Source organism: Actinia tenebrosa, unplaced genomic scaffold (assembly GCF_029948245.1).
Source record: "Actinia tenebrosa isolate PJP-AT-01 unplaced genomic scaffold, QUT_ActTen_1.0 PGA_scaffold5__44_contigs__length_20552954, whole genome shotgun sequence".
Taxonomy (NCBI): Eukaryota; Metazoa; Cnidaria; class Anthozoa; order Actiniaria; family Actiniidae; genus Actinia; species Actinia tenebrosa.
The window spans coordinates 1867471-1989366 of record NW_028292582.1 but is presented as its reverse complement, the minus strand read 5'-3'; the positions used below and the strand labels follow the sequence as shown (position 1 = coordinate 1989366).

The 121896-nt window shown below is 36.6% G+C and overlaps 13 protein-coding genes, 1 long non-coding RNA gene and 1 other non-coding gene across 17 annotated transcripts; 6 read left to right on the top strand and 9 right to left on the bottom strand.

The window, feature by feature from the left end:
• The first annotated feature begins 372 nt into the window (after positions 1-372).
• LOC116307938 (ubiquitin-conjugating enzyme E2 Q2) lies at positions 373-13872 on the top strand. The gene is made up of 14 exons (XM_031718272.2): positions 373-618; positions 732-845; positions 948-1049; positions 2792-2854; positions 3420-3475; positions 3702-3795; positions 4720-4804; positions 6436-6496; positions 7157-7247; positions 7882-7940; positions 8704-8752; positions 9346-9444; positions 10209-10278; positions 10846-13872. The coding sequence occupies exons 1-14, from the start codon at positions 454-456 to the stop codon at positions 10875-10877; spliced, it is 1140 nt and encodes a 379-aa protein (XP_031574132.1). The 5' UTR covers positions 373-453; the 3' UTR covers positions 10878-13872.
• Positions 13873-19660: 5788 nt separating this feature from the next.
• LOC116307943 (ganglioside GM2 activator) lies at positions 19661-23494 on the bottom strand. Its single transcript, XM_031718278.2, has 4 exons — positions 23334-23494; positions 21679-21889; positions 20534-20675; positions 19661-19947 (listed from the first exon to the last, which is right to left on the bottom strand). The coding sequence occupies exons 1-4, from the start codon at positions 23410-23412 to the stop codon at positions 19861-19863; spliced, it is 519 nt and encodes a 172-aa protein (XP_031574138.2). The 5' UTR covers positions 23413-23494; the 3' UTR covers positions 19661-19860.
• Positions 23495-27014: 3520 nt separating this feature from the next.
• Positions 27015-33290, bottom strand: LOC116307942 (uncharacterized). The gene is made up of 5 exons (XM_089037326.1): positions 33218-33290; positions 31657-31744; positions 30375-30603; positions 29183-29336; positions 27015-27413 (listed from the first exon to the last, which is right to left on the bottom strand). The coding sequence occupies exons 2-5, from the start codon at positions 31727-31729 to the stop codon at positions 27285-27287; spliced, it is 585 nt and encodes a 194-aa protein (XP_088893452.1). The 5' UTR covers positions 31730-31744; positions 33218-33290; the 3' UTR covers positions 27015-27284.
• Positions 27483-27554, bottom strand: Trnap-ggg (transfer RNA proline (anticodon GGG)). Its single transcript has one exon. It is a non-coding gene; the product is annotated as a tRNA-Pro (tRNA).
• A 3696-nt stretch (positions 33291-36986) lies between the features above and the next one.
• Positions 36987-42669, bottom strand: LOC116307924 (uncharacterized). The gene is made up of 5 exons (XM_031718250.1): positions 42523-42669; positions 40567-40654; positions 39174-39402; positions 38523-38682; positions 36987-37231 (listed from the first exon to the last, which is right to left on the bottom strand). The coding sequence occupies exons 2-5, from the start codon at positions 40637-40639 to the stop codon at positions 37130-37132; spliced, it is 564 nt and encodes a 187-aa protein (XP_031574110.1). The 5' UTR covers positions 40640-40654; positions 42523-42669; the 3' UTR covers positions 36987-37129.
• An 8699-nt stretch (positions 42670-51368) lies between these two features.
• On the top strand, positions 51369-58040 carry LOC116307947 (uncharacterized). Its single transcript, XM_031718281.2, has 5 exons — positions 51369-51440; positions 52360-52461; positions 54124-54331; positions 54746-54890; positions 56575-58040. Exons 2-5 carry the CDS (start codon positions 52368-52370, stop codon positions 56662-56664), a joined length of 537 nt encoding a protein of 178 aa, XP_031574141.1. The 5' UTR covers positions 51369-51440; positions 52360-52367; the 3' UTR covers positions 56665-58040.
• A 1319-nt stretch (positions 58041-59359) lies between these two features.
• On the bottom strand, positions 59360-61564 carry LOC116307944 (uncharacterized). Its single transcript, XM_031718279.2, has 5 exons — positions 61511-61564; positions 60950-61069; positions 60425-60647; positions 60095-60272; positions 59360-59844 (listed from the first exon to the last, which is right to left on the bottom strand). The coding sequence occupies exons 2-5, from the start codon at positions 61059-61061 to the stop codon at positions 59668-59670; spliced, it is 690 nt and encodes a 229-aa protein (XP_031574139.2). The 5' UTR covers positions 61062-61069; positions 61511-61564; the 3' UTR covers positions 59360-59667.
• Positions 61565-64435: 2871 nt separating this feature from the next.
• On the top strand, positions 64436-67438 carry LOC116307946 (uncharacterized). The gene is made up of 5 exons (XM_031718280.2): positions 64436-64510; positions 65098-65232; positions 66147-66369; positions 66522-66699; positions 66948-67438. The coding sequence occupies exons 2-5, from the start codon at positions 65106-65108 to the stop codon at positions 67116-67118; spliced, it is 699 nt and encodes a 232-aa protein (XP_031574140.1). The 5' UTR covers positions 64436-64510; positions 65098-65105; the 3' UTR covers positions 67119-67438.
• A 1981-nt stretch (positions 67439-69419) lies between these two features.
• Positions 69420-72421, bottom strand: LOC116307940 (uncharacterized). 2 transcript variants are annotated; one of them, XM_089038153.1, is made up of 5 exons: positions 72351-72421; positions 71650-71751; positions 70507-70735; positions 70138-70291; positions 69420-69560 (listed from the first exon to the last, which is right to left on the bottom strand). In XM_089038153.1, exons 2-5 carry the CDS (start codon positions 71741-71743, stop codon positions 69462-69464), a joined length of 576 nt encoding a protein of 191 aa, XP_088894279.1. In that variant the 5' UTR covers positions 71744-71751; positions 72351-72421; the 3' UTR covers positions 69420-69461. The 2 variants fall into 2 exon arrangements, with proteins under 2 accessions (XP_088894279.1, XP_088894280.1); XM_089038154.1 differs by having other exon boundaries at positions 71650-71754; positions 72351-72404.
• Positions 72422-76450: 4029 nt separating this feature from the next.
• Positions 76451-85879, bottom strand: LOC116307926 (GPI ethanolamine phosphate transferase 3, catalytic subunit-like). The gene is made up of 7 exons (XM_031718252.2): positions 85312-85879; positions 83543-83900; positions 83012-83171; positions 80675-82532; positions 80219-80365; positions 79351-79580; positions 76451-77924 (listed from the first exon to the last, which is right to left on the bottom strand). The coding sequence occupies exons 1-7, from the start codon at positions 85730-85732 to the stop codon at positions 77709-77711; spliced, it is 3390 nt and encodes a 1129-aa protein (XP_031574112.2). The 5' UTR covers positions 85733-85879; the 3' UTR covers positions 76451-77708.
• A 75-nt stretch (positions 85880-85954) lies between these two features.
• Positions 85955-93901, top strand: LOC116307927 (uncharacterized). Its single transcript, XM_031718253.2, has 9 exons — positions 85955-86038; positions 86117-86268; positions 86535-86662; positions 87696-87794; positions 88048-88128; positions 88646-88717; positions 91928-92040; positions 92520-92788; positions 93131-93901. The coding sequence occupies exons 1-9, from the start codon at positions 85959-85961 to the stop codon at positions 93745-93747; spliced, it is 1611 nt and encodes a 536-aa protein (XP_031574113.1). The 5' UTR covers positions 85955-85958; the 3' UTR covers positions 93748-93901.
• Positions 93902-93921: 20 nt separating this feature from the next.
• On the bottom strand, positions 93922-96154 carry LOC148906295 (uncharacterized). The gene is made up of 2 exons (XR_016121260.1): positions 95507-96154; positions 93922-95372 (listed from the first exon to the last, which is right to left on the bottom strand). It is a non-coding gene; the product is annotated as an uncharacterized LOC148906295 (long non-coding RNA).
• Positions 95557-112678, top strand: LOC148906293 (uncharacterized). Its single transcript, XM_089037483.1, has 6 exons — positions 95557-95639; positions 104673-104935; positions 110984-111062; positions 111175-111348; positions 111449-111777; positions 112160-112678. Exons 1-6 carry the CDS (start codon positions 95573-95575, stop codon positions 112304-112306), a joined length of 1059 nt encoding a protein of 352 aa, XP_088893609.1. The 5' UTR covers positions 95557-95572; the 3' UTR covers positions 112307-112678.
• Positions 97327-102004, top strand: LOC148906294 (uncharacterized). 2 transcript variants are annotated; one of them, XM_089037482.1, is made up of 11 exons: positions 97327-97965; positions 98288-98495; positions 98608-98848; positions 98929-99286; positions 99408-99605; positions 99878-100064; positions 100170-100421; positions 100567-100738; positions 100833-100981; positions 101235-101426; positions 101516-102004. In XM_089037482.1, the coding sequence occupies exons 1-11, from the start codon at positions 97606-97608 to the stop codon at positions 101638-101640; spliced, it is 2442 nt and encodes an 813-aa protein (XP_088893608.1). In that variant the 5' UTR covers positions 97327-97605; the 3' UTR covers positions 101641-102004. The 2 variants fall into 2 exon arrangements, with proteins under 2 accessions (XP_088893608.1, XP_088893607.1); XM_089037481.1 differs by having other exon boundaries at positions 99408-99698.
• Positions 101727-103211, bottom strand: LOC116288664 (uncharacterized). Its single transcript, XM_089037484.1, has 3 exons — positions 102821-103211; positions 102491-102748; positions 101727-102393 (listed from the first exon to the last, which is right to left on the bottom strand). Exons 1-3 carry the CDS (start codon positions 103093-103095, stop codon positions 102237-102239), a joined length of 690 nt encoding a protein of 229 aa, XP_088893610.1. The 5' UTR covers positions 103096-103211; the 3' UTR covers positions 101727-102236.
• Positions 112679-121896: the final 9218 nt, after the last annotated feature.

Genomic DNA, 121896 nt, shown 5'->3' with positions numbered 1-121896 from the left:
GACAATTATAATACTACTGTATTTTGTAATGGCCCACCCTTTTTAGTTGTCAAATTCTATCAACAGCCCACCCCTTTGAAGGAGTTAAAAATTATGTGACCCACCCCCTAATTTATGACCAGTCCCTGAGGGTAAAAAAAAAATCCTGCACAATATAAATAGCCCAATATCCCCCCCTCCCCCCTCAAAAATCTAATGGTCCGTCCCTAAGCTAGTCTCCCCAGCTAGTCTCCCCCACACGAGTTCCCCACGATGAATCATATATCCGATTAGTTTCCGATTCATTTCCGATGTCCGTCGAGCACTCAACGAAAACATTTAAAGAATTTGAAAATGTGCACAGCGGCGTTCCAAAGAAATAGTCCCGACCGACTGTGACCAAAAAGGAGAAATATTTTGTTTGTTGATGGAAAACTTGGAGTAATTTTAACGATTTCTGCCCTAGCCAGGCAAATGTCTAGGTTCCAAGAGCTCAAGAAAGAAATTTCTGTCTTGGAAAAGACTTTTGGGCCCGAACATGAGTTTTTCCGAGTATCATCCAATGGTTTAGACGAGCTGATTTGCCGCTTCGTATGTCCAAGTACAAACATCGAGCATGTTATTCACTGCAATATCTCGGTAAAATTCAACTCTTGCTCTCTTCTTTTGGATAGTTTAAAGCGTCTTAATTTCAAGCTTACACTGTTACGTTACTAGTTCCGAGAGTTTATTGGTAAAATTATGTGATTTAGGAGTCGTATCCCGACCTTGCTCCGATGTGGTTTAGTGAAAGCGAAGACCCAGCTATCAACCAAGTAGTCGAGTCCTTCAGCAATAATGGAGTTAATTGTTCGGGACCAAAACAGGTAAATCACTTGCTTTCTCTTTTTTACTCTTTCAGTGTTTTGTTCCATGTTCGTAGTCCTGTTTCCATTTTTATTCTTACTCCAGATTTTGTCTTTGTTTAGCTTCTTCGAGCAACACAACAGCTAATCACTGACCTATTCAAAAGTCAAAATCTTCCTTTACCTCCAAATATCGAAAACTTGTCATCTATTCAACTTATACAGGTATCATTTCCCATTTATATTATTATATTTTTCTCTAATAAAGGTATATATGCAATATTCTTGATTTAATATGTTCTTCTTGAAGTATTAAAATGATGAATAATTTGCTTAAAATATAAGCTTTACTTACTGAAACATTTAAATTCGCCATCCAAAAATTGAATTCAGCTTCTGTTGAATTTTTATATGTGGTTTATTTTGTAGTAATTTTTATAGCTCTATCCTAGATTTGAGTTCGTTGTTGAACTGAATACATAAAATACTAATCTCCAAACGCAAATATGGGTTTCTATTTTTATTCACCTCTTTGCGGTTGACTGTTTAACATTGTATTTATTATCTAAATTTAACTTATATTTTTAAAGTCCATAAAAACATCTCAACTTTAAAACATGACTTGATACATGGGTATTTGCATGTAACTCTTCTTGATGTGCTGCTAGATGGTGTTCTTAATGTTATTTATGGAGAAATCCTATTGTTGTGGATTTTGTTGTGATATTAGCAATCATTCTTTCTTTGTCTAAATGCCAGTATGTTAATTTTGGCATGTAATTGTAGACTTAACATAAATTAGTACATGAAAATACTAATGTGAATTTTGAAAAGAAAGTCAGTGGGTGGTTATTCTTTCTCTCCTGTCTCCTCTCTATGTGCCGCCAGGCTTTAGAATTAGTGTCAAGTATGATATCAAAAAAATAAATAATAAAATGATGGAAGACAAAACATTATGCTAAGAAAATATATTCTTGGTTATAATAGCTATATCTTTAAGAGGTAACAGGTTTCTGGGCCCATAGTACATGGTTCAAAGACTGTCGGTTCAAAATTTACCAGACGATGATAGTATCTGTTTCGCTTGTTTCTCATTAGGTGATTACCCAGAATGCTATTAGGTCTTAGCTCCCAAGTTTTATTGTTTGGAATATGTCAGCGATTCAGCAATGTTTTAGAGCTTTTTCATGTGATATCGCTTTAAAGAAATTTGTTAAAAACAGAAAAAGATAATTGATATTCTAAGTTGTCATACAGATATTTTGAAAAACTGTGAAACTTTGTGAATATCACATGTAAGCTATCAAATTATGATATTTTTAAAACATGGAATTTTACAAAGAAATGTACGTTGGCTGGAAAAATTGGCCCATCAGGATACATTTCATTTTAATCATTTATAATTTTAAATACTATGCAGGGTTCAATAAAAAATGTATTATATAATGTACATAATTGCCCTATTTCACTATGATGTCACATCAAAACAATCTATTGTTTAAACGCAAAGGATCGTGGCCGTCGGAGGGGGTCAAATCAACGCAAATTCACTTAAAATTCTTCTAAAACCTGTATCAATACACGAAGAGATGTAGAATAGCCAGCAAACACTCAGAATATTTTTAGCACACATTAACACATATTACAGGCCATTTTAGATTAAACTGTTTCGCTAGGAGCAAATTTTGTTGAATTTTGGATTGGATTGGATTGGATTTGGCGATTCTATCCCCACAGAAACAAGCAGTGACGTCATAGTGAAATAGGGCAATTAAGAGCATACATTTATTTCAATAACTTGTTAAACGTGTTAACTTCCTCATTAGTAGTAAATGTATTGATTAGTAAGGATTATCGTCTCAGAATCACCAGTCGCCCGACCAATCATAGCTTGAGAAACTATATATTCAAGTCTAAAATTATACCAAAGACAATTAGGTTTCAATATGTTTTTTTCTGTTCAAAAGGATGAAATAAATCGGACAGAACCAATGGATGAAGATGAAAGTGAAGATGAGGGCCTCGAAGAGGTGAGGATAATGAAGTATCATAACAGGATCAACCGCCATGTAGTCAGTCTGCTCATACTGCTTGTAATCATTTTCATGTACTATTTCCATCAGGCAATGGTTGCTTCTATGGATAATACAGAACTGATATTTTGTAGTGATGAAATAAATAAAAAATTGCATTTCTTCAATAGTCCCTTTCACAGCTCCCTGCGCCATCTTGAAAGGTAGCCATGCCTTTGCATCGAAGCGAGATGAGCGGTGAGCTTGCAATGATATAGATGCTTTTTTAACACCTTGAACAATTATTCACATGTCTCTATCATTGCAAGCTCACCGTTTGTCTCGCTTAAATGCAAAGGCATGGCTACCTTTCAAGATGGTGCAGGGAACTGTGAAAGAGACGATTGCAAATTATGCCATTGCTGCCTCTTGGGGTAATGTTGGAGCCGTTTAACAAAATATTTCTCATAAGTATCCATTGTCAAGGGCGCCAATATGGCAGCCATGTTTTTGTCTTTTGACTGTCTTGAGAATGCTTGCAACCCATCAATACTGGAATTAAATGTTTTTTTTTCTCCTTCAGGATAATGATGAAAACAGTGAAGACTCAGATAACTACGAAATGGAGGATGAAGAAGAGTATGGAATATGAACTATCATTGCCTTAAATTATAATTTATTATTTATTTATTATTACTTGCATTTTTTATTTTTTATTATCAATGAGAATTATTAAAGTGTCAAAACCTATAGCAGAGCTAAAGTACTCCACCGATCAGAGACATGGATAAAATTGAAAAAACTTGTCTAATATTTTTTATATTATTTATTATGTTTATTATTTGTTTGTTTGTTTGTTTGTTAGGGTTGATGACAAAAAAGAAGAACATGAAATTGGTGCAGAAAACTTTGCAGTGTTAGAAAGACTGAGATTAAGCAGACGAGAAGACCATTTGAAGGTACAGTAGGATTCTTCTAAGCTTCATATATTATTATATATATATAAATTATATACTATAACAGCAGTCTTATTGAGTGAAAAGTATGATATCCATATGACAGCAGCCATATTGCAATTGGATGACAATGTAGTACACTGATGTGATGTCAGCCATATTGGATAGTATGAACAATAACGACTATAACATACAGTTTGATGCTTGTCAAGGTTCATGTGGTACTCATGGCAGCCATATTGGATGACAATGTAGTACACTCATGTGATGTTAGCTATATTGGATACCATGAACAACAACAACAATAAAATACAGTTTGATGCTTTTTGAGGCTCATAACACTCATGTGACAGCCATATTGGATGACATGAACAACAAAATACAATCTGATGCTGGACAAGGGTCATGTAGTACACTTATGTGACGATGGCCATATTGGATGACTAGAACAACAATAAAATACAGTCTGATGTTTGACAAGGCTCATATAGTACACTCACATGATGGCAGCCATATTGGATGACAAGATCAATAATAAAATACAGTCTGATGCTGGACAATAATCACGAAGTACACTCATGTGATGGCAGCCATATTTTATGACAAGAACAACAATAAAATGCATTGATCAAGACAATGCACTACAGTCAATCAATGTACTTTTCCACAGTTTCCATGTACCTTTTTGTACGTCAGTGATTTATCTGATTGATGGTGGTCTACTGCTTAGCTAATTAATTAATAGTTTGTTCACTGAAAAGCCCTGAAGGGGAGTACTCAATAATATTCATACTCATACTCATACTAATCAATAGGCATTTGGCAATAAACAATGGTTTATTATTATTTTTACATGTAGTAGACTTGATAATAATTGTGTTATTTATGGGTCAGACTGAATATTTAAACCTCTGTTTTCATGTTCAGGGTTCTGTGTGTGGATCAGTCCAGGCAACAGACAGACTCATGAAAGAATTGAGAGATGTATACAGATCTGATAGTTATAAATCAGGTAATAACCCAAGAAGTTGTCCCTTAATGCACATCATATCCACAGGTTAAAGTGCCACTACAATCAAATTTCTGCACATTTTTGCTCTTTTTTTGCCTTCGATAGGGAAGTAAAATGTCACTTTTCTTGTTTTCAAATGTCTTTTTGCCTTCAAAAGATATTGGAGTTTAAGAAATTGAAGCCATTTTTCTTGATGACATCATATTCTCAATACTACAAGTTTACAATAAGCTATCTCAGCCCAATTTCAATCAAAATCAACCAAATTTGCTAGTATTATAGTACTCTAGCTATTCTTCAAAAGTAGCTCATATTCTCAATACTTGAGCAGCCTAAGTTTACAATAAGCTATCTCAGCCCAATTTCAATCAAAAGCAACCAAATTTGCTAGTATTACAGTAAAGTACTCTAGCTACTCTTCAAAAGTAGCTATAGATATAAGTTGCCATGGCAACAGGCAAGGTTCCAGGCCACCCCTACCTAAAATTCAGGTTTTTGAAATTTCTACCTTTATGAGAGATGGCGTCAAATAAGGCTATGTCCCTATATGAAATAACGTTTATCATAATTTGTATTTTATAAACCTGCTTGCAGTGCTGTGTGCAGTTATAAAGCACTTGGAGAGTGACAAAACACTGGAAAAGTGTTGAGAAGCACTTCACTACATGTCATGCTTCTCCTAACACTTCTTCTCTTCTACCAACCCCTGCACACAGCAACGATAGCTACACACAGCGCATGTGCACATTTTCTATTTCTTAAATCGAGTATTGTAAATGGTTTTGGATTTTTAGGCTGCGGTCACACTAGAGAATTTAACTATAGTTATACTTAAGTTGATGACATAATTTGTAGATATGGTCAGACTTATGTTATGCAAATTTTGGGATTGGGGTCACACTAGTGCTTCATAACCATAGTTAACGTAACAACAAAATGGCGAATAGGAGAAATAGCGCCCTTCAGATTATTTTTCTTTCCAGCTTTAAAAATCGAAACAGAAGAACAAGGCTGCGTAGTCTTCTCCACGTTTTGCAGATCATAAGGCAAAGAAGGATGTACGCGATTTCATCTATAATGAATTTGATGCATCTACTACGACGAAAACGAAGCAGACTAATAGAGCGCAGAATATGGGTTCTCCCACGATCTCAGTTTTGGGTTCACCCATATGATCACCGACCCAGTATACGATTACGATCCATATTGGAAATGATCCTCAAAGTTCATTTTGTCGAAGCTGTATTTACTGCAAGCAAAACCTAGAACTAGAACTTCAAAGTTTTACTGTAGTACCTGTATGCTGCAGACAATTCTCACAATTACCTGTCAAATAATCTCTTGTGATTGGTTCTTCTTATCTGCTCTGATCTTAACTGTCACTAAAGCTTAACCCACACATCTACCTTAGTTAGACTAAAGTTAAATTCCTTTGTTTTTCGCCGATGCCGCCCGAGTTTCTAAATTATAGTTAACACTAACATAAGACCGGTCACACTAAAAATATTACAGTTAACTTGTCAGTAACCAAAGTTAAATTCTCTAATGTGACCACAGCTTTAGTGTATCCATGCATTCATGTTTATTTTGAGCTTTTCCCTAAAATAGGTTTTGGTCTTTATATTATCTAGGTAATTATTCTGTCCAATTAAATGATGACAATCTCTATGACTGGAGTATTAAAATTATGAGGTATGTACAAATATATTTTATACAATAAGTATTATGAAATTCTCACATTATGATTGGTTGGGAGCGCATGCTTTATGAGAGCACACAGCACGCACGCGCCCTTTGCATTAATCTATAAAAGAAATAAAAAACTTGCTTGCTGTGCTGTGTGGAGTTATAAAGCACTTGGGGATGCTCAGCTACAAGTTGTGCTCCTCCTAACACTTCTCTCGTGTTCTACCTATCCCTGCGTGCTTTATAACTGCACATAGCACGCGCGCACGTTTTGTATTTTTTCAAAATAATATTATCTAGTGTCTGTTTGTTTATACATCACTAGGCTGGCATCTTGTTGCTTTTTTACCTAATTTTCTCAATTTTATATTATAAATTCATATTTAACTAACAGGGCAAAAGTGACAGCCAGTCATCAGGCAATGTGCAGCCAGAATTGGCACTTAACCGGTCAAATAATTATTTGCCTTGCTAGTCATTTTGATCAGTAATTTTGTACCAGAAAAAAATATAAAAACTAATGTGGTTTGTAATCATGACTGGCAACAAACCAGCTGGAATGAAACCACTAGAATTATAAATAAAGAAAGTATAGAATGCATGTGTATGTTTTATTGAGGTTCTGATATTGAAGTTTTATTTATATTATTTAATTACTTCATTTAGGGTTGACCCAGAGAGTACACTACATAAAGATATGATCCAACTGAAAAAGCAAGAAGGACTTGATCATATTCATTTAAATCTATCCTTTACTGTGAGTAATAATGTGTTGAATATTAAGACCACCATGATAGATGTGCCCAACCATAGTTGATAATGTCATGGTTGCTGTCAGTATTATCACAGGCAGCTATGACAGCGAGGCAATTTCAGGAAAAAAATTAGAATTTAAACAACATGACCATCTGTGGTACTTTTGACTGTGATCATTACACCTCTGAAACAAGCTATTTACACAGAAAATACAGATACTATGAAAGCCATAGAAAACAAGAAATCGAGAAAACATAATCAAAAGCAAACTACATGTAAAAGCTTAAGACTTTAATTGAAATTTGTGCATTTTGTTAAACGTTGCTTCAGCCATGGTGATTGTCCAAATCAATCGAACAGAACTTCCTGTTCTGGAAGCTCTAGTTAAAATGGATGTCTACATTGTGTGTTCTATTTGAATATCATATTTACTTATTATAACTTCATTTATGAAAGAATTTTTCTGCCTTGCAGACATTTTTCTATCAAAGAATCTTGCATGAATTATGACAGTGCATGAAGCACATAGTTTGTGTCAGATTATAAACTGTTCTCGAAATAATATTTTTCTAAGGTGCAAAATTGTACTAGGCCTTTTCTCGAAGATCACCTTCCTTGTTCATTGTCATTTCTAGGATAAATTTCCATTTGATCCACCATTTGCCAGAGTTTGTTATCCTATTATCAGTGCAGGGTGAGTATTTAGCCATAAAATGGAAAAGGTTTTTCATTGTGGATATATATCAACGATTATACTTTTTCATTTGTCTTACGATTGTGGATGTTGGGTGGACCATGACGTTTCACCTGCTGCTGCTGGTCTTCATCAGGTGATGGTGTAGACTGGAAGGTGGTCTCGTTATAAACTGTCAGTCTCCTTCCCTTCAGGATCCCGTCTGGGCTGTGATTGGTTGCCGGTGGTAGGCGTGAGGAAGTGCTTTTGAATGGTCTGTATTCACGCTTCCAGAATGTCAATTCCGCTGTCCCTATTGATGTTGTTGGATGGAGTCTAACATGGATGGCTTCTTTTACTCTGCATGTGTACCAGTGGTTGTCTGACTTCCAGTCTACACCATCGCCTGATGAAGACTACTTATAGCATTCAAAATGTTGTGGTCCTCCCAACTGCAACAATTGTTAGACAAATGAATTATAAGAATAATCTTATTTATAAAATGTCTCAATCATTGTTTTAAATATGACATCATAAATAGCCATAATAATGATTAATGTTTTCAAAGAGGGTAAAGACCTAGTGATAATTGAAATAAGCTGATTGCACTGGATTATTGGCTCTGTTTTGAAGCAACAAAATCTGAATATGTACGAAGGTTTTGCTCAGTGCCACCTTTTCCACAGTCATATCATCATACTCATCATCTTTACATCCCAGTTTTATAAATAATCAATGAATGAAATGATTTTTAGCTTATTATTTGGTATTTGTAATGTTTCAGCTATGTTCTCAGTGGAGGAGCTATCTGCATGGAATTATTAACCCCACAGGTGAGTAAAAGGATTTCATTGCACTCAATACTCCCATTTTAAGTTTGTCTTTGTTCAGTCTTAGCCTTGATTGTGTACGAAAGTGTTCTTTTCTTTTATTAAGGTCCATTTTATAATATATGAGTTGGTTAAAATGCTGTGGGGTTTGGAATAGTTTAACGCACAGATGAGACTAAGGTTGGGCAAAGAGAACTCAAAACTGGAGTATTTTCACATATTTTATGATTATTTATTAAATACATAGTTAGGATAGTAAGCATGCACTGATTGCTTTATTACGAGCACAGTGCTGATACAATCTGTGAGCGCAAAGTGCTGCTAGATCGGGCAACCCTGCAACCATTTTTTTTTTGTATATTAAATAAATTCAATACCAAAATAAAATCAATAACTATATTAATAATAAAACTAAGGAAGTGCCATAAGCACTCAAAAATTTGTGAAGCACTCCTCGCCTATGGCCCGTGCTTCTCCTTACACTTCTTTTGTGCTAACTTCACTTCCTGCATGTTTTATTTTTATTACTTAACGGAGCACAGAAAAAGCAGTTTTATTTGTTAAATATTAAATGATAAAATTATGTTGTCGTTAAGGGCTGGAGTAGTGCCTACACGATAGAAGCAGTAATAGTACAGATAACTGCAACCTTGGTCAAAGGAAAGGCAAGAATTAACTTCCAGGACAGTAAAAAGGTATAAATAAAAGAAGACTTACAATTTATATATTAAATAAATTAATGTATAATTTATATCCACTGATTGGAACAGTGAACAGTTATCATAAATGTAAAAAAATACCAAAAAGAAATAAATATCAAAATGTTAGAAAGGGAAAATAGAAGAAAAGGGAAAAGCAAGGAAATACTAGGAAGTAAAAGAAAAAGAGGGAGAAAAAGAAAGAAGGAGAAAGCCTTAATACATAATTGATAATTATCCTAAATTTGTTTTGGTTTTAGTCCTAATTAGCTTTTTCAAAGTTGTGGAAATGTGTTGCATCATGGGGCTTTTTGGGGGACTCTTCATTTGTCAGTTGACATTTTATGCAGCAAGAAATGAAAGAAATTTGAAAAATTGAAAGGCTAATAATGTAGTGATAATGTAGTTTCTTACACATTTAGGGTCCATATCCATGTGTTAAAGCCTTGAATAAAGACCATATCAGTGAAGTGATACAATATCACTTCACAGTAAACTGGAAACTGTAAATTTTGTCATTTTATCTACCCTAAATGTGTAATAAACAAATTATCGCAAGTTAGGAGCCTGATATCTTTTTTATTCACTCATTTTATTATATCATATCATTCAATCACTCGCTCACAGACCTGCTTGTTCAGAATATTATAAATTATGGAAACTCGTGAATAAAAACAGTATCAAGCTCTTAACATGTGATCATCTCTTTTTTATTGTTCAATGTAGATCTGACATTGTTTTATTTTATTATTGGATTAAAGCCTGGTGTGTACAGTCTGGTCAGAGCTCAACAGTCCTTTAAATCACTAGTTCAAATCCACGAAAAAAATGGTAATGTTGTTAGATAATGAAATGAAAGACTCTTTAACAGATTGAAGTTTAAATGAAACAGACGTTTAAATTCTCTATTAAAACTTGTTACCTAACACTAATCACAGCCAGAAATAAAAGAGCACATCTCAGTGGGGTCAGGCTGAAAGCAGGTGAAGGCACCTCTTGCAGCTATAATACAGTTCATGTATGACCCAGGAGCACTATTCTAACCAGACTGAATTAGTTAAGGTTGATACTTCCACTTGGAAGAAATTTTAGTAAACTTGGTTGATTCTGACCCTAAACTGTACTAATGTTTTTCATAGTTTTTCATCATTGGACTGGCATGTGTTAAAAGTAAAGCTAGTAAATAGCTGTTAATAATTGTTGAACCAAGATAAGGCCGTGTGTTGCCACCTTCTACTAAACTGTTAATTACTGGTTGTTGTTGTTTTTGGTTTTTTTTTTTTTTGGTGGGGGGGGGGAGGGGTGATACATTTTTGATGCAGCTCTACAAGTTATACTTCGAATGAAGCTAATTATAAGTGTCAAGGTAAGAATGGTTTTATTTTTATATCCTTTTAGGATGGTACACCCCACCAAAACATGAAGGATAAAGATCCACAGCCATACATCTTCTATAATGACTCCTCCTTCTAGGAGAATAGTTGGGGATCAAGTCCACAGCTGATCAAATGTTCCTGTTCTTCTGTATTTGTTTATCACAACTGATCTGATCTTTGAATGGTAGGATAAAGTTGACTGATGATTCAGATTGAAGAATTAGTCTAGAATGTTTGCTGTCAACTCAGCTCTGCAGTATTTCAAGTGCTCTTTGTTTCCTCGTCATTGTAATTGTTGTTGAGTTACAAGTTGTTTTGCTATGGGGTAAGCTTTTTGATTCTTATTTACAAAGGACTATTATTCATCCATATTTGCTTCATGGCCATATAAATGTTGTTTATTTGTCTAGTAAAAGTCATTTAGGAATGTAAAATTTCCAAAGAAATTCAAATTACTAGGCAACAGTTGTCCAAAAAATCTTTTTTTAAATTTTAGTTTCAAAAATTGAAATTTTCTTCATTTTATGGATGATATTTGCAAGAATAGCAAGAATACTTGTTGGATGAAATTTGCAAGAATACTTGTATGATATTTTTTGACTGGTGAGCTTCTATTTTCCTTAAGACAGCATGGTGATGAGTAAGGCTATACCAAACTTGTCTAAATTCTTCTCACTTTTTATGGTCAATGTATGCTGGATGAAAATTGGCCTTTACAGTGCTAATAGGAAAACCATGGGTGCCTAGACATATTTATTATTCTTATCTTTCTGTTATCTTGTGGTTTTAGAAAGTCAACTCTGATTGGCCAAAAACAATAGAACATTCCTGGAATATTTCAAGGTGCCAACAGTTTTTCAATTCACACTGTAAAATCTCGTACTACAGTATAAGCGTTAGAATACTCATGTCTACCATTTTTTACTGAGCCTGTATAGTAAGGCATGGATGCTTATAGAAAAGTTTTTAAAGTGGTCCCTAGAAGGTACCTGAGTCTAGTTCTGGTCGGCTTATGAACTTTCGTACCGATTATCCATGATGTGAGTGACAGATACTTGTCAGATCCTCCTTCTCAGCCTGTACACACCTCGTGTGGTATAGGCCGTCATCTTGGTCATCTTAACAGGCCTTTTTTTTGTTCTGACAAGTTTGAGCTAAGCAACCTTACTTTGGTTTTAACAGTCTGAGGGCATCAAGACATGACCCCCTTCATTTGAATTCTCAGGTCAAAAGATCAAAAATAGGCCTTTTGCAACAACAGGTCACGTGACCCTAACCCCCATAAAAAGATATAACTAGCTAAAAACTAGTGTGAGCTGCGTCGGTGTTTCTAATGAAACAGTAATGATGAAAAGGTAAATTATACACCGTGAAAAGACATGTTCTGTTAAAATGAACACCAGAAATGGAAAGAGCACCTCAATATTAGTAAGAAGGCAAGTTTTAGCTCATGGTGTTGACTATAATAGAAATGGCATTAAATATAAGATTAAATATTTATAATGATTTGTATGGGAAAATATGCTGGATGGCATAGCGGATTAGGGTCATGTGACCTGTCGTTGCAACAGGCCTATTGTCATTAGTTTCCAAGTCAACATATAGTTTTACAAGATTTTCCAAATTGACTTGGCTCTGACATGTATCCAAATGAGAACATGTCCTCATATGAAAAATACGCAATCAATATATTATATCCACTTTCAAAAAGGGCTCATTTTCTATTACTACTTCCATCTGTGAAGACCATTTATTACTGTATAATAGTGCAATGATCAAGAACAGTGAATAGTTTTAATTCTAATGTAAGAGAAAATAACATATGTTTAAACAATTCAGACAAACTTATTAATTTTAAATATTTTTTAGTAACAGGTGTTATTTACTGTTCAGGAAAAGTCTCATTCAATATTTGTTACACTCCTTTCATGTCTAACTCCCCTATCCCCGGTCTTACCAAACCTGGATCTACCCTTCACACATGTTGAGCAATCCTTTCTTGCCACTAACACTCTGTTCCTTCTGAAAGTGCACACAACACATCACTCAAGCCAAGAAATATTTTCCATTCAACTATTTACTTCATGTAGAATCAGTACTAAAATGTATTGTCATGCATTTCCTAGTATGGCTATTGAGGCTCACCACTAAGCTATACTTTTGAGGCCCTTAAATCGAAATGATACATTTGAAGGTAAAAGCTAAAAAAAAGGTAGGGTGGAATCAAAATTCTATTTTCATATAATTACACCAATTGTAAATTTAAAAGTTCTCTCCTGCCATAATATTTGGCACAAATTTAGGATTCAAAATCTCATGCTGTTGCATAATGATAGGAAAGTGTTTTGAAGAAGTAATTTGTCATGTGATACTGTTACAAAAGACCTAACCAAGAAAATACTGCAGACGTCCAGTAATTTCTGTTTTTTCACCCCTTGAACCAAGTCCCAATATCTGCCTATCCCTTCTGCATAGACTGACTTTATAAATATACTTCTTTGCAATATATTGGTATTGCTACCTATTCTGGAGATCCTCAGAATGAGGCTAGAAGGGCAAATATATTGTTCTATGAAATAGACTGATATTGCTGCACTGGATGTCTAACCTCGTTCTGGTGCTCAGAATGAGGCAGAAGGGTAGATATATTATTCTTTGCAATAGTCTGGTTCTTACACTGAATGAATGTCAAACCTTTTACTGCTGGTCCTCAGAATGAGGCTAGAATGGCAAATATATTCTAATGTTAGTCTCTAGGTTAGTCTGTAGGTACAATCAAAGACATTCAGTGATTCAATAGCTTGACTTACTATGTAAATATAGCAGTGATACTTTGCTTTGATTTGTATATAATGACAACTGATAAACTGTTTTCTCTTCCATAACTATGCAGCTATACTCATGCAATACAGCACCCTAAGACAACTTTATATATTAATATTCTAAATATATATCACTATGTAGTGGGTGTTAGCCAGGAATAGCAACTAAAGATTTTGTAATGAGAAAAATACAAATTAATAATCGATTAATATTGTAAATTTGACAATTTTGTTGTCCTGGTTTGTTTTGTTGTTTTTGTTGCTTTTCGGGGGGAAGGGTTTTATTTAGGGGGGGAGGGGGGGTCAAGAGGATAAAACACTCATAGTGAGATAAAATAAACCCGAAAAAAAAAACACTGTGCATGGTTGCCTGAAATTCCCATTTAAACGACTTGTGTGAAATTGACACGCCTCAAAACCCTATACAGGATTTTAAATTGGGACCACTCCTTTTCAGCTGTTTTATCGACTTCTCTAAAGCGTTAGATACAATACCACGAAATAGGTTGTTTGAGAAAGTAGACAAGATGGGAGTAACGGGTAAATTTCTTTTTGTCTTAAATAGCATGTTTAGCAATGACTTTGCTGCAGCGAAAGGAGATAGGGAACTGTCTGAGACATTTGTCTCTAACTTAGGCGTGAAACAGGGGTGTGTCCTTTCAACCGCCTTATTCAACTTATAGCTAAATGACCTCTGACAACTTAGCTGAAATCCCCCTAACACAGAATGAACTCATTGAATTTAGGACTTGGTCCTACTTGCAAGGAGGGAAAAAGTCCTGCAGCAATACTTAGACTACATGAATATTTTTACAAATGAAAATAGAATGAGACTGAATCTAGATAAAACGAAAGTGGTAGTCTTCAATAACACAGGCAGAGCCATGAATAATTATACCTTTAAGTACCAGAATAAGATAGTTGAAAACGTGACCTCGTATAAGTACCTCGGGATTTTCTTTAGTGTCATAGGCAATTTCACTTTAGGCAGAAACGAACTGGCAAAGGTTGCACTGAAAGCCCTCTTTAAACTAAAAAAAATGATGGGAGATGGCGCTTATCAAACCCATATTACTGTATGGGAGTGAAGTTTGGGGGGTAGACGTACTAAAGAAAGAGCGAGATCCAACTGAAGCAGTCCATGTAAAATTTTGTAAATTAGTCCTAGAAGTTGGTAAGAATGCATCAAATAATGCTTGTAGGGCCGAGCTGGGAAGATATCCTCTATCTATCGATGCCAAATGCAGGGCATTCGATTTTCTAAACAAACTGAGAGAACCCAGAAGTTGCTTCCTCTCTCATGATCTATTCTTAGATTGCTTAGAAAACGAAAATAAGAGAGACTGGTTAAAGAAAATTAAAGATACGATATACAAAGTGGGCCTCGGTGAGGTCTGGATAATACGTTAGGATGTACTGTAAAACTGTAAAACAAAGGTTAAAAGATATTGAGTTCAAGAAATGTCTCAGGGAGGTGTCTGATGATAAAAAAAAAACGGTCAAAAAAATAAACTCCGAACATATCGTATCTTTAAATGTAATTATTCCCCTGAAACATATCTCTTCCGCGTTCCTAACATCAAGCATAGAAACGCTCTCACACGTCTGTGAATTAGTTGTCATTATCTAGAGATAGAAGTAGGGCGTTATAAAAGGCCGTATAGAAAACCCGAAGACCGAATATGTACTAGGTGTGAACTTAGGGAAATAGAGGACGAGTGACACTTCCTGGTGAAATGTCCGCGCTATGAGAGTCTGAGAAAGAATATGTTTGATGTTATGGAAAGCAGAAATTTAATGAATTTTTTTTTTAAAAAGACTGAAAATTATATTCAATCAAGAATTCGTTCAACCCTCCAGAAAAAATCCAAAGCCTCGTTTGCAAATATGTGCACGAGTGCTTTCAATTAAGAGGACAATAATATATAGAGGATATTACATGGGCGCGCAGAGATACGAAATTTATCTTCGAGTGTTGAAAAGATCTCTCACTCGTTCGCTGCGCTCACTCGTGAGAGATTTTCAACACGAGAAGATAAATTTCGTATCTCCAAGCGGCCATGTAATATTCTGTTTATTATATAATTATCAATGAAGTATGTTTTGGCTTTTTCGGGCAATTCTTTCCGTGTATTTTTGAATAGTCATCGCAATGGTGTTATTTTCACACGTGAAAATAACATGTTATTTTCACGTGTGAAGATATCAATTTTTCGAAATAGAGAAAAATAGATATTTCATTGGTAATTATATAATAAAACTATTTATTTTTTTCCGGTCCGGTATCCTAAAAAATCGTGCGTTCTGATTGGCTGTTTGAGCGGGCGGTATTTTGTCAGTATCTGCCCGCGGTCGCGGTCCGGTATCCTTGGCCGCTAAACAACAAAACAAGTATTGCAATTTGTTGTTTTTACTGGCAATATTTATTCACTTATTTTCTCTACAAAACACGCTGTTTTACAGTCACGTTTATCTCAGTAAGATGTCTGATGACGAGCATAGTGATAGCGAATTCTATTATCCTTTGGACTACAAAAACAATGAAAACGAAAGCGAGAAAACCAGAGAAAAGCAAAGTTTTTCAGTGGACGACGTCCAAAGTTTCATACAGACTCAGCGTCCAGAAAATACTATTAAGAAAACTCAGTATGACCTAAATGTGTGGCGAAGATACTTGTCCGAGTGGGGAGAAACTACAGAAGTTGAAAACATACCTCCACAAAAGCTAAATTTGTTGATCTGTCGTTTCTTCATCGAGATACAAAAGAAAGATGGCGAAGCGTACGAGCCCTCTACACTAACCTCTTTCCATCGAAGTCTTCAGAGATACCTCAATGATAAGCAGTCCACAGTCAATATATTTAAAGATCAAGAATTTGCCATGTCAAGAGACGCTTTAAAGTCTAAAAAGAAACAACTGGCTGAAGTAAAGGCCAAGGGAAATCTTCCTCAAGCAGCCCGTGGTGTAACAGATGAAGAAGAAGACCTCTTGTTTGCATCTGGTGAGTTTGGCGAGCAAAATCCTGAGTCTCTTCAAAGGACTGTATGGTGGCTCCTATCTCTACATTTTGGTTTCCGTGCTCGCGATGAAAGCCGTAAACTGAAGTGGGGAGATGTTTCCCTGAATGTTGACAGCGTTACCGGAAAGGAAGTTTTAACTTGGGGCACAGAAAGAGGCTCAAAAACACGACAGGGCGAAGGAAATCGTGCATTCAAGCCAAACGCTTACGCTTCTGATAATGAGCGCTGCCCAGTAAAATATTACAAAGCCTTCCGTAGCCACAGACCACAAGAAATGCTTCATCCAGACTCTCCGTTTTACCTGGCTATCAAGCATAAACGAATGCAAAATTCAAATGTTTGGTATTGCAAAACTCCACTCGGTAAAAACGAGATTGGAAATCTTCTCTCGAAAGCTGCCAAACGAGTAGGGTTGAAAGGTAATGTGTCCAACCATAGTGTAAGGAAAACGTTCATTTCTCGCTTGATGGATGCTGGAGTTCCACCAAACTACGTAGCCCAGCTGAGTGGACATAAGAATCTCAAAAGCCTCGACTCTTACAGCACAGCTTCGTTGACTCATCAGCGCGAAATGTCATTGACTCTCAGTCGGTCAAAACAGTCAAGCCGCTCTATGATGGCTGCCAATACAACAGAAGTTTCTTGCTCTGAAGATATCAATGCCAAGCCAAGTACATCCACAAGTTCGTCATCAGAGGGTGGGCCATTTGGCTATGGTATTTTTCCTGGTTCGTCCATTGGTAGAGTTGAAGGCTGCTCATTCACTGTGAACATCGTTCATCAACACGTGCAAGCACCAAAACCAGCCAAAAGGCGAGGAATTCTTGAAAGTGATGACTCTGAATCGCAGTAGACATTGACTTTGATATAATTTAATGCACCCATCTGCAGTTAAGCTTTTTCTGATGTGATCTTGTGCATTTCTTAAACGAATTAGAATTTGATAAAAGCTCTTTTTTAAGTCATCGTAGCACTGCTGTGCTTGTTGTTTGATCCATATCAGTGCGCATGCACGGTTTCTCAATCGTTTGATTGACATGACATGTTATTGGCTTTTTTGTAAATGTGAATAAATTACTTTCACTTTTTCTAATTTTTCAACTTGATCATATTGTTATTACTCAGTGAATAAAATATTTTTTTAATGATATTACTTCCCTTACAACGTATGCAAATTTTTTTCTTTCAATAAATATTGCCATCCATTATCTTTGACGTTTTTCAAATAATAACAGCAACGTTGCACGATTAAAAAGAAGTAAAAAAATACGGGAAAAAAATAAATAAGTTATTTACCGTCCTATAGTCGGTCCGGATAGGGAAAAACTGTGCCCTCGGTCTTGAAAACGTACCTCGGCATAACGGCCTCGGTCCGTATATTCAAGACCTCGGGCACAGTTTTTCCCTATCCGGACCTCCTGGCCGGTAAATAACATATATTTATCATATATAATAGGATCTTGATTTATAAGATTTTGATTGAATGTATTTTCTTTGTCCATGTGCCAATGCAGTACAAATGTTTTTTTTAAATGTTAAAATAATGAGACTGACTAGCGTGCAAAGCATTGTCTTGGTTTCCTGTCCAAGCCTCCTAAATATCACCCTTTTATATTTAGGTTTTCATTTTGTGTAATGAGAGGTGGAAAGGAAAGATGCCAGGCTCAATAATATCTAGTTTAGAGGCAGAAGATGAATTATGCTAAGGTTCCATGGCGCGTCTGACGCACAACTAGTTTTAGATACCGTGCAGTTATTAATAATCTATTCGATTGATTAGTTTGATAAATGCCATCATGGCTTACACGGCCAAGCACAGGCACTGATGATGGTGCCACGGCTAGAAATCTCTAAAATGCAAGTTAGCACTAATGAATTGAAACCCCGGACGAAACTGGACGTGAAATTTAAATTTAATTTTAGCACTCTTCCCGGTTACCACCCCGTCCCCCGTACTTTTGGACCAAGTTCATAAGTTTTGGACCTTTACATCAATTCCAGGAACCTGGGAATGATCGCATGATCGATATGACGTCATAACAAACTAGGAGCTTACTCGGCACTAGTCAATGGGAATTTCCATCCCCCAGCACAGGGCGGGAAATTAACATAGCGAGACTGGAGAATGCAGTGCACTATGGGAGACTGGAGATTTTAACACTTACTTCCGATTCAATTAGCCGCGGGGCATATCTAGCAGGGAAGTTATACATGTTTGACGAAGGAAGTGAGCATTGCTTAATTTTGAGCATTCCTTAATGGCGAAGAGGTTCCCTAGCGAAGAGGTCAGTTTCCTAGCGAAGAGGTTTCCTAACGAAAAGGTTCCCTAGTGAAAAGCCCGTGAAAAGATCCCCTAGCGAAGAGGTTCCCTAGCGAAGAGGTTCCCTAGCGAAGAGGTTCCCTAGCGAAGAGGGCTTTTCTATAGCGAAAAGGTTCCCTAGCGACATGAAGAGGTTCCCTGCCGCAGAGGTTATTTGACAAAGGGTTTGGTCGCCTAAGAAAAATGGCAGAGAAAATGCAGAGCCGGCCGGTCGTATAAGCGTTGACTGCTGGAGAAACTTAGGAAGAAGCATGGGGTATCACAGCTAGAAGAGGTGAGTTTATCAAATTAAAAAAGCATTTTCAGAAAATTCAGTCACAATAATCTGTGCAAAATGTATGATTAAAATAGGCAGCAGTCGTTCATTACTTCTTCTCATGTGATTGTCAAAATATTACAGTGACGTATAAGCCTCTTACCGAATTAGATCAGGTATAGAGTTTTTGCACCATCACGTGCCTGCGCCAAAATCCAGCTTGAGCTGCCTGTGGTTAGATGGCAGAGCAATAAAATCCCTGTGCTCTCGGGAATTGAATTCTTTCTCATGTAAAACGTTCGAATTGTTCCTGCCATCTAACATGGCTGTCGTCATGTGATGGTGCAAAACCTCTATTGCGTCAAATAGTGAGAATAGGTCTTCTTTCTTTTCTATATAAAGGACAAATGCCCGAAACTTCAGATATGTATACCTTTATTATTACACAGCGTATATCATTAGGGGACCAGCATGTATCTTAATCATGCTCACAGCGCAGCTCAAACTAGCCTACTCACTTATTTTGTTTTGTGTTCAAATCGATTTATTCAGAACATTAGTTTTGTATAATTTTCTTCTGATCGAGCCGTTACTGTACTGATGTGGGTCCACCACTAGTTAACGGATTTTGATGTCGATTTCAACGCAAGCCATAACCCTGCGGTTATCTGTGTTAATCAGCTTGGCTCTTGCCCAGTACGTGCCCTGAAAAGCAGCATTCAATAAAATATACTATTAGGTATATGTCAATGAATTAATTATATGAACCAATCAAGTGTTCATAATTGTGCAGAGGGAGAGTAACGAGGTCTCTGCCATGGGGGGAACTGGTGCCATGGGGAGAGGGGGGAAGTGCCATGGGGGGAAGGGGAGTAATCAAAAACCTATCCCGGGTTTATAATTCAGCCCCGCTCTCCCCTGTTGATATCAATTCCGCCCCCGGCTTTAAGAATCTGGGTTTTCCGACGAATTTTAGAACCTACATCAAACAATGGATTTATAAGGTGTGGTTGATTTTTAAGTTATGCACCGCTAATGCGCCGCTTCTCACCAATGCGATCTAGGTTTGATTTCTGAGCTCAGTGTCGTTTGTGATTCGAATCCTAGTTTTTTCTCCGAGTTCTCGGGGTTTTCTTCCCTATACAAAAATCAATTTCTAAATTCAAATTCGATCTATAGGTTGCCTAATCAAATGGGGTTTTAAAACCTGTTAGGCTTTCCGTTCTTCCCGGAGAGTGGTAAATCTAAATATTATATATTTTCATTTTAAACAAAACGACATTGGACTTACCGAGGTCAAGAAAGAAGGAAGATCGACCTTAGGAAGGGTGATGGTTGTAGTTGCGAGGTTGTGGCTACCTGCTGGGACGGGACATTGAGCTGGTTTGTTAAGCTTCTTCCAGATCTTGCTGCAGCTCAGCCCAGTATAAGTACTGAATTATCAAATGAACAAAAGAGCAAACCAATATTAAAGCATTGTTTACATATCAATATTTCCTTGCATTTTATAAAGGTCATGTTAAGGTGCACATTTTGTGTTATATTAAGCAATGTTCCTTGCAAATTGCTTAACATTAGTTCCGTTGCGACAAATGTTGCGCGAGTAATACGAGAAAAAAGCCTATTGTGACATCTTCCAAAACCTGCCTACCCTGGGTTCCAGAGGGATTTTATCCGAGGATTTACTGAGAGCGGGGCTCGCAATCGTATTGCAACGGTTGTCGCAATCATAACGAGAAGTAGAATCCAGTTTCCCTTTTTGCATCGATTGCGGCAAGAATATCTCTCCTCCGTGCAACTTGTCGATATAATGATTAATTCATATTTATAAACCAGGTTCCAAGGAAACTTGCCTGGCGTGACATTCCCTCACTACCTTTTCGTCCAACTGCAACGCTTTTCTTTTAGATTTTACAATGCAACAAAAATTGCGAGACACGTTTCAAGAAACATTGTCTATGTATCGCAACTACTCTTTTCGCTTAACGTACTTTCGATTTTCTCTACGCTTGTTTTAATACCCCGTTTCTTATGCGTAAAACCTTACCAAACTAGATGTCTGCCTGTAAATATCATCATCGGTAAAACCCCAGCGTAATCAGTTTTATAATTCGAAAAGCGAATGTAATCGAACGCTGAAAAATTTGTGAATTCGATTGCATTCGATTTCAATCGAACGTAATCGAATGTACAATCGAATGTAATCGAATGTTCGATGATTACAAATTACGATCATTAATTACGATCCTAAATTATCATCCTAAGTTACGATCGAACGTAATCGAATGTTCGATTGTGTTCGATTGGCTCCAAATTTTTCGTGAATTCCATTTCATTCCATTGCCGAATGCAATCATTGGATTGGATTCAAGGGAATCGAATGTTCGATTTCGCCCGCGATCATGATGACGCCGGTTTAAACCCGTGATCACTTACCAAGATCCAACGTTACTAATGCAAGGAATAGGAACCCAGATGGGCACCCAGCTTCCAGCTTTTCTTTTGATGCTCAACTCGACTTTGTAGTTTACACCAGCGTTTCCTTTGATTTCAGCTGAACCACCAAAAGTGATCTTTGCTCCCTCGTACAGTCGAACTGGAGTGGGTGACAAGGTGACCTTCTTTACTTGGACAGGTGCACCTCTATCTGTTTATACAACCAATACAATATAAATATCAAAGGTCAAACAAAGATCAAAAGCCAAAAGGTCACATCCGATCAATAGCCCACCTCTGAGATATGCTTCGCTTGTCACGCACAAAGGTTTCAGTATGGCCTGTCACGAATGACTGAGCATTTAGCACTTAGCCTCATACTGAAATCTTTGTGCGTGACAAGCGAAGCATATCTCGGAAGTGTCGGGCTATTGCAAAACCATTTTCAGGTTCAAAAACATAAAAGAACATATATATATAGAACCTGTGACCGAAATTGTTTATGGAAAGCACGTTAATAAGATGTTTTAGTGATACAGCTCGTGGAGTGTTCATAAATTGTTGCACTGGAAGGTTCATCAAAAACTCATATTTCATATCTCGAATGAATACATCAGGGGATAATTATATGTCATTTCCAGCACACCTCTCGTTATCAGCTGCTCGGTGTGCGCGGACGGCCATCTTTAATCGCAAGGCATTGTGGATCGTGCAGGGGGCAAATATAAATATACTTTGTTACCGGTAATGGCGTCTATTAACATAAACAGTTCAGAACAAGGATTGATGATGTCATACCTTATTAATTTTGATCTAAGTTTCTATGTTCTATGTTTTAAACCCGACGGTGATTTTCAATGAGCATATATAGGTGAAGAAGAATACAAATAAAGAAATGGAAAATGAAGCGTGTGTATTCAAAAATAGTGAATTCATGTGAAACTGAAAACATTTTGAATTTTAAAGCACTGAGAACCGAAAAAAGAAGGAAAATAATTATAGAACGACTTGAAAGAAAATAAAAAACGAGAGAAAGGAAGAAGGTATTTTAAAAAATCAATCACACATGGTACAGTTCGTGGGCTCTGTTCTACAATTCAATATTCATAGATGTTAAACCACTCGGTTTGCTTATCTTACGTATTGTTTTCTAGCTATCTTTAAAGATGAGCACTTAAACCGAGGAATGAAGCAAATGCATTCAGATAAAAGACTACTTTGTCGTCACTCGAAGGAAGCAACCTCATCCATCATTTAGTCACTTTTTGTATCTCATCCAGTTTTCTAGTCTTCGAAGTTGATTAGACTATACTAGTAATGTTCATCTTATTTCATGCTCACTCTATTTTAGACTCACACAATCAGCCTCCAACAAACCGAGGGTTGACTATTTATTTCATTATATATCACGTAACTTTAAATCGTTATATAAATGACATCTAAATTTGAATTCTGTCGTTAGCAAGTAATAAGACTCGGAAGTGCAAAAAAAGTTGTTAACGAATTATTTTCTATTACCCCTTTTTTGTCATGTCCCGTATTCTGCCCTTTTATACTGGCTCTAAACAAAGCATCTATTTTCATATGCGCATTAATACACAAATATATCTTGACACAAAACTCGAAGAAAACACAAACAAATCGCTCATTCTTACCGCAGTTTTTCCAGGAGAACGCATCGACTGCAAAAATACAGACAACAAGAAGGAAACAAGCTTGCTTGAATGACGCCATAACTAGATGATTTCGCGAGCACAAAAAGACAATTGTGGTGAATTGCTACAGCTTTGAGTGCATTTATATGTTTTTGTCAGGTACTTTTATGCATCATCTCTTTTGTAAAGGCTTAATTCTTATCAAAGTGTCGAGTTTTCTGAACAAATAGTTAGTGATTGTCTTAAACCTAACAATTCAAGTATTTAACTTTAGTATTTGACCATGTTGGTGATATCCAATCAAATGTTACCTCATTGAATATTAGTAGATACAGGTTTGTAGACGGGAGTCAGGGCTGTTCAAACATATTCTTTTTGTTTTCATTCTAAATTTTGGTAACATTCATACTTATGCATACACTGAGCCAAAACTTTGTTTCTATTAACATTCAATTTCCGTCATTATTTGCATCGAGTAGGTAAGAGTTGCCTGTTACATGACTTTCGGATGAACCCCACCTCCGCGTCCCTGCAAAACGTTTCGGCTTTATCGACACCCTAAAACTACCTAAGGTCACGTAACTCATGGACTAACCTTGCAATAGATGAAAAAGATTATGTGTTTCGGAGCCATCCCACCTCCGCGTCCCTCGTGACGTGACTTACAGACCAACCTTGCAAGAATTATATACTCAGATATATGTCATTTGTGTTCAATTATAGTTCAATTTAGATATATATGTCATAACCTAATTATTTTCCTTATTCATTTTTTCAGAGAAATGGGAAAAGATTTATGTTATTTCTCTCGAATGTGTGTATATTTTATAGATTCTTATAGATATTTTATATTTTAATTTCGGAGAGTAGTTTTTTCATGGGAATTCAGTTTCCCCCTACGGCTATCCATTACCATTTTCATTTTTGTTTTATGTTTTTATTTGGTAAAAAGTCTTATTAAACTTCAAATTAAACATATATATGTGTGTGTTTAACAATCATTTTATTCCCATTTGTTTCCTGCAAACATTTCAATTTCATTTCAATTTCATTTCAATTTCATTATAATATTCTAAAATGTTACAGTCTTACAGCTTCTGATTTTAAGAACATATTCTGGACATTTTAAAGTGATTGCGGGTTGGGTAAGATTTTGTAGTTTTATTCAAAAAGCGACGTCGTTATCAATACTACTGTTTTGTTTCCGTGATGCCAGACCACAAAGCTTCAATGGTTTATCAGTCATAATGTATGAGTCAATTCCAAAAGTTCGGGACGGGACGGGAGCCTTTGGAATTGACTCATACGTAAACCCTGCATCATTAAATATGTTTTCACGACCAATGTTCGCCTTTGTACTTATTATTTCTTCTTTTTTTTAGAAATTTTATTCTTTCTTTCTTTCTTTCTTTCTTTCTTTCTTTCTTTCTTTCTTTCTTTCTTTCTTTCTTTCTTTCTTTCTTTCTTTCTTTCTTTCTTTCTTCCTTTCTTCCTTTCTTTCTTTCTTTCTTTCATAAGCCAAAAAACATGATCTACTATTTATTATTTATACTATCTACTGATTATTGTGTACATTTATTGAATAAATATTTCGAAAAAATAAATGATTGTAAATTCTAAAGGAAATATGAATGCAGCAGTCCCGAACGCTTGACGTATTTGAAAAGCTGTTCAAACGTGGAGCAGTGTGACATTGATGAGTAAGTGTTGAACGCTCGAGTGTTCAAGTTGAATCCATTACGATAATAACGAAACTTGACTGTATTACGTTTGTTTCGCATCGTCAAGGAAACCATTATGTTGCTGAGCTTTTGGAAGCGAGTTGATCAAAGATCAAAGCTCAAGATCAAAGGTCGCCATTTGTTACTAAGGAAAATCAGTAGAAGTAATGAAGTAATTTAAGGTAGCGACGAACGACTTGCACATCTAGTACTATTAATCATTTGGTTTAAAACTCTCTGAAAACCTGTCCCAAGACTTTGATTGTGCGATAAAGCTCTCTCTCTCTCTCTCTCTCTCTCTCTCTCTCTCTCTCTCTCTCTTTCTTCAAATGGTTTGATCATGCGCAGAAATGCATGATTAGTGTTTGTAATATTTCTCACCACAAAGCAAAGACAGCTGATCCATCCCTATCGCAAGTGTCATTGGATTGTGGTATCGCTCTAGATCTTTTCAAAATATTTTGCATTTTGAAGTATGAAGTTTGAATACTGATCAAAGTAGCACTGATAAATTAATATGTTTGAAATAAAAGAAAACCTAGCTAGAACTGTTCAGTGGACAAAAAATATATAGATACTAAAGTCATGGCCTGCGCAGTTGGCCGGGTCACAGAAAATGTATATGTTCTTACAGGTATTGTCGATATTTCTCGGTTCTCTAGATCTTAAACTTCTCACATGCATGTAAAGAACGATATAGAATTGTCATATAACTGTTGTTTCATAGAAATGAATGCAATTCTTTAGTTCGATTTAAGTACACTATTTTAAAATGTTGGCGTAATTTTTAAGACAAAATATGACCGCCATTTGCAAAATTCAGCACAAACCTGTGTCCTTCGAAGAGTATTTATTGATTTTGTGCAACCGAGTAAATCCCTTCGTATGCATGTCTTTCCGTAAGTTTAGTCTTTTGTCCACATTTTCTGCAAATATAACTCCAGTAATCAAAAGATTCCTTTCTTTCCAAAACTTAAGCTATCCTTTATAAAGCACTTCAATTCAGCTTCGACTCTCTGACTACGCAATGAAAACCCCAAAACTTCACTAAAACCTTCCTTCTTTACGCTATATTTCTTCGCATATCGATACTCAATGGACTCGCAAGGCATTATGGGTAGCCCAGGAATCAAATACACCAGTTTCGAGTTCTCTGGTTGTGGAAAATATCCACGTGTTCAAGTGAAGGTCCGTGGAATTTCAAAGTGTTTGTATTTTTTGAAGTCAGTTGTACATTATTTAATTTTTAAAAACAGTCCTTTCTACCACCTCTTTCTCTTTTACTCCGACGAAGGACTAGCGTCCGAAACGTCAGTTTTTTTCATATTTTAACGGTGTATAATTTACCTTTTCATCATTACTGTTTCATTAGAAACACCGACGCAGCTCACACTAATTTTTATCTAGTTATCTCTTCTTAATTAAACAATGGTCATTTCCACAACTAAGCACAGATTTCTCTAAGAACTTGGGGTCGTCATCTTTGTTTTGGTTTTGCCCCTCTGGGCGACCCGCACTCGTTGAGGTGGTCCGTTGAGTGCATGTGAATTGAGCGAAAAGTTGATCATGATTATCGTTTTTAGATGGAGAATATAAGATTAAGTGTATGTCTAAATTCGATTAAGCTAGTTCATAGTTTAAGAATCGTTTTCAGTGCGCATGCAATTTTATCCCGAATTTCTCACCTTCTTTAGTGTAAAACAAAGGAAGGGTTAGACAAAAGAAGGTGAGAAATTCAGGATAAAATCAAATGCACACTGAAAACGATTCTAAAACAATGAACTGGCTTATTGGAATTCAGTAGATGAAAAGCCAGTGATCAGCTCTGTGGGAATGACACTGTTAAAATTCAAATTTATTGTTTTATTTGAAGGGATATAAAACGTTCGCCTGTACTGTACTATAAACATGCTGGGAGCTGTAGAAAAAAGCGAGCTTAGAACACGAGGTGCAGTCGATATATTTTTCCATTATTATTTAATTCTGTAGCTTTATTTGTACACATGTCAAACTCAAATATCGACAACGCTGTAATCCCGAGATCAGCGAGAAAATTCTTTTAAGAAAAAAAGGTTTTTTATTTAACAAATTTAGGCGAAATATTTCGTACCTTCCCCCTCCCCCAAAGGCTCGAGATCAGACCCTAACCCTAACCCGAGGTCAGCCACGTTACAACGATTCGTGATTAATATAATGTTATCCATACATAACATATCGTTATCCATATGTATTACAGTGAATATGTTTGGCAAGAAAACTTAGAAGTCTTTGTAGAAATGTTTTTTTCCTCGATACAGGCCAAGTGTTCTCCTGTCGTATCATCCCATAGGTCCAAATACACTGTGAGATCAGCACTTTTCTGTAAGTAACAACAACAACAACAACTTTAAATGCAGAGAAAAGGAGAGAAAAAGAGAAAAATATCAAATGCCCTTGACGGGAATCGAACCCACGTCTTCGGTATCCCAGTTCGATGTGTTAACCACTACACTACAAGGACCAAACACGCTGATAACGCAGCCGGAATATGCAATGTAGGGGAACTCGTGAGGATCCCCGAGCGTTATCTTTTCTCTATAGGTAAGTTGAACATCGTAAATATGTACGCAAAGAATAGACATAGTATAGTAGTAATAAAAAAAGAAGAGATAAGAAAAGATATCGCTCTGGGATCCTCACGAGTACCCTACATTGCATATTCCGGCTGCGTTATCAGCGTGGTTGGTCCTATTAGTGTAGTGGTTAACACAGCGGACTAGAATACCGAAGACGTGGGTTCAATTCCAGCAAGGGCATTTGATATTTTTCTCTTAAATATTCTCTCTCTTTTTCTCTCTACTGACGCGTAGAGGTACTGAGTTGCTTTTGTTTCTAATGTTCTTTGGTTTCTAATGCTCAGTAATACCCACCAGTACAAAATAGCTGCTTCAGACATTACATCTTTGATTTTGTTTCATGGATGATGTTATGGTGTGTACTCCTGATCCAAGGATCACACACTAGTTTCGAGTTCTCTGGTTGCTCAGAGTTAGCCTTGCTTTTGTGGAAAATATCCACGTGTTCCAGTGAAGGTCCGTGGAATTTCAAAGTGTTTGTATTTTTGAAGTCAGTTGCACATTCTTTAGTATACGTTACTTTAGTATTTGTGAATGTTTAAGAGCGTTTGTCTGTAAGAATCAAACAAACGGCGGAAAGCCCAACTCGAATTTTCAAGTTTGGCCTACTTTTGGATTTAAGTAGCGTCTGATGAAGAATTAAACGATGTGCGGTTAGTTTTTTAAAAATCCTTTTTTGTTTTCGATGAGGTTCTGTCTGATTTCATGAGACAATCAAAATGGCGGCAAAACAAACCTGACCAAAATCTTGAACAGGAAGTGATTTTTCTCAATAGGACGCCTTCTGTGATTGGCTAAAATGTTTCGAAATGTATAACGAGCGACGTGATTAGAGGTCGCCGTATAGTAGCGACGCCGATCAAAATGAACCAAGTAATGTGATTGGCCGGTGTGTTAGCGATATCCAGAATCGACAAAAGAGCGGAAACACCGACTTATGGAATCAGTCTAATCGCCCCTGGAACTCAAATTTTCTTTTCCCTGTTCTCGAAAAGAAGAAGTGTTTTTCAAAACTAACACACGGCGTTGCATTCTGCATCATACAATACTTAAATCCAAATCGAGCAAATTCGAAAATTTGAGCCTTGTCGCAGATTTCAGATTTTGTTTGATTCTTACAGACATACGCTCTGAAGCCAAACATAAGCAATGTTCACATGTGAAACGGAAATGCAAGACTTCATTTGAAATCAAGATCACTTTTAAAAACGTTAAAAACGTTAAAAACGTTAAAAACGTTAAAAACGTTAAAAACGTTAAAAACGTTAAAAACGTTAAAAACGTTAAAAACGTTAAAAACGTTAAAAACGTTAAAAACGTTAAAAACGTTAAAAACGTTAAAAACGTTAAAAACGCAAACTCAAGCACAAGAAAATGAAAGTTTCCTTTCCTTGCGTTTGCATTTTCGTTTGCATTTTCGCTTGCGTTGCTCGTGTGAACTGGGCTTTCCCTCTGATACGAGGCTAATCAAGGAAAACAGCGGTAATTTGGAACTTGAAAAAAGTATATTTACCAGAAAAAGAAGAAGAAAGCTACTGATGCTTCCTGTGAGATCACCAACGGTTGGAAGGGGGATTTCTGTTGTAAAGGAGCCAGACAAAGGACAAGTAAGTTGAGAGACATCAAGGTAACTTAGCATCTGATTGCAACTTTGTCCTGTTAGCTCACTATTTTGAATATATAAACAAACAAAAATTATTAATTAACGAATAGATTGAATCATTGAAAAAACATTGAACGAACGAACCAACCAACCCACCAACCCACCAACCCACCAACCCACCAACCCACCAACCCACCAACCCACCAACCCACCAACCCACCACCCACCAACCCACCAACCCACCAACCCACCAACCCACCAACCCACCAACCCACCAACCCACCAACCCACCAACCCACCAACCCACAACCCACCAACCCACCAACCCACCAACCCACCAACCCACCAACCCACCAACCCACCAACCCACCAACCCACCAACCCACCAACCCACCAACCCACCAACCCACCACCCACCCACCCAACCCACCAACCCACCACCCACCAACCCACCAACCACCAACCCACGCAACCCACCAACCCACCAACCCACCAACCCACCAACCCACCAACCCACCAACCCACCACCCACCAACCCACCAACCCACCAACCCACCAAACCCACCAACCCACCAACCCCCAACCACCAACCCACCAACCCACCAACCCACCAAACCCACCAACCCACCAACCCACCAATCCCACCAACCCACCAACCCACCAACCCACCAACCCACCAACCCACCAACCACCAACCCACCAACACACCAACCCACCAACACACCAACCCATCCAACACACCAACCCACCAACCACCAACCCACCAACACACCAACCCACCAACCCACCAACCCACCAACCCACCAACCCACCAACACCACAACCCACCCACCAAACACACCAACCCACCAACACACCAACCACCAACACACCAACACACCAACACACCAACACACCAACACACCAACACACCAACACACCAACACACCAACACACCAACACACCAACACACCAACACACCAACCCACCAACCCACCCACCAACCAACAAACGAACGAACGAACAAACAAACAAACAAACGAACGAATGAATGAACCATCCTATCATTGTTTTTCTCTCGTTTTTGCTGTCCGTCAGAAGGGATTGACACAATTTCTCTTACCATGTTGTTAATTCAGATGGACAACCAGTGTCTTCCGTATCTGTCCCAAATGTGTGGTGTATTTCGGTTTTCGTGCGAACCTTTGCCGTGTATGAAGCAGAGTTCAGGACCTCATTAGCATTTATACTCAATTGAACTTTAAGATTTTTTTCTCCTTTTATCGGAAGCGATTGAAGGACATTTCCAGTGGCTTGGTCAAGCAGAGCAAAGTGGCTTATTGTTACTTTATCTAAAACAAAAAGATTGAAAAAATGTATTACAGTCAAACCAGTTCCTATAACAAGGTTCAAATATTCAGTTGATTATTGGAAGTTTGATTTCTATCCTGCTTTGAAGCGTGCATTAATGAATCGAACGTTGTATAAATTCCAGTCCCGGCCTTTACCTCAAAACATCGAAATGTTCATTTGTGAAAGGACTTTTTGAACAAAGCAACACACCAAACAAATAACTTTAAAATGGTAGCTAGCGCTACAATTGTTGAAATGTTTTTAGCTTTGCCTTTTGACTTTTTGAACAAAGCAACACACACAAATAACTTTAAAATGGTAGCTACAGTTGTTGAAATGATTTTAGCTTTGCACGGATCTGTGAAGGACTAAATACTATATCAATGCTGAAATTGAGGACTGGACGGGATTTCAAGTCCAAGCAATTAGTTTTGCGCGGACTTGAAATCCCGTCCAGTCCGATATTGGAGGCTTTGAAATGACTTCTCATGCTCATTATTATTCGACTTGGAGTAACTGGAACAATATTAATTCAGTCCTACGACTGAATTAATTTTGTTCCAGTTACTACTGGGACTAGGACTCAATTGATTTTGTTCCAGCTACTACAGACTGAATTCAGTCCTTTCACATGACTTTACCAGGTTTCAAGTAACATCATGTGACCCAAAAATAGCCCATTGATTGGCTGGGTTCCTCATGAATTATTAATAAACTTGCAAAATAAATTTGCAACGTTCGTTTCATTAATGCAAGCGTCAAAGCAAGATGGAAATCAGACTTCCAATAATCAAATGAATCTTTGAACCTTTATATTACAGGAACGAATGAGCTGGTTTGACTGTAAATACAGACAAATGATTAGCATAGATTAGCTATGATGGCGAATATTTAGCTCGTCACAAAAACTATGAATACCACAAACACATTTCCTGCTATGAACACAAGCTTGTATCATTCACTACACGTTTTTACCTGTCTAAAGCTCTATACATCACTTTATAATAATTGACCTCTGAAAGCTAGTTGCTTGCTGAAAATTGATGACTTACTGGTGCAAACTGCGTCAACGTCCAAGCCGAATGTTGCCATAGTGACCACAATACAGAATACGATGAATGCCATCTTCCTTACCAAAACCTAAACAATAATTTTGATTAAAGAACGGTCGGTCATTCTTAGCACAGGATAATTTGGTGCCGGCTTTCAGGCTTGCTAGACGATACACACACACATATATATATATATATATACACTCGATTGCAGAAAGGTTGTAGTATACATTTATACATTTATACAAATACCTAATGAGATGCATATTGCAATTTTACTTTTTTAACCCTCAAAACCAATTGATTTATAATCTGTAGGATATAAAACACGAGAATAAAATATTTTTACATTCATTGAATGAAACAAAATAATAAAAAAAGCGAGTTTTCTGTTTTGCATATCATTAAATATACTGAATAAATTAGATATTTGTATAAATGTATACTACAACCTTTCTGCAATCAAGTGTATATATATATATATATATGTGTGTGTGTGTGTATATATATATACACTCGATTGCAGAAACGTTGTATTATACTTTTATACATTTATACAAATACCTAATAAGATGCATATTGCAATTTTACTTTTCTAACCCCACTATATTGGCGTTTTCCCCTTTGAAAACCTCCGGCATCATTAAGGTGGCTGCCTACTTTTGAACGTTCGATTTAAGCCCACGATGTGCGCGCGCTCAAAAACCGCTGAAAAATCTACAAGAAAAACCATACGCATTTTGAGCTTCAACAGGGCAAAACCCTCAAATTTTGCACGGGACTCTCTATTTTTTAATAGCTCATTCGAAAGAACTCCTAAAAATCTAGGTTATATTAACATTTTAGGAAAAGTTTAAATCAGTATCAGGCATGAAAAAATAGATTTTCGTAGGGATTTTAATTCGACTTTATGAGATTTCTTAAGAGCACCAACATTACAAAATATATGACAAATCGATGTATCTCTTTGTCTTTTTGTCGAAAATATCCATGTATTATTGTAGAATGATTGTCTAGCCTCCATTCGTGCAATCATATAGTCTGCAAATAACTATTATCTTATGAATCTTATTTTTTTCTAATCGATCACTTCCGGTGGCGCAATTTTTACTCTAAAATCTCGTGCGTAGGCTTCCATTAAATGCTGATTATCTCGAAAACAAGCTCGGGACACCCTATTAAGTTTTTCTTTCCAGATTTGGAGTCAGCATTAAATTTCAATTCGGAAGTTTAAATCAATTTCCAAAAGTAGGCAGTCACCTTAAGCCAATTCATTTAGCCCACGCACGCAGGGGAAAAAAAAGAGTCGAGGGTAAACATCGGCGACTTTCCGTGCTACGATGGTTTTTACAGTGTGACTTCTCTGGGTGTTAAAAATCAAAAACATTACAGTACTTTTTTAAATCTTTTTAAAAAGAAAACTGAATAAAATAAAAATAAAAAAGATACGTAGAAGCAAGCTATTTCATGTAGTCGGCTAACCGAACATCACTGGATCGATACATTTCAAATATATATCAAATGAATGCCGAACTAGTAAATATTAAAGAACAAAACTTACTTGTTACCAGCTTGTCCGATATTGTCCTGGAGTCGTCTGTATTTCGATTAGTATCTCTCAGAATACGGTCTTCTTTTTATATACATTTGACTAGTAATTAATAAGCATTCCAGCCAAATTTGGAATTCCATTCAAATTTGTCACGGCTCGTAGCAACAATGTCATAGTAAGACCGCAGTTATCAAACTATGAGCAATTTATGAGGAATCTAATGTCGCGATCACCTAGGAGAACTGTTCATAGAAAGGATTAAAAAATGGATGTCAAGTCGGCAAGGAAAAGTGGGACTAATTATTGAGTTCAAAGTCATTATCAAAATATGATTATCTAATGAGCAAATAATAACTCGTCGTGGAAAAGCCTATAAATCAATTGCATTTAACTTTAACATGGATTTTCTCGTTCAAAATCATTCTAATATTTGTCACGAATTTTAGTAGAACATGGACTTATAGCATTAGACACTTAACAAGCAATATGCGATATTCACGGCCGATCTGTATAATGTATATGCACTCGGCGAATAGGAAAATGTGTCATTTTAAGGTACCAGAATAGCTAGAATGAATGTTATTTTTAAGATATTCAATATTGTTTGTAGTCGACGAAAACTATTTCAAACATGTCGATTATTTTGGATTGGCAAAATGTTTGCCCATAATTCATTTTCCTCTTTGGTATGACCTATCGCCTATCGCCTATTTTCGCAGAACAACCTTTTTTATATTTGTATATTACACTTCGTTGTCCCATTTAATTAGCATGAGCCAATGGCAGCTTTAGTCATTATGATCCATCTTGCATATCACTACAAAAAATGATATCCTGCTGAGTGTCTAGTATTCCTATAACAGCTTCATTTTAAAAACATCATCTGAGACATCGAGATTCCACAAATTTGTCATTTAGTGATTATCTTTTATTTACTTGTTATCTTTTATTCCATTATATTCCATCGTGGTCGTGGTGCACGTGTTGGATATCCTTTGTTTGTTTGTTTCTTTCTTTTTAAGGTGCTTCATACTAATATATTTTTTCTAGGCCAAGCCTCTGATTTTCATTTGATCAAATAGCCAATCTTAACTTGATTTGATTTTCAGGTCAAATGTTGTCAAAAGTAGAAATTTTACAATAGCGTGCATTTCGTGTCAGTCCCAGTTGCTATAGTAACAATAAACAAACCGGCGTCCTGAAAATCGGTTTTTCTGGAATATCTTTTCGATTTTGCATGTCCCGCCCTGGAACAAACGAATATATGCCCACTATATTTTAAGCAATATAATATATAGCTAATGCAAAGATAAACTTGCCAAGGACTGATCTAGCTCGATCAATCTTCACATTTTGTCTTAAATTCTGCATGATGAAAGTATGACATACTAGAAGTATAGTAAGCAAATACAAAATGGGGGTCACCGACTTCGTTTAGCTGTCAGATCAAATGCATAGAAGTTCATTGCGGTAAAAACGCGCGAACAACACCATGGAAAGCTGTCAAAAATAAGCCATGTTTCACTTAAAGGTATTTCAAAATCGTTCCATTTTTAAGAGAACTCTAGAAAATAATGCAATAATGATTCACATCTCAACTTCAAGTGAAACTGAAAAACATGCAATATTGTTAATGGCCAACGAGTGTGGACTTGTATCCTTAATGTCACGTTGTTGACGTACACTCTATTCCACATTTTTCGTATTCTTTCTGTTGAATTAAGTATTATAAAGTACGTTTAAAAAAACGAAAGAACTCAAGATGAGTGATCTCCGATATTTAGAGCTATACAATGACGTCATTACATTAAGAGGGCGTACATTACGCATAGAAAAGACGCAATTCATATCGTGAAACTTTTTAATGACCAATCTGGTAATTAATATCAAAAAATGAACGCGTTAATTGAAAATTTGAAATAATTTCGTGGATCGTTAATTTCCTATAATAAGAAAATTCTTAATAAGTAGGAAGTCGGAAACGTAGGTTAGTAAGCACATGAAATAACTTAGGACAGACGAAAATGTTCAAAATGTAATATGAATTGTTGAATCGTTGGGGAAAAAGATTACCATTTTGCGTTTTTCAGATCAATTTTCTGAACCGTACAACGCGAAAGGCAAGGTTTTCTATCGTGTGTGTGCCCCTGTTTTCTATGGAATGTCATGGAAACACCTTGATTTCATTAAGAGCCCATTAAGAGCTACTTCAAAGACAAATCGTACAATTTCGTGCATATAGATTCACATGAAATGCACGTTTCTGCAAACTTCTATCCTTGATCAACATTTTAGTCGAAAATCAGCTCGAACTGTCCATGGTAAGTGTGGCTATTGATTAACTGAAAAGCAGGACTGAGAAAGTCTAGCTGATTTCTTCCCTCATCCAAAATTAATCAAAGTTGGGTGAAAATGAGTGAGAATACTGTCGACAGCAATGCCAAGTGTTTTTATTACACCCTGATCAACCTCACATCGTCTTCGCAACGACCCTTGATTCTGGAAGATGTAGAGATTTCGAAACATTCTAGAGAGATTACTGTAGTTATGCAAATTACCAGGTTGTGTATTTGCTGTGGCTGTCGATGACCATGAGATATGAGCCTCTTGTGTGTAATTTATCTAGTGACAAAATACCTTTTTCAAACAAGGCCGACGCCAAAGGTTTTCTTTTACCTTAATTATGATTACGCTTACTTCAAGTGGTTTTTACTTGCAATTTTATCCGCGTTGTAAGTGCAAACAAGACTTTAGAATTGCTAAGAGGAAAAGCGAGTCGAATAGTATATCATTTTCACCGCCAAAGCAGCCATTCACCTCATACATGCGGTTAAGTTTTGGGAACACGAGTTTTGCCGAGGTTGTGATTAAGCTACCGGACTGAACTGTTATAATGGAGAAACGTCGCCGAAGGGGAGGTGGGTGGGGTCAAAAATGCGTCTAGCACTGACTGGTACAGCGAACCTGAGCAAAAGAGGTCGAAACCTTGGATTTTCTCGCTTAAATAGGCAACTGCCGACCCGGGGCATTCATAATGCTTCTCACCAATGATAGCATTCCACGCGTACTCGTTTCATGGCTGCTTTAGGGGTGAAAATAGTTAACTTTCGATATTCCGGTCAGTGATCAAGCACTAAACATTCGAGTCCAGGTTTCTACGGCGAAAGAAAATGTGTTTAACCAAACCATTTTCGGCCACTTGTACCACAAACGGCCCCTCGCGGTCTCTGGAAAGCCGATCCCCTTACGGATTTTCGTACCCCAAACCCCCGGCGGCCTCTGGTACACTAAACCACTTGCGGCCTCTGGTACACCAAGCCACTTGCGGCCTCTGGTACACCAAGTCACTTGCGGTCTCTGTAAACCCGATCCCCTTACGGATTCTTGTACCACAAACGGCCCCTCGCGGTCTCTGGAAAGCCGATCCCCTTACGGATTCTCGTACCCCAAATCCCCGGCGGCCTCTGGTACACTAAGCCACTTGCGGCCTCTGGTACACCAAGCCACTTGCGGCCTAAGGTACATCAAGCCACTTGCGGTCTCTGGAAACCCGATCCCCTTACGGATTCTCGTACCCGCAAACCTTCTTGCGGCATCTTGTACAGCGAGTCACTTGCGGCCTCTATTCAGTACCTTTATTCTTTGTAATTATCATATTTTGTTGTTATTATTACTGTTATTGTTGTCGTCGTCGTTGTCGTCGTCGTTGTCGTTGTTGTTGTTGTTGTTATTGTTGTACATCCCTTCAAAACCCTTTTTCAAATAATTACAAATATACTTCATCTTGGTTCTTATTTATTCATAATTCAAACTAAAACTATCAACTATGTCTAATGACTTCTTAGGTATCGAGTAACTTGGGGTTAAAGTTAGTTACATCTTTGTTTCACGGCAAGTAAAGCCTTTGTTCAGCAAGAAAACCTAATAGTCTTTGTAGAAATGAAGTGTAGTCTTGGTGCAAGCCAAGTGTTCTCCTGTTGTGTCATCCCACACGTCCAAATACCCTGTGACGTCAATAGTTTTCTGCAAGTGAAGAATAAAAATAAATCATTATTCAAAACGAAGTATGTCTTTTGAACTCTTCTTCTTCGACAAAATTCCTCGAGGGTCGCATTGCTTAGACGTTCCATGGGGTCATGCTTCACCAAAAGCCGGATTAGCGATGGGGAATACAGGATGGTAATATCGTCCGGGTATACAGGGCTTACCTCGTCCCTCTTCGCTATGGCAGGTCAATACAATCTCTTTACCCTGGGGAATCGATCACGTAAAACAATTGTGTTGCTCTTGCAATCAAACATGGCTGGCTTTTTCTTGAAAAAATTGATTTGTCTAATTGTCACGGCATCTTATATTATCACAAGTTACGGCATCTTATGTTATTACAAGTTTTTTCTTAAATTCAGGTTCTAAATAAGCAATAATTAACAATTATTCGCCGAAAAGGCGAAGTGAATATCGGGGAATATTTACCAAGACGCGAGTTAAATATTCTCCGATATTCACTGAGGCTGAGACAAATAATTGTTTTAGTATAAAACACAGGTGATTCTTTCAAAAAAAAGGGGGGAAGAAGATAAGAGACATTTAAATTAGGAAAAATTTTAATTGAAGTGACAAACGCGGCTTTCAATTACAACACAGGCGAACTCCGACGAATCAAAACAGTTTGTTTGAACTTATTTGATTGTTTGAAGTCCTTTTTTACTTTTGAACAAAGTTAGTGCAAATTTGTTATCCTCTTTAGTCCTTTTTGGGACAGCATTTTCTTTCATTATTTTTAATCCCTCTCTGGTAACAGCAACAAAGCGGCTGGCCGCTATTTTGGATTATATCGCTGGAGGTGATTATCGTGTGATAGTGTGAATTTCTCGACCAATCAGCGCGCGAGATTTTCAATAATCACCTTCGTATTTTTACTAAAATGGTATAGACAACCCGAATTCTGATTGGATTATGGTGTTCCTCTTATGGAATAATCCAATCAGAATTCGAGTTTTGAGTCGGTTATTATTTCGAACCCTGAGTCTTCGTATTCTCAGAGACAATAATAAATTTCAATATTCGAATAATGAAATCATTAATGGAACCTAGGGCGGCAAGGTTGAGCCGTTTTGACTGTAAAACAATTCACATGCAGTGAAATGTGCACTCGACCGAGAGTTTGACTCGCCCCCAGAATGGCTAATACATTGAAAGCAAGGAAACTATCCGAATTCCTCCTGTGCAGACAGGCTGAATGACTTATGTTCTATCAATACCCGTGAAAATTATTCTACACATTGACAAAATAATTGAATGATAAAGAATTTACCACAAAAGTTTTCAGGTAAGAAGGTTGGATATGAACCGTCAGGTCTCCAATTGGATCAATGTTCATTTGTGCTTTGTAGAGGGAACTGGTCAAAGGACAACCAAGGTGAGTTATGCCAAGGTAGCTCTGCATTTGTTGACAACTCATTTTCCGGAACTCACTATAAAAAGAAACATAAAAGATAAATTTCATCCATCCATCCATCCCTCCATCCCTCCCTCCCTCCCTCCCTCCCTCCCTCCCTCCCTCCCTCCCTCCCTCCCTCCCTCCCTCCCTCCATCCAACCATTCATCCATCCTGCATATCATTCCACTCTCATTCTTTCTCTTTCTTTCCATCCATCCATCCATCCATCCATCCATCCATCCATCCATCCATCCATCCATTCATCCACCCATCCATCCATTCATCCATCCATCCAACCATCCATTAATCCATCCAACCATCCATCCATCCTGCATATCGTTTTACTCTCATTCTTTCTCTTTCTTTCCATCCATCCATCCATCCATCCATCCATCCATTCATCCACCCATCCATCCATCCATCCCTCCATCCAACCATCCATTAATCCATCCAACCATCCATCCATCCTGCATATCGTTTTACTCTCATTCTTTCTCTTTCTTTCGGGGTTCGATATACTCCTACCATGTTCCTAATTCCGCTGGGCATCCAAAATCTTTCTTAGTGGTTCCAAAAGTATGCTTTATATTGGCTTCTATGCGAAGTCTTGCAGAGTAGGAAGCAGAGTTCAGGGTACGAGTAACCTTTACTGCGACGGCAACCTTAAAGTTTTTTTCTGCTTTTAGTGGAAGCCAGTAAATACTTCTTCCAGTTGCTTTGTCAATGATATCAAATTTTTCCAGGATTATCCGATCTGATAAAAGAATATCGAAGAGATTTATTTTAAAAAAGAGTCTTGTCAAGAAGGGAATGAGTTGCTTGATTTTTTTTTTTTTTTTTTTTTTTTTTGGTAATTCAGTAACAAAAAGAGCTAGTGCCCTTAATAACCAATGTGCACGAACACGAATCTCTAACACAAAGCATGATGGGAAACCAGGTACTACACAAAATTGGAACAAGGAAATCAATAGAATTATCAGGGGAAAAAAATACTCTGTTATTTTCGTCTGTTGAAATACTTACAGTTTCATATATAGAAAAAGTCGAAGGAAAAATTGTCACAGAGATTTTTAGAGGAGCTGAAAAACCGTAAGTACTCGGTTTCCCATCATGCTTTGTGCTATAGATTCGTGCTTGAGCACATTGGCTATTCGCGACTCTTGTGGATCGATAATAAACTTGTTCAATAGCCCTAATTCGTCTTTGTGTAATGTTAGATTACAGACTTTAGATTATGATTTCTGTGTTTGACGCTTGCGCATAAAAAGACATATGAATATGGAAGCAACTCACTCTAAGAACTTGTCTTATTCTCTAGGGAATGACGCGTGGCTGCCTACTATATAAAAAATGCATAAAAGCGTTTTTGAATCACAAGTTTTTGAACGCAAGTTAAATTAACATTTATTTACTGGGACCGAGGGAAACATTGTGTTTTGTGATCCCGAGACGGCGATGTTTCTCTGACGAGCAAAGCCAAGGGAAACAGTGCAGTCGAGGGACCACAAAACACACTGTTTTCCCAAAGTTCAAGCCAATAAGTGTTTTGTTATATATCAAGTGTCAAAGAAAAAAAGCAATTTTTTGATTTTTTGATTGTTTGAATTCGAAAATCTTAGAAAAACTTACATTTCCGAGAAATTCACTTCCGGTATTGGTTTTACCGGTCAACAACGTATTGGTGCCCGCTGAAAGCCGTTGCCGGGGAAATATCAAAACTTGTTCACGTTCACGTCACACCCTCTCGCCCAATCAGAGTACGAGAAAAATGGACTTTGATAGTGGTATATAAATTGCTGATTATTCACTTTTGCACACGAGATTGTGTCGTTGCGCAGAAGCATGCGCAGTAGCTTGATTTTTCTATAGTAGACAGCCATCTTAAGGTTACACCTGTGGCATTGGACAGAGAACTTACTGGTACAAACTGCGTCAACGTCCAAGCCAAGTGCTGTCATGATGACCACGATACAGAAGACAGTGACCGCCATTTTCTTTAGCAGATACTAGATATAGATTAAAATCAGAGACTTATCATTATTTATCGACTGGTGGCGTTGGGGGCCGAGGAAAGGGGAAGGAGGGGGTAGGGGAGGAGAGAGAGGGAAGGATTTTGGAGGTCGTGTATCATTGATTCTGATCCCTGATCTAGGTAATGAAAACAACACCAGCCATAAGTCACTTAAGGCGATGGAAAAGGTTTCGTGGTGCTGAAACAGGATCATTACTATGTGATGCAAAATAATTGGCTACAGTAGCATTTGATCCACGTCGTATATCCATCACGCAAATCCAAATGCCTTCCTTTCTTTCTTTCTTCCTTCGTTCAAGAACTTAGTCATTTTGTTTCTTTTTTTGATATTTTGTTGTGTTGGTTGGTGTGTTGGTGTGTTGGTGTGTTGGTGTGTTGGTGTGTTGGTGTGTTGGTGTGTTGGTGTGTTGGTGTGTTGGTGTGTTGGTGTGTTGGTGTGTTGGTGTGTTGGTGTGTTGGTGTGTTGGTGTGTTGGTGTGTTGGTGTGTTGGTGTGTTGGTGTTGGTGTGTTGGTGTGTTGGTGTGTTGCGTTCTAGATTTATTGGCTAGGACCGCAGCTATGCTAATAATAGAACTGCGTGCTTGAAATCTGAAAATGACGGTGTCGTGCAGAATGAGAAGTCACACTGTATTGCTTCTGTTTTATTCAAAATTGTCGGTACTCAAGCTGTCATACTTTTTATAACTAGTTCACAAAGAAAATTGACTTCCCTATCGTTGTTGGTTTTGTTTTACTCCTTTGACAGTTCTAAATTGAAAAAAATTCAGTTGTCTCTTCTTAGTGCATACATTGGTAAAGATGTCATCGAGCCATGGAAAACCGTTTCTTTTTAGTGCATACATTGGTAAAGATGTCATCGAGCCATGGAAACCCGTTTCTTTTTAGTGCATACATTGGTAAAGATGTCATCGAACCATGGAAACCCGTTTCTTTTTAGTGCATACATTGGTAAAGATGTCATCGAACCATGGAAACCCGTTTCTTTTTAGTGCATACATTGGTAAAGATGTCATCGAGCCATAGAAACCCGTTTCTTTTTAGTGCATACATTGGTAAAGATGTCATCGAGCCATGGAAACCCGTTTCTTTTTAGTGCATACATTGGTAAAGATGTCATCGAGCCATGGAAACCCGTTTCTTTTTAGTGCATACATTGGTAAAGATGTCATCGAGCCATAGAAACCCGTTTATTTTTGCTGATAATTTTGACATACATTCCTCTTCAAAAAACTGGTACTACTAGTTATTAGTAAGAATTAAATATTCTGTTTGTAAAAACTAGCAGTAGCGGTAACTAATAATAAAGTTTTAAGGCAAGAATAATTTATTACATGCTATATAAACATACTAGAATATGCCGAGAGTATTGTAAAATCCAAGCTAAGAAACAACTAAAGCTTATATATCGTTAACGTCTTATCCCTCTATATTTAAATCTTACAGTTTGCCTGTTCTACCATGCATCCAGTTTGCATTATCTAGTAAAACAATTTTGAGAAGACAAGCAATCAACAGTGCAACTGAACATCACCATCAAAAACAATAACGAAAACTCCACAGAAACAACCACAGAAACAACACCGAACAACAACATTAGCAACAGCAACAGCAGCCATGGCACGAGAATTTCAAGAATGATTTCGGTTCGCGAGTTGAGGTTGCATGTTTTCAGATTAAAAGGGAAAAATCACTGGAGTCATTTAAAATTCATCATCACACCAAAAAAAAAAAAAAAAAAAAAAAGAAACGAAATGAAAGAACAATGAAACTTAACGAAAAATAATCTAAAATATGGTTAACAGACTTAGAACAACTTGGCAAAAAATACACTTTTACCATACCTCTCGTTAAGATTTATCTTCGCAATAGGTCAAGCTTTTAGACCGCGTCAGCTCACACCGAGATTCTTGTCGCAAATGCAACAGATTTGTTATTTTCAATTGCACTGAGTGGAAAACAGAGCCGACGATCAGCAATTTTATTAACACCTAGCAAAATCAATAACAATTTTAATAAATTGAAATATAAATATTTAGTTATCAAAGCCTCTTTGATAGTTCGCTTCGGTATAAAAGGATACGTACTCGACTTTCTTTGACGGACTTAAAGAAAATATGTTTGGCTTCACAAGTAAAACTTGCTTGTATTCTCTACAAAATTCAGTTTCCGAAAACTTAAATTTGAGTTCAACTTTAAACATGTAATATAATTATGTCACAAAATCTTGGTTTAATATTTTCCTCTGTGTACACAACGGAATTGGTGGTTGATCAGCTGTTTGGTTTTAATAAGCTGGTTTCGCTAGATACCTTTAATGGCACTTAAACAACTGCTTCCAGGTTTTGCATCAAAAAGAGCGGATATGATTGCCGTATATTTGTACAAAGAAATGGAATGGAACAGAACTGTATGTAGCTTTACTTTCTTTTAAATTGATAATAACAATATCAAGACCAAGGTCTAATGCTTTTTATTTTTCTAAGAAAGTGAGAATGAAAAACAAACAATCAAATTTTAGTTACACAGGCGTGTTAACAAAGGCGGCTTACGGCAAATTATGGAAAGGTAAAGTTAGTTATCGAATAAAATCAACAGATAAAGAAGTGAAATTAAGGAAGGGAAGAGAACTGAGAAAGAAGAAAAGAGGGAAAGAAAGAAAATTTTAAGAAAATGCTGACTCTCCATATTTTGACTTTATTTTTCCTTTGATAACTTTATATTCTAATTTGCATATTAGTTCAGTACTTTTTCCCAACGAAAACGAAAAAGAATGACATCGACCGGCCGACAGAACACATACCTTTTTCTTGATGTGCAAGGAGGGAGGGGGCGTCTCTAGGTAAATCGCTGGAACAATGTTTTTTCCATTCGTGACGTCGCGTTCCAGCTCTCTGATTTTCGAAATTGTGCCGAATTTGAAGAAGAATAGATTGATAGGGTCCTGAGGGTGGCTCGTATTAAATCGGTAATTGACAGGGATTATTATTTTCTTGGAGGGATTAAGCTAGAGCGAGTGGATGTTGAGAAAGACCTTGGTGACTTTGTCAGATATGACTTAAGCTGGAATGATCATATCGACTATATCTCTTCTAAAGCGCAAAAAATGCTTAACTTACTTTATCGGACATGTAAGGACATTTCAGATATAAAAACTAAGAAATTGCTTTACATAACATGGGTTAGATCACGCCTTGAATATGCAAGCGTAGTATGTTCTCCATATACACAGAGAAATATTTTTAAATTAGAGCAAATCCAGCACAGGGCTAGCAGACTAATTCTTGGTCGAGATCTCTCTGAACATGAGCGTTTACATAAGCTAGATTTATTACCGCTGCAATATCGTAGAGAAATAGCTGATTTAGTGTTTTTCTTTAAATGTTTTAAGAACTTGTGTAGTGTAAATATCTTAATTTATGTATCATTTCGCTCTTGTAATCGACCTCTTCGAAACTTGACCATCTAACGCTTACTGTCCCTCTTACCCGGACAGAAACTTACAAGAATTCATTTTTTATTCATATATGTTGTCTGTGGAATGATCTTCCACTTAATATTAGGGAGTCATGTTCTCTATCTGTTTTTCGTAAGAATTTATTGACGTTTTATCGTAATAAATTTCATGTAAATTTTCTTAGTTAATTTAACTTTAGGTTATATTGTACTGACATATGTACCTAGTATTAGTTATTATTAACTTGTTTATTATTATAATAATTATAAGTTATTATATTTTGTATATATATAATCATTTTTTCTATTATAGTTTTTATCATAGTTATTATATTTAGTACAGTGGCCTATACTAGGGAATCATTTTATTCTGTTCTAGGCTTTCCGCAAATCATTAGATTAATTTCATTGTAATGTAATGTATTTGGAAATTTGATTAAATTAAATTAAATCAAAGTATAGCTAAAGGGGTCAAAATATCATTTTTTTAGACTATTTTGTCTTGATTTAGTAATCATCACAAATTCTAGTGGTTATTGTATAATATGTTTTAGAAGTTATTCTTCGAATAAACGCCGGAGAAAGGATGTGGTTTGCTGAAACTTAGAAATTCGCTTTTAGTGAGTGCCGTGCAAATTTCAAGTTGAACAAACTTGATCCTCGAAATTACCCAAAATAAATATCAAAATAGAATTCTTGAAATAAAAAGAGATAAATATAATAAAAATAAAAATGCTTAAAACATATTTCCATGACATGAACATATTTTACATTAAGAAAATACAAATAGCCACAAGTGCTGTATTTATCATTTATAAAGAGTTTAAAGCGCTTTTCAATGTCGATTCAAGATGGAGGAAGTCAGAATTGATTTGACTTCTAATTGCGGACTCATTCGAGAGGATTAGAACAATAATACGACAAATCATAAGTCACAAAACTGCAAAATTATCTTTAAAACAAATTTCTTATCGTGGATTAAAAATTCTCTATCTTCATATCAAAAAATAGTTTATAAAATAATTGGGATACTACGCGCGCTAAGATTGGTCGAAAACCATGTTTGATGAGAGTATCAAAACACGCTACCGTCATTTTTAATCTATCGCGCGCGCTCATTGGTCAGTTTGAATTTACTTAGACATTGCGTTTTTTCGATCTTTTCGCGCGTTTGTTATTTCATAAAACAAATCAAAAACAGTTTTCTGTGAATGATACTCTGATCAAAACACGCGGGATGTTGAGAGAACACGAGAGGAGCGTAGGAAACCACGACGCATAGTGGAGTGGTTTCCAGCTTCTCGAGTGTATCAAAGAGTATCAAACACGGAAAACTGTTTTTGATCTGTTAAATCAAAATCAAAGACAAAATTTTCGAATTCCCGAATTTCCAAATTTTCCACAAAAGCGGCGGATCGTCGAAACGTCCCGCGATAAATAAAGTCAAATATCAACAAATAGATGTATGAAAATACGAAGCCGATTACACAAGACTATAAAATATCTACATCGAAGGCGGATTTAGCACTTATGAGCCGTTTAAATCTGTAACTTTCTTGTGAACATTTCCCAACTGCTATGGCGTTTTACTTAGATAGACAAAAACCAGAATCCCGAAGCAATCCTTTGTTATGTGACGTCACGTATGGAAACAGCACTGTCCTGAATTGGGAGGCCAGAAACCATAGACGCCTGGCCTTCCTGCTGTGATCAACTGATTTTTTTTCTCTGCCCAACGATTACACCTCTAAAAGTAGAGGGGATTTCAAAATATATTCAAAGAGGGACTAGCACGAAAATCTTCCCAAACTGATAAGGTAAAAAATATTGGAAAACGAGTTTTGACATTAATAATAGAGACAAAAAGCTATAGAAATAGAGCAAGTTTAAACTTTGCTTTAATACTTCGAGACGAGTTTGTAAATATGAATGAACAGTAAAGTTTTCAGCTTCACTTTTTGTTTTCAATACAATAATATTAGCTAGTAGGTTTATGCTAAAACAATTAGACTACTCCTTCTCGTTTTCTATGATTCAAATAGTCGATTCGCTCATCGACTATCTATTGACTCATAGAAAACTCCACCTCGTAGTCTAATTGTTAATGAGTCTGATATTCCAGATGATATTCTGGCTAATATTCAAATGCCATCTACTTCTAGTGTTAATATATGTGCCAAGCAACGCAATATTCAATAATTGTACAGTGAACTTTATTTGTAAGTGAAATGATTACAGGCTAAGCTAGTAGACGAAAGAAATTTATACATGTATTCCCAAGCATTGTAACAGATCGCTAGTTTGCCAAGCTATGAATATTAAAAATTGTGTAAGAATCTATTGCTACGAATGTTTTCATTTAACCTTGACATTTCAGTACGTCCTTGATACAGAATACTAATAGATCTATTAGTATTCCGTATAACGATACAGAATAATAATTAAGCATTGTTATAATTCATCAACCCCAACCTTTCCTTGGCAGCTATTCAAACCCTCCCCATGCTTCCAGTTTCTTTGGATATGTATCTTGCATACAAGTAATTGCATGTGACACAAATGGCGTGTCCGGATTGGACAGAACGCTCATGAATTATTAATGATTATTATAATTACAAAATACCTATAAAAATTCGCCAAAATATATTGCTTGCCATCCGAATATCAGGAAAAACTTTTAACCAGTGATTATTAAACCTTTAAGGGTTATTGTGCTAGTCCCCTTTTGACACACTGGAATGTAAAACTATAACTGGGGAGCCGGGGGGTCTCAGACATCAAATCTTAGTGGATCGTTATTAGCAAAAGGTAGGAAGGTGAATCTCCTGGTGATCACTGGTGATATTGTTAACATCTACAACTTTTCTATTATTCTCCATGCAGGTTTTTAAATTCAGCACATGATTTCAACTTACCTTTTTACCCAATACCACCATTAAAATTATAAAGCCCTCTCCTTCTCCCTTGGGATTTCCAGAGGTTATCACCGGAGATGGAGAGGGGTGAGGGAAAGGGGAGGGGGGATTAAAGGGGAAGGGAGTGCTTAGAATTTGAAGCGCAATTGAACATTGCCTGTCTTTTAGTTTTATCGCTTAAAACTGAAGTGGTACAAATATTTTTGTTTTCGAATAATAGTTTTATCTAAAACCTTCCGGTAGTTACCAAAAAATATATCTAATCAAGGAAGATTACCCCATATCAAAAGTTGATATTGTTTCTATTTGCGAGTTCAAAAGTTGTCGTTGATCGGATCATCCCTACGCGCCTAGACCGAAAAGGATAACGGGTAAATTACCCAGAACTTGCGTCATCCAAACTGCTCGCCAGTTTAAATCTTCGCCGTATGCTCGAGGCATGGTTTTAGCAAATTAAATGGCGAGCTCAAGACGTGTTAGATAACATATGCGGCAGCTAGTAACTGTGAATTAATTATCCCCGCCGTCCTCTCGGTCTATGCGCGTAGGGATGAAGCCGATCAAACGACATCGTTTAGTCAAAGGACTGTATATGTATCGCGAACGAGCGGGACCGAAAGCGAGTGAACGATATGATATAGAAAACGAATGAATCAAAAGGATATCACCCAGGCTCTTAACATGTAGTAATTTAAAAATATAAATCATAAAAATAAGTATGCTCACAGCTATTTTCGCTCACGGCTGCTTGTTGATTATTCACGCTATTTGACTGCCTTAAAACCCTTCAATACATATGAAATTAAAGGAGAATATTTGTAAAAGATACATGTTCTAGTGACTTCATTTAGAAAAAAATCGTTCGACGATTTTTTGAATGCCGCTTTCATCGATATTTTCTATCGCTTTACAACAAATGGGGTCATTTAGCTTCATATCAAAAAATCCATAACGTTAGAAAGAAAGTCACAATTTGATTCATACTGAATAAGGACAGTGTCTGTATCCGTACTTATATTCTAGCTACTAAAAATATTGAATCCACTAAATTAAAGTCCCGATTTCGAGGGTATAAAGTTGACACGCTGGAAATAATAGTAAAAGTCCATGAAAATATTCATCGCGTAATATTTGGAAAACGCTCTCATACATTTTTTCATATTGCAATATGTTGGGTGCCTTGATGAACACTATCGACTGGTGCAAGTCGCTTTGAAAGTTTAGGTCTAGTTTTCGAGAAAATAAGCGGTAAACGATTTCTATGATGTCATCATTACGTCATAATGAAAAGGCCGCTTTAAACTAATTTATCATTTTTGAAACCTTTAATCCTTTCCTGACATTATGTAAAAAGCGCTTGCAGATTGAGTTATTCAAGACGAAGTTAGCCGTTTCAATGCTGCTAGGTGTGCGCCAGACCAGAACTACCCAGAGCCTCCTTAACTGGAGTGATTATTATTTTTATGTTATCAATTGTTAGGAATTACAAGAGGCAGTTTGAAATGTGTGACAGTTTCTTTGCCCAGGTAAACCGGGAATTGCAATTTTATATTCGGCATTCGAAAACTGAGCAGATTATATTCTATAATTGATCTAGTCATATTTTTTGTCGATATAAGATGGACAATGGCAAATCACTCAAACGTGCGCCGTAGTACGGGTTTTCACCTGATGCCTACTCTGTCACAAAACCTGATCATTTTATTTGCTTAAGTATAGATTTAAAACTTCGAAACTAGATAGATTTTCAATAATACCCCTTGATTGGTCAAAGTAGCAGGTGTGCAAACGAACGAAAGTCTTCTCTTGTCCAGGTGTCTCGACACTACCAACAGTGATTAGGAAACTTCTAGAAACCTTCCAACGTGAAGAAATTTCAATTTAAAAAAATAATTTGTTAGATGTAGTTTTCTGTTCTAATTTTAGTCTGGAAGCTATGGTCAGCTTTGTTTTTTCTTTCTTTCTTTTGTTTCTTTCTTTACTTCTAATGGGGAGGGGGCCATACCTTTTTGTTCAACCAAAAATGAGGGGCTGCATGAAATTTTGCAAACATTTTTGTGGGGTCATGCGTTTTTAGTCAACTATTTCAGGTTTGATATAGTGTATAAAGCTATTTAGTTTACATTTTCATAGCAAATTTAAAGCATAGAATCTCGGAAGTGAATCCGAGAATACTATGGAAAACACAGGTATTCGGACCCAAGCAAGGGGAGAGGGGAAAGGGTTTTCGGTGGGTAAAATGTTAAGGAGTGCGTAAGAGTGTTTATAGAGCATGAGGGTATGGATGGAAGTCAGTTCGTATGAGTATTGTAGACTGGAAGAGATATAGGAAAATATGAAATTTGTAAGGATTAATTTGAAGGTAACACAGGGAATGGGGGAAATATGCTGCATATGGCCATGGCACGAGTGGAGGGGGCGGTGTTGATATGATGTATTGAAAAATAATTTGCTTGTAAGTTTGTATGATGAGCTCATGTGTAGGTAGAACCGAAAGTGTATGGATGTTATGGATGTCAGGGGTGAAGATGCAAGATAGCAAAGGAAATCGACGTGTTTCAAGACTCTTAGGCCCAGGTTGGGTCTGAGTTGGGTCGTGTTATTTTATGTTCTCATTCTTGGGGCCACGTTACTTTATGCATCATGAAAGAACAGGGGCCACAAGAAAATATGCCATGGGAAATAAAAATGTACCAGCCTATCCCCCCCCCCCCCCCCCCCTCTAATAAATGACCGGTTCCTAACTAGAAAAGTATAAGTATAAGTATAGATAAATGCGCAAGCGGGGCGCTTACAGCAAAGTAGAAAAAAATGCAATCTTTTTTTTGTTTGTTTGTTTGTTTTCTTGTTAACTAAGGTTAGACAACAATATTCGTTTAAGGACTTGCAAACAAAAATAACTTTGAAATTAGTTACGAGATTAAATATAGAGTAATGTCTGGTGTCATTTCGGAGCTTTTCCCCCATTAAAAATCTAGAATTTGTGTCTACAATATCTAATAAAGCAAGATGTTTTGTGCCGTGTTTGTTTTAAAAAGCAAATATGTCAAAGAAATGGTCCGAAAGTCTGTCCGCTAACTGAAAATAGCTCTTGATAATGTACGTTAGTGTACATATTTTTGATCTTAGATTGAAAATACTAAATCAAAAGCATTCCAAACATGACTAAATGCCCTTACATTCACATAAAAAGGCCCATCATTTAGCTTAGCTGAGTTGGTAAGAGCCTTGGCCTGAACTTGTGCGGGAAGTTATGGTTCAAGTCCCGGCCGGACCAACGCTCAGGGTTTTGAAATAACTGAGGAGAAAGTGCTGCTTTTGCAATTACATCTGCACACGGTTAGAACTTCAAGTCTTTTAGGATGCGCTAAGGACTTTAAACCGCAGACCCCGTCTGCCTTCACTATAGCCTGTATAAGGGTGAGATAAAAAACCCACTGAAGAAGTTGGTGACGACCACTACACTACAAGTTTTGGCACAAGCTAATTTTCTTTAGGAAAAATGTTAATAGAATAAAATAAAGCTGTTTCCTTTAAACGTGCACACGCTGTAAGAACGATGAAGTAGGGATTGTTAAGAAAAAACTAACGGTTGAATGTCTTCAAAAATGGCTTTAACGTTTAAAAAATGTTTGGTTTTCTGGGAAGCAAGGAAGCAAGGAAGCAAGGAAGCAAGGAAGCAAGGAAGCAAGGAAGCAAGGAAGCAAGGAAGCAAGGAAGCAAGGAAGCAAGGAAGCAAGGAAGCAAGGAATATATCATACCACTTCAATAAAATTGTCACTTGAATTGGTATTAGTTTTTCCAACATACCGGCAAACTTTGAGATACCTATTTTAGAAAATACTTCTAATTATAACGAGGATACCTCATGTAGTCACATCACTAAAAGTATAGAAAAATATGTTCTAATAAATTTAATTATTTTTCGGAAAATCTTTTCTTACTTTAATGAGTGTTATTTGAACGAGATATTTTCAATTATGGGTTTTAAAAAAACACAATGTAATTACAAAAAGAATAATATTGCTCCTTTTCCCTACGGATTCTTGCTGTTAAAGTCTAATTAGTCGATCGCTGAACTTATCAATTTTTGGACCAAGCAGATGTAATTGCTCGTAAATTCCTACTGTTTTCTGTGTTGCATTATTTGTTTATGAGATTTTCATTTTGCTCACACGCTGTCTTGAAAATAGTTTGATCAGCTCAATTTGATATATAAGTTTGAAAAGAATTTGACAAAATGATATCAAACTGTGCTAAAATTCATATGTTGAACCGGCCGGGAAGAGTATAAAACCCAATCAATTTGTTCGAGAGGACATCACACTCTTGATTGAGTACGAAAGCTAGAACACCAGATTTAAGCAAAAGACATCTCCATTTTTAAAAAGGTAAGTTTTTATCGAAAGCCCAATACGATAAAATATTTATATATGTTTTTATTATTTTTTATTATCATTTAAAATAACATTGAATCCTGAATCAGGATTTTTAAGTTGAATCTTGCAGAGGAAAGAAAACCGCGAGAAAAAATCAGTGCATTTTAACTTTGGAGATTTTTCTCCTCAAAAACGTTCAGGGAAACTGCTTAATATCACTTTTTGAAGCCCAGTTATGAATTCAGTGCCAGACCAGGGGATTTTAGGGTTAATTACATAGTATGAAAGTGAAATTTGCGGTGAAACATGAAGTAAATATATGTCCTACTTCTTCCTCTTCTTCTTCTTCTTCTTCTTCTTCTTCTTGTTTTTCTTGTTTTTCTTGTTTTTCTTGTTTTTCTTGTTTTTCTTGTTTTTCTTGTATTTCTTGTTTTTCTTGTTTTTCTTGTTTTTCTTGTTTTTCTTGTTTTTCTTGTTTTTCTTGTTTTTCTTGTTTTTCTTGTTTTTCTTGTTTTTCTTGTTTTTCTTGTTTTTCTTGTTTTTCTTGTTTTTCTTGTTTTTCTTGTTTTTCTTGTTTTTCTTGTTTTTCTTGTTTTTCTTGTTTTTCTTGTTTTTCTTGTTTTTCTTGTTTTTCTTGTTTTTCTTCTTTCTTTTTTCTTGTTTTTTTTTTTTTTTTTTTTTTTTTTTTTTTTTTTTTTTTTTTTTTTTTGTTTTTTGTTTTTTGTTTTTTGTTTTTGTTTTTTCGTCTTTTTCTTCTTGCATGTCCTTTTCATTCTTCTTAACTTCTTCTTGTTCTTGCTGCTTTTTCTACTTCTGCTCTTCTTCTACTTATTCTTTTCCTTTCTGTCTCAATTTCTGCATTTCTTTCTTTCCGTTTCTTTTTCTAAATCTATTATTCGTTTATTTTACCTGTGTACTCACCCGTTGACAGCACTCGTCATGTCCATCAAGTCTCTTGTGGTGCTCCTTTGCGTGACTGCTGTGTTTTTGTGCACGGCAGATGCTACCATAACTGTGAACGACTGTCATGGCGGTAAGTAATTTATTTTTGATATGAAATCAATGTACTATCAAGGTCGACCATTGGGGCAATTTATGGGTGTTCTCGGGAGCTCAAATGCTTTCATAAAGGAAAAAAGACAAGGAAATTTTAAGATTTACAGATTTCTTTGATTTTGTGAAACGTTAATCCAATTCTTCTTGTTTTTCATTCTTGATGAATTTAAGAAATAAAATCTAATTGAGAGACAAAAGTATTTGGTGTTTTAACATCTTCCTGTCGTCTTTTTCAACGATATTTATTATCGATTCAAAGAAATTCAAAGAAAGTGTTTCTTAAAGAACCGCTACTTATTAAACAAAACCTAATTGGAAAAATAAGCACCATGTTCAAAAAAGCAAGCAAAAATGTGTATCTTTAGAATGTGATTGCTACGAAAAAAATTTCCAATAAAGTTATTTGCAATCAAAAATACAAAGATTTGTATAATTGATGAAATATCTTTAGCAAGGGGATGTGTTCAGTGTGATTAATGAAATAAGCAGAGAAAAATATAATATGCCCTTAGCGGGATCTTATCGATATTCTAGTTCGACAGTAGCCCATTGCCCGGAGCGTGAAACCAATACCCCTATCTCAGTTATTGTCTGACTGGACTGGTTATTTTATATTATTTTATATTATTTTATAATATTTTGTTGTCAGATCATTCAAAGCCTTGCCATGTTTACAATTCGCTTTAGATTCTTGTCATTAACTTGCACTTTCTTTATTGTATCGTCTGTTCTTACCGTTTTTAAATTTTTCTTGAATACATGTGAAGAAGTTGTCTTCTGAATGTTTCCTGTTCTTTGAGGAAATCTTTTAAAATGCCAACATTATCTCAGTAGTTAGTTGTTTGTCCGTCATAAGCTTGTACATGAAAATCTCAATGAAATATGACGGGCGCTTTTTCGTGTTAAAATTGCTATAATTCTTCAGTTTTTTCATTTATCTGTACTTTCCAAAACCTCCATTCCTTTCCTTGATACAGTCTTGTATTTTCTAAGATTTTTTAAGAGACCAAGCAGAGATTTCGACGAAACTTGCATGCATTTGTTTGTTTTTCGCTACTCGCTATCTATCACAGGATAGATAGTGAGTACGTTAGCCAATCAGATTGCAGGATTCTGAGAGGGATGTGTTAACCACTACACTACAAGGAGCAACCACGCTTTTTCCTTATATTAATTTATAAAAAAACGTCAGAAAATGTCAAAAAAAGCACAAAATAATAAATTTATGGTCATTGTCATTTGCATTGAGAACGCAGCCGGACAATGAAGTTTTTTTTTCTTTAACGGAAAGTTGAAAAACGTATCGTTGGGTACGCAGCAGTGGCGTAGCGAGAATACCAGAGTTGGAGGGGCAGGCAAACGCGTTTTGGCGCGATCCACAGGTAGCCCAAAAAGATAGGGAAAATGCATAATAAAAAATAGACAAATCCACTTGGGCGTAATGTATTCCCATTTCAGTCCTCGTGAAATTCGCTAGAATATCATTTCTTTGTTTGACGGTCGTGCACGAGAAAACACATGAAAGGGGATTTGTATGAACGATTTTTAATAGAACGATTTTATTTTTTAAACCGTTAGCCTTGTTTCTGATGAAATGTTCCCCTTATTACGATCTAAATTGCAAGTATTTATTCCATAGGTAATTCTGCAATTAGATTAACGAATTTTAACGTCGAGAACGGCTACATCCCCCTTGCGGGAGGCCAGCGTGATATTAGTGGAACAGTGTCCGTAAACGTTGGCACCTCCCAAGTGACTCAAGTGCAGGTTAAAGTGGAATACGCAAAGGCAGCAGTTTCGTTCCTGTCAATCAATTTGTGCGATCGTGCTGAGTTGAGTGAATATTGGTAAGGTTTAATGATGATCAGCCATATATAGCCTAGTAGGGTTCTAAGGTCTATTGTGGACTTAAAGTGGACTCACTAGAAGGAGAAAGAACCAACCGTACGATATATATATTACAGAGAACCTTAATTCTATACTTTCACATCCCCATAATACTTTGCGTCTTTTTTTTCTTATTCGGGGACGTAGCGAGGTCTCGATCTTAAAGGCAGTGGGGGGATGTACCCTTTTCCCGCCAAATCCACAGGAATCCCGCATGAATTAATAAAATGTCGGTGCCTAAAGCAAACTTTTGCTTGTCCCCTCTACGCTACTGCTTATTCGCCTCACTTATACGCTACTGCTTATTCGCTTTATTTTATTTTATTTTTTTAATTTTGGCTTTCATTCTATAGTGTTTTCATTTCATTTCACAGTTCCGGAAGTGGAAGGACTTTGAGTTGCAGTCAATTCGCTACGTTAATGGGTGGTACTGGTCTCTGTTCTGGTTCTGGACTATTCCAGAATCATAACTTTGACTTCAATGTTAGGCCAACCATTCCATCTACTACTACATTAAAGGTAAAGACGGGTTTCTTTTTATTTTGCCTTATAATGTTTATTATACTTTTGTTCACAATATACTTATATTAGCATTAGAGGCAATATTCCATATCATTTACTTATTTAATATCTTTAATCATGTTTATGAGGCCGAATAGAAGGTAAGTCAATGTCGCTTGAAATGTCATTTACATAAATCCTGGACAGACACAAGGACGTTAGTCCACAGGAATCCCGAAATTATGATCTCGAAGATCATTGGACAAATATCAACAATAGTTTCTCCCCCATAGTCAATTTTTTAAACTGGTTTAAAACTGCATGGAAGAGACCGCGTTTTTGGTCGAAAAAACAAGCTGAAGTTACTTTACTTAAAAAACGTGTTGATAGTCTGGGGTTATCTGCCACTACTGAATACATCTTTTGTTTTTCTTACCCAATCAACTATAAATGTCGTTGGTGCACACTACTGAGTACATTTTAGGCAATAACTTCCAAACACTTTCACCAGAAAACCATTCATGATTGTATGGAGGGAAGGGGCGTCTCCCTTGTTTCCGGACTTGCATTTCAGGACAATGCTGTTACCATACGTGACGTCACAAAGCATCCGATGGATTCTTCAGGATTCTTGTCCTCGTTGTTGATATAAGTAAAACGTCATAGCAGTTGGAAAATGAGTTGACATTGGCAATGTACTTTGGGCTGCTTTAGGGGACAAAATAGACGCCAGTTTCGACATATGTCCCCTAAAACAGCCCCACAATGCACTGCGATGCCATCTCGATCCACTTTTTATCCTCGACATTGGAGTGGCGTATGCCAATATCTCTTGGCCTGCTTTAGCGTGTTTTATTTCCCAATAATTTCAAATGAATTTCCATTTTAAAAGTAAATCCTATTTACCCTATATTCTAAATGATATTAGGCTCCTAACACAACACTGAAACTGTCTCTAATACAATGCTTCCTTTTTTCTTTTCTTTTTTTTTTTTTTTTTTTTTTTTTTTTTCCCACGTTTATTGAGCATCTAATATATCTTCAATCCAGGTGATCTCGTTTTGACAGCCCATCAAAATCTAGCAAATTGAAAATCATCGCTCAGAAGAAATCTGGTCAGGCGGTCCAACTAATCTATTAGTGTATTATGCCGGGGGGGGGGGGGGGGGAAACAAGCCGGCCCCAGTCAGAAAAAACAACTCTGAATCCTTGATTTCCTAGCTTCTTTATACGGGCTAGAATTCAATGGATTTAAAATTCTACCTATACTTAAAACGACTACCTATGGCCGTTCAAATGGTGCATTGTGCTTTCAATTCTTTGATGAAATTATCGTGAAATGATACTTCTTTGTTCGCCGATAAAAAACTTAAACTAGGACCGCCTGATCAACTACAAAAATCCTTTGCGCGCGTTCCCCAAGATCACCTGGATAGTGAGCTGTAACTACATGGTAAAAAATGTACATACAAAGATGCTGGGTTGCAAGCATTCTCAAAAGAGTCAAAAGACAAAAATAAAGCGGGCATCTTGGTGCAGTTAACAATGGATTGTAATGAGTAATATTTTGTTAAATGGCACCAACATGGCCGCGACGATATAACGTGCAATTGAAGATAATGTCAAACAATTGATACAAATGCATTGCTTTTGTTAAAAAACTCATGAGTCCGTCTAACTAGTCGATGTTCTACTTCAACAGTTATCTGGGAGTGTTTCAGCAAAGGCCGTTTTCAGGGTTGGAGGACAGCAAGTTGGATGCATGACTATATCAATCCCGGTCCATAACTAAACCGTACACCATTGTATTCCATTTAGTGTAGAGATAAAATATATAGAGGGTTTCCATTCTTGAATGATGTCAGTAGACAGTATTTTGGCCTTCTATCGTTGTACCCGTCGAGACTGTCCTAGCCTTATTGTAGTATATATACACCTTTTTCAAAAAACGTTGTCGGTAGGAGATCTAAAATCTAAAATCTGAAACCTGAGACACAGTAACACGCTGCAAATAGACGATTTCCGAGATGCGCGAGCGCTTTCATAAATATCGCAGGCGCAGAAAAGAAAACGAGGCATTTTGGGGCAAAGTTCATTTAAAACCTTTGGAAACCATAGAGCTATAAGCGAGTTCTACAACACTCAAAGAAAACATTTTGTCTGAAATGAAAATTTTTCACAAAAAAGTCATTATCCTGATTCAGAACTAAAAAACTCCAAAGTATTTTATCATTAACATATTCAAAAAAAAATTATATGTGTTTTCTATAATTTATAGCAGTTTTCTAATAAACGCGCGTAAGATCTTGCCCGAAAATGCCTCGTTTTCGATGTGAGCACGCCGGCGATACTCATTTGACAGCGCATATCGGTAATCGTCTAGTGTAATATATTTAATGTCAAACAACGTAGTTTCCTTTTAATTTGGAATATGAAGCAAGACATTTGAGTGAGAATTGCAATTTTTCGTATTTCACCCAGAAAACATAAAATCACAAATATTTCGTTTAGTAGTCTCAGATCGCCATTTCAGATCTCAGACCGACAACGCTGCTTGAAATTAGAGTATAAGCGTTCTTGGTAATGTTGGCCTAACAGAGGAAACTGTTGCCGTAAATCAGGGTAATGAGCCGTTTCCATATCGATTAAGGGACTTGGTAAGATCGTTAAAAAAATTTCAATTATGTTTGGAGGAACAATAACCAATGATGTGGACGAGCTGCATAAAACAAAACAGCGTATCGACCAAGTTTATTTTAAACCGCTTACAATATATAATCAATTCCTTGAGCATTCAAAGACTGCCAAAACTATAGAGAAATATGCCCGTATCCCTCTAAACGTTATACCAACCATACATTCTTTGCATATTGAAATGTTTTAAACAATATTTCGTTATACGATTTGCACAAACTTGATCAAATTTTCAATTCTCAGTCAATTTCCAGTCCCTTGCTCGATATGGAAATGCCTCATTCAAGAGTTTTGTACTTTAGCTAAAAGCAAAGTGTTGTCTTATTTCCTTCTTCGACTATTTGAGGTTACTCCTACAGTGTGACAAGGTCTTGTTTGTTTTTGCTGTTTTTAAAGCCTATTAATCGTAAAAGGCCAACTTGTAATAGAAAAGAAATAGAACATTAAAGAAGAATAAAAACTCACTTAAAAACATTTTGTCTAAATATAAACTAATCAATCTTGATAAATATTTGAATAGAAATGCACCAAAATTTTAAAAAAACTTTGTCTGGTGTAAAGATTTTTTAAATTTATTATTTATTATTTTTATTTATTTATTTATTTATTTATTTATGTTATTTATTTATTTATTTATTTATCTTTTTTTCATTTTATTCATTTATTATTTTATTTATTATTATTATTTTATTTTTTTTATTTTTTATTTTTTACGGAAGCCCTGGAGGGACATTTCAGCCTTCAGACTTTAGACTTCAGAATTAGGATATTTCAGACTTCAGACTTCAGCCATGCAGCGCTGCCCAGCCTTATGTTTACATTTAGCAAAACTCAAGCTTTTTTCTTTTCGAGTTTCAGAGTTGAAGCCTAATTGTCAGACTTCAGAGTTGAAGCCTAAATTTCATACTTCAGAATTGAAACTTCAGATTTCAGATTATATTAAGTAAATTTCAAAATTGAAATTGCTTTGCTTGGGATTCCTGTGAAAAGCGCTTCGTCGTGCTGACCCAGAGGAACTGGACTCAAGGTCCAGGCTTTGCACTCGACTAGAAAGCTAAGATCTGTACCAGTTCAGTACCAGTTCAAATTGCGATCAATAGATTAGGATACAAATTTTATCAAACACTCTAAAAGGAAGCACGGGTGGCGTAGCGGCGAGAGCGCTCGCGTAGTCGACCTAGATTCGGTATCGCTAGCCTGCGTAGCTTGGTTCTATGGGAGGGGGAGAGGGCCGAGGGTAAAGAAGGGAGGGTTCTCTCTTCGTTTTAGTCAAATCCAACAAGTGGTCTGTAATCAATGCTGCGTTCTTAATGGCTAAGGCTAATAGTTATAGCCTATTAGTAGCGAAAAAAGCCAGCTTTAAAACCAAAGCATTAAATTTCACTTTAATTCAAAACTTGTTTGCATCTATATATTTGACCGACTAGTAGTTGCATTTGACTCTCAATAGCCCCTTCGGGCTCGAGGACTAATTGCTTATTATGGAAAGAAAGTTTAGATTGTTATTAATCTAATTCAACCCACTTGGTAAAACGTCCGATTTTTGAGGTAACAACGAGAGAACCATAAAACAACTCTTTTCACATACGAAAACTAGCCCGTCCGGAGGCTCGAACGCCTTAACCCAGGTTGAAAGGACCGGGCCGCAATTCTCTTCTCTAATAGCATGGAGATAGAAAAGAAATGAGAAAAAGGGATTTCTTTTGTATTTGATGTTAGCCTCGGATTAAAGACAATTTTGAGGAGGCAGGGTCCATTGCGCAACGCGCACCACCCAAACTTGTTCTAAGTCGTTCCGGAAATCCCTTTAATGCCAGCTGAAGAATTTCATCACTTTATACAAATAGTAATATCTACGGGGAAAAATTCTCACAATTAAGAAGAACCATTATATTCATTTCATAAATCTGATTGAATCTTTAAGAAAAGTTAATCAAAGATCTCGGCTTAATTGACAAAGCCAAAAAAGAATCATTCGTCACGTTACAATTTTACAAATACACAGTAAAGCTTAGACTGTATTGTGTTATGATAATAAATATGATATGTTCCCTTACATATTTTGAAACTGATATTTGCCGTGTTTTTTGACGTTTAAGACTTAAAGAGACAAAAGTGATGTACGTGTAACCGAAGAAAGCGGATTCGAGTTGTCTTCCCCTCCGTTCTGATTATTTTTAAGGTGGACTCCAAGGACAATGTCCAGACAGCCGGTTCTTTCTCCAGTCTCGGAATTGAAGAATTCGGTGGTCACGTGCAGCTCGACCTCAATCTGATCCTGAATACAAATGACCAAATATCTGTTAGACTACCATGACTGATTGGAATCAATACAGTGTCACCTTAAGCTCTCATGTGCCTCATGCATTAAGGAAATCAAGATCTAGTTATAAGGGTATTGATTGATTAGGGCAACAAAAAGAGGTAACCATCTCTACGTACGTGTATGATAATGCATCCCAGGAAGTTTCATTTAGCCTGCTTTAAGGGTATTTATCAGGTATAAAGTGATGTCATGTTGTACTTACTGCACTTAGAGTATTCAACAGCGATGACACGGTGCCTGAAATATTTTCTAAGCCTTCAGGAAGTTTAAATTGGCTGTCAAATCGTCCGTTTCTAAATCTGGAATTGGCATCACACATGCCTTGGCCTTTCACACCAAACATGTCATTCATGTCATGACAATCCATGTTTTTGCGTTCACTGAAAAAAAAAGACACGAAATATTCCGTTACTGAATACCAAATGTGCCTAGTAGCAGGTTGAAGGCCATGTTCTGAATATGCGCTGTAGCAGTTGTTAGTCACCAATTTCGTTTTTTTATTTTTTATTTTTTTTCATACTAAGCTACTTACCAGAAACGCATTCCAGGTCCACAGTCCAACTCCCTGCTAAAGGTTGTCCCGAAAGTCTTGGATCTTATCTTGAGTTCAATGGTCACCTCGGCGTCCATAGTCTTAACATTGGCAACCTTGACCTCAACAGGACCGTCTGCAGTGTAAGCACCTTTCTGCCAGTCAATCTCCTCAGCCTCCACGTTGTCTCTTCTCAAAACGAAGTCATTTAAAACTAACCCATCTGAAATATCATAAAATACAACAAATCAATTTGTGAGGAGCTGTGAACTGACTGACGATAGAACAAACAACAGCAAAACAATAGACCCCAGGACCAACCAAGAGCACGCTAAGTTTTGTTCTTTTTCTGTACTGAACATGTGAATATCGATTGACAGCGCTAAGAAAATTATTCAATCATTTCTTGGAGACAACGAACCGCCTTCTTACTGTCACAGGCATGAAAGCTGTTTCAATACTAAGTATAATTTTATATCAGAGGCAAACAATGGGAGCATGACCATTGCTATGGAAACTACTCACAGCTCTCGGGACAGCGATGCCAAGGTCTGTTCCTCTGGAAAGAAAAAGAAGACACTCCTGTACAGAACACTGCTGTCAACCCAACCAGCACAATTAGAGAGTTTATCGACATCTTTCACACTGTAAAAACAAAACAAAAAAGAATCACTTAGTAGTTTCTCGAGGTATCTGAATCATGAAGGGTTTTGTTATTCCTCCCTAGTCAAACAAGCAAGTTTTTATAAACCACCATCTGAACTGAACTGTAGAAAAATCCTTTGAAAATGAACCTGAATAACAATTGTTCTAATATTATGGATAAAATATAAACTAGGATTGGAATGAAAATGCTTTACGCTTAACCATTTAAAAGAAGAAAAAAATAGTACAAGTAAAAAGGAGAAAAATAAAATAATACTGATCTAGTAATTAATTGATTGGTTTCTGGAATTCATTATTTAAGGTTCTTTAAAAAGACTTTTGCTACCAAATACTGTCCTTCTTTTGAAATTAAACAGGTATGCCTTTAAACGATACGGAAAACTAAAGTTTAAGAATCCATTACTTGCTCTTTACACTAACCTTAGCTTCTTGTAGATTTTCAATGGATGGTTCTTTGTTTGTAACCAACTTTGATTGTGGGTTTTCCTGGAAAAGCTACCTCCTCTTAAATAGAAGTAAACCAACCTCGTTTTGGTGACCAAGTCACCGTTGTCATGGTGATTGTTAAAGCTTTATATTATATGGCAGTAGCTTTATACATGACCAATAAATTTAATGTAAGCTAATTGAATTTTTCTAAATTAAGCATAATCTTTTAAAAAGTGTTTTTGTTCCCAAACGGCTGGTGTTATAAGACGAGTTTTGTTCTTTCATCGATGATAACAATAATTATAAATGAAAAAAACAATGTATAGATACATGTACTATTTTATGGATTGTTCTCCATGACAGAAAGGTAATGTTCTGGCTATAACTTGCTACAGCTAGAGTCACAGCTAATTACCAAATGACTCGTTTTACCTCAATCATAAAGGGCGGCAGTGTCGTTAAAATATTGACTCTTATTATGTAGGATTATCAGCTTTTCTTATGGTAGTAAAATATATTACGTTAGAGATCCTTTATGTTAAACTGGTTTTGTTACATTATTACCAGGGGGATGTTCAACAGCAAACGAATTTTTTGAATTTGTTTTTAAACGAAATCCTTGCAGCGAAAGTTCACCTTGACTTTTCCACCCTATGTCTTTGCCAGTTTAATATTTATCAATTTTTTTGCTTCCTTAGTGTTTCTTTCTTTTTTCTTTTTTTTTTCTTTTTTTTTCGAAAAGATAGCCGACAAACAAAAAAATATCTCAATTAATTCATAAAACTATGTCAAAAAATTAAGGGGCTGGGCTTTTATTTATTTTATCTTAATCAGTTCGTCGCATTGGCAGGGATAAAGTAACAGGGCTAAGCCCCAATTGCGTGTCAATATCCCCAAAAAATGGAGATACAAAAAAAATTATTATAAATGACACAGGTTGAGTTCTTGAAAAATATGAAAAGGAAAAATACACACAAGAAAAAAACGATAAAGAAGACACACGAAAGTCAAGTCAACGAATAGACTATGGTGGCTTGTACACTACTTTAGCATTTCATCACAATACATCTTTATATAAAATGTCTTTGAAGTCTTTTAAGGTTAGGTTTTTAGAATGTGATGGAAGTTCATTCCAGAGCTTAATTACTCTTGGAAAAAAAGGAACAAGTGAAGTAATTTTGTTTATGCGAGCTGGTCAGACGATAGCAATTAGCATCAAAGTTAAGGGTCTTGTATTTTGTATAAACTGGAGATATATATTTACTTGTCTTTGGGTAGTTTAGTATAAACTTTGTAGCATGTCTTTGTACGTCCTCTATCAATCTGCGGTGTTTTGCAGTGTATGGGACCATAAGCTTGAACAGTATTCTAGCTGCGGACGTACCAAAGAACATTGGATTAGCTTCCTAGTTGTATGATCAGAAAGCTCACGTAATTGGGTAGTTGCAAACCCTGCCTTTTGAAGGCATTCACGAGAGATCTAGTGAATCAAGTTGCATCTGTCACAGGGGCGGATCTAGGGGAGAGGTGCAGGAAGAGCTCAGCCCCCACCCCTCCCCCACCGTCCTCTTCCCCAAGATCTACTTATATTTACTGGATTATCGGTGCTTGAGGTTGTAAGCAAAGGGGGTAACCCCTCTTTAATCGAAAATCCTGGTCGGTGCCAACCCCACCACCACCACTCCTAGAAACATTCCTGGATCCTTGTGTTATATGTACCATCAGTTCACTGCGCCATTTTGAAAGGTAGCCGTGCCTTTGCATCAAAGCGAGACGCACGGTAAGCTTGCTAAAAATAGAGGGAACTGTAAGGGAGACTACTTTGGCAAAAATGGCTTTTCAAGCTTTTGTGTGTGTGTGTGTATGAGTGAAAACCCGCGTATAAGAACCTAGATTTCTCCAAATTAGCCTAAAAAGATTCGTATATGAATGGTGTTTACGGGCGAATTTAGGCTATTTAGGTTCTTAACAGATTCTTATTTTCTCGTTTTTTGCTAGGTGTGGTCTATAATTATTGATATAAATTATGCATAAAGTTTCTCTGACTACAATATTGGCAAATACAAACCCTAAATGCACTTTAAAACTACACTTAATTTATTTGATCCATAGTTTTTTAGATTTGAATCTATTTGATAAAATAAGAACCTGCTTTGAAATTTTAGCCTAAAACAGGTCCTTATGTGAAGGGGGTCTAAATTGAAAATCTTAGCCTAACAGGTTATTAAAATGTTAACGTTTCTTCTAAAGACTTGAAAACACATTCCCACAGGTATCAAGTTATAAGATTTTCATTATCAAATGACCTGATTTTATAAGTTGATTTCCCCCTTAAGCTTGGAGCTTGATACTTGTTAAGTATTAGTGTTATCATAGAATGATATTGATTTCGTGGAATGTAGCTTTATAGAGATAAATACAATATTTTACTATCATACGCACCGCACAGTTTATATTTGCGGCGAGTGTAGGCCGACATATAAAGATTAGATTTACTTAGCGATGTGTATTGATCTAATGAGTTCGTTCTCAAACGCCGTTAAACAAAAGTTTAAATGAATTAGAGTTCAAAAGCTAATGAAGGAAAAGGGAAATGAACGGGAAACAAAAGGAAAGGGAAAAAAATGAATATGGATGAATGAATATAGATTACATCAAATGTATGAATTTTTCGTACCTATAATATATTTCTGAAGAACGTTGTTTGCCACAAGAACGTTAAACAATTTTATAACATTTCGAGCAAGCATCAATATTGATATCCAGATTACGGAAAGTAATTAAGTGCCATTAAACTGAATGGTCATCTATAAGATAATAGCAAACCATACTCTCACTAAGCTTAAACAATCACCATGACAACGGCGACTTGGTCACCAAAACGAGGTTGGTTTACTTCTATTTAAGAGGAGGTAGCTTTTCCAGGAAAACTCACTATCAAAGTTGTTTACAAACAAAGAACCTTCCATCGAAAATCTACAAGAAGCTAAGGTTAGTATAAAGAGCAAGTAATGGATTCTTAAACTTTAATTTTTCCGTATCGTTTAAAGGCATACCTATTTCATTTCAAAAGAAGGTCAGAAATTGGTAGCCGACTCAATATTCTTTTAAGTAGTATTCGTCTGATCGTAAACTGTTCAGTAATGAATTCCACAAACCTGATAATTCGTTTTGGCTTCCTTGTTTTCCCTTTTTGGTTAAGAGAAGCGGAAACGTTTTTGATTCCAATCCTGATTTATCGTGTTTCATCATTTCTTGAAACCTTTTCATCGTCATGAGTGGTTTAGGTAAGGTGGCTGCTTCAAGTGTTAGTATTGTTTTCATATTTGTAGCAAGAATGTCCCGAGTTCTCAGTTCTCTATCTGTGGAAATTTTTTTTTTTTTTTTTTTCCAACTAGTCAGTCGAAAGTCGTTTTGAAAGTTAGGAAAAAAAACATTTCTACAGCTCAGTCACGATAATATGAGTTCAGATGGTGGTTTATAAAAACGTGCCTGTTTGACTAGGGAGGAATAACAAAACCCTTCATGATTCAAATACCTCGGGAAACTCCTAAGTGATTCCTTTTTTCTTTTTACAGTGTGAAAGATGTCGATCAACTCTCTAATTGTGCTGGTTGGGTTGACAGCAGTGTTCTGGACAGGAGTGTCTTGCCTATCTTTCCCGTCTTTCCCAATGCAGAGGAACAGCCCTTGGCATCGCTGCCCCGAGAGCTGTGAGTAGCATGGTTATTATAGTAATGTTCACCTTCCCATTCTAAATGAAGACCCCAAAATATGCTTGGAAACAGCAGCCATAGACATGACAGTAAAAAGGCGGTTCGTTTTCTCCAAGCAAATCTTGAATTATTGAAATATACATTACAAGAACAAATTGTAATTGTTCAAGAACTCATTATGAAGCAAAACCGTTACAATAATCATTAGGATTTAATTAAGATACCATATTTTAAATTTATTTATAACATAAGTTGATTTTGTTTTGGAACTTTGTATTTTTATCACCATAATTTTAAGTATTGTATATAGTCAATTCAAAAAATGTTGTCGTCGAGCAACTCAAGCCTACGCGACTAGACCGAAAGGAACTATGGGTAGTAATCATGGAAGCCGAGTTGACTGCATAATTTTATCTGACTAGTTATGCCTGGTTTACAGCACGAACGTTCGTAGGCGAGCGGGAAGTGTTGAAGGAGACGTTTTTTAAATGCCTTCATATTTTCGAAATTGTGAACTGAATCATAACTACCTTGTTTTTCTTTCCCTAAACCCAAAGACATGCATTTGATGGATTGTTTCTTGCCATTATTATCTTATTACTAGCGGGAACAATTTATTCAGAACGAATATTTAAACCGCTTCAGTGACTTTTACCCATATTTCTTTCGGTCCAGTCGCGTAGGCTTGAGCCAGTCGACGACAACGTTTTTTGAATTGACTGCATATACACGACTCTCTGGAAGAGCATGTGTTATGAAGAGATTATCGTGTTTAAATAAAGTTTTACTACTACTACTAACAAATCTGAGTTTACTCTTGGCTGGTTTTGGGGTCTATTGTTTTGCTGTTGTTTGTTCTATCATCAGTCAGCTCCTCACAAATTGATTTGTTGTATTTTATGATATTTCAGATGGGTTAGTTTTAAATGACTTCGTTTTGAGAAGAGATAACGTGGAGGCTGAGGAGATTGACTGGCAGAAAGGTGCTTACACTGCAGACGGTCCTGTTGAGGTCAAGGTTGCCAATGTTAAGACCATGGACGCCGAGGTGACCATTGAACTCAAGATAAGATCCAAGACTTTCGGGACAACATTTACCAGGGAGTTGGACTGTGGACCAGGAATGCGTTTCTGGTAAGTAGCTTAGTATATAAAAAAAAAAGAAAGAAAGAAAACGAAATTGGTGACTAACAACTGCTACAGCGCATATTCAGAACATAACCTTCAACCTGCTACTAGGCACATTTGGTATTCAGTAACGGAATATTTCGTGTCTTTTTTTTCAGTGAACGCAAAAACATGGATTGTCATGACATGAATGACATGTTTGGTGTGAAAGGCCAAGGCATGTGTGATGCCAATTCCAGATTTAGAAACGGACGATTTGACAGCCAATTTAAACTTCCTGAAGGCTTAGAAAATATTTCAGGCACCGTGTCATCACTGTTGAATACTCTAAGTGCAGTAAGTACAATGACCTCACTTTATACCTGATAAATACCCTTAAAGCAGGCTAAATGAAACTTCCTGGGATGCATTATCATACACGTACGTAGAGATGGTTACCTCTTTTTGTTGCCCTAATCAATCAATACCCTTATAACTAGATCTTGAATTCCTTAATGCATGAGGCACATGAGAGCTTAAGGTGACACTGGATTGATTCCAATCAGTCATGGTAGTCTAACAGATATTTGGTCATTTGTATTCAGGATCAGATTGAAGTCGAACTGCACGTGACCGCCGAATTCTTCAATTCCGAGACTGGAGAAAGAACCGGCTGTCTGGACATTGTCCTTGGAGTCCACCTTAAAAATAATCAGAACGGAGGGGAAGACAACTCGAATCCGCTTTCTTCGGTTACATCACTTTTGTCTCTTTAAGAGGCTGTAAGCGAGAAATTAAAGGCGCACTAAGCTAAATTTGAATTCACATTTTTTCATCACTATTGACAAAAACGGAATGAAAAATGCAGATATGAAACCTTTGAAAAAGTATGGCTACATGTTACTAAACTCATTAATGTCATCATTAGTAATCATAGAAGAATCTTTTCAAAACTTACTTTTTCACAAGTTTCTAACATGTCATTAAAATTCGGGGATGTTTTAGATATTATAATTAGTTATGTTATAGGTTATTTTATTTGGTTGCTGTATGCTTTAAATCATTCAAAATAAATCCTTATGTTGTGGGAAGTTTTTTTCTGATCAGCCGTTGTTATTATAAAATTATTATAAAATACCAGAGTTCTTTCGCGCGCTCCAATTGGTCGAAATACCATTTCATTTTTACCACGTCATTTTTTTCTGAATTTTAACTTTCATAGGAAAAATAGAAAAACAAAATTTTTTCATTTGTTTGTTATTTTAAAAAGAAGATATATGCGTTAGAAAACCGTTTTATATTCATTTCATTGTATGCCTGCGGGTTTTTTTAAGTACTCTTAAAGTTGGCTAATGGTTCTATTTGCTAAGGACGAAATTCGGACGCTATCTTGGAAATATGTCCCCTGAATAAGCACTAAAATGAGCTGCAATGCAAACTCCACCCAATTTGGAATTAGCTTAATTCTACTTGCTCTTGAATATGTTCTTGATAAAAAAAGCACAATCAAGACATAACTCTTTCCGTATTCCAGCAGTGAGCGCCAAAAACGTTTTTCTTGAACTTGTTTGGAAGTGGAGATGACCGATGAAAGTGGAATCAGAGTGTTAACCCAAAGCAAAAATTTTATTCAAAAATCAGGTTTAGGCCAACATTTGCTTATTTCCCATATATTTTCTATAAAAAAGCCTGACAAAGCTACATTCTAACACAAAGGCAACAAAACATCTTTGTACAATTGAAAATTGCGCTTCAAAAAGGCATTCTATCATATTGCATCATTTTCTAACTGTATAAAAAGGGTTTTGAGTGTTAACCCAAAACGAAAATTGGGATCAAAACTCATACGAAAGTCTAGTTTTTGGCGCTTTTTGCCATTATTGCTTGTTATTGAAAACAATTTCCTCTTAGAGTATAGCAATTTTTACAGCCCATGATCCCACTTTTTGACCCCTTGAGCATGCGCTTAGAGCAGTATAGTACGGAACCCTTGATACATGTATATACAAAGATTGTGTTTCCGTGACTGAAGCCTGTCACAGTTGGGAAAGCTAGGTAAACTATTTGAAACGCTAGGATGCAATTTTGGATCTCGCGAAATTAGAAGTTAGGCGAACAACAAATTCCAAATGATTTGTATTTAGTTATTTTCGTCGAGAAAACTATAATCTGAGCGCAATGTCGTATTATAGTGAAGGGAGCTTATTACCCGCAAGAAGATCGGGCCCATAAATCGGGTGGAAGGAAGGGGCTTGCAACCAAGGGAGAGGGCTTTATGACTAGAAGTGGGCCTAATAACCGGGATTATAAGGTACGCGATGTTCGATTTATAATGGATATAATAGAATTCCAAAAAATATCATACTTTTGCAATTTTTTTAAGAAATTAACAAAATCCCAAAATTGTTTTAAATAATATGACGTCATCACTTTGGATGTTGTCTACAAACAACTCCTGTCCAACCGTCTTCTGTGTGCTTTTGGCATTTGCATAGACTCACTGGTCAAGATTAGTTATCGTTATGATTGATAAAAGTCTTCAGGAAACGAGACGACCAGATTAATATACTTACATCTATTTTATTATTACCTTGATGCTTTAATTTTTGTCAATAAAAATGCCCCCCTAACTCAATATTTCCGGTATCGAAACTAAATAAGTGAACAGCTGAATGGTAAAATATTTTTATAGAATTTGAGTGATGCATCTTGGAGATTTCAAGGTTCATGCTTCCAATATGCTAATGATGTAATTTGAGTTTATTTGTCATCTTGGAAATTACTGATTACTATGAGAAAACAAATTTGCAATAACCTTACTATAAACCACGAGTAACACAATGATCGATATTTTTTAAAGGAGGTTTTACTGCCATAGACAAGTTTTGTATATTTAATAAATGAAATGCCTCCTATGACATCCTAGTCTCCCCCTTAGCCGTTCTTAGTGTCGTCACGCAACGCTCCCTCGCGTGACGACACTAAGAACGGCTAAGGGGAAGACTTATGACATTCCAGGGAGAGAAGCTTGTTCACTGGCATTAAAATTTGAAGAAACGAAACATTAGCCTGAAAAGTAAATGCACTTGATTTATTTTATCGCTTGTTTACTGGTTAAACTACTCAAGGAGAATAGGGATCTCTTTTCTCAAGCATCCGACTTGTCCTCCATTGCTGCTGTCAAATAGTTGAATTGTTATGGTAGCTGATGCAGTATTCTAGAAAAGGAAATACAAGACGAAGGTAATGTCCCTGTCCTTGGTTGGTGGGTTGGTGGGTTGGTGGGTTGGTGGGTTGGTGGGTTGGTGGGTTGGTGGATTGGTGGATTGGTGGATTGGTGGGTTGGTGGGTTGGTGGGTTGGTGGATTGGTGGATTGGTGGGTTGGTGGGTTGGTGGGTTGGTGGATTGGTGGGTTGGTGGATTGGTGGATTGGTGGGTTGGTGGATTGGTGGATTGGTGGATTGGTGGGTTGGTGGGTTGGTGGGTTGGTGGGTTGGTGGGTTGGTGGGTTGGTGGGTTGGTGGTTGGTGGGTTGGTGGGTTGGTGGATTGGTGGGTTGGTGGATTGGTGGGTTGGTGGTTGGTGGATTGGTGGATTGGTGGATTGGTGGATTGGTGGATTGGTGGATTGGTGGGTTGGTGGGTTGGTGGATTGGTGGATTGGTGGATTGGTGGGTTGGTGGGTTGGTGGGTTGGTGGGTTGGTGGGTTGGTGGTTGGTGGTTGGTGGATTGGTGGATTGGTGGGTTGGTGGGTTGGTGGGTTGGTTGTCTTTATTAACTGAACCAATTCTTACCATGACCACTCCATTCAGCATGGATGACTCGTCAGATCTAGTGAAATGATGTTCAAAGGTGTAGATTCCAGGGTAGATTGCTGAGTTTGCATCACATAGGTTCGAGATGCCGAAACTACTCGCCAGATATGAGCAGGTTAAGCCGTTCAGGACACTAAATGAAAATAACATTTGAATTTGAGTGGAGTGGAGTGGAGTGGAGTGGAGTGGAGTGGAGTGGAGTGGAGTGGAGTGGAGTGGAGTGGAGTGGAGTGGAGTGGAGTGGAGTGGAGTGGAGTGGAGTGGAGTGGAGTGGAGTGGAGTGGAGTGGAGTGGAGTGGAGTGGAGTGGAGAAAAGCTAAAAAGTGAGAAAACTAAAAAAATGGTTACCAAGGCCTATCTTGCTCACATATGATCGAAAACGTCTTTTTAAAAGGTATAAAGAGGGCTGTGCCGGTTGCTGTAACCCACACGTCAAACTTTGCGTCTATAGAGGGAAGTGCAGCTCCAGGATACACTTGTATTGTCCCACTCATAGTATATTGCCCACCAGTTATATAAACACCTGGTACTACTACGCCATCTTTTTTCAAAACAAAAGAACCAAAGGTAATGCCATCTGGATGAATAAAACCGTATGTTAGTTTCAATTTCATGACGTTGACCGTATCCATACTAATAACCCCCAGGTGCTCTGATAAAAAATGTTAGCCAATCAGATTTGAGAAAATTTTCAAAACTGAGGTGTAACTTTTTATCTTGAAATCACGGATTTCCAGGTCCCCAAATGAAAGACTATCGTTGCTAATAGGTGCTTAATAACAGTGACACAACACTTTATGAGTTTTATATTTTCATTGCAATGGCGGACATGCTGTTATTTTTGGCTGGTCAGTTTTTGCAGGCTCATGACACCTCAGTTTTGCAGTGACGTCATTTCTACGTTAAAATCTAGAAGGTTATTCAGCGATTTTCGTTTCCAACTCATGTGGGCTCAAATCCCCATCCCCCCCCCCCCCCCCCTTCCACAAAATATTGGTTCACATGAAATATAAATGCATAGATTCGATTTTTATTACCGTTATTAAGTTATTGTTGTGATTTCTTGCCGTGCCTCCCCCCCCCTCAAAGATTTTCACACACCCTAGAATATAAAGAGCCTCCTGATTGGTTTGAATGTGAACTGAGATTTGCCTTTTGCCGGTCCTGGAAAAATGAGATTTAGCTCACGAACGAAACACAATGAGAATGGGAAAATATCCTCAAAGAAAAAAGTTTAATTAGACGATGGAAAGGGGGATTTGTATCAAAAATTGTAGGTTGGAAATGGGGTTTGCCCCCCACCCGTTAAGACTAGGAACCTGTAAAAATACTGCAAGGTCTAAATGGAAGCTATACTGACGATAGCGTTTCACCTAGCATTTATCTACTCTCTAGATCTTTTGGCCACCTAAGTTTTATTTCATATATTACACGACGAATTGCTATGGAGACGATTTGAAACCTATCGTCGCTAGGGCAACCGCTACTTACAGTCTGAAGGACACTGTAGCTGCTCTCCAAAAACAGGTATGCCGACCAACAGTATGGCAGATAGGAAAAGGACCAAAAAAGAGTGGATGAACATCGTGATAGCTGCTGAGACGAAACGTGAAGATTAGGAAATCCCTCTGTCTATTTTGCAGCCGCTATAGTATCGTGCATTGCCTAACGACACTAATAGCGGCTTCGAAATAAGCTAGACGCAGCAAGGAAACTTCAATCAAAGATTCCTCAGTATGATATAGCTTAATAACATAAATTAAAATAAAAACCAACAAAGTAAGCTTTGAAAATGAAGAGAAAATGAAGACGCCTAATTACCAAACGGGAAAAATTTAATTCCAAGATTACGGTTTCACGACTCTTGGCCCAAGAGCACATAAATGAATGGGCTTTGAGGTTTCAGTATTGGTATTTCCACAGAGTAGCTGTTAGTTCGTCCACTTAAATTTCACTTTGAAATTAGAATCGAAGTTGATTTTTGCATTGGTGAGAGGCAAGCGCTACGCGGTACGCCACCCGTGCTTCCCAAAAACACTCAGTTTACGAGAGAAAAAGGTTGATTCGAAAGAGTCTTTGAAACGTAGTCTCAAAAGGAGCCACATCATCAAACACAAATACAAACAAAAAGAAGCTATAGACCTATAGACACTCCATGAAAGAAGAGTTGGTAACAGCACTTGCACACTTACTTCACTGTGAAAGAACCTGGAAAACGATCTTGTTGTCGTGACCCTGAGGCGCTGAGCAGTTTAAAATGTCATCTTTATGTGTCGGGTCTAAAATAGTCAATACCACGTACACGTGACCAATTCAATCTCTATGGAAACGAGTTTGTTTTGCTGCTAATCTTATCGTCGTCTAGAAAGAAAATGTGCTAAAAGGATTTCCCCCTCTCCCCTCCCCTCTTCCTGGAACTAATTGCACTGACTTGATCGCCTTGCATTAGTGATCAAGGTTATTGTGACGAAAAGGAAAATGGATCAAGGAATACATATTGCATTCAAGCTCTTGACCAGTACCTGTAAGGCGGCTGGAAAATCGACCAAATATTATATATATTGCAAATAATTACTTGATTGATTAAGATAAAAAAATTAAAAACATTCTTAATGTTTAAGTAGAAATGATGAAGTCTTTAACCCTTTGACTGGCACTTTCAATAAATGGTAAACGTTCGGGTTTTTTTCGTTACATTGTGATAATTTACATAGAATTGTGTTCCATACCATATAGAAAATAGACAGCTCATACAGACGCAGGAAAACCGTTATAAAGACCGTCTTTCTGCCACTAGGATGCATGATATGGGATAAAACGTACAGTTGCCCAATGCTTTCTTATTACACACCATGGAATATCTATAGACACTAAGGCCTAGGGCAAACGTCGAACTTTCCATGCACCGAACTTAATTGCATCAAAGAATGCCGCCTCATTATCACCTGATATCCATTGTTTTTAATGAGTTCGGTGCATGGAAAGTTCGACGTTTGCCCTAGGCCTAAGATAAATGCCTTCTTGCAGGATATTGCATTGGCTGGCACTCAAGTCGTTCAGTCTGCATTCTGAAGATTGTGCTGTCGCTTTTAAGCCTCTGAAGGTGACTTTTCAAAGGCCGCCATGTTTTCTGCTCTGAATTTATTTATTTAATCACTTCCATCCTCAACATATACAAAATTTAAAAGTAAAATATATTTGAAATAAGGAAAAATTAAACAAGAAAAATGATGGTAGGGGATCACACAGAGCGAGGCTCCAATTTCAGTGCGCTCTTAAAAATAACAGCAAAAACGAATAAAGAAAAAAGATAATTGGCCTGGGCATGAGCTCTGTCATTGGTCAAATATTTTATTGCCATTCTGTTACGTTTGTCCATACAGGATCATAAGTGTCATAATCCGAATCGGAATCGCTAGAGGAAAAAAATCTGCTCCTTCCAATTCTGATATATTCCGATATTCCTTTTGCTTCCGATTTTGAATCCGACTATTAGTTCCCCCACTGGTCATTACAAGTTCCTCTTCGACTTTAGTACGAACCAAGCTCAGTAAAGCGCGACGCCTTCGCCGTACCGTGGCCATCCAACTTATTTTTTTCTAGCTAGCTAATTGCTTACTATCAATCACGTGACTTTTTGGAGTTGACTGGGGGGCAAACAAGCGGTTGACTGGGGGGCAACTAAAGGATGCTAAGTCAAAACATATCAAAATAAGTCCTCAAACTATTGTATTTGGCTATTTTCGCGACATCAAACCAGAAAACAAGAGATCAAAACAACCTCCAGGATTCTACAAGCCATCAAAAAAGAGCTATTACCGGAAGTGACGTCTATTGATAGCAACCTATAAGATAGCGAGCATTTGTGCATTTGTACGTGAACTTATTCAGCGTGACGGCTAAGAATTATATTTATTTCGTACTCTTCTTGCAACAAAACCTTAAATAAATGGCTAAGAATAGACCCCTTGGACTGAGTCCCGAGAGGAATTGTTCTGGGGGACAAAACAATAACGTCTTTTCTTATGCAAAAAAAAAACCAAAAAAAACAACAATGTTTTGTCTCCCAGAACGAATCCTCTTGGGACTCAGAGCAAGTGGTCTTTTTGCATTTTGGTCCCCTCTGACGTTTACCATGACAAAGGACTAGTTAACCTCTGAAACATCATCATGGCAACAAACGTTTCACACGGTGTTCAAGTTTCCTAATTATGTACTTTTTGGCAGTAAGATTGTAGATTATGGATTATATCAATCTAGGTACCCTATCAATGGTGGGATTATCTGATCTCCAACTGTCATGTCTAGATCTGTATAAATTTTAATTTTTTAAGTCAGTCTTTTCTTAGTGTTACAGATGTTACAAAACCAGTTTCAACTCTATTATGTCTTGACATATCTTAGATCAGATGCCAATCATTCTTTGAGAACGATATCTTTTCTTACATCTTATTAGTATCAGTTCAAGAAACACAAAAATCTTATTGATGGGTTGCAAGCATTCCCATGAGAGTTAAAAGACAAAAGCATGGCGGCCATTGTGGTGCCGTTAACAATGGATGGTAATAAGAAATCTTTTGTTAAATGGCACCAACATGGCCGCGATGACGTAACGTGCAATCGAAGAATTACCGATGGAAGTTTTGAATGAACGACACAAGGACTGAAATGGGAAAGCATTCAACGAAAAATTACTGATTCAGTGCAACAACTGAAGATTTCTTTATCTATAAATTGCTGTAACAAAGATTGCAAATGTTGTCTTTACTCTGTCGTTCTATTTTAGTCTAGACATTACTCACTGGAATTAACGCTCGCTATGACAACCATCCGAAATAGCAATCAACTCGTACACAAATAAATGCCACAAAACAAAAAAATGATACTCTAATATCCTTCACATCACGTGAAACAATTCACTTTTTTTTAAATTATAACTCAATTAAAATGCAATAACTGTGAAGTTCCATCGAACAAGTCCTTGACTTGACGGCCTCGTTTATCAATAAAAAGGGGCCACTTTGCTTCAAACTCCTGGAGTGCAAACTCGACTCAAACTAATCTATAGTGATATTAATAACAATGAAGCATGCTTCGTTATCGTCAACCAACATAGCGGCTATGATGTGACCAAGAATCCATTAATAGTGTCTGTAGTGATAACAAATCGTTGCGAGGCAGCCACAGTACAATACTATACAATGTATATTAGTCACATCCAACAAGACTAGTTCAATGTTGTCAATGAATTGCCCTCGCTGTAATAAATGAACTACATTCATGACACTGATATTGTGCGAGACTGAAAAACTGATCCTATTTTTCACGTCCTAAATCCGGACTAAATACACCTATTTCAATAAACGTTGTCTTCGCCAAAGGCGATAGGCGAAAAGCAAAAGGAGATAGGTCATTCCAAAATCCATGAATAGCTGGAATGACTTGTGTCTCTGCTTCTCTTTATTCTCGTCAAGAACATGGACCCTAGTGCTGAGACTTAACAATGTTATTCGTATACAACGAAACCATTTCCATGTCGAAATGACGTTGCCTTTCGCCTTTCGTGCGATGACAATGTTTATTTGATGGAGGAATACGTAGCTACCACACAGATTTTCATTGAAGTTTAAGATTTGTGATTTTACAGTACAAAAGAGAACCGACGTTTGTGATAAGCGGTTATAAGGGACCGGTTATTATTTATCCCTAGTCCAGACCCAGACCCGTTTTTAGCCCGCTCCGTTGAGTGGCTGGTCGGGGGATAGACTCTTCCACAGTCTCTCGCTCGTCCGTTCCGTCTCCACGCTTAGAGACTGTAACGGTACAATGACCGAAAGGACTTATGGGTCCCGAAAACTTGGACCCAGCGTGCTTTGGGAACCAAAATACTCGTCCACAGTCTCTCTCATTTCAATATTTTCAAGATGGCGGCGAAAACGAGAGACTGTGGACGAGCATTTTGGTTCCCAAAGCACGCTGGGTCCACGTTTTCGGGACCCATAAGTCCTTTCGGTCATTTGGCGTTACAGTCTCTAAGTGTGGAGACGGAACGGACGAGCGAGAGACTGTGGAAGAGTCTAGTCGGGGGGCATACGACTAGCCGCTCAACGGAGCGGGCTAAAAACGGGTCTGGGACTGGACTATATTTATCCCATGGGGTGGAGTCTGATTATTTAAGATAATATGTTTTTTTTTAGATTGTAGGGGGATCAACCATACCAAGCCATTTACTTAAAAAGGATTTGATGGAAAACTCTGCTTATTTTAGACTTCTTCATACAAAATTCGCTTTATTTCAGAAATACACAATTTGAACAATACGGGGGAAATACTTCTCACCATAAACACAAAATTGTAACTAGGATGTGTAATAACTCATCTGGATCATTAAATATTATTTTTAATTGAAAAGTAAGTTGTCATTGGCTGAAATGACATAAATCTGCCTTTCGTGATGGCTTGAATCATAGTTAATGAATACACCTAATTGAAAAAACGTTCTCGGGTTCAAAAAAAAGGTTATATAATCAAAGCTAAGACCGAAGGGGAGCATGTGAAGACAAAATACCGCAGCCAAACAGCTCTCCAGCGTAAATCTTCGAAGACGGCTTTGGCATGTTAATCTAGGTTGACCGACTTTGCTCTAATGTGCATTTTTACATGTCTATATGCAAATATAATACACATTTCGGAGTATCCAAAATCTTTTTCGGCCTTAGCTTCGATGATATATGACCTTCTCGAACCCGACTACGTTTTTTTAATTAGGTGTACACCTTTCTCAAGATACAGTCAAGCGCTCAGGAAACCGATTGTACTTGCCAGCGACTTTTTACTTATTAGTTTCCAAGGCACTCCAGCCTTTTGTTGTTTAGTCATTCAATAAATCTATAGCAAGTGTGAGATAGTCACGACGAGCCGAACCTAACTAAAACAATGGATAACAAGGCGGTCTTCATTGATGTAATTAGGTTCGGCTCATGTGAATTTTGACGTTAGCCGTATATCTGAATGGTCTACAGTGTATACAGCGTCTATACACTGAAACGACCATTTTGAATAACAATTGTTCTGGACTGACTAGCCTCTCATACATGTAAAAACGAGTTATGTTTCCACGTGGTCAGTCTAGAACAATAGTTATTCAAACTGGTCGTCATACTTTGATTACGTGTGTAGGGCTTTCAAGTTGTGACGTAATTCCGGGTCCAATCGCACAAAAAAGATAGCTAAAATCTTGCCACAGCTTATTCCAAGGATTTATTATACGACACACCCTATTTCTCGTGTATTACGACCATTTTTTCGAGTGCAATATGCCTAATCGAAAAATGGCGACCAATTTGAATAAAATCCTCCGCTCCAACTAGTGACTGACTAGCCTCGCGTTCACGTAGAAACACAAAAGCGTTTTCACATGTATGAGACTTGTCAGTCGCAGTTTTTTAGTTATCTTACTGCAAGAGACAAGAAGGCCATGCCCCTCTCCCTTTTTCTGGTAAAACGAGAGATGGTCGTGTGGTATAGGAGTTTAATAGAGGCCAGCTTGTCTAACCAGATTTTTCCTTGTATGCGAAATAGGTTTCCAATTTTTGAGTCCATTTTTCCAGAGCGCCATCGGTTCTCAGAACAACCAAAAATGTGAACACCAAGAACGGGAAGGTAACAAGGTATGAAGCACCCTCAAACACAAAGCGAGGAGCAAATATCTTCCACACCATTAAATGTCTCCGGTGTAGTGCTGCAGAGCACGAGCAGAATAAAACCTAGAAACGATATCCTTGCGTTAGACTGATTTCGATTTAGTCAAACCCCACATAATACAAACGTGTTTCCTATATTCCTTACTTTTGATTTAAAAAGTCCCATAGACCTAATCGGCTAACGTGTTGCTATGTACGTTTCCACCCAATTCAAACCTTCTGGGAGTAAGTTTCATTGTTCGTTATATTTTGGTTTCACAGTTGAATTCGTAGAGACAAACGCTTCTTTTCCCAAAAGGTTTGAATTGGGTGGTAACGTACATAGCAACACGTTAGCCGATTAGGTCTATTCACAATTCCCCTTACCGTTCGTCTCGCTTCGATGCAAAGGCACGACTACCTTTCAAGATGGCGCAGGGAACTGTGAAAGAATCTCTTCATATTTTTTCCTTCTTATTTATTGTTATTTTTCTTTCTTCATTAACATTCTATAACTAAACCATTATTTTAAATTTATAGTAATTTTCTTCTATATTATCATTTTAGAGTGATTTTCATAAACCCGTGAAACAGATATCATTAGTTAGTGTGTAATAGTGAAATGACAATAAAAGAACACAATGGAATTAGGGTTTACTAATTTGTATTAGGCTAGTGTTTATGAAAATCCTGTATTATAAATTCATCATCTATATTCCTAACTTTCTTCCATATCATTATTCATCTACTTATTGTAATATTTATTGATTTTTTTCTCGTTTTTGCTCCAGTTTTCACAAACAGAGTGACCCAAAATTTACAACTCATTACAATCACATATTCATGGTTCCGAGACTCAGACAATACCCATCCAATCACCGTTGCAGCAGTTTTCCCAGTGTAATCATAACGTTGCCCCAAAAATAGCTACACAGTTTCTGTATTGAAGAGTACTATAAAAATTACGAGGCAATTTTTACTTCGAGACAGCAAACAATTCAAACAAATTATATTTAGCTTGCCGTAATCAGAGTTTTCAATTCTGAAATGTTCTAAAGTTTTGAGCTTGTGAAGCATAGCAACGGCAACTAAGGGGTGTCGGAACCATAAATGGACTATATCGACGATACAACAAAATAATACAAAGATAGCTAATAATATGTAAAGTTTCGTGTTTGTCTTTTTTTATGGGTTAAGGTGATCAATATGCCGTCTTTGGCTGTAATAATGACATGCGATACAAAGGATAGCCCCACTTTGACTAGCGATCCAAAATGGCCGCCATATCGTTGAATTAGTCCAGTACATAAGCTTGCTTAATTTGGTTTATGTTCGTTTTAATGGGGGAGGGGGGAGGCGATCACGGAGAGCGCGCTATAAAGTTTCATAATAAATGAATGATGACCGGTTTACCACAGGTAGCCCAGTAATAACTTTACGGGCAGACTCAGAAGAATTTGTAAAACCATTTCTGCTTTGATTATCTTGGGCCACATTCATTCTTACTCACCTTCAAGCCATGGAAAACTTGATACATTGTGATCAACTGAAAAACCTCTTCTCTGAATCCAATAGGATCATCCACAAACACGAACTCTCCTTTATCGGTGGCGCTCTTCTCCTGAGATTTTTTGGCCTTTCCAAGTAGCCTTATCGAGATCTTTGGCCAAAATAAAAGCACAGGAAGCCCAACAGCGAAAAGTATAGATGATGCAAACGTGTTTAGAAATATAAGCAGTCCTGCAAGAAAAGAAAAATAATCACCCTATGTTTTGTAATTAAAGAGAACTATTATATTTTGGTACAAACATCTTTTGTTTGTCACGATATCCCGAATGCACTCTTGAAAAAGCTGCAATAGTTTACTGGGATCGCAAGGAGAATCAAATGGGAAATTCTGGTCCATATTTTGTACATGATGTTTTCATAGAAAACGCTCCTAATGTTTACTGGGATCGCAAGGCCTTCCTTGGGAATCAAAGAAGGCATTCGGGTCCATCTTTTGTTTATTACTTTTGGCGAAAAAAGCATATAACTTTTACTTGGAGTGAGACAAGAATACAAACGCGTTGACAAGTTGCGTGCATAGCTACGGTGCTGTCTCTAACCGCTGTGTAGTTCAAGGCTTTAGTCGCTGATTGGACGCTCGAATGAACCGTCCTCTCCCTTGCACAATTGGTTTTCCTCCCTCTATAAAAACCAACCATTGGAGTTGTGTGTTGTAGCTTATGAATGTAGTGGTGGTGTGTGTGTGCAACGACCTCACGGAAGAGTCCCACAGGGGAGAGACGTTTGTAATAAAATATACATTTTTACTTATCTAGAATGTTTGGATGTAAAAAAATATTACTTTCAAGGTACTAATAATATTGTCGTACCTGGCAAGATATTATTCGCCATGTCTCCAGGCAACCCGACAAAAGCTGCTTCGAATCGTATCGCTGGTATAGTGGCCTGGTGACCAGTAGAGAAGAAGTACTGAGACGATAACAGGCCCCACACGACCACTGCATGCCAATGGTGACCTGGGAACGAGGAGTATAATTTTATATAAAATATTCATACATCATCATTATGGAGGTGCATGTGAAGTCATGACGGCCATGTTGGTTGACTTGAGCAAACAAACGACATGGCGTCAAATATTTTCTATCCTTTTACTCTCATGGGAAGAGATGCACGCCAAATTGTCGCGGAATTTGGACGCGAGTTGACGCTTGCGCGCTCCTTGGTAGCTTCATTCTAATCAAGCAGCAATTCCAAATTATTGTTTTTCATAACCAAGAGAATTACGGTCATTATATTATTAAATTACTAACGAAGTTAATTCATACCTTCCTGGCTGGATCCATCCTCCTTGTGAGCTATCTTTCTGATCGATGCATGGATCTCTAGGAAAAGAAACATCTGAGCCAGAAGCAACAGCACAGATCCCACCATTCCATCACTCAAGATTACCACCATCGTCATGGCAACACACGTGACAACGATAAGAATTGGTGACGAGTAAACTGTAGCCAGCCCGTATACCACAGGTGGTTGGTTCTTCTCGGGGTCAATTACTGTCTTATCGCCCGTATTTTGGGATGAATTAGAGTCCCATTTTTTTCTCAACTCATTAAAGACAACTTGCAATGTTTTAGGATCATTGTTGTCTTTGTTGAGATAACTGTTAATTGAATCCTTAAGGGAGCTCTGACTATCCCTTAGCATAGTGTACAAACATAATGGTTGCCACAGCAACAGGGAAATAGTCAACAAGCAAAGCCAGTAGACGACTTCAGGTAGAATTATTTGTTGCCAAAGCTGCAAGTTCGGGAAAGCGTCGTTGGCAGCCTGCGGGATTATTTGAAGTGCCCAGTGAGCAACTGTAACTGCCGTAGCGAAAGGAAGACCATATTTTACACAAATAACAGCAGAAGAAAAGCCATTTAGATTGCCTTGGAAACGAAGCCATTGTCGTAATCCTAGTGGTAGAGCGCATGCGCAAATTGTGGATAACAAGAAACGCTGGTGAATGCTTTCAGTGGCATCTTTCAAGGCAGATAATGGTTGAAGAAAACTTGAAGGCTCGCATGAAACTTGTTCCTCTCGACATCTTCTAAACACTGACGATAGTCTTCCACAAAGAACAAACAACAATAGGGCCAACACCGCCTGACAATTAGATGAGGTGAAAAAGCTCCAAACATCGAATTTTTGAGTTTCTTTTTTGGCTTTTTTATTCCCTCCTAACGTTTTTCTAGGTAATATACGAACTATAGTTTGTGTGGTTCTGTTTTTCAAAAAGGCCAAGATAAGCTGAAGAGATAGTAAACTGGAAGTGATGAATGTAACACACATATCTTCGTAAACTACAAAACTGTTCGAGAAAGTAGAAAGAAAGTAGAGCAAACAAAGTACAGTCGATATGATATCTTCAAGGCTGATGATACGGATAACCTGTTTAACTTTAGCGTAAAGCTTTGTCCTTTCTGCAATAATAAAATGCGCGAAAATAAAAGCAAGGCTCCCAACGCAGCAAACAAATGAATTGTAAATGACTGTGTGAGAATCAGTGGCACTGATAACAGCACAGCAGCAAGACCCAATAATTGATAAAACTACCGAAGTTTTTAATATTACTGAAGCACCTTTTCGAAGAAGACTTGGTATTAATATTATCATTGTCATTAACGATAACGCAAATATTTGTATCAAGACGCCAAACGTCATTGATATCAAGTCAAACTTCGCCCACATTTCGATGCAAAGTTCTTTCACTCCTGTTAGATACTTTAAGTACTTTTGTTCCATCAGCAAAAGACGTTCAACACTAAGGTGTCCTGCAGCTGTACTTCCATTAATATTATTCTGATCCCGAGTATCCTGCCATAACTCAGAGACTTCAACGAACTCACTGGTTATTGACGATAGCTTCCTTTTCGGAATCTCATCAGAAATTTCTTGGTATTTTTGCAGATATTTATTGATCTGATAAGCATTTACTTGCAATACTTTTACTCGAGTCAACAAAGATTTCCATAAATGTCTTTTTTCATCAGGGACGTAGCTAGGAATAACAGGTTGATAATCTTGTCCAGCAAACAGCTCAGTGATTGTTGTTCCAAGATTGCCAAAGGGAATAGGAATTCCCATCAGGAGAGAAAATGTTGGCACAAAGTCCACTTGTGAGACTGAATTTGCATCAATCTGAAACAGGATTTAAACAGGGGGTGGAATGTCATTAGTCTTCAAGCAGCTCAGTAAATTCTATAAGTTTTTAAGGAAAGGGGAGGGAAATGGGGGAAGGGGGTTGAAACCCTCTCAAGTCATACCTGGCACTGCCCTCGTCCAGAACTGCACCCACTTTTATTTCCGTTTATTTCTGATCCCAATCAACTCGCGTAGGAGTGCAAAAATGCATGGGAATGAAATAATCAGTACGGAGGTTGCGCACGTAAAACGATAAACACAATTGTAAAAAAGTTTCCAATACTTCTTTAATATCAGAGCTGCTAGCGCAATTTTCACACACCATGTTTTCATTTTGTTACATGCTGCATATTACATGTTGCTTTCTAAAGTTGAAATGTATTATATCGATATGTAAATAATGTCAGCGCAGAAGAAAATATACCAGAAAAACGTGCAGACACTGATTAGATTTACATCAACATACAGTATCATACCTTTGGCTGGTGGGTGTCAATAAAAGGCACCTTGGAGTAAACAAACAAAGCAGAATCAAGTTCATCACGACTATCGCCGCCATGATCTCCAGTACGGGTCATACCGTGGTCCCCCATCACAAACAGAACAGTCTTATCATCAAGAGCATCCATCACAGACCTGAATAAAGAATATTCATAAAAAAACGTTCAGGGTGTTTAGAGCATCTATCACAGACCTGAATGATGATAAGTAACAAGTGAAAGCATATACAAAACTACAGTATATGTTATTAAATTTACATAATATTTTATAAATGCGTTATCTCTCCTTTTTTCATTTATATTTGAAACAAGAAGTGAATTTTATCCCTGGTACTAGGATCTAGGAGCAAGACAGAAACATCCTACTGCTAGGAATACACTAATACCAAACAAAACAAAAAGCAATAGATATACAGCTGTATAGCCAGATTGATATTTCTGCAAGGAAGATTCTTGTTTAGGGTTTTCTTCCTCCCATGTCAATAGGGCCTTGAATTGAAAGCATACCTTAGCACATTATTCATCTGTTGAAGTTTTTCAGCCATAGCAGGATGATATGGTCCATATTTATGTCCACAATGATCAACACCAAGAAAGTGACCAATAAGAACCTGCCAATTCTCCTGCTGTATCTCTGGTACCAGATGTTTAATGACTCCATTATCAACCGTGTGAAGATCTTTCACATTGAAAGATGGAAAAGGATAGGATTTTTGGAATGTGTCAGGGAACAGCCCTTGCCATGTCTCATCACCCATGAAAGTGATGTTTTTACCATGTTCAACCAATTTGGATATGATGTTGTCCTCCTTGATAGTATAAGAAGCAAAGTTGCTCCCTGCATCAACAAAAGTGGGAAGACTACCTAAAGTAACAAGAAAAATACAAAACTAAGCAATATTATAATTACACATATGATAATTTCTTTACACTGATAAGAACAGTTCATTATATAGACATTAGTGTTTAATACTGGGAAATAATATACATAACACCACTCATATTTTTCATTCAAACTATATCTGGGATGGGACCTCAATGACACAGTTTCCATATTCTCAATAGTGAAGATATCAATGATGTCATTTCCATGTTTTCAACAAGTTTTTGATTGTGAATGCGTCTATATACTTTTGTGTTTGCTGCACTTATTTATTTATTTGACAATTTGCTAAATAGGGCAGGTGATACAGCAATAGTACACAAAGTCCCTTACAAGGCTACTCACCCAAACCAAACCCCTTATATGAAACAGTAATGATGAAAAGGTAAATTATACACCGTGAAAAGATGAAAAAACTTACTGACGTTTCGGACGCTAGTCCTTCGTTGGACGAACGACTAGCGTCCGAAACGTCAGTAAGTTTTTTCATCTTTTCACGGTGTATAATCTACCTTTTCATCATTACTGTTTCATTAGAAACACCGACGCAGCTCACACTAGTTTTTAGCTAGTTATATCCCCTTATATGAAAGATAATACTTGTGATAAGGGAAAGTTCATTTCATACAATCAGGGTTCGTGCTAGGTTCCCAAGAAATTATTCAAGGAGTTTTCAAGGACCAAAATGACATTTTTCAAGGAGTAATTTTGGTATTAAAAAAAGTGAAGAAAATGCCAATGCTAATCAAGATGTGCGAATTTGTCACATGATATCCACGCCACATTGAGCCACTAAGTTCTGGAAATTTAAAAAATAATAGGAAAAGATGCTTCTCCCGAGATGTAGTGAAAATCTCTAATTTTAACCAATGACAATGACTCGCGGTTTACGTATCTTGAAAGTTTTACTGACATTTTTTCACAGACAATTTTTTTCAAGTAGTATTCAAGGACATTTCTACTTTTTTTCTATTTTCAAGGAGTTTCGAGTGCCCTTGAAAATGCATTTTAAATTCCAGCACTTTTCAAAGAGTTTAAGGACTTGTATGAACCCTGTACAATGTAGTATTTAAAGGGGAGGATGAAGATTTCTCCTCAAAAACCATATCTCCTTACAGGCCAGTTCCTATCTTTAGGACTTAACTTAATTTTCAAAGCCCCCCAAACAACCCATGAAAATTTTCAAATTAAAATCGAGAGCACCCTTATACATGACAAATTTTTAGAGCCCCCCTTTTCATGTCCCAAAACAATTTTGGTAAATCCACCTCCCCCCCCCTCCACCACACATATCTTCATCCCCACCATCCCTTCAGCTTAAACTTCCCTTAACCTTCATATCTTCACGCCACCGTGTAATATCCTACATGTATAAGCTTATAACGCTTCTTACCAGTTGTCAAGCCTTTTATCCTTTGCATGGTAGTTGTGGGTGGGTCTGCTATGAACCTGTACAGACGAGCTTGTTGAGGTAAAGCCTTGAGTGTTTCATGAATTACTGTCAACTTGTTCTGATAAGTAAGAGTGTCTTCATCTTGAAGTGTTTCATCAAAATAAGCGAAATCATATCGCAGTGCGTCGATGATAAGAATGACAGCTTTTTCAAACTTGGTCTCGACCCAACAGCCAGAAGAGGACGTTTTGGAGAACAATGAAGATGGCATAGTTTTCCCATTGATTTTTTCATTGCATTTGGTCTTATCGTCAATAACAAGTCTCTTTAGAAGAAAACCGCGGGTGAATAAAAGTACACCGCTCACAAATATCAAGGTAAGGCACGTGGACACTGCAGCCAGTTTCAAACCATAACCCATGTCTGTAAACTTTGCCTTTTTTTGAATACGTCGACTGGATGGTCGGAAATGTCTTGGGGAGATTTAAAAAGTCTTCAAAATGAATAAAATTAGAAATCTAGGAAGGTAATCGGACAACGATCGAGAAACTCTTGCAAGAGTGTTACTCGTCGGCCATCTTGGATTTGAAGAGGGGTGGTCGCTTAGTATATCCCAGAATGCTTTACGGTGTTGCAAGATATCCAAGATGGCGTCGGAGTCGGAACCAGATTCTCCTATGGTTTACAACCGCAGTATTCCTGCTGAAATCCTCGAAGATCTATGCAGGTTAGCTTAATAATACAATCTTTTATGAAACAAGTAGTTTCACTACGTGCTTAGTTATGTTGTTTGTATTTTTTTCAGTCGGTTTTTAATCAACATTCCTGACGAGGAAAGAAAAGATGTCGTACGGTTATGTTTTCAAATTGAACTCGCCCACTGGTTTTACATCGACTTTCATAGACAAGAAAACCCAGACCTTCCTGGCTGTGGAATCAAAGAATTTACAAGAATCAATATCCTTTAGTGCCAAAGAATAGCAATTTTAAAAGGAAAAGTTACTTCTTTAGATGGTCGATTTGTATGACGTCAACGAAGGAAACTGAAAACGAAACCGGAAACTCATATTAAAGCTATAAATATAATATAATATAATATTTTTTTTAAACGATTTTTTAACAAAATAATGTGAAACTCTGCCATTCTATCTACTTGTAAATATTAATAAAAATTTTAGCTTTTTAAAGTTAAATTATATGTTATTTTTCCTTAACTATCATACTTTTTAACCATTTTCCATTTCTTAACAAAAGTGACGAGGATATAAATCAAATTTTTGCAAACTGGCGCAAATATAAACTCAAGGTGCCTGTATTTGGAGCTATCATTGTCAATGAAACACTAGATAAGGTATAGTAAATGTCAGTTCTTTCTTCCACCTCTTTGATCAGTTCAAAGAAAGACTGCTTAGTAATTATTACCTAAGGAATGATTGGGATGAGATGGAAAAGGTCTGTCATTAGTATAGGAGATACCACCATTCGAGAAGAATTATTTAAAAATAAAACAATAAAACATTTGATAAAAGTGTCTTGATACCACGATTGCGTGCGTAGCAAGAGTGTTATTTAGCCACAAATTGTATTTTTACATTAATTCTTCAAGAACTAAGGGTGTATTTCTTTTTGATAATACAGCAACCATATTAATCGCATACACACACACTGGGCAATTAATTAATATTGCATGTATTAATTAAGAAAACAATTCACAGCCAATCGATTAATCAGAAGCAAGTGTTTTACGTAGATGTGTTATTATTTTAGGAATTCTTAATTTGGACTTTTATTGAAAAGTCATAATAGATTTAAGAAATGTTCAATGCCTAGCGTGCGTATATCTAGTTCTGGATGTATGCGGGAGGCTGCTAAGCATGAAAGAAGTAAGAAAGCATGTAAGAGTCGCACAAGGCGTAGCCGTGTGCAACTCTAGCCTCTTGAGTACTTAAGCAACCTCCCAAGTGCATCCAGAACTGGATATACGCACAACTACTGTAGGCATTTGACCATTGCTTTTGTGACATAGCAAAACCGTAAAAAATATTTGTTTATATCAACAAAAAAAATCAAATTTTGTTCATAATGAAATCTTCATTACAATAGCTATGTTTCAATAGGTTATTTATTTTACCCACCTTTTGTAACACAGCATTGCATATCATCACCACTCAAGGATTTGATGGCTAGTCAATATGTAAATCATAAAGTTTTTAGATCATAGTTAATGAACTATTTTTTACATACATGTACCAATAAGGCTTTTAACAAATTATAATAGAAACTAGCTTTGAACATCCTGTATGGACCTTATCTATCTTTTTAGTACATATACATTATTATTTCTTTGTTCTTGTCTTAAATCCTGTGCTTTTTCCCTTTTTAAGTGCATTTTAGTACAGCCTGCAATGTCTAAAACAAGTTGGGGCTTCCCCAAAGGAAAAGTCAATAAAGATGAAGATGAATTTGAATGTGCCATCAGAGAGGTACAGTTTGAATTGCAGCATGTTTCATAACGTATAAAATGAGTGTGATATTTTAGAAGTATGAAACCGTAACAGCAAATTCATAGCTGTACCATATCATACAGTGTACCTTAACTTTGTGTTGTGATTTAATTGGGTGACTGACTAAATTTCTCATTTTAGAACCTCCTTGACGCTAGTGATTTTCTTTGTTTTGTCCTCATGAATTATTAATGAGTTTTAGAAGTTGATTTCTTGTTGATTGCACTTCCAGGTATATGAAGAAACTGGTTTTGACATGAGGAAATATGCTGAACCTACTGACTTCATAGAACGCAAGATACATGATCATGCAGTGAGTCCTTTGATAGATATACACCTACATGTATTTCAAAAAATGCGGTCATTGCCAAAGGAGATAGGAGATACTGTAGGTCATTTCGAGATGGAAATGGTTTGAAACATTGAATTAGTCTCAGCACTAAGGACTATGTGCTTGTCAAGAATAAGAAAACAGCAAACACAAGTCATTCTAGCTATTCTTGGATCTTGGAATGACCTATTTCCTATTATAAAATAACTGTTATGAATGTAGCGTTCTGATTGGTTTGGAGCACGTGCTTTATGAGAGCACATTGCACGCGCGCACACTTTCCATTGCATCATTCCTATCTATTACTGTAATTTGTATTTTATAAAAGAAATAAAAAACTTGCTTGCTGTGCTGTGTGCAGTCATAAAGCACTTGGGGATTGGCAGAACGTTTGAGAAGTGTCAAGAAGAGAAACAAATCCATGAAGCCTTTGTCTGGATACTAGCATTTTCAAATGAAATTACCTTCAAAGTTAAATTCCATTTTGTTTCTTACACAGATTCGGTTATATGTTGTTCTTGGTGTACCAGAAAATACCCAATTTCAGCCACAGACAAGAGGTGAAATAAGAGTAAGTACAGGAAGTAGGGTGGTCTGAACCTCGATTCTTCTATGTTTCTAAATGTCCATCTATATTACTATATACTGTTGCATTATTGAGGTTAGTGACTGAGAACTATTTTCATTAGTAATTATTATTAAAAACAATTATATAAAGAATGAATTTTGGTATTGCAGTCATTCGCCCAAAATATTATCTGTATCTTTGTAAAACCAACACCTTGTTGCCCATTGGCCTAGATGCTGGAATATTAGTCTGTTGTGCCAAAAGATTTTGGCCAGTCTGATGCCTGTCACACTAATAACCTAAAAATTACTAACAAAAAAACCCTAAAACTTCATTTTGTTTTTGTAATTTATGCTGTCAAATTACAAAAAAGCTTTTTTAAAACAAGGAAGTCTTTGATAAGTCGTAATGTGTATGAATAATTATGCAGCTGTACTGGTATTACTTACTTCCTCAATTAAACAAATTTCTGATAGTTTAGTATGGTATGTCCTTATTTACCACAATAGGATGCCAACAATTGTTGAAAATATTATGTATGCTATTAACATCATCATGTAAAATAAGGATAAATTTTCTCGCTTTCTGATTGGCCTAGAGCCATGATAAATAAGGGGACATATCAACAAATTATTAATCAATTGCAAGCGGAGCCAGCGCTGTCACATGACCCTCTATACATTAATGGTTTATCATAGACCACTGTTACATGACCCTCTATACATTAAGATGGTTTATCATAGACCACTGTCACATGACCCTCTATACATTAAGATGGTTTATCATAGACCACTGTCACATGACCCTCTATAGATTAATGGTTTATCATAGACCACTGTTACATGACCCTCTATACATTAAGATGGTTTATCATAGACCACTGTTACATGACCCTCTATACATTAAGATGGTTTATCATAGACCACTGTCACATGACCCTCTATACATTAATGGTTTATCATAGACCACTGTTACATGCCCCTCTATACATTAAGATGGTTTATCATAGACCACTGTCACATGACCCTCTATACATTAAGATGGTTTATCATAGACCACTATTACATGCCCCTGTATACATTAAGATGGTTTATCATAGATCACTGTCACATGACCCTCTATACATTAATGGTTTATCATAGACCACTGTCACATGACCCTCTATACATTAATGATTTATCATAGACCACTGTCACATGACCCTCTATACATTAATGGTTTATCATAGACCACTGTCACATGACCCTCTATACATTAAGATGGTTTATCATAGACCACTGTCACATGACCCTCTATAGATTAATGGTTTATCATAGACCACTGTCACATGACCCTCTATACATTAAGATGGTTTATCATAGACCACTGTCACATGACCCTCTATACATTAAGATGGTTTATCATAGACCACTGTCACATGACCCTCTATACATTAATGGTTTATCATAGACCACTGTCACATGATCCTCTATACATTAAGATGGTTTATCATAGACCACTGTCACATGACCCTCTATACATTAATGGTTTATCATAGACCACTGTCATATGGCCCTCTATACATTAATGGTTTATCATAGACCACTGTCGCATGACCCTCTATACATTAATAGTCTATCATAGACCACTGTCACATGGCCTTCTATACATTAATGGTTTATCATAGACCACTGTCACATGACCCTCTATACATTAATGGTTTATCATAGACCACTGTCACATGACCCTCTATACATTAATATGGTTTATCATAGACCACTGTCACATGACCCTCTATACATTAAGATGGTTTATCATAGACCACTGTCACATGCCCCTCTATACATTAATGGTTTATCATAGACCACTGTCACATGACCCTCTATACATTAATGGTTTATCATAGACCACTGTCACATGACCCTCTATACATTAATGGTTTATCATAGACCACTGTCACATGACCCTCTATACATTAAGATGGTTTATCATAGACCACTGTCGCATGACCCTCTATACATTAATGGTTTATCATAGACCACTGTCATATGGCCCTCTATACATTAATGGTTTATCATAGACCACTGTCGCATGACCCTCTATACATTAATAGTCTATCATAGACCACTGTCACATGGCCTTCTATACATTAATGGTTTATCATAGACCACTGTCACATGACCCTCTATACATTAATGGTTTATCATAGACCACTGTCACATGACCCTCTATACATTAAGATGGTTTATCATAGACCACTGTCACATGACCCTCTATACATTAAGATGGTTTATCATAGACCACTGTCACATGCCCTCTATACATTAATGGTTTATCATAGACCACTGTCACATGACCCTCTATACATTAAGATGGTTTATCATAGACCACTGTCGCAATGACCCTCTATACATTAATGGTTTATCATAGACCACTGTCATATGGCCCTCTATACATTAATGGTTTATCATAGACCACTGTCGCATGACCCTCTATACATTAATAGGTCTATCATAGACCACTGTCACATGCCCTCTATACATTAATGGTTTATCATAGACCACTGTCACATGACCCTCTATACATTAATGGTTTATCATAGACCACTGTCACATGACCTCTATACATTAAGATGGTTTATCATAGACCACTGTCACATGACCCTCTATACATTAATGGTTTATCATAGACCACTGTCACATGATCCTCTATACATTAAGATGGTTTATCATAGACCACTGTCACATGACCCTCTATACATTAATGGTTTATCATAGACCACTGTCACATGCCCCTCTATACATTAATGGTTTATCATAGACCACTGTCGCATGACCCTCTATACATTAATAGTCTATCATAGACCACTGTCACATGGCCCCTATACATTAATGGTTTATCATAGACCACTGTCACATGACCCTCTATACATTAATGGTTTATCATAGACCACTGTCACATGACCCTCTATACATTAATGGTTTATCATAGACCACTGTCACATGACCCTCTATACATTAATGGTTTATCATAGACCACTGTCACATGACCCTCTATACATTAAGATGGTTTATCATAGACCACTGTCACATGACCCTCTATACATTAATGGTTTATCATAGACCACTGTCACATGACCCTCTATACATTAAGATGGTTTATCATAGACCACTGTCACATGACCCTCTATACATTAAAACAGTTTCTCAGGGTTTTGGTTTACTATTGTTTCAGGATATCAGATGGTTTAAAATAGAACATCTCCCAGCTCATAAGAAAGACACCAGTTGTAATGAGTATCTCAACTGTAATCCAAGTAATTTTTTCATGGTCATTCCATTCGTAAAGTAAGTCTGCAATACAACTTTTCCTGTTCTTTTGTGTTTCTGATGTGGCACATTTTATTTGACTTTGAAATATTTCGATCATAACCTTCTGGGAATCAATTGGCATCACAGGTTTTTCTCTGGGGTCTCTAGTTTTTCTCCTTCCTCAAAATCCAACATGTTACAGTAAGTTGCTATTCGATCTGTGAGTTTGCTCAACAAGCTCTGGGCTGATCAAAGTCATGGCATTGCTAACTCGCAGATGGATCTAAAATTTAGCATGTGGAGAAGGCAGAGCCAGACTTTTGAATCAAAGGAGAGATGTAATAGATTCTACTTCCATGTGATAAGAATCGAACCTGAGACCCGAGAGTTCATAGGCAAGAGTACTACCCCTACACCACCCCAGTTTGCCAGTTTTATGAATGCTGTAATTTTACTTACCTTAAGTGTGTGTTGTGTTAGCAGCTGACTGAAATTCTAATCTTATTTTTCTAAAGAGATCTTCGTCGTCGGCTGACCAACAAGACTCCTCGTCCAAGCAGTCAAAACAGCATATCAAACAGAGAAGAATTCGATTCTCCTATCAGAATACAACTACAGAAATTAGTAGACAAAGAAGATGCAAGAATTGAAAGTGAGAGGAAACAAGCAGCTGCAGAAAGAAGAAGAAAAGCTCAACAGGAGAAGTTCCTAGCTCAACACGCGATGAGTCATCCCTTGCGAGACCACCATCAGAGAGAACAAGAAGGACTTAGAACTGCTAGAGGTATATGATTTTGTTTCTTTAATATTTGTAAGAAATTTGTAGGAAATATTCATATAAAATGTTCTGACAGGTTCCATGAAAATACCCCAATTGAGATTTTGCGCTATATAAATTCAATAAATTATTATTATTATTAATTAGCAGTTATTCGGCGAAGTGAATATCGGGGAATATTTACCCAGACGCAAGTCTTCGAGCGGCGAGGTAAATATTCTCCATATTCACTGAGGCTGAGGCGAATAATTTTAATTAATGGAAAGCTTCCGAAAGCTACCCTTTTTTGCGCAAACACTAAAAATATTTGTCAATTGAATATTTTGCTGAATTTCTTTACTTGACTAGATTATCAAAGTCCAACCGGAGAACGGGATTCCAGATATTCAAGGGGGTCACCTGTACTTAAACAATACCAAGAACAACAGCCAACGATAAAGATTCTTCAACGACCAGAGCGTGCGTCCTCTCCACTTGACACAAAAATACCACAGGACACACGTGATAAGCCCAGCCTACGTTATTATAAAACAAGCAATGTCTCAAGGTCTCTTGATTATGTACAAGACTCTAACCCACTACAAAAGTTACTACACGGCACTAGTGATCTCAACTCGATTCCTAGTTCCGTTAGTTACGGCCCCTTTTCGCCGATATATCAACCATCGTCCATGTCTTCTTATGGCACAACCCCTACCCATCCCACTACGAGGTACCCTGGCTATCAGTCTGAATTATGGAAGCAGGACCATACAAGTGTACAGATAGAACAGCATATGGACCCTCTAACGAAACTGAGACTATTGTCTGCATCTGCGACAACTGTTCATCACACCAAGCTAAAAACCTCTGTTCAAGAGAATAGTAATACGAGAACTGAGGAGAAGGTTTTATTTAGCGCACCAGCTTTCGTAAACTTTGCGTTTAATCGGAAAGCGATACTAGCGACTCTTGATGGTTCCTAATCATCCCTGAACAGTTGGTTCCCACAGAAATTTTACGTTATACGATTTTAAGCAAAGGCCTTCTTTTATCCAGTATCGGTTGACCGACATGGTGACTTTATAAATGTGTTAATTTTCCTAAGAAATAACTCTCCCCCCCCCCCCCCCCCCCCCCAATGTAGAGATTACCATAAACTCTATTAGATAAACTTTATTAGATAATCTATTTATAAACTTTTTTCATTTAGGCAGTAACCCATTCTACTCGTATAAGTGCTGAAGTATACCTAGTCCAGACGCTGTCCCACTCCTTTGACCTCTGCGCTTTTGTTGGGCTGCCTGTGCTCTTTTCCGCGAGCACAAGGTGCCCAAGCTCCTAATATATTCGTTTTTACAATTCTAAATGATTTGTTTCTAGTATAAATACGGCGTTCTTATGCATTTCAGTTCTGTTAAAATTTATCTTTTAATGAAAAATGTCATAAGCTGAATAATCAATTAGTTTGATAGACTTTTTTTATTCATTCTTTGTCTTTTCTTTACCATGGCTGGATATTGCCCCATTTCAGACCACGTGTAATTCTCTTGAAAATAGGATTCTTTGTTTGATTAGTATCCATATTCATGCGTAACCGTTAAACAAATAAATGTTACTCTTGAGAATCACACATGGTCGTAATGGAAATACAATGCCCAACAAAAAAATATCTCTATAACGTGTTAGTTTTTCGGAAGAGAAGAAAAGCTGAAAACCCGTGGATTTCGCTTGCCCTCATTTCCTCGATTTTCCGCAATTTATTTTTGACCGTTCGATAAGTTTGTTTGCATAATAAATGAAGTTGCCATGCAGCAGCAGGTGCAGCACTCTAACCACCTGAGCCATGGAAACCTCAGGCGTAGACATGGGACATCTAATCACATACAGTCCTTTGACTAAACGTTGTCGTTGATCGGATCATCCCTACGCGCCTAAAGATCCAAACGCTGTGAAAAAGAAAAAAAAATTACTCTGGTTAACCAAGTGCGTCGTACGTTTCCGAACACGCGAGTGGGATGTACTTTGGTTTTTGGATTTGGGATTTAGGATTAGGTATTTGGTTACCTCCACTTACAAAAAGCCTACCTTAACCCTAAACCTAACCACACGACCACAAAGTATATTTAAGCATTTATTAGTATAGCATAAGCAGGGGCAGATCCACGGGTGGTAATATAGGTGACTATTTCCCCCCCCCCCCCACCCCAAATTTGCTCGAATTTCTCTTTATGAAAATAGCATATATAGGGGTTTGAATTTGAATGGATCCCCCTGGACAATTCCCGTACACCACGATAGAGGTTTTGCGCAATCACGTGACGGCAGCCATGTTAGATGGCAGGAACACGACAATTGTTTTACATGAGAAAGAATTCAATTTCCAAGAGCAAAGGTATTTTATTGCTCTGCCATCTAAGCGCAGGCAGCTCAAGCTGGATTATGGCGCCGGCACGTGATGGTGCAAAAAAATTATACTACCCGGAAATGGGTCTGAATAGCTAAGAATAGCTAAGAATAGCTAATGACATCAAAGAAGACATCCTTGTTATCCATTTTTTTCAATCACGTTCGGCTCATGTCAGACTCGGAAACACAAAAGAGAACATTCCTGATGATAATAAGGAACAATGATATCAGTAATAATAAAATGGGACCGCAATGAATCTTGAACAATGGATTTCTGAAGGTAGGCAAACAATGAACACACGAATCACACTAATAAACAACATTAATATTAAATACCTTTTAAAAAAATTTAAGGCATTGAAGAGCACAACTTTCTGCAAGTAGCCCTGAACGCATTGCATAATGAATCTACTCCACAAAACGTTGAAAAGTGTATTGACAATCCTATTGACAGTTGTTTCTGTAAAGGGTGAGACAAGACATTTTAGTCTCCACTTTGGAATTTAACACAATTATTAGAAATTATTTCCCATTCTCAAAGATGACAACCTATAGTTTGGAAGTAAAACTCACCTCGTATATCTGCCGTTTTACCTCAGTTTCACACACTTAAACACTCCTTATCGACCACTTCTTTATTAGTATCTAGTATCTACATCTAGTTCCTTGTTTTCCCTAATTCTTCAACAACATTCGGGGGTATTTATTTCTCACTGGAGTTAGATACTTCGACATACATGTACAGTCCTCAGTTTGTCCTTAACTTGAGCAACCAAAATAAAGAATAAACCCAAATATGTGCATTTCTGAAATTTATTCCAATTTTTCCCCTACATTTGAAACAGAAGAAGAAGGTATTTCTTATATGTCTAGTTTTCAACGTTCTCGTTGATGCTGCTTTGCCGGCCGAGTACTTCACAGTAAAAGGTCGAATATCGGAATTCAAGTAGAAAAACCGAGAAACAACCTTGTCAAACTTGATTAAAAATAAGAATTATTGTTTTATCAATTTTAAAAACACCTCCAGGGAGACTGATTTGGGTGAAAATATATTCAATTCTTTTCGATTCTATTTTTTATTATCTTCCATTTTTTCCTAATATTTGTTATTCAGAAAATAATGTAAAAGATTTCCAAACGTCTCCTTTGATTGTTTCATCAAGCCGTTCGTACTGTTGTTTTTATACTTTAGCACATAGTTAAAACTAGGTGCTAAAGAATACGTTGAAAACGAGGATCATGACCTCAAGAAAAGCCCTGAATTCTGTTTAAGATACCTTTCTCAAAAAGTTTAGATTTAAAACGTTTTTTTAGTTCCATGAGAACGGTTTTAGAAACCAAATGATTGTCTTTAACACCTCTTCCTACACAGGTGAAAGAAAGTGTTAATATTTAACACTTATTGACTGGGAGCGAAGGAAACTGTGATTTGTGCGAATTAAAGAATTCACAGTTGAATTAGTTGGCAGTAAATGTTGGAATATGGTTTTACCTTAGTTTAAAGTGAAAGGCAAGCGGTCTTACAGGAACATGTCCCTCAACAACTCAAAGTTTAATAAATGGCAAATATTTGACGCAAGGCGTTTTCCTATTTTTCATATTTTCAGTATTTAACACTGCTATATAGAAATATTAAAACTATTGAAAAAAGGTATTCTTTGGTTAGACGATAGGACCCGATAGTAGGTAAACCAAACTGCTTTTTCTAGACAAAATATACGAATGTTTGTTAAAAACACCGGAATAATCGTAAGATTTATGAAGCTAAATAAATGGCAAATATTTCGTGTAACATGTTCTCCTTTTTATACTTAATTCAACATTAGAATAAATTATCTATAGAAATATTATAACTATTGAGAGAAAGTTTTTGATTTGTCGATTGGAAGCAAATGAAAATGTTTTTTTCTAGAATGTGGAAGTATACGTTTGTTCCCTAAAAAATACCTGAATTCTTGAAGAATACTTCTTGATCCATCTTTGACTACATAAAATGTTTTTTGTCGTTGTTTCTGTTCTGCTTTGAAATAAAGCGGGAGCTCTGTGGTATGTACACGGACGTACGGACATACTGACAGAAGTGACGTAATCAATCAATGGAAAATCAAAACTCCTTGGGTTATCAATTTTCTTAAAGAGTGTGGTGCTAAGCTTAAAGTGCACCTCAAGTGTAATTTTTCCCCTATTTGGAAGAAATCCTCAATATCTCAGTAATACTTTTTTGCATTTTTTTCCCATTTTGGAGAAATTCGTAAGCTTTTACAGCGTTTTAAAGTACGCAAAAAACTAGTGTCCAGTCACTCACAACATGTCAGCACCGCGTCACAAGAAGTCCTGGTACGAGAAAAATATACGTCATCGGGGTGAGATGTCATGCCACCTATTGTTGCAAAGCATTGTACAAGTTTTGTAAGAAGTTATTTTGTTGTCATAAAATGCCTAAATATTGTGTTGTAACTCACTGTAAAAGTGAATCCAACTTGAAAGAAGGCATCAGTCTGCATACGATTCCCTTCTTTAACGATGATCGCCCAGAAGCGAAAAAAAGACGTAAACGATGGGTTGACTTCGTATGCCTTCACCGCAAACACTGGCAACCATCAGAATGGTCCGCAATATGCTCAAAGCATTTCAAGTCGCAAGACTATGAAACCATGTTTTCAAATATCGAGGGCTTGAAAAACCCTGTTCACCCAAGATTACGGCGAGATGATTTTGGCATAATAGCGTATCCAACTGTTTTTGTCAGCGACGAAGAGAAAGCGCCACCACAAAGTGCGCGAACGCGTAGGAAGGTAAGCTTAGTCAGCAATGATAACTATGTTTTCATGCTTATATTTGGATTTGGGAATTGTTCACTTAATCGAATAGATTTCGCTTATCTATGGTACTGATGGTGTGCGTAAAATATTTCGTAGATCATGAAAGAAATAAGGCAATCTCAAAAGGTCGCTGAAACTGTAGGGGACCCATGTATGCAGACAGAAGAGCATGATATCCAGTCAGTGTCACCAGTCGCGGAAATCAATGACGCGAGTTGATTTTTACTTCAGAAAACGTATATCGTATATCATTAAGTATTACGGTAATATTCTTTGAAATGTTTCTCTTATATAGGAAAGGAGAGACGACACAAACCATCCCAGCATCATGTCAACGCACCAGCAGCAAACTCCGGGAAAACACTGGAGTCTCGATCAGAGTTCCACTATTCCGACACCACATCAATCCTCGTCGAAAGAACGACAAATGCGAAACAGGATTATCACGCTACGTTCGCATTTGAAGATAAAGAAAGAACAGTTGAGGAAAGAAAAACTAAAAAGTTAGTAAAGTCGGACTTTCCTTGAAAACAAACAAACTGTATTCCATTACTCTTATAATTACGGCACAACTAGATTGCATTTATAATTTTGTCAACTATTTATCTTTCGTAGACCAGAAATTACTAGAGCAGCTAGAAACTTTGTATTGTAAAGACTCCATTGGCCAAAAAAGTGCACCACCGCACGAGAATAATGTTGAAGATCACCTTGATGATCCTTGTAAAGAAGATTGTCTATCTTCGGACGAAGATGAAGAGATGTTATCGGACGAGAATGAGGTTGACATGGAGTATGAGACAGAAACAGAAACAGAATCGTCGATAACCGATGAAGAGGACAACCAACCATCAAGGTATATTTCCCATGTCCATATTTTTGGTGTAACATCAGGACTTACATGATAACAAATCCTGATTTCTTTCCCTTGTTCAGTTTCATTGTAGGAGAAGACAATCTAAGGACTCATCCCAAGTTCATTGTTTTCTGGTCGCAGCTGCTAATGCTCTTCCAAATTTGCCATTCTTGTGGTGCAAAAAAACCTCTTGTAGAAGCAAAAGAAATTGGTACCATGGTTGTAGTGACAACTGACTGCTCAAGTCCTAAATGTCCTAAAAGACACACCGTTTGGTCAAGTCAACCAAACATGCCATCTATGAAAATTCCTGCTGGGAATTTTCTATTGTGCATGGCAATACTGTTAAGTGGAGGATCAGTCACGAAAGTGTTCACTATGTTTAAACACATGGGCCTTAGATGTATGTCCCTGGCTTCATTCTTCCATCATCAAAGAGTGGGTTTGGAAACATATGCCATATTTTTTGATTGGTTTTATTACTAACATCATTATTTTCATCAATACCTGTTGCTTTTGATCTCATTTAATACATTGCAGTCATTTTTATTCCCTCTAGACAAAACTCTTCCCTACCATTCTGCTATATTGGAGAGCATACCAGTCGAAAATGATTGAAAAGGTGAAAAGTTTGGGAAGTGCCCTTGTGATGGCTGGAGATGGTCGCCACGACAGCATGGGGCATTCAGCTAAATTTGGAGCATACACAATGTTTTGTCGCACTCTCCCAATGATTTTACACTTCGAGTTAATCCAGGTACAGTATATAGCAATACAGCAAATAAGTAGAGTTTTTCTCTTTATTTTTATAACTATCCTGAACAATAAGTGGGAGAAAATCAAAAGTACTGTAAGTATGAAGATTTTTTGATAATCATATTCAAGTTGAATTATTCATGTATACTTTATAATGACAATACTTATAATAACAATGATAGTCATAATAATAATGACAAAAATAATCATAACTACATTATGATGATAATGATAAATACCTTTTTTAAATTGTTGTACTGTACCTTTGTTTAGAGAAACCAAGCAGGAAACAGCCCTGCCATGGAGTTCATGGGTTTCCAACAAGCAATGACTTTTTTAATGGGACTGGAATTGGAGATATCAACATTTATTTCTGACAGGCACACAACTATTACAAGCTGTATGAAGAAAAATTATTCTAATATAACACACTATTTTGACCTGTGGCACCTGAAGAAAAGTATGTATATATATTTATTATATTGGATTTTGATATTGGATTTTTTTCATATGATTTTTATGATATAGTGCTTATTTGAATAATTACAATCAATATTTCAATCAGAAATTCGCAAAACTCTCACCAAGATTGCAAAACTGTCAGGATGTGAGGTATTGTCAGAATGGATCAAGCCTGCTGAAAACCACCTCCACTGGAGTGCGACATCGACCCACAATGGTAATGGTCTAGTGATATGGGCGAAATTCATTTCCTACCTGGACCACATTATAAACAAGCACACTAATCTTGGAAATGCATTGTTTAACAAATGCCATCATGGGCCCAATATTCCTCACCGGAAATGGTTGCAAAAGGGTTAGTAAAATTCTATGCCTTGTATTTTTCAAAAACACTGCACTGCATTTTGATATAGCCATCAAACACATTCACATCTCTATATATTTAATCTTGCTGTCTATCTTCTAAGGTTTGTTCACTGGAGTATCTTTGTTGCTTGCAGATAGCATACTCTATGAGAAAGTGGTACAAGCTCTAACTAAGCAAAGCCTCATAGATGGCATCATGCAAGCTTCTCCCTTGTCTCAGACCAGCTGCCTCGAAGGCTTCCATTCTGTGGTTAACCATTTTTCACCAAAAATGATTGCATATTCCTACAGTGGACAGTATTGCCGGTATGAAAAATACTCCATGGAAAGTTTTATAAAAATGTAAGTTGATTCACAGTGCCTAATATTGCTAATACTTGTCAAATTCTTGTTTTATTAGACATATCTTGGCTGCTGTCCATTTTAATATGAATCTTCACAGAGATGTTTCAACAACAGCCGATGGTTCAAGCAGAATAAAGGTGGTTTACCCGAAGTTTAAAAATGGAGAGGCCACAGTGAGAGAGCAGAGGATTACCCAGAATTTTGGTAAAAAGAATACATTTTTTAAATACCAATCAATGATCATTAAATTCTAGCAAAAGCAGTAGAAATTCTAGTAGCAGTATAAGTAATTACAGCTGCTAGGTTTCTTACCATAATTCTGTGTACTTGTTACACAGTAACTGTGGTGCTCTTAATTTGGTGCAATATTTTCACAAGTTTATGAAAACCAAAACAGTAGCATTCCTAGAACCACATATACAAGTATTTTGATTCCCATAATGTAATGTTTTCACAGACTATGTGGAAGAAATCTTTCAGACATTCTTGACAAACAGCCAGTACCTTAAAGATGCTATGCAAGATCTCGTCAACATGACTCCACCACCCATGAACACAATGCTGGTGAAACAACCCAGAGCTGAAGCTATCCAGAAAAGTAATGCACGCAAGGCAATGACAGTAAAGGATGTCCCACCAACTACACCAGGTACATGTATGCAAAGTAAATAAAAGTAAGGATTTTTTTGTTGTAAATTTCAAAAGTTAGTTGGACTATCTTATGCTATTTTCTTTCAGTACCTCAGATTCCTCCGCAACCAGCACCACAAGATAATGCAAGATCAAAACCATGCTGTAGAATATGCAAAAGGCCCATGAAAGGGCATCACCTTTTACTTGATTGTCCCCGAAATCAGAAATAGCAGTGCAGCAGATACAAGAAATAAAAACAAAAACCCATAGTAAATGACAACCCAAATAAATTAGCTAAAAGGAAAATCCATGACACTTATTCACAGTTATAAGTGTTATTTATAATAGATTAAAACTATCTTAAAAGAGGGGAATCATTCTATTTCCTGACAAGGAAGTAGCATGCACTGTACAAATGATTTGTTCTGGATTACAGTAAGGTTCAGACCAAAGATGAAATCCACATGTATCAAATATACTTATATAACATAGAAGAACATGAATGTTGAAAGAAGTGCAAAAATTATGTTTTCAATTCTGCACAAATACGTTTTTCAAGGAATGCATAATAAAAAGATAAGACTGCTGAATTCATATGGTACTACAAATGATAAAGATTTATTGCTTGTTGTTGTTACTCTCATACTAGAGTACAAACACTAAAAGTGTGCAACACTTTGCACTATTTAGTAGTAAATAGTGCTAATCAAACAATAGAAAACAATAGGATTAGCATTATTTAGCATTATTTAGTGGTATTTATGTTGCACACTTGCAGTGTTTGTACTCTAGTATATTAAATAGTTTTAATTATGATAGCGAGTCATTAGCTCTCATCGAGGTCAAAACCAGTAAATTCTTGGTCAGACATAAACTTTTGCCTAATTGTAGTATAGGCACACGCTGGTAGCGGGATCCTCTTCTTACCTAAGTAGCCATATACCATTCGGGAGAATTCTCTGTAAGCAACACTTCGTAGAAAACTAGGATCAAAGAATGACTCATAATCAGTGCTCTGGAGATCGAAGTAGAAACGTTGCTACTCGAAAAAGCACATGTATATTTATGCCAAACCCTTACTCATTTTCCGAACCAGTCTGTCGATATCGTGTTTTGCTTTTCGTGTTGTAACGATCGGCCGCCAATCGCAGACTCCACTTCTCCAAACAAACCGGCTGGAATCCTGGGTGGTCGGTGATACATCGAAGCTCTTTCTCTCCAACATCATCCTGAACAAGATCGCTTTGTAGTGCTTCGCCACAGCCATCCAGCTCATCACAACAGTAACATTCACTAATATTTTGAAGAAGGGCTACGCTGCAGTTACCGCATTTACACCTGAAAAATATTCGTGACCTTCGATTTAGAAGATATACGAATTGTAAGACTGCAATGTGTACGAAAGCTTACCATGAACTAACAAGCACAGTTCCTGCCAACCGAGACTTCAGTTCTGATTCTTGTTCTTCGATTTGCTTCACTTCTTTATCGTATTGAGATATCCATTCTGCATCGGCTAGAGGTTCATCAGAATAAGGTATCTCATCGTTTTCAGAGTCGTAATTCTCAGTTAGACATGTTAGTTCCGATGGTAGTTCGCCGGCCGTGTTGTCTTCGAGCTCGAAGTCAGTAATATCGGACGAGGAATCATATTTTGAGCTACATGATGCGCTTGTAGTTGCCATAAATATGTTTTTCTGAGAAAACTAGTTTTTTTAAACGAAACAGTTGATGCACTGGCGAAGAATTTGGACACAACAACATAAAGTTTACACACAAGAAATGAAGATAGCTTTGGTTCCTTCCACCCCGATGACGTATTCGCACCAGTCCCCCAAATGAGCGGAGCTGTTATGAAAACCGGGAATTTCAAATCTTTTAAAAAAATCAACAATTCGTTCAATTTCCTTTTTTTTATTATTTTTCGTTATTATATGTGTATATCTCCACTTCCAAATAGGGGAAAAATTACACTTGAGGTGCACTTTAAATTTGTAGAATTCAATCTCTTTTCGTCTTTTCTCTCAATTTTTTTTTCTTTTCTTTGAATACCGCACAATTTTCTAAATATTATTATTCAGAAAATGTGAATTTTTTCCCACTTGTTCTTTGATTATGTTTTCCACAGCTTCTTTTAATTATCTAACTAGATGTTATTCATACTAGTACTGGTGTCACTTTGGAACAACTGGATTTCTGCTCAGTATTTATTAAATCAAGAAAAAACATTTCATACATGTCCAAAATAGACAATTTTCTTGGCATCGTCGTAGAATGTTCTGGGCCGTATATTCATCAGAAAAAATCTGATAACATTTAGTCAGCTACGATTTCAAGCTCACGCCCCTCATGTGAGCCCATACAAATTGTGTCTCAAAAGCACGGTTTTTGGATCTTTTCTCAAAATAATGACTATCTAGGCAAAAAACCGAAGTGGATTCAGTTAATTCAACCATTCACGGACTGTATTATATGGTTTAGATTGAATGCTATTGAAAAAAACCACCGTACTTTTTGAGTTGAATGTACGCTATTGGATATATTTTACAAGAGAAAATGCATGACATAACCGGGGTCAAGCTAGAAAATCGTCTCTCCTTGATATAAAAAAGAACCTGTCAAAAAAAACAGAAGTGGATTTGAAAACCCCGGGCTTTCCTGAACATTTTGGTATATAATTCATAGAAATTGTTAAAATTTAGAACCGTATTTTTGCTGATTTTATAAACTCATACTATCTGTTGGCCTATACATTCGCCTCTTATGGTTTCTTAGGTTTCGTAGCCTCGAAAACACGCTAACTACTGTAGTTAGCGAAAGAACAGAAGATTTACGGGTCATTTAGGATGTTTTGTCACGCAGTTTACTTGTGCTATATAACTTTACTTTTAAGAACAACCTTTTGCTTTGGAAAGAGAGGAAAAAGACCGAAAAGATCAAATATTCCAAATGTATGGGCAATTTTTTCCAATGAAGTTAATTGAATAAAAGTTCTTGCACCCCAAAGAGAAGTCAAAGCAATGTATGCCAAACAAATGTTGATTCATAAGAAGCTTTCGATACCTATATAAACGATCAAATGTGGTCGTTATTTAGAGTGAATTGTGTGCGTTCCGCCAACTTGGTGTACCTTCGTGGTCCACCAAGATGGCGGCCAAATTACCAGGATATAAGTCACGTTTAATATTGCAAAAAAACTTAATTCCTCAAAATAGATATTCATTAAATAAAATCATTGTATTTGACACCTACCCCAACACAGGTGATGATGGCTGTAAGGTGCTGGACTTTCTTGACTGTCAAAAAAACAAAACCCTGACTGGTCACGTGATCAAGTCCTTCAGAATCTTAGCACCCGGATTAGAGGATTGTCAGCACCAATGTTACATAGAAGATAACTGTGTATCGTACAACATGGGTCCAGTGGAAGGGATGGCAAGATCATGTGACCTCAATGACGCTGATCATTGGATGTGGCCGCATCACGTGCAACAAAAAGAGGGTTTTGAATACTGTCCTATAAAGGTGAGTAATACCTTTTACACATACCTGGAACACCCTCTAAAGAAGACGAAAGTTTAAATAAACGGACAGATCGTAGCAAGCAATGGAGTTAACGCAAGAAACAATAGGTCCTTAAAGAAATACTAGGTTTGTGCTTCTTGTGTTGTATTAACATATTGCTCATAATATAGACACAAGGTCGCACGCGGTTGTTCGGTGTCAGGGATAACTTTGTCTTATGGCGCGCGTAGATCAACGAGCAACTTATAAATCTATGAATCTAATACAGTCAAGAAACGCTATGTTATATTTCATTGGTACACAATTGGACAATGTAAAGCAAGTTTTCTTTAGTAAGTAAGCTTTCCGTATAATTGCGAGTTATGGATTAAGAAATCAAAGTATACGTATGTAATTTATTATATAAGTATGTAATTTATTTATTCACGTAGACACACAGGAGCTTACAATAAAGTCTCGTTAGAACGTGCATGTGCTAAACTTAAATCTAAATAATACAATACAGATAAAATTCTAGATCTGAAAATATTATGTAAGTGTAGAAATCTATGTAAAAATATACTGAACCACCCCACCCCACCCCACCCAACCCAAACCAACCCACACGTACTCAAAATCTATAATTCAAATTCTCCTAAATATACAAAAATACATAATAGAAATCCATGTTGAATTAAAACCACCCCAAACCATATAAAACTAAATTAAAGAAAGAAATGTTATGAATCGTAACTACTAATTAAATAATAAAGAGAAAAACTTAAGTAGATATTTTACAAATCTATGCCTAATATAACGATTCAAATTTTAATTTTCTTAAAGCCCTCTTGAGTTCCTGTAGACTCCCACAGTTTTTGACATTAATAGGTAGCTTATTCCACAACTTATAACTGATATAGGAGAACGACTTATGCATCCATTCAGAGTTGAAATGAGGTTGAGCCAGATTGCTTCCCTTCCCCCTTAAATTGTAACTAACTTCTCTTAGATTTAGAAAATCCTTAATATAGTGTGGACCAATAGAGTTAAGGCATTTATATATCAAGATCAATGCCTGATAATACCTACGATGTTTTAAAGTGTCCATACGTACTAACTTTAACAGAGTTTCATAGCTTTCGTTCTTAATTTGAAAAAGTGTTTTTAAAACATAATAATTAGCATCTTCGAGTCTGTTGTCCTGAACTTTCCCAAGACCAATAAGTATTATGCTACAATATTCTAAGTGTGGAACTATAAATGATTTGCATAATAGAGTCATTGTGCTCAAGGATACAAAGCGTGAGATTCGTTTTAAGACAGATGTCTTTGCATAAACTTTCTTGAGCTGCTCTGTGATATGCTCCTTAAAGGTAAGCCTTTTATCCAATGTGACGCCAAGAATTCTCAAAGTAGGTTCGATTTTTACATCGTTGCCATTGACTTGGAAATCGTGCTTATATGTTGATGGACCAAGGATCATCGCCTGCATCTTGGTATTATTTATGGACAGGTAATTTTGCTCCAGCCATGTAGACAAAGTAGACAAATCATTGTTGACTATGAACTGAAGCGCTATTGAGGAGGCGTCTGAAGCATAACTGGTGGTAGTCAGCATACAATCTTAAAAAGATATTGGACACACAGTAATTGATGTCATTCATGTAGATGTTAAACAGTAATGGACCGAGCAGAGATCCTTGTGGTACACCCACTGTAACTGTACTCCAGTCTGAGTATGTGCCATCTATTTTTACCCTCTGACGACGATCGAGATATTCGTGAAGAAGCTTTATGGCCGTGGTTGAAAATCCGTAAGCTAGCTTGTAATTTAGCCAAAAAAAGATTATGGTTGACACTGTCAAATGCTTTGCTTAGAACTACTGCAACAGTCACGACAGTATCGTTTAGGTCTAAATGGGCACGCCAGTCTTCAGTCATTTTTAGAATAGCCGTAGAGCAAGAATGTCCCTTCATATATCCAGTTTTGAGACAGCAGAGGAGCCATTGCATTATATGTCTGATCATGTATAACTTTCTCAAACACTTTGGACAACGTGGTTAAGATGGAGACAGGTCTATAGTTAGTTTTATCGGTTTTGCTTCCTTTTTTATGTATTGGTGCAAGAGAATATGAAGTAAGAGAGCATATCCCTGTGACCCATGAAAGTTTCTTGAAAATCTATTTTTAGCTCCGCGCGCAAGCCTGAGCTATTTTAGCAAGCGATTCCTGATTGGTCAGAGTTGTAGTGATGTCATAGGTACAGAAGCCAAACTTTATTCAATTTTACGAGAAAATGCGTTTAAGGGAATTCCTTGAGAAATTCTGAAAGGTTTTTGAAGGAATCCATAAATAGCATATGTAAAAAATACTGCCAGCTGAGACAACATCATTCAAGCTTGTTTTTAAAATCAAAAAAATGATCGCTCGATTGAGACTCATTCGTGTTGGAGTTGATTGCAGTTATAGATGAGACTGTAAGTTATTCCACAATTCTCCACCTAAACTGAAATACAGTTAATATTGGTGTATCCCAAGAACACGTACTTCTGACCTGAACTTCAGTGTGTTCAAAATGACGAGTTATCTCTGATGGACATCTAAAATGAAGGTGGATTGGACTCGTTTACGAAAGAGCCGGATTTTCGATGAACAAACTTGTTGACTTCACTGAATCAAAAGTTTAAAAAACTTTAATCTTGAGAGAAAATTTAGCATTTGCTCTTGGAATCAGTTGTTTACCAGTAAAAAGAAGAGGTTTTAGGATAGCTGAAAACAGTCAAGGTGCTTGGAATGGAAGAATTAAACATAAAAGCACAAATACGCCGAACTGAGAGCATCTGGCGGAAAAAATCGCAAGTAAAATGCCCCTCGATCAGGTAAAAATAATCTCTTTTTTATTAGTTTGAATCCTCAAATACTAAGTTTGACTTCACTTTTTGTACTTAGCCGATATCGTGATTGTATTTCTATAGTTTGTTGGGGATTTTAGAATTTGAAAAGTTAGGGAAAAAATGTATGAATAAATTAAATTGAATTGAATTGAATTGAATTGAACGTTGAGGCGGAGCGAAAATTCATGGTGCAAATATGAAAGCAAGTTCTAGTTTTACTAGTCAAACTTTTTCATTAATTCACCTTTTCTCAATGGGCAATGTCTTTTACATAAAGTGACATACAGTATTTTGGCAAACTTAACATATTAATTAATTGTGAAAAATCATTTCAGATTGCAGTGCCTTTTTTCCTCTGTGAAAACAGAAAATTTTCTTCGGCACATTTCGGTCCAAGTTTGTCATTCTGATCCGTGTGTGAAACAAAATACTGGTCTTGTTCATCGTCTTTTTAATCACTTTAACTTAAACTTTATTATAGGAAACACTACGATAAATGCTTTTTTGGCTGTCTTCACTGTAGGTCTTTCGCTATTTTCATCGCAATTTTTTATCGCGGTTTTCTCCCCCATGACGTCTTCGCTGTTTTCAGCTTGTTCGTATACTGAAAATCATCCTGATTTGATCTTTTTCGATGTTCATTTTCACCAATTGTTAAGTTTAATGTTTAATTCGTCTATGAAGAACACATGATACTTTAATTATTTCAACTTTTTACTGATTTTGAAGGCATTTTTCTCGTCGGGAACTAAACATTTTTCGCTCGCATGGAAGTCACTATATAACTTTGAGCAATCAGGAATCGCATGCTAAAAATAGCTCAGCCTTGCGCGCGGAGCTAAAAATAGATTTTCAAGAAACTTTCATGGTTACAGACCCATGTATGGGAGATGTGCTCTCTTACTTAATATTCTCTTAATTTTTGTAAGGTTGCTGCTCTTTCACTCTCTGGGCAGAGACTGAGTAATTATTAGGTGATTTAGGCCTAGGGCAAACGTCGAACTTTCCATGCACCGAACTCATTAAAAACAATGGATATCAGGTGATAATGAGGCGGCATTCTTTGATGTAATTAAGTTCGGTGCATGGAAAGTTCGACGTTTGCCCTAGGCCTTATAAGCTTAGTAACCTCGCCTGCAATACTTGGGGCGGACAATTGTAGTAGTATAGGCGCGATGATATGCCATCCATTCCAACAGATTTCCTCGGATTTAAATGTTCCAGGATGTTTTTTTTACATATTCCGTATCGACCGGAGTAAAGAAAAATTCATTTAAGTGCTCCCTGTCACGTATTGATAAAACACTAGAGTGATTGTCCATATCATCGATTGTGAGATCTTGGGTGTCTTGCTTAATTACATTACAAAGATATTCATTAAAACATTCAGCAACGGACTTGGCTTCATTAATGACATGATTTTCCTCAACTAAGATGATCTTCTCATGAGTCTTGCATCTGGTGTTTGGCAGCAGAGGCTTCATTCTTTTCCAAAATTCTCCAGCATGTTTCGTATCGTTAGAAGCGTTTTTACAAAAAGAATGAAGTGCTTTCATTTTCATTGAAGTTACTTTATTACGTTGTGTTTTGTAAGGCTTCCCACGTGCTTGGTGATGGCTTCTTTTTGTGCAATTTGAATAGTTTTTGACGATAGAATATCTGACGTTGTATCCCCGGTGTAATCCATGGTCGCCTCTTATTTGTTTCTTCTTAATTGGAGCATGGTTGTCGCCAAATGTCTTTGTATAGACTCGCCCAATGGTCCCATATGTCATTACAATCTTCAAAAGCATAGGCTGCATGCCAAGGGACGTTTTTCAAGTCAATTAGAAAATCAGCCTCGTTGAAATTCTTCATGTTTCTATAAGTGAAGTAGTCCATAGTTAATAGAAGGGAATGGTTAGGAAACCTATTGTTATCAGGTCTTTGTTCGCTTTTGATGTTGAACCGGTCTTGACTGTGCACAATGTTTGATTTATGTACATCCGAAATTGCAAAATAAGTAAACATAAACTTTGTGTACGGGATTGGTGTAAGGAATATTCAAATATCTCTTATAAATCTTTAAGTATTTTGAACTAGCAGCCAAAAGAAAGATTTTGGTCTATTCGCTCAGCCATTGCCAACGATGGTAAAACAATGGTAAAACAAAGGATTGTGCACTGTCACGCTTGAAAAAAGTGAACAAAGACATATAACAATAGGTTTCATAACCGTTCCCCTCTGTTAACTATGAGTAGTCTAGGTAATTTGTTTCTTCTAATAGCAAAAATCAAATCATGATCGCTGAGTCCAAGATGTAAATTTCCCGCCCTCGCGTACCTTTCATTGTGACTTGTAAGAATAGCATCAATCAACTTCATTGTTTTCTCCGTAAACGAGTAGGATCTTTGATTTGGTTTTCGAGATCGAAACGCTGACAGAAATCGAGAAGTTTTTTGTTTGGCGTATCATCCCTATCATACATGTCCATGTTGAAATCGCCAAGCAGAAGAAGGCTTTTGACAAAGCTGCAATGAAGTCACACTCTTTGCATTTCCGAATCCCAGGGGATTTATAACAGCCGCACACGATAAAACTACCACGTTTCGTTTCTCCAACATCTAAGCAAATAGCCTCGACATATTTAGGTTCCAATTTTTGTCTACGATATACTGATAGATCGTCTCTAATGTATACTAACAGGCCTCCTGCTATCCCTTCTTGCGGTCCCTTCTTATTAAACGAAAGCGTGAGTGATGCCGGAGCTTCTGATACGGATTTGTCAATTTTAGTTTCAGCAATAAATAGAATATAAAACATGTCTTGATCAAGCATACCTTTGACTTCGGCTAGCTTGTTGATAATGCTGTTGATATTCAAATAGGCTATCTTAAGATTCGTCTTGTAATAACTGCTGATATTTGTTTTATACCATGAAGTTGGGCTTGTGAGATCCTTGACATATTCAGTCGCTTGATCTAATACATCTTCGTTCTTCTCCTCTATAACTTCAGACCAGTCAATTCCATGAAATGGTAGTACACTAAGATAATTGAGCAAACAACTCGGACATGTCCACGAAGTATTTCCATGTTTCTACGTTGCTTTGGGTGCTATTTAGTCTCTAACACTCAAGTCACCGTTGGGCATCCATACTAATATTACTTTACAATTTGGTATTTTTCTCCGTAGAACCGTTGCTCGTCCAGTCCTTGTCCCTCCAACAAGTTATGTCTACCTGACTTTTCATGGGACAGCTTTAGCTGTGTTGGTGAGTTTTGTCTACAGCAGATAGGAAGTTCCAAATGCATGTAGAATATTACGGTTTTAGTAATTGATCTAGAATCTCAAATCTTCCAATTGTTATTATCTTGCAATTCTAGATGGCGTTTGGACACAGTGGACGTCATGGACCGCCTGTCATGATCTCCCAGATTGTCCCAGGACACGTACACGAAACTGTACCAACCCTGCAGCACCTCAGAATATCGGTACCAACTGCACCGGGAATGATATGGAGACCAAAGAATGTCAAATACCAGTAGTTAATACAACGGGTAAGAAACTCGTTTTAGATTATTTGTACTAATGATATGAGACCGGTCCAACGTCCAAATCCTAACAAAATGATATTATTTCATATTTTTCATTTCACAGGATGTGAAAACCCGCTGGGTATGGAAGATCGAACCATCCTTGACTCCCAGATCACTGCTTCATCTACTTTCGCTAATTCGCCACCATATGCCCCACAGGAAGCCCGACTGAATAATCAGCATGTTGATAGCGTTTCTCATGGTGCATGGGCTGCAGGTGGGTCTCAAAGGGGCGAGTACATACAGGTTGACCTTGGTGGAGTCAAGATGGTTACTAAGATTGCCACACAAGGAAGACCCAGCTATTACTCCCAATGGGTGACCGAGTACAGTGTGTCTTACAGCAACGACACAAAGGACTGGAAAAACTACTATGGAGACTGTGTTAAGGTTAAAAAAGCTCACTATTAAAAACTGAACATCAAAACTGATTGATATATTACTCACTGAATAGCATTGTTAGTCGTGATTCTCGCATACAAACCTTCTTTTAACTTTAATTTATCAAACACCTCAATCTCTAAGCACCTTTAAATTTAAATCTCTTAATTGAACGTGATTGTAAACTAGAATGTGTTACATGTATCATTTTTCCCCTTTTCTTATCATAAGGTAATTTTTCCAATTATTCTATTTGATCTTTCAGTTATTCGCGCCCCTTACTTAGATCACCCATCATGTTTTTTCCTGTTCAATAATGCATGAGTTATGTGGCTGCTTCAGGGTTAAATCTGTAAGTTAACCGTGATATAAAATCGTATTTTTTCCGTAGAAATTTCCAGGAAACTTTGATAAGAACACGGTAGTAAGCAACAAGATCGACATACCTATCATTGCTCGACATATTCGTGTCATTGTACGGGCTTACAGACGGCATGCTTTAATGAGAATGGAGCTGTATGGTTGTACCCCACCATGAAGTACAAACAAACACCACCAAGAAATGTCTTGTTTTACAGCCACAATTAGAACCTTGTCTCCACAGACCACCTGGTTTCAGCCATCTTTTATGGAGCTGTATGGCTGTAGCCCACCATGAAACACAAACAAACACCAAGAAATTCCTTGTTTTACAGCCGCAATTAGAACCTTGTCTTCGGAGGTCGCCTCATTTAAAGTAGCTAATTTTAATTTAAAAATCGTTATAATGCAAACCTTAGAAAATATTTTCTGTTTGTTTGTTTTTTTTTGTTTTTTTTTTTTCATTTGTCCAAATTACTTTTTGGATAAGCTCGTTAAGCTCGTTTTTTTATTGGAAAGAAATTTGCGTGGTTAAAAATATCCTGAGTTATTTTGTATTTTATTTTGCATCTCAAAATACGGCATTTAGTGCTGTGAACTCAGTGACCAACAAATGTTATTTCAACCTTATATCTATTTATTTATTTATCTATCTATCGGCAGGTAAATGGTGTTGCCATGGGTACTAAGATGGGCCCTAGTTACGCCAATTCGTTTGTTGGTTATATCGCAAACCTTGTTTTTTAACAGTATACTGGACCTAAACCTGATTTTTTGGACGGTATATTGATGATTGTATTGGTGCTACTTCTTGTTCTCGTAATGACTTAGATTCTTTCATCTCTTTTGTTAACTCTTTTCACCCTGCCTTAGACTTTACGTGGGAGGTTAGTGAAACATCAGTCACTTTCCTTGACATCTTGCTCAGTGTTAACGACGATCATCTTAGCACTAGTGTCCATTACAAACCTACTGACTCTCATTCTTATTTACTCTACTCGTCCTCTCATCCTAGGCACACTCTTAACGCTATTCCGTTCTCGCAATTTCTTCGTCTTCGTCGTTTGTGTAGTGATGATCTTGATTTTTCTGTTAAATGTTCTGAGATGCGTTCCTTCTTTCTTAAGCGTAATTATCCTGCTCATGTTATTGATCACGCCATTCGCAAAGTTTCTACTATTGATCGTACCACCGCTCTCACTCCTTACACTTCTAATGATCGCATTACCTTTCATTCTTACGTATCATCCTATTAATAACTCCATTAAACCCCTTGTTAACCGCAACTTTTCTCTGCTTGACTCTGATACTCGCACTTCTGCTATTTTCAACAACCGCCCTCTTTTTCTTTTAAACGTGATCGTAATCTTCGTTCTTTCTTGGTCAAGGGAGTTCTTCCCTCTAACAATGAACCTGGTACTTTTCGCTGCTCTCGCAAACGTTGTTATACTCGTCCTCATATAGCCTCTCACGCTTTTGTTGTCGGTCCTAAATTCACTGTTAAAATCATTGACCATTTTGTTTGCAGCACTTCTAATGTTGTATATCGTATCAAATGTACCCGCTGTAATCTTTTGTATGTGGGCGAGACTGGCCGCCGTCTTGGTGATCGCTTTTGCAATCATCTTTATGATATTCGCAATAACGATCCCACCAAACCAGTTTCCCGCCATTTCAACCTAGCTAACCATTCTCTTTCTGACTTCATTGTTTTCGGTATTTCTTTGATTAACGGCAACAATGATTGTCACAAGACCAAAGAAATGCGGCTTATTCACCTATTGGGCACTCTTAGTCCCAACGGGATTAATGAACGCTTTGCTTTCAACTAACCCTTTCTTTTGTCTTTTGATTGATTGTTTTTGTTTCCTTGCCTACCTTGTTCTCATTGGTTTCTTTTGTCTTGTTCTATCACACTCCTTTCTATCATCTCTTTCTCTTTTACTCCGTCGAAGAACTAAAGTCCGAAACGTCAGTAAGTTTCTTCATCTTTTCACGGTGTATAATTTACCTTTTTATCATTACTGTTTCATTAGAAACACCGACGCAGCTCACGTTTGTTTTTAGCTAGTTATATCTTCTAACCATACCATAGTTAATATTAACTATGCCAACACCACCAAGCTATCGTTGATAGCGAAAAATATATGAAATCACAAAATTATCTATAGTAAAAGTTTGAGGGATTAGAGGGATTATTTTATAATTTAAGGAGGGGGCCTTATTTTTGGAGATTTACGGGGTTTCTAGTACCAGCTCTCTAACAACAACGATATCAACGGCCATCAACAACGGTATCTTGTATTGATGTAATTCCTGCACAGGGAACCCGGCGCTGTAAACTGATAACCGATTAAATCACAGGTAGCCCAAGCTTGGTTTCTGTGGTGTCCTGTTATAAGGAAATGTATGGAGATTCATCAAAAAGTTCAATAAAATCATTGAAACGTGAAATAAAGCCTCGAAATTTTACCCGATCATTGAAAAATAGCACTTCTTTCGCTCTGCGTGGTTATTTTTTTGAATTTAGCCCGTTTTAAGATTTTTTTCCCCACCAGTAAGAAATAAGAGAAGGATGGAAACTCGAGTCCCAAAAGCGAACCATCACGAGTCTTTGAAACCTCGTACGTCTTCGAATTTTCTTTCCAGCGCCAAATTTTAGTCATGATCCTTCTCTCACATCCCTATAGAACCGAGAAAGTCGCATTAGAGATTAGTCTTCGCGTCTTTAAGCCATGAAATTTGCCTGTATTCACACACTACCTCGCTTGTTCTGACCCGTACTTGGAGCTCACTGTACACCAGTTCAACGGATTTCTTTCGGCAACCGACCCGAGGTCACGCCGGAAGTCTTCGTATCGTAAATGCGGATTGAATTAGGATATGGTCTTTCTTCGAAATTATAAGTTAAATACTTTTGTATCTTAGGCCGTTAAAAAATACACTCACCATAATTTCTCGGTTCTATAGGGATGTGAGAGAAGGGTCATGACTAAAATTTGGCGCTGGAAAGAAAATTCGAAGACGTACGAGGTTTCAAAGACGCAAGAAGATGATTTATCACATCAATAAAGACCCAACGCTCCAACTAATAATAATAATAATAATCTACGACAAGACGTCAAACCTGAATAGCTAAGACTCAGAAACACAGAAGGGGACATTCTCGTTTTTGAACAAATAACAATGATTTCAGGAATAATGAAATGGGACAACACTGAGTCAGAAACACAGAAGGGAACATTCTTGTTGATGACATTTCTTGTGCTTAAACAACTAACAAGGATATCAGTAATAATGAAATGGGACAACACTGAGTCAGAAACACAGAAGGGAACATTCTTGTTGATGACATTTCTTGTGCTTGAACAACTAACAAGGATATCAGTAATAATGAAATGGGACGACACTGAGTCAGGGCCCGGGGAGCTTCCTGTTGACTTTACTTCACATAAAACCTATAATAATTACGTTTTAGTTGTCAAACTTTGAGAACATATTGCTTTTTACCTATTGCTTTAGAAAATCGAAAGAAAATTTACACATTAGATACAACATACATACATTCATTTATTTATTTATTTATTTGTCCTTTGGTTACCATGTGGATCTGCCCTCGACTTTGGGTGTTTTGAACTACACCATAGTGTCTTGGTAGGAGTGCTCATGGTAGGGAGTACACCCACATGGTACCTTATTCTAAATAATTTATGTAACCTAGATAGATAGATAGATAGATTAGTTTGCATTCATATAGGTCTTAAAAATTATTGTAAAGAGCATAAAGACTCGTATTATGCGCTTTTAAGAATCTATTATTATTATAAAAATGAATCCAATGAAAATACCCATGCAAAATTTTAGGGTTTTGCCCCGTGTTGAACTTCAAGACGTGTATATGGTTCATCAACAAACTTATGAAGGTCATTTAGCGGTTTTGAGCAGTTATTGTGCGCATGCACATCATAGATACCTTAAGAAGATAAATGTTTAATAATGCAAGCTGAATTAAAAATACTAATACAGCTTTTTACAATTAGTAGTATAGCCGACTTAGCCCTGAACGCATCGCATAATGAATCTACTCCACAAAGCGTTAAAAAGTGTATTGGCAATCCTATTGACAGTTGTTTCTGTAAAGGGTAAGTAAGATACAAGACATTTAGTCTCCTTGTGCAATTTTTAACAACAGTTAGTAAAGTTTCCGTCAATCTCCAAGATCGCCGTGAACTAGATTGGACGTACAGCTTCCATTTTACCTATTTTCACTATTTTATTTTGATTTTCTATTACTATTTTCTTGATATCTTTAGTTTCATTCATATTCAAATGTTTCCTATTTTCTTCAACATGAACGTTTATTTATCAGTGAGATTCTTCCAGTCTGCAGTTTGTCCTCCATAACAACAAAAGTAAACAAACCGGCGGCATAAATCCACATTTCCGATATTTTTTTTGTTGTTGTTGTTGTGGTTGTTGTTATGTGAATTGAGAGTTATGAGCTTAAAACATTAAATGTAATGGTAGTGAGTGAGGAGTGTTTACTTACAACACGAATCTCGAAAATAAATAAAAAACTATATCGCTAGTTACCACTACAAGTACAGCAGTGGCGTAGCTCAACGGGGTCAAAATCAAAACGTACAGCTGCCATTTTACACTCAATTCTTATTTGTCTTACATGGATTTCAAAAGATTTCTTAGTTTTAGGAGGTTCTAAACAATATTAATGAGTTCAAATTTTACTTTAGGCACGAAAAACAAGAGTCACGCCTTTTAAAGGAAAATTTATTATTATTATTATTATTATTATCATTATTATTATTATTATTATTATTGTAATTTTTTTTTTTTTTTTTAGAAAATAATAAATAATCTTCATTGACAATAAAAAAACAAATATTTACAAGATCATAATTTGTTAAGAAGTAATCAGAATGTAGATTATTTGTAAAAATTTCAAATATTGATACTAAATAGATAATATTCTTAAGAAAAACCTATAACCATCACGATAATAAACATCACGATAATAATGATGTTAAAAGTCCTAGTCCTAAAATTCAAAATCAAAATTATTATTATTATTATTATTATTATTATTATTAATATTATTATTATTATTAATATGCCACCACTGTATCCTGGATACGAGCAAAGGTTTCTTTCTCCCTTTTGAGATCAGCTCTTCTATGCCTCAAGAACCACAAGAAGAGTATTTAGGAACATAAAGGACATAGACTTGGGTGTTGAGACTGCAAATGCAGCAATTAACTAAATACTTAAAATATATATATATATAAATGTTTGCCATTATTTTTTTTTTAACATATATTATTAGGATTAGTTTTTACTAAATAGATTTCATGGTTATACATTAGTAGATATATTTTTATTATAATATATTTTATTATAGTTTTTCTTTTTTTTTTTTTTTTTTTTTTTTTTTTATTTTATTTATTAATTTGGTGCAAATATATTTAGATATTGTATTTTTTTTTTTTTTTTAACATATATTATTAGGATTAATTTTTACTAAATAGATTTTATGGTTATACATTAGTAGATATATTTTTATTATAGTATAGTTGTTCTTTTTCTCTCTTTTTTTTTTATATTACTATTATAAATAGATATATTTTTTATTGTAGGATATATGAAGAGATAATCTATACGTCGTATAATCTATATAGATACCAAATACAATTTTATTTCTTAGTGAGAAATTAATGTAGAAGTATTATTATTATTGCTGATTGTATCTTGAAGAATTATTATTGTCAATAAAATTATTATTATTATTATTATTATCATTATTTAATTCTTAAAACGAATTGAATTTGAGAATCTCAATGCTTTTACAATAATGATATATATATATATCTATAGCTAGCTAGCTAGCTATCTATCTATCTATCTATCTATCTATCTATCTATCTATCTCTCTATCTATCTATCTATCTATCTATCTATCTATCTATCTATCTATCTATCTATATATATATATATATATATATATATATAGTCTAAAAATACAAAAATACAAAATGTGATAGAATGTTATAAAGCAGAAAAAAATGAATAAAAAGATAATGAAAAATAAAGGCACAAGAGATCAGAAGAATGTTCGTATAATATTATTTAACGTCGCATTGTTGTTTGAAAAAATAAGTTTTAAGTTTTTTTTTGTTTTGTCATGTCATGCCGTAAAATATTCCATAACTTAGGGACACACGCAGAGAATGATCTATCCCAAAACGTAGCTTGGTTTGTTTTAACTGCAGACTTTCTCAATCCTTAAAGAAAGCAAAGAGGTTTAGAATCTCTCATTATGAACATTTTCTTTTCTATTTTGAGAGAATTCTTTTCGTATTCAAGAAGTGAGCGCCAAAAACTATTTTCTTGAAGAGAGGCTGTCGTACAAGGCTAAAATCTTGTTATTCAGAAAGTTTAACTTATTTGGTAGTAGAGATGACCGATGAAAGTGGAATCAAAGTGTTAACCCAAAGCAAAAATTTTATTCGAAAATGAGGTTTAGGCCTTCATTTGCTTATTTCCCATACATTTTCTATAAAAAAGCCTGACAAAGCTACATTCTAACACAAATGCAACAAAGCATCTTTGTACAATTGAAAATACCGCTTCAAACAGGCATTTTATCATAGTGCATCAGTTTCTAACTGTTTAAAAAAGGTTTTTACTGTCAACCCAAAACGAAAATTGGGATCAAAACTCATACGAAGGTCTAGTTTTTGGCGCTTTTTGCCATTAATGCTCGTTATTGAAAAAAAATTTCCTCTTAACATCTAAACCGGTTCCAAAGCCGCTATTTTGATCTCTTTTCATTTTAGAAAATTATTAAATTAGAAAGATTTCATTGGCCAAACTAACATGCTAATGAATAAGGTGGAAAACTAGTGAAAACTAGTGTAAACTGCGTCGGTGTTTTTAGTAAAACAGTTGATAGATAGATAATATGTAACACCGTATGGTATGTAAAAATGAAACTGACGTTTCGGACGTTAGTCCTTCATCGGAGTAAACGAGAGATGAATGTGGAAATGTGTTTATATAGTGAGCGTGGATGATAAATAACCAATGAGAGATAAGTATAAGGGAAAACAAAAGGAAACAAGAGGATCGAAAGTAACAATAGACTAATTAAACGAGAAACGCTCGTTCATGCCAAGGGGATTAAGCGTGCCCAAGGTGTGAATTAGCTTCATTTCTTTAGTTTTGCGGCAATCGTTACCGCCTTTAATTAGGGATAAGCCGAATACAACAAAATCAGAAATGGAATGGTCGGTAGAATTAAAATGACGGGAAACTGGTTAGGAAGAGTCGTTTTACCTTATTTTGGTAAGCTAAACATATTAAGTAATTGTGAAAAATCATTTCAGTGCCGTAATTCTTCAATTTTTTCTTTCTTTTTGCTCTACGCAGTCCTCGAAAACAGTTCTTTGAAAAATCTTGTTTTTCTTTAAATAAGACGTGAATATTGTGTATTACTTATACAAATCGTCTGGGAATTAATTTCACGTTCTACGATTTGTTTTTAAATTGCAGTGAATTTGACCGATGTAATCGACGTAAAATTTGAATGAAAATAGGTACAATCGTAGTTTAAGCGATTTAAAGAGTTCTCCTATAGGCCACTTATAGCTTCCTGTACGAATGATTTCTATTAAATTTTGGCTAAGTAATTTTTAATGTCTTTTTTTATCATTATTTATTTAGGCACATCTTTTTTACAGTTCTGGCATGATTTCTCAAATATCTATTAAGTTCATAACACATAAACGTGAACTAAGGTGGGAGTTACTTTGCAACGTGCGTTCGATTTAATCTCGGACCCAGATTCAGCTTTCATCTTTGTCAACAACGTGAAACGAGAAACAAGAAAAATCTTAGAAAATAAATGGATTTTTAAACCAATAAATGTTCTTTTATTGGGTCGATCTCAGGATTTGCTAAGTTAAGGTAGGATATGCCGCAATTCTTCGTTTCCCCGAAGTAGTACGAGACTTGAATTTTGTAGAGAATTACGACTATTGCGAGGCAAGTTAGCGACCGGTCGCTCTCGCTTTTGCGTGGATATAATCAAATCTCAAAAAACGCGTTCAGAACTCACAAAATAGCAATAGGAATAATGATCAAAAAGAGGACAAATCGAATAAATAAACTTAAATTGGAAAAAAGATAATATTGAAACTAAAATATAATATGTTTAAAACAATGACCGTTATTTGAAGCCTTTTCGATGCACGCCGTCACGTTGGTATTAAGACTCATCGTCTAGATAAGTTTGGGGTTAGGTACCATGGTGCAAGCTGTGCGCATCAATCAGACTACGCCCTACCACGGAGGTAACCATGGCGACCGGGCCACAGCTCACCACCTGGTACCTGTCACACTGACCACTCAGTGGAATAATACTCACCTGGCTCCCACCAATTGAGGAGTGGGCGCTCACAGCCAAAGCTACCAAGACTGCTGGCAAAGCTGCAACTATTTCTTAGCAAAAACGCGCCCCATCCCCCACCCCCACCGTATATTATTGGGGTGGGTAGCCGCTGACCGCTACGACTCGGTTTTAACTCAAGCATGTTAAGGCCTGGGATTTTGTTCAAAAGGGCAAAAATTACTTTTCACTGTAGAATCCTCATTTTTAGATGTAATTGAATGAGATTGCCACAGATATCCTTATTTAGGGTGCTTAACTTTTTGGATGAATAAATTTGCATAAAAGGTGGTCACGTGACCTTAAAAGAGGGAAAATGCTAAATTAAAAACTAGGTGATGGTTTTAGATTATTTGTGAGATTTGTTTAGCTTGTTTGAAAGTAGCGCCAAAGATACAGATATTCACGTTTGGAATGGTCGACCAAAATGTTTACGAAAGGAGAAAAATGGGCATAAAGGATATTTTGACAGGTCACGTGACCTGTTTTGTAAAATATCTCCTTAACACAAAACGTTAGCCAACCATTCTCAACGTCAATTGAACGACTTCAGGAAAAGAAATAAATTGAAGTTGAAAACGTTCAGCAAAGACTTCAATTGAGCACCTACTATTAAAATGAATTTTTATGTAAATTTTATGTAAATTTCGTGATCACGTGACCTAAATTTTTCCCATTTATTGGAATCAATTTGTAAAGAACCACGATCTAAGAAAGTTTGATAAAGCTTGTTATACATTAAGCAGAAACACCAGAGAAATGATTTTTTAATGGTTTGATAGAGAATTGGTTCATAACCCAGGCCTTAACATGCTTGAGAACTTGCCTGAATTTCATTCATGCTCATTTAAAAAATTTTGAATTGTGTTCGGACATTTTTTCTCGAATTTCCGCGTACAAAGTTATTGCATTTAAATGAACTATTCACTTGGTTTGTTTAGTTAGTTCTCTAAATAAAAATCATTTTTTAGCTTGATTGAAAATTTTCTTACTGCTGTTAAGAGAGCTAACTAAAGAAATCTACTTAAATTTTCTCTTAGCTTTAAGGTCAATGAATTTGTATGGAATCCGAGAACAATGTCCGAACTTTTTGATCACCATAACATAATCCAAGCTAGCGCCGAAAAGGTGAATTTGAATCGCTAAAAACCACAGGTAACCCAAACTTCAGCAAGCCTGCGTTTGCTAATCAAGTTAGTAATGTCAAAAATTCTCAATGTTGATGACAAGATCGCAACATCCTTTTAGTTGTTTCCTATATTTGAATCAGCGATCAGAATGGACTCTTTATAAATCAGTTTTCTCAT

Coding starts and splice junctions, on each gene's coding strand:
- LOC116307938 (XM_031718272.2), top strand. CDS start 454: ATGTCTAGGTTCCAAGAGCTCAAGAAAGAAATTTCTGTCTTGGAAAAG. Junction 6,497..7,156: donor TGGAGTATTAAAATTATGAG/GTATGTACAAAT, acceptor TACTTCATTTAG/GGTTGACCCAGAGAGTACAC. Junction 8,753..9,345: donor TGGAATTATTAACCCCACAG/GTGAGTAAAAGG, acceptor GTTGTCGTTAAG/GGCTGGAGTAGTGCCTACAC.
- LOC116307943 (XM_031718278.2), bottom strand. CDS start 23,412: ATGGCGTCATTCAAGCAAGCTTGTTTCCTTCTTGTTGTCTGTATTTTT. Junction 20,676..21,678: donor ATTAGTAACGTTGGATCTTG/GTAAGTGATCAC, acceptor TTGATAATTCAG/TACTTATACTGGGCTGAGCT. Junction 19,948..20,533: donor TTCCTTCTTTCTTGACCTCG/GTAAGTCCAATG, acceptor GCTGCTTTTCAG/GGCACGTACTGGGCAAGAGC.
- LOC116307942 (XM_089037326.1), bottom strand. CDS start 31,729: ATGGCATTCATCGTATTCTGTATTGTGGTCACTATGGCAACATTCGGC. Junction 30,604..31,656: donor CGTTGACGCAGTTTGCACCA/GTAAGTCATCAA, acceptor TTTTTGTTTTAG/ATAAAGTAACAATAAGCCAC. Junction 29,337..30,374: donor CCATCTGAATTAACAACATG/GTAAGAGAAATT, acceptor TATTCAAAATAG/TGAGCTAACAGGACAAAGTT.
- LOC116307924 (XM_031718250.1), bottom strand. CDS start 40,639: ATGGCGGTCACTGTCTTCTGTATCGTGGTCATCATGACAGCACTTGGC. Junction 38,683..39,173: donor CCAGCGGAATTAGGAACATG/GTAGGAGTATAT, acceptor TTCTTTTTATAG/TGAGTTCCGGAAAATGAGTT. Junction 37,232..38,522: donor CTTACCTGAAAACTTTTGTG/GTAAATTCTTTA, acceptor CTTCACTTGCAG/AAAACTATTGACGTCACAGG.
- LOC116307947 (XM_031718281.2), top strand. CDS start 52,368: ATGTCCATCAAGTCTCTTGTGGTGCTCCTTTGCGTGACTGCTGTGTTT. Junction 52,462..54,123: donor TGTGAACGACTGTCATGGCG/GTAAGTAATTTA, acceptor TTTATTCCATAG/GTAATTCTGCAATTAGATTA. Junction 54,891..56,574: donor CATCTACTACTACATTAAAG/GTAAAGACGGGT, acceptor CTACTTCAACAG/TTATCTGGGAGTGTTTCAGC.
- LOC116307944 (XM_031718279.2), bottom strand. CDS start 61,061: ATGTCGATAAACTCTCTAATTGTGCTGGTTGGGTTGACAGCAGTGTTC. Junction 60,273..60,424: donor GGACCTGGAATGCGTTTCTG/GTAAGTAGCTTA, acceptor TTTTTTTTTCAG/TGAACGCAAAAACATGGATT. Junction 59,845..60,094: donor TGTTGAATACTCTAAGTGCA/GTAAGTACAACA, acceptor ATTTGTATTCAG/GATCAGATTGAGGTCGAGCT.
- LOC116307946 (XM_031718280.2), top strand. CDS start 65,106: ATGTCGATCAACTCTCTAATTGTGCTGGTTGGGTTGACAGCAGTGTTC. Junction 66,370..66,521: donor GGACCAGGAATGCGTTTCTG/GTAAGTAGCTTA, acceptor CTTTTTTTTCAG/TGAACGCAAAAACATGGATT. Junction 66,700..66,947: donor TGTTGAATACTCTAAGTGCA/GTAAGTACAATG, acceptor ATTTGTATTCAG/GATCAGATTGAAGTCGAACT.
- LOC116307940 (XM_089038153.1), bottom strand. CDS start 71,743: ATGTTCATCCACTCTTTTTTGGTCCTTTTCCTATCTGCCATACTGTTG. Junction 70,736..71,649: donor GCTACAGTGTCCTTCAGACT/GTAAGTAGCGGT, acceptor TTATTCATCCAG/ATGGCATTACCTTTGGTTCT. Junction 70,292..70,506: donor TGTGAGCAAGATAGGCCTTG/GTAACCATTTTT, acceptor ATTTTCATTTAG/TGTCCTGAACGGCTTAACCT.
- LOC116307926 (XM_031718252.2), bottom strand. CDS start 85,732: ATGGGTTATGGTTTGAAACTGGCTGCAGTGTCCACGTGCCTTACCTTG. Junction 83,901..85,311: donor GATAAAAGGCTTGACAACTG/GTAAGAAGCGTT, acceptor TTGTTACTTTAG/GTAGTCTTCCCACTTTTGTT. Junction 77,925..79,350: donor AAGTTTTCCATGGCTTGAAG/GTGAGTAAGAAT, acceptor TATCGTTTCTAG/GTTTTATTCTGCTCGTGCTC.
- LOC116307927 (XM_031718253.2), top strand. CDS start 85,959: ATGGCGTCGGAGTCGGAACCAGATTCTCCTATGGTTTACAACCGCAGT. Junction 87,795..88,047: donor TTGAATGTGCCATCAGAGAG/GTACAGTTTGAA, acceptor TTGCACTTCCAG/GTATATGAAGAAACTGGTTT. Junction 92,789..93,130: donor AGGACTTAGAACTGCTAGAG/GTATATGATTTT, acceptor TTACTTGACTAG/ATTATCAAAGTCCAACCGGA.
- LOC148906293 (XM_089037483.1), top strand. CDS start 95,573: ATGAATCTACTCCACAAAACGTTGAAAAGTGTATTGACAATCCTATTG. Junction 95,640..104,672: donor GACAGTTGTTTCTGTAAAGG/GTGAGACAAGAC, acceptor ACCCCAACACAG/GTGATGATGGCTGTAAGGTG. Junction 111,349..111,448: donor ACCAGTAGTTAATACAACGG/GTAAGAAACTCG, acceptor TTCATTTCACAG/GATGTGAAAACCCGCTGGGT.
- LOC148906294 (XM_089037481.1), top strand. CDS start 97,606: ATGCCTAAATATTGTGTTGTAACTCACTGTAAAAGTGAATCCAACTTG. Junction 100,065..100,169: donor CCTGTGGCACCTGAAGAAAA/GTATGTATATAT, acceptor TATTTCAATCAG/AAATTCGCAAAACTCTCACC. Junction 101,427..101,515: donor TGTCCCACCAACTACACCAG/GTACATGTATGC, acceptor ATTTTCTTTCAG/TACCTCAGATTCCTCCGCAA.
- LOC116288664 (XM_089037484.1), bottom strand. CDS start 103,095: ATGGCAACTACAAGCGCATCATGTAGCTCAAAATATGATTCCTCGTCC. Junction 102,749..102,820: donor ACTGTGCTTGTTAGTTCATG/GTAAGCTTTCGT, acceptor AATATTTTTCAG/GTGTAAATGCGGTAACTGCA. Junction 102,394..102,490: donor CAGACTGGTTCGGAAAATGA/GTAAGGGTTTGG, acceptor CTTTGATCCTAG/TTTTCTACGAAGTGTTGCTT.